This window comes from Agelaius phoeniceus, chromosome 2 (assembly GCF_051311805.1).
Source record: "Agelaius phoeniceus isolate bAgePho1 chromosome 2, bAgePho1.hap1, whole genome shotgun sequence".
In the NCBI taxonomy this organism is placed as follows: domain Eukaryota; kingdom Metazoa; phylum Chordata; class Aves; order Passeriformes; family Icteridae; genus Agelaius; species Agelaius phoeniceus.
The window spans coordinates 97,900,668-98,044,846 of NC_135266.1; the positions used below are offsets into that span (position 1 = coordinate 97,900,668).

The 144,179-nt window shown below is 40.8% G+C and overlaps 3 protein-coding genes across 13 annotated transcripts; all 3 read right to left on the minus strand.

Moving 5' to 3' along the window:
* Nucleotides 1-623: 623 nt before the first annotated feature.
* Nucleotides 624-11,383, minus strand: TAGLN3 (transgelin 3). Of its 5 annotated transcripts, none has more exons than XM_077174364.1 (6): nt 11,230-11,383; nt 10,957-11,072; nt 10,362-10,588; nt 9,332-9,506; nt 4,701-4,803; nt 624-1,179 (listed from the first exon to the last, which is right to left on the minus strand). In XM_077174364.1, exons 3-6 carry the CDS (start codon nt 10,539-10,541, stop codon nt 1,038-1,040), a joined length of 600 nt encoding a protein of 199 aa, XP_077030479.1. In that variant the 5' UTR covers nt 10,542-10,588; nt 10,957-11,072; nt 11,230-11,383; the 3' UTR covers nt 624-1,037. The 5 variants fall into 5 exon arrangements, with proteins under 5 accessions (XP_077030479.1, XP_077030476.1, XP_077030477.1 ...); XM_077174361.1 differs by having other exon boundaries at nt 10,362-10,543; nt 11,230-11,382; XM_077174362.1 differs by having other exon boundaries at nt 10,362-10,543; nt 11,177-11,341.
* Nucleotides 11,384-18,211: 6,828 nt separating this feature from the next.
* Nucleotides 18,212-28,237, minus strand: ABHD10 (abhydrolase domain containing 10, depalmitoylase). Its single transcript, XM_054654795.2, has 5 exons — nt 28,109-28,237; nt 25,072-25,255; nt 24,135-24,246; nt 23,062-23,199; nt 18,212-22,038 (listed from the first exon to the last, which is right to left on the minus strand). The coding sequence occupies exons 1-5, from the start codon at nt 28,191-28,193 to the stop codon at nt 21,697-21,699; spliced, it is 861 nt and encodes a 286-aa protein (XP_054510770.1). The 5' UTR covers nt 28,194-28,237; the 3' UTR covers nt 18,212-21,696.
* Nucleotides 28,238-29,730: 1,493 nt separating this feature from the next.
* On the minus strand, nt 29,731-93,560 carry PHLDB2 (pleckstrin homology like domain family B member 2). 7 transcript variants are annotated; one of them, XM_077174365.1, is made up of 20 exons: nt 93,483-93,560; nt 83,806-83,915; nt 79,166-80,514; nt 70,014-70,397; nt 67,587-67,730; nt 66,602-66,739; nt 58,518-58,646; nt 54,823-54,978; nt 53,950-54,060; nt 53,138-53,227; nt 49,837-49,980; nt 48,871-49,044; nt 48,083-48,223; nt 47,409-47,508; nt 40,025-40,232; nt 38,146-38,236; nt 37,586-37,732; nt 34,982-35,201; nt 32,369-32,454; nt 29,731-31,675 (listed from the first exon to the last, which is right to left on the minus strand). In XM_077174365.1, exons 2-20 carry the CDS (start codon nt 83,852-83,854, stop codon nt 31,535-31,537), a joined length of 4,002 nt encoding a protein of 1,333 aa, XP_077030480.1. In that variant the 5' UTR covers nt 83,855-83,915; nt 93,483-93,560; the 3' UTR covers nt 29,731-31,534. The 7 variants fall into 7 exon arrangements, with proteins under 7 accessions (XP_077030480.1, XP_077030481.1, XP_077030483.1 ...); XM_077174366.1 differs by lacking the exon at nt 93,483-93,560 and adding an exon at nt 91,386-93,396; XM_077174368.1 differs by lacking the exon at nt 58,518-58,646.
* Between the last annotated feature and the right edge of the window lie 50,619 nt (nt 93,561-144,179).

The following is a 144,179-nucleotide window of genomic DNA, read 5'->3' on the forward strand; positions in this document are numbered from 1 at the left end:
TTCTCATTCTGTCCCCACAACTGTGAGTGGGCAAGAAGCTGGGAGATGCACAGCTGGAACAGCTGACCGCACCTGCCCAAAGCATATCCCATACGTATTGTGTCATGGTCAGCAGCAAAAGCTCAGGCAAGAGGAAGAAGAGAATAACTGTGGTGACAAGTAACCATCATGCATCAAAGCTGAGGCCATGCTTTCCAGGAAGCGGATAGATGTCTACCTGCCAATGGGAAATAGTGAATTAATCCTTGCTTTGCTTTGTTTTCACACATGGCTTTTGCTTTCCCTATAAAACTGATTTTAGCTTGCTCTAGAAGTTTATGGACTGTAGATGACCCAGCATACTAGGTCAAGAAAAATCTGAACTAAATTGGCTGGGACTACATGAATCAGACTCAGTGGATAATAAATCTTCTTTTCAGGAAAATTCTCTGGGTGTGCCTTTAGACAAACACTAAATTGAACATGTAACACAGACTGTAAGCACTATAGCAGGGAGTCACTCAGAGAGCACTCTGGGTTAGAGATAAGAGAGATTGACCATTGAAAGTATTTAACTCATCTGCACTGTACCATGTGGTTGTTGGTTTCAACTTTTACCTCCTTTAAATAATGAGTCTTTGAGGTATCTTTATTTTGTCTTTATTCTTCAGTCAAACAATATCATCACTAATTGAAGAATGAGGTTATTGGTTGAAATACAAGTGCAGTGTGAGACAAATATGGACGATAACACTTTGCAAATAAATTAATACAGAATAACTGTCTTTGCATAGTTCAGAAGTGAAAAGTAGGAGGCAGCAGTGCAAACGTGCTGTGAACTGACACACACCACCACAAAAACCCAAGTTCCTAGGTGAGCTCTTGCAGCTGCAAAGAAAACAAACCAAACCAAAAATACCCCAAACCTTAGAAAGCACTAACTTTTACAAACCAGGCAGAAAAGGAACTAATAAGCATTTTTTTTCTTTTTCTTTTTTTTTTTTTCCTTAACAGACCATGCTGCAGAAAGAGTGTTTTCTCCGCAGAGAGAGATGCTTTTAGATAATCTGCCTTGGCATCCCATAGCCTGTCATACCCGACTGTGATGCTCCTTTGTTGCTCCCCATCTGAAGGCCTATTACATTCTGTCCCTGCCGAAGCTGCTCTTCTGAAAATCCTCGTCGATTCTGCTGTGCTTTCCTGTCCAGATACACACAAAAAAAGCAACATACGTACATATCATTCTGTGTAGGATCATGAAATCACACAGAAATTGTGATCATGAAAATCAATCTGGAATTGGCTTGTATCCCTTGTAATGCATTAAGTCATTTGCCCCATCCCATGTGCTGGACAGTACTGGCTGGGCTAATTGCTTTCCTGCAGAATTAATGCTCTACTCAAATCTACAATACTTTAGACCTTTACTGTCCCTGTTATTGTAGAACCCCAAGGGACTTCCCCAGAAGCTGTGACAGGTAAACTACTTATACTGTGTTGTATATAAAACACAAAATAGGGTTAATTTATGTTGAGCACTATAGCTCTTAACAGCTGTAATCCATGGGATCTGATCCATAAGACACTTACCTGTGCTGTACTACAAGTTGATACCCATCTAGAGCAACAGTAAAAACTGGTGTAATTTAATTCAGTGGACTAAATAAAAGCTGAGTGTACCCAGAACAGCAGTGGGTCAGAGAAGGGACTTAATAATTTTTGCAGAGGGGACATTGGTTGTCGGCAGGACAGAATGTTTGCCTTGTTGCTGTTTCCAGATCTCTCACCTCCTAAGCAATAGGCTTTGCCCCCTGCACCTGTGTCTTAACTGTATGACAGTTCTTTATCTTCTGCCAAAACATACTGACCACTTTGTCCAGTGTCCCTGGTCTCAAAAGCCCTTTGGATCAATGAACCTTTGTTGGAGCATAAAAGAAGCCATTTTCTCCCTGAAAATAGCACTGAAGGCCAAAGTGGCAGCTAAGCAGAAGGAGAAAAGTTTGCACTCTACTGCCTCACAAGAAAACGTTCGTCTTGGATTCATCTTTCATTTCTACTAGGTGAGGAAAACAAACAATTTAGGATGGAGAAGGACCAGCCTGTTGTTATCAAATGAGCCATATGAATCGGCAGAGTCCCAGACTGAGGGACTACCAGACTCTACTCCCACGTGGGTCGAATCTATTTCCCTGCTGTGTCTGTCCTGTGATTAGGTTACGCAGCAGTATGGCATCAAGTTATAGTTCCCCTTTTCTTTCCCACCCCTCCACTAGATGAGAATACTAGGTTAGGTACCTGCTATGATTGAAAATCACCAACATGATTCTCTCTATGAGGGTGAGATCCTGCACTGTGCTGACAACCCTGGCTCAAGTCTGAAAAAGCACTTAAACCCTCTGTTAGGCTCAGGGTGTTCAGGAAATTGCAGGAGATGAACACACGTCCACGTGAAAGCCCAGCAAAATGGAAGGGGGAGAAAGACCCACAGGACACCAGGGCTGACCAGTCATTTTCCAGAATGAGTCCTCAAGTGGTGAAGTATAGACTAATAAGAGGGCTTATAGAGGCCCACCACAGGCTCTCAGATCCCACAGCTCTTGCCAGAAAACTCACTGTTTTGAGGGAGGCACACAGAACTGCGGTGTCTCAGAAAGCAGGCCCCTCTCACTGCGGCTTAATTTTTTTTTCCAGAATACTTACACAGGCAGCAAACTACTGCCAGGATCTTCATGAGAGGATGTTTTTAGAACAACTCCTATTACCTAATTGAATCTCAGGTTCACTGTGTCTGCCTCTATTTTAATTAAAAGAACAGGAAAGTATTCTACTGTTCTTTTCTCCTTCCTCCTAGAATTTTTTGCTATGTGGATGAATACTTCCACAGAAAGTCAAAAAGTAATTAAACAGAGAAAAAAATGAGAACTGCAAAGAAGAAATAAAAGAAGAGACTAAAGGATAGCCTGGCTAGGCTAATAAAAGTTGATTTCATATATGGCTTGGATCATATAGTGTTATTTTTACCATCGCAAGCCCCACATTTAGTATATGATGGTCTTACAGATAACATGTATGAGAATTGTTTTTAGATGAGTGGAAATGGCCCTAACTGAGACTAAGAAAAGAGACGAAGGCAAATCTACTCACCTGCCACGTCTTACACTATGTCAAGTTCTGTTTGGCCTGTCTGCCATCACTCTTACCTAAAACTGAGCCCACCAGATCTGTCAAATTTTTGTGCCAGCTTTACACTAGTGCTTGTGTTTGCCAAGCCACAGAATAACAAACAGCTATGGATCCGTGAATCTTGCTATGCAAGGATGGGGACATCAGTCTGATGGCATTGGGAATGTGAGACACTGGCAATAGAAAGTTAAATGGCTTACCTCAAGTGCGGCATTATCCTAATCACTGTAGATCCCTGCATGGATATTCTTACTCTGTTTGATACTGGTCTCTCAATTCAACTTAAGGCGATTAAGAATCATCCTGAAAGCCCTGAATTATGAGTAACACTGGGTGGCAGTGGGAGGGTTTGGTCTGCCTGAAGGGATAGGGAAGCTACTCAGGAAACAGCTCCTGACTGGCAACATGCCATAACACTGATTTTCCTTAAGGCAGCAACTGTAACATGGTACTTCACAGGGACTGCAATGGATATGGGTTGGCTATCCAAGTAGTATGGGTTGGACAGAGAGCTAGAAGAGAAGGGAGGTGATCACATCTTCATCCATGCCAAAAAAAGCTGTTCCCACCCACAATTAAGAGTCCAGATGAAAACTATTTTTTCGATGTGGGACTTTGTTTTAGTTACATAAAACAAATAAGCCTGTCTGGGTCATAGTGATTTCATGTCTGGTTTATATTAAAGAATGTAACTGGATTTGAAATAAATTTTAAACCTAATTATATTCCATAAATATAAATCTATTTGTGCAGTGTATTAAGTTAATGTAACCTGATTTCATAAAAACAATGCGTAGGAGTTTGCATTTATTCACCTGAAATTCAAATCTCAGATTTAAACAGAGTTTAACCAGCTCGGTGTTGAAGACAAAGTGAAGTTTGCTTTATTTTTGCTGAGCCTCACCTAGACATCAGAAAATTCAAGCAAAGAAAAGACAAGCAGTCAGAACTCTTTTTGCTAACCTGCCTTTGACATTTCTGTGTAAGAGATACTCTTGGATGGCAGAAACTTATGTCAATAATATGCCTGTGGGGCAGGAGAGTAACTGTGGGAGGATTTCCTTTTCTTCCTGTCCCTGCTTTACAGCCTCCCTATCCAAAATAAATGGAACTTCAGAACAAATAAACAGCTTTGCCAAGACAGAGACTTCTTCACAGATAAGCAGTGCTCCCCAAGAATAAAGAAGCCTAGGAAATTAAATAATTTTTGTCTGGATGAAAAAAGTAAAGAGACTTCATGCCTTCTCTTTGCTAAGTGAAGGGGTTGCTACTTGAGGGTTCACAGACATCCTCAACAGCCTTGTCTTCCTTAGTCCTTCGGTCTGCTATCTGATGTGAGAGAGCAAACCTGATGACAAATGTACACTTTTCCTGCTTCCCGTCTCTAGCCTCCAGAGAGAAAAACCTCACTATTACAAGGAAACTTGGGAAATATTCTTCCCTTCCTTTCTGAATAAATTTCCTTAAAGCCTAAAGGCAGATGATATTACCAGCTTCCCAGGGAAGACAGCTCTGGGCAGCTGAACTCTGGACTTTACCTGTGGAACCAGGACGGATCTCCTTTGTAGCAGCCATCATCCTTGGTGACCGCCAAACTGCCCAAAGCCATTAAGGTTCTTTGCACTGCTGCCATGTCCTTCCCTAGAAAGCCAGACAGTGAAATTAATGTAGGAAATCTTTGCTCAACAAATAGCTTGGCGCATTGAAAACCAGTTTTATCTGATGTATTAACTAACTCTCCCAGATCCCTGAAGATGTGCATTATAAGAATTATAAATGCTATTTTACCATTGCTGAAATGAAAGTACTGACATGCAAGAGCTTATTAAGGTCAACAAAGGGATGGAGTTAAAGCAAAACTTACTTTTTCAGGCATTTCTAGATTTCCAAGCCTTTGATTATTTTAATACCTTCCTCCATACCATTTTAAGTCTATAGAATCACTTTGACAAAATTTTCTCCTAAGGAGAGATTATTCTGGTATGCAAATAATGGTAATATAGTCAGTAAAATGTGGCTGAAGGAGAATAGTGTGTTAAATAGTGTGTGGTGTGTCTCAGTTTATTCAGAGTCTGTTTAATCCCTGTGCTAACAAAGCTCACAGCAGTTCTGGGAGATCCTGTGCAGATAAATTCTATCAGTCCTTTCCAAATTAACCATCAAAGCACCTTCCTAAACCTTCCTGCTTACTATGATGCTATTCAGTTTCATACCTTTAATTTCTCCCATTTGGCCCACTATTTTTCCATGTTCTCCCTATGCTATCTTACTTCATTTCTCAGTTCAGAAAGTCAGGGCTAAAGTCTCAGCTTTAGCCAAATAAAAGTTACATAACTCATTACCCAATCCAAACATGCTACCTTTTGGAATACTTTCTAGTGAAAATAAGTTGCAGCAGGTATTTCCAATTTGTGTGAGGTAGTAAGTTATTGGAAATCTGCCTTTTGCCTCTCCCTTCTGAAATTCTTCCATAAGCATTTCTTTTACTCCCCTTGCCTCTTTCATTCCAGTTCTTCCTCTTTCCTAAAGTAATGTATCTAGTTAACAGATCTGATTCTGGCTCTTCACATGTGAAAACAAGCAATTCAGCAAAACAGAGACACCAGAGACACGATGATAACAGAATTCAGAAATACCTCCAGTGGACCAATATTAATGGGCATTACTGTAGATGAGTTGGAGTGTAGAGGGAAGGGAGCAGTGCACACTCTGTGTTTCTGTAGTGCATCACCCTGATTACAGGCAGATGCAGTCCAGGGCTCTGTAACACAGTGGCTGAAGTGAGGACAGCACACTAAAGCTGAAAACATCTATCAGCTTCCAACTGTGGCTGTGATACAGACTACTAAAGTTTATAAAAATCCTATCTGTAGGGGACCATTTGTTCAGAAAATAAGTTGTCAGCCCTCCAGAACTTATTTATTTTACTGTATTTAAGGCAAACTGCATCAGAAGGGTCCTTGCAGGGGAGGGCAGCCACAGGGCCGACATTCCCCACACGCACATCTGCAGGCGCACCCAGAGGAGCATGAGGCAGGAACCCTGAGAGCTCCCACAGCAACAGATATACCATATGCTGTAACAGATGCCACATACAATGTCCTTGGGATGCCTCCTGTATAGCAGGAGAGCAGTGACTGCCTCGGATGAAAAGAGATGTGGAGAAGGATTTAAAAGTGAATCAGCTGAATAATGATGGCAAGCAAAGGAAAAAAGCAAAAGGAACAAAAGACAGGCAGTGAAATATGATGATCAGCCTTGCAGAGCCATCTGGCAGCCCCCCCACGCTCTGTGCTCAGCTCTGCTTTATTTGTCACATTTGACAAGTGGGAGATGCTGCAGGGGGAAAACTGGGTAAATGGGAGCTGAATGACATGTGACAAAACAAAGCCACAGCTCTGCTCTTCAGAGACTCCTTGCTACGTAAGAGGAGTGCTGTGGGTGAGGGAAGACCTGAATCCAAGTGGTCTTGTGTTACTTGCCCTCCTCCAGCAAAGGATACAAAGGGCTTGATCGTCAGCATAAAAAAAAAAGCAGGGAAAAATTTTAATTTTTCAGCGCAGTTACCTGACAGAAGGGATCATACACCTTCCCTGAAGCCAGGTTCCACTCTGGTATTGCAGCAAATTGTTGTCAGTGCCTTCCCTCAGCTCCAGTACTTGTTTATTGACAGCCATGTGGGCCGCCCACCTAGCTCACAGCTTCAGCCTCTCTTCAGGGACCCACACTGATGACACTCCTGCATCTCAGTGTCCTCTGCAGTGTGCTTTGAATAGCACAGCGTTGTAGAGGAATTTCGCACTGTTTTTAAAACGAGGAGGAAGGGGTCTCTGCTCACTTCTTGTTCCAAGCCTTTCTCTTTAGGCGAAACCTATCTGGAAGGACCTCCTCTTCAGGTCCAGAAAGGAGAAAGTTCAAACAAAGATGGAGAACCACTCTGCAGAGTACTCCTAAAATGCTTTTTTTGTAAATGTTGAAAAAATACCCAGTGATTCACCTGCCTCTTGCCTGCCTGGAAGTATATCAAGGAGGGATCTGTAAAAGGCAGCGAACATGTCTTGGGTGTGGATCAGGGAAAGTTGTTCAGCACAGTACATTTATGCAAGAAGGGGCCAAAAAAGAGGTGATACTTCCCCTGGATCAAGAAGCCAAAGAGATGAAGAAAAGTGCAACAGATGGACTGAGTGAGTTTGAAACAGCCAACAGCAGATCATATCCTAAAATATTTTCATTAATCATTGCTAAGAATTTCAAAACAAAAGCTCATGGAAAACAATTAGTGCCAGGGGAAGGCTGTTTCTCAGTCACACTTTTCTTTCCCTATAAACATACATTGACATTTCTCTTTCTAAAGAGATTATGGTGTGAAGTGTAGGAGCGCTGCAATTATGAAACAGTGAAATAGAGATTGTTCTTTCTGCCCAGCTAAGGCATCCCTGTCCAGACAATTCAGCCCTGAAGCAGCACAGATGCCAGAGGTCAGAGTTACAGTGAGACACAAAGAGCTTTCCTACTGGACAGACATACTATGTCATCCCAGCACTGAAATGAGCAGCAGGAAGGATGAAAAGGGAGTGGGAAAGTGAGGAGTTACAGATTAGGTTTGGGAAGTCTTAAAATTACAGTGAAGAAAAACCTTGTATGTCTTCCTCCTAGGTTGCAAGTTCTGTTTTGACTTCCTGTCCTCTAGAAGTTACTATCTTTTCACCTTATGTCTGTTGAGAAAAGGTGATGAGTGAAAGGAAATTAGGAGACAGCCACTAGCAGTAAGAGCATTATGTCTTCAAAGCAAGTGCTTTTCCTCATAAGGATCAATGTACCATATTTTCATATGCATAGTGGGAAGCCATTATGAGTTGCAAAAGACTGTAAAGAACAACATCTGAAATGAGCAATTATCATCCCTTACAAGTTAGATGGAGCTTCTCTCTCAGCAGTCTGCTAGGCTGAGGGGTGGGAAGGTGCTACTTCAGGGAAGTGAAAATCCCTTCATTTAAGACATGTAAAGATAGATTGCATAAAACACTAAAGACTAAATTGGAAGAAACAATCCTGCCCTTGTGCCAAGGGTATGGATTTGTCAAGCAAATCTGTCACTCTGAGACATTTACAGATCCCAGTAACACCATCTGTCAGTAAGTCCTGTCCCTCTAACCCATTCATGAAGAGCTCCCTAGTCTTTCATTTCTCCAGCTGTCCTTCAGAGGAATGATCTCTTCCACATGTATTCCAACTGCCTGTGAAAACACACCCCACTTATTTCTCTTGATGTGTACTCCTACACAAACTATGCTGGCCAGCTTTCTCAGTGGATTGTTTTCCTCTTTCCACTATTTGATTCTCATGGAAGATTTTTGACCCTTTCATATGTGCCTTTCACTGCTCTGCAGCTGTCTTTGCTCTGAGCACTTAGCCAAAGCATTGCATCACCTTGTCCAGGGAGATGCAGGATATACAGTGTGTTTGGTTTGAGCACCAGGATGGAATGTACCACCATAGAAGTGAGCAAAACCAGCCCCATGAATGCACAAATGACTCAGCTCTTCAACAACTAGAACAAGAAGTTTCCATTTTGAGCCTGGAAGGGAGACTTCACCTGCCTTACTGTAAAACCACAGAAGCACCCTGAGTTTTTCTGCTTTTGCCATACTGACCTCTCCTAAAAGTCTCCTTAGAGAGAGAAGGTCAGCTAACATGGCATTAAGCAGTGAGTTTTGTTTCTCACGAGTCATAAATGAACCCTCATAAGCTTCATGGAGGTACATATGCTCCTGGGAATGCATTTCTTAGCTCCAATTTAAGCTTTGCTTATAATTTGAAGACTGCAATAAAATTCTGTCATCAGAAAATCAGGGTTTTTGATGTTCTTATTAGGAGCTATTTACTTTAAAATAATTAGCAGAGAGAACAGTTGTTTTATTAGGCCTGTGAATTTCTATCAGAATGATGGGGTTTTGGATAACACACGTGATCTTGGAAGGGTTCTGTTATGCCCTCAGGGCAATATAAATCCCTCAGAGGAAATAATGCAGCACTGGAAGAACATGGTAATGAGGTAAGGCAAACAGAAACAAAAGATAATTTCATTAGAGAATATGCCAAGACAAAATGCACATCAAAGCAAAGTAAAATGAAGACTGTAAACTGATTTTCAGCTTATTATTTTTACCTTCCCATAAATCCACTGTCTGGAAAATATCTGTTGTTCTTACTCCATAGATTTCAGCAGCTTTTAAGAACTGAGATATTTGTTCCATCTGCTTGAAAGCCATTTTTGATTCAGATATCTTTGCAATAGGCTCATTTCCCTTTGGATGCAAACTGTTTATTAACTTGCATAACAGCTGAGAGATAAAGACAGAAACAAAATTAGAAAGCAGGCACCAAACTAGAAGGCAATTTGTGCTCATGAAATGATGTTGCAAAATGCTTTTGACCTGGCCAGTTTTGGTTAGGGACATAATTTCTTCAGTTAAAAACAAAAAAGTGAATTGATAATAATCAAAGTATATTAGAAAAGCATTAAAGCTTTCATTAACTGAGGCAAAAGCATAACCATATAAATCCTAATCTGCTAGAAACAACAAAGCAATCACTGGTAGAGGTTATATAACAACTGACAGAGAAGAAGCCTAATGCCCAAGCCAAAAAATAAGCAATATCAATTGAAATGTTGTTAAAGTCACTTTGGCAGAGATTCAATGATTAGCATAGTCTTACAGCTGCTGCAAACAGCAGCATCTGCCTGTTGTTCAATAAACCAATGGAATACAGTGTTTTAGCTACAGAATTATTCCCAAGAAGACAGTTATGACACAATTCTGTCCTTCAAATTTGCTATATCTCTTTGCCTTTCCTTGTCAACACTAGTTATTTCTTTAAGATAAAAGTATACATGTTGTTTAAAAAAAAGATCTCATTTAACTGCATGAGAGAAAAAGCTGAAGGAATGAGTCATACTTATATATAAAACATGCATGACTCATAAGAATCATGAATATTGTACTGATCTCAGTGTACTAGTAGGATAATTTATATTCTGAGATTAAGACTCTTGGTCAAAAGGAAATAAATCAGATTCTAAGATGTATATTTCTGCACTGACCATGAGCTCTGATCAATTTATCTAAATGAAGACAGAACACAGGAGCACTGTGCAGATAAAAACATTAAAGTGGAAAATTGGGCAAAACACTCACTGTTCCATCCATCAACCAGGTCTGAAAATGTTGCCTTCCAGGAGGAGGGTGCTCTATCTGTTCTCCACACTGTACAATAATCCAGTTCACCAGTCTAGACTCTAATTCCGCGTCGTATTTCTGTTCAATCTTTTCCTGAACTTCTCGGCTTAAGCCATAGCTTGGTCCTCTGTTAGCCATCTCTGGAAACAGAGAACTTATTCAGTGGGCAGAATCCCAGTCCACACCTTTGAAGTATGCACAGGAAAATTAAAGGATAAAAGAGTGAGCAGCCTGCCCTAAATATTAGACAGTTGAACAGATGTTCATCAGCACTGCAAGTAACTGTATATGCACCGAGTTATAGCTCCACAGAACAGGGGAGGGATCAACGAGGGAATGTCCTTTTCCAAAAGAACAAATTAGCTACATCTTTTTTAAAAGGAAGGAGAAAACAGCAGTCCCCCCTACCCAACCACAGAAACAGAAAAAGCAAGATTTAAAACACAGTAGGTTTTAAAGAGAAGCTTCTACTATGTTTATAGAGAATGCAATAGGGTTGTCAGATCAACATTACAGCTGCCTGCAAATCCAAAAGCATTTTAAAATTGCCTACCTAATACTTGCTAATAAGAAGAAGGTTGTGCATGGGAGCTCAAGCAATCCGATTAAAGACGCAGTCAGAGTCTTCCTCAGCAGAGATGCAAGGATGGATATCCAGAGATCAGCACACTGAAAAGCAAAGATGAATTTAAGAGATGAAGGCTGCCACAATGCCCTGCTGCTGCTGCAGCATTGTGGTTTGAAGAACAGTATATTGATTTGATTTTCCTCACATATAGGGAGGGTCAGAGCAGGGGCGTTGCTAAGAGCCATTAAAGAGACCTGCCTCCTCAGTCAGAGCCCACGGACCCTGTTTATCTCGCCCATCTGTGGTCTGTTTTCATGCATCTTTCCTCAGCCTTGCACTGCTCACCCCACTGGCTCAGATTTACTCCACCTAGTCTGCATCAACCCAAATTGCATCAAGCATCCCAGTAACAGGCAGAAACACAAATAGAAGCACTCTGTTAAATGCATGTGACAGAAATCACCACACATCTAGTTTATTTTTAGTCATAAGCCAGAAACAAACTTTTTTCTCCCTGTTCTGCACCTCAATAACAGGCTGAGAGTGTGACAAATAATTTTTCCTCTTCCCGGTTCAAATGCTGATAAAAAGTTTGAACAAGGGGACAATAGGATGAAAAGTGAAGGAAGAGAAGGCAGGTAGCAGAATATTATTATTGCTCTCTCATCACTATATATTAGGCTATCAAATAGTGGAATGGTGTCCTGAAAAACAACTCAAACCACTGAAACCAAAGGGAAATCACTGAAAAGTGGCAAACCTACTATAAAGCACAAGGATTTTACTTTCTGCTGCTATGAGTCAGCTAACCTCCAGTGATAGAAAGGCAGCTAGGCCCATGTACAGTCATTTAAATTTTGATTATATCACTCACACAATGTAGAAGGGGAGAGAAGAGTTAAGATGAGACTTTTCTTGTGGTCTGATTTAATCCTATATTAAATAAAATCACTTTGCATCTTTCCGAGCTCTGCAAGACTGTCAAATATCTTTCATTCATGCTGCATTATCCACCTTAGTAGGAAATAGTTTCCTTTTAGCAAATGATTAATGTTCAGCTTGATATGCAAGGAAGTTGATAAACCCAAGATGGACACATAATCGTTTGGCGAACAAAAGTCCTGCTGCTGTATTCAGAAAGGAAAAAAAGGGAGAAAAGCAATACAGCTCCATGTATATCTGTTTCATAATGGGCTCTTCATCCATTACTTTCTCATTTTAAGATTCTGAATTCTCAGACTTATACTGCTTCTGATGCTGCTGGGCTTGAACAGACTCAGAAGATGAAAAATTTAAGAGATGACCTAATTCATTGTTGTCCTCCACAGGCATTTAATTTAGTGCTTTCTCTTCTCTGCACTGGTAGTTCTAAACCCCTATGAAGCACTTGATTACATAACTCAGAGCATGCTACGTGACAGGGCCACCGCTTGAGCACTTTCTGTCTCAGTGAGCATGGGGCTGAAGGCAGAGCGGATGTGCAGGAACCAAGGCTGCAAGCCCAGCCTGGAGATCAGAGAAGGAACAGGCTGTAGCTGTAACAGGAAGAGGTAGTATATGAACTTGACATCCCTTCCTTTCAAGCTACTGTTAAGGGCTGGGCTTCACACCCTTTGGCCAGTGGCACAACCAATAAGATTTATTTTGCACTTTAAGATCTTTTTGTGTTCTTCTGTTTAGAAGGGAGCTACCTAGGGTGCCTGGCAGCTTCTGGTCATCTGGTCACACCAGGGGGCTCAGTGCTCCTTGGCAACAAGATTTCGTGAAAGTCACCTACTTTTGCATCAGCCTCTGTTTCCTAACTTCGGGGCAGGGATGAGTAATTCAACTCTCTGAAGCTACAGAGCAGAGGTCTCACCCTTCAGAGATGTTTGTGACAATGGTCACAGGGGTTCTTGGATGAGGGAAGAGATGAAAATGTTGAATCCATGTTGAGAAGGCTTGATTTATTATTTTATGATATATATATATATATATATATATTACATTATAACTAACTAAAAAGAAATAGAAGGAAAAGGTTCCTCTCAGAAGGCTAGCTAAGAATAGAATGGAATGAATAACAAAGGTCTGCGGCTCAGACAGAGAGTCCAAGCTATCTGGTCTGTGGTTGGCCATTAATTGTAAACATTCAAGATGGGCTAATCACAGACACATCTGATGCATTCCACAGCAGCAGATAACCATTGTTTATATTTTGTTGCTGTAGCTTCTCAGCTTCTCAGCAGGAAAAATCCTAAGAAAAGGATTTTCACAAAAGATGTCTGTGACAGATGTTGGCTGTGCAATCTGTTCTTGAGGGACCATTCCACACTGGGAAAGCTTGAAAAGCTTGCCCATCAATATAAATTTTTAATAAGCCTTTGAAAAACTCAGAAACTGCAGAGGATTGGAAAAATGCCAGCTCTCCACCAGTATTTTCCAAAGTACCACTTAAACAAATCATAAGCCTGCTTTCTGTGCCATCAATCCTGGGGAAAACAATAGAATTTTTTTTTTTAAGTGATAATGTTGATGCAATTTACTAGATGCTCTGTAATATATTAGAGTTGGCTACTCCATGACATGTTGATTAGGGAACTAAACCAAATCTGAAGCAACATGACACATTAGAGAGATTAAAGCTAGCTAACGAGTAGATCATGTAATATAACTGTAACTGAAAAATCATTAATGATGGTGTATATTTTATTCAGTTTGTACAAGAATATGTTCCTAGGCCTGAATTAGTTAATGTTATTAGAAGTCAATAACCTCCCCCTCCCCCCAACCCCGTGCTCCTAAGAAGATCCCAGCTCATGTGAGTAAGCAAAAAAGATAAACTTCTTTGAAAGCAGTGCAGGTGAAAGCAGACAAAAAGTGTCTTATTGCAGCCAAAGTCCAGCCATCATTGAAGAAGTACTTTTAAGAATGCAGCACTCTGTCCTATGACAAAACAGATGTAAAAAAAATGCAGAGGATGATGAAGATGTTGGGTAAGACACTATGATTGAAGGGCTAGGCTGAATAAAACATGGGAGGTGCACCAACAGCAATGGGAATATCTTATCAAGTTCTGACAATTACTCTTCATAAAAAGGAGTGGAAGAGTAAAGTAAATTTAAATAGTGATTCCAGTAACTGGAGGACTGAAAATTAGTTTATCTCACCAAAACCAGAAATTAAGAAATGGCAAGCACATGTGCCTACAAGTTAAAGAACAACTGAAGAAGCTCAAGTTCCTTATGTCAGACACAGGCAGATTAAAGCCTGATGGTTAGAAATGTGATGTGGAAAAAAGAGGCAGGTTTACAACATGAAGGTAGTACCATCAGAACACTTCACCTACTGCTTCTAATGGATTTTGTCCTCTTATTTTTCTTGGCAACACAACGCTAGAATTTATGACTAAAAACTAGGGCTGAAGCTTGAATAATTGAAGAAGCATTTCATGCCTGTAAGCACCATGACTCCCCCGTTATGCTCCCAGATAATCACAATATTATGCTATAAATTGAAAAAAATCTTTGTATGCCTATAAATAAATGCTGCCAAAACCAACAACTGACATTAACTAGCTCACTACTCACATGTAGATCCAGGGTAACTCAATAGCTTTCAATGTGTTCCAACTAGAATACATAAGAAAATGTAAAACCTCTCCTACCACAGAGCAATCATTAACCTTGTCAGATTCACTGTTTGGCAATTCATTCCTTAGAAAGAGCCTGGTATTTCAGCTACCCCAAGCACAATCTTACAAAGTATGGTGGGTTGAATTCCCATCACATAAAGCTGTTCAGCAATAAGAATAACTGTGAAGCCCAGGGTCCATTTCCCTGGTATGCCACTGTACAATAATGGACCTCTCACTATTAAGTTTAAAAAAAATAAAAACAACCAAAACAAAAAGAGGGAGTTTTGGAAAACTTTAAACTTTTCCAAACCTCCCTTCAAAAGGAAACCTCCAAAGAGCTCTCAAAGACCCTCCTGCATGAATGTCCATGTGTGATGTCAGGTTTTCTAGAGTTGTGGAGGCGATGCTCAGGTCCAGTACAAGCTCAGTTCAAGTACAGGGCCTTTTTCCGGGAGCTTCAAGGCAGGAAAGTGCTCTGCAGAGCCTTGGTTTTATGCATGGCCTTGCTTTGTCATAAGATAGCTGTAGATGTTCTACACAAAAGAACTAGTCAGACTAGGGGATTAAAGGTAATATTGGAATATTGCCCTCCTTTTAACTGTGCAAAAACAGGTGGCAGAGTTATCAGAACCAGGGGACAACACTAATTTTAGAAATTCTAACTTCCTCCTTACTTTGAAATCTACAGTCTACATGTCCTCGAAGACAAAACATGCTAACTTAAGCAAGTATCTTCCCTTCCACCCACAAAAAGGTTTCTTTGCCAGCTCTGAAGATGTTACGCCCCAAGCAAGAGCATACTTGGAATACCTCAAATTTGGGTTTAAAAGAAAAGTAATTCAGTAAAGAAGAACATTCCTGTTTGTGCGACAAAAGAGAATGCACCAATACTCCAGCCTGCAGAACAAGGCAGTTCTTAAGGCTGCCATGAACAGAAGTGTTTCTGGAATTTGTAAGTCACTGATTGTTGTTGCAGGCCCCCAGATGCTGATCAATCGCTTTATTCTACTATATTATACTACTTATTAAGAAACTTGTCACCCTTACAGACAGTCTGATACAGACTGATCCAATTGGTCAATCAATACAAACACCATCACCAGCAACCAGTTAAGAAATCACCCTTTGGTAAACACATCTCCATAACACATTCCACATTTGTACAACAACTGCAGCAAGTGGACGTAAGAACCGTTTCTCATTCTTTTCTCTGATCTTCTCACAGCCCTCCCCAGGAAAATGCCTGGGAAAATCATGCCGTCTGCTCTCTATAAAGAGAGCTGTGGCTACAACTGACCACCTTCCAAGCAGCTCACCAGCAGAAACATTGGTTACCACTTAGCAGAAAATTGGTTACCACTTAGCACTGGAAACCAATTCCTGTGGCTATAATTGTTAGCATTCCCAGTACTCAAGATGACCTTGGAGGCAAATTGTGCATTTGAATTCTCAGGACCTCTTAAGTTTTGTGCTGGATTCTCCTCTGAAAGAAAACCAGAAGGTTTCATATCAATTGCTTATCTCTCCCCAACTAAAACAGTATCTCATGAGAACTACTTTGGTTTGAAAATTATACATTGCAATGTACATTCACAGTAGAACAGAAAGGAAGTAGTATCTTTACTTCACTGAAATACAGGTCAAAACAGACAGCAGAATTTACAAACAAAAACCCCCTAAAAGATCAAATCCTCTAACTACATAAATGCTGCTTCTTATGTTAAAGGATTTAGTTTTGCTCTAAGGAACTTTTTCAAGAGATACTGTCCCAAGGACTAGCACATTCTGGCACACTTTCTGCTAGCAAGCCATAACCAATTAAGCCCCAAACCCAAAGATTCTTGTACAGTTGAGATCTGATCCTAGGAAGGCTTCAGGGAATGCTTTTCCCAGGCTACAGTCTGGGCAGCCCACTTGCATCACTCCAACCTCTAAGTATGCTACTGTTCAGCAGATCTTTGCCACTGACATGAGCACCTGCTTCCATCCCAGCAGGCAGCAGTGACCTTCTCATGTTGCCAAGTGGGAGGCAAGTAGACAGCATGGTGCAGATCAGAAGGCCCAAAAAGAACACAACCTTTCATGTGCTAGCCTAGAAAGATTTCAAATATGTATTTTAATTTCAGAACCAAATGACTGGAAGTTTTAGGAATTGTCATTTGCTTTTCCTTCCAAATATAAATGCAGAGCTAGTTGAAGCTCCTTGCCAGACATAAATCAAGAGATTGTAGCAGGCTGGAAATGTGTCTACCTGTGAGCTGCAATTACTGCATCATAAGGAGGATGCCCATTTCTCTTTAATGGAAAAGAAGCACTGGACCACATAACATACATATGCAGGACTTGAAAGAGAAATACAAGGTCAAGCCTACAACCAGACTGCAGTAAGCTCGGTAAAAAAGTTTAGATTAATGTATTACATGACCAAGGCTGTAACATTTTTCTGTTCTAGGCAAATATATACTGAAAAGAGATGAGGTCACAAAGCAAATGTGAGCTATAAAAACTGACCAACATGCAGTAAATCTATGAGAAGTGCATTTCTGAAATCTCTTAATTTCTGTCTCTCTTTCCCAACAGTAAAATCTTCCCTTAGAAAATACCTGCCAGAAGCAAAGTGCCATTGACAGGGGCATTAAAACCTCATGCTCAGCAAGCTGGCTGCTATTTAATGTAATGGCTGAGTTCCCTCTGCCTTTCTTGTTCCTGCTGGGCTTGAGAACAAACTTAGAAGGGTGAGAGTGCACACTGATATTTGGTATTTCTGTCTGCATTCCCCACACAGCTGATGGATTTCCACCAAGCATTGGTGAAATTTTACATTCATACACATCTTCATGAATTTGGTCATCAACACAAAGCAGAGAGGTTGCTCATCTCAAAGACAGGTCAAACACAGAGCCCTCTTCTATTTTCCCAGAAGCCTTTAGTATAATGTAACTTTTCAGCATTTAAGAAAACCAAAAAAATGTGAAAGGGTAAGGTAGGTCTCTTTGTAACAGCTCAACTGAGTAGCTTAGAAACAAGTTCAAATCTCATTCCCCAGGACACAATTTTCCCTCTCACTTGTTTGGGTTTTTTTCCTGCCAGAGGAGAAAAAAAATACAAGCCAAACCTAATGTAAAAACTCTGACCACAGCACCAGTTCAGGAAATATTACAACTCTGTATTGCATCATGACTGGAACCCCGAAGATAGTTGAGCAGCTGCAGACAAATCACCAGTTGAATGTTCCTCTCTAAGCACATTTTAATTTGGTATGAAAAGTATGGTACCATAAATCTTTTAGCCCCATTGAGTAACAGCATGTCCAAGAGAGCACATAACCAAAATTAACATAAAAATAAAACAGCAGGAGGTGGTTCTTCTAAGGCCTATCCAGCCAGGCTTTTGTTGTGAACACTGCCTTTTTTACACTTAGTGCTGATGCAAGAGAAAACAGCTTAGCTAAACTGAAACTACATGAAACACTTAACACCAATTAAGTTAAAAAACCCCCAAAACCAAAAAACTCAAATCAGATGGTGTGTAATACAAAGCCAAACAAGAGGAGAGACAAAACAAGTAGAATATTTAACGAGATAAAAATACATGTATCTAAAACCGTGGAAGTACAGCTCAATATAAGCAAAATAAGAGCACTTGTTTATTAGGAAACAAGTTGAGTTAGCTTTAGAAACGGAATATTTCATGCTAATCAAGCTTATTGTACATTATATGTTCACAAAATGCTTTGCATTTATCAACAAATCAGCAGTCTGTTAAAAAAATCCCAAAACAGAACATAATTAATTTAAAATTATTTTAAAAATCTGCATCATGCAGAGCTTTCCAAGTGTGTAATATCCTATTTTAATACCGGATCTCTACAGAGGAATGAAATACTAGTTTTTAAGCATGATTAATACTGAAAATAATTACTATGTAGGCACTACTGACAAAGAAAAAAGCCATGCCCCAGGCATTAACGCAGAAGACAAAACACTACCAATCTGGAATGACATAGTAATATGTGAATGCCACCTTATTTGAGATTGTCAAAACTTCCTGGTAGGTGAACAGCTGCTCAGAGGTAGGATGTAAACCTCCCTAGTTATCACTATCCCTTCTTTCAGGTACCTGAACGCGCAAAGTTACCAACAGTCAAAACTATGGTAATTCCCAGCATGAACACAGGGAAAATGCTTACGTTTTCAAAGATAAATATCAATGGAATTACTACACCAAAGTCAGAGAAAAAGGTGTGTCTGCATAAGGTCTATCTCTTCCTATTTAAGCAAACCTGATTTACAAAAACAAAAAGTGAGCACAGAGAGAAGCACACTAGCATTCCCTGAATTTCAAAACATTACCTGGAATATTGTCTTTATGAAGAAAGTACCATCTCTGCCTTTGCATTTAGACTACATGTAACAAACTTTGGGTGTACCTGTACTGTAAATGCTACCACTGATCTCCATTTAGCCAGCAGAGAAGGAAAACAGGACTTTTCAGTAATGCTGTGGTTTCAGCAACCAATTATGACAATCCTGTAACACTGAATTCTCCCACCTCATGTTATTACAGGAGAATAATGGAGGGGGCAACAACACAAAACACCAACAGCAAACAAGGTAAAAAGCCCTCCTGAAAACTCTCTATACAACTGCTCCACTTCACATTTGCTTTCACCTATCTTGCTCTAAGGCATTGCAACAGACACCTTACCTGTAAAATATCAATTATATAATAAAGGCTAACATGAAGCATGAATACAATGCAACTCTCTCAAGACAAATATGCAGCTACAGTTTGTGCAGGCACACAAAGCCTTTACCTTGTCTGAAGTATTAAATTGAGTATTTACAGGTATAACTCCCTATTAAAAAAAAAAGCTCAAAGCTTTTCAGTCATTGAAGTAACTTTAATATATGTGAAGAAAAAGCATATCTACTACTACTGGTAACTCTTGGCATTAATTAATTACTTTGGAATTATTGCAGTCCACTTGTTTCAGCCTCTTCTTCCATTACGAGCCAAACTAATCTAAGACGTGTCAAAACTACATTTAAAAACATATCATGGCTTAGGGCATAAAGTTTTAAAATAATTTTGATTTGACTGCATCTTTAAAACCCACAAAATTTGTTTTTTAGGTATTATCAGATGCAAGTCATACAAACACATACAAAGATGACAACTACTTAACAGTATATAAACATGAACACAGCTCCAACTCCAGGAATGCCATTTGCATTAAGTTTCTCAAAAGTTAGAAACATATTTCAGAGGTTTTAAAGCTAAAGTGAATTGCATAGTGATACAAACAGAAGTCTATGCCAGAAATATTAGGGAACAAGATTTCATGAAATGTTCTAATATCCTCAAGCAATTATCCCAATCTAGATCATCCTGAGCTGGATAGACTATTTATAAGAGCATGTTGTGACAGAACAAGGGGAAGAATGGGTTCAAACTTAGAGACTAGGTTTAGATCAGATAATTAGGGAAAAATTCTTTACTGTGAGGCACTGGAACAAGTTGGCCGTAGGAGTTGTGAATGCCCTATCTCTGGAAGTGTTCAAGGCCAGGCTGGATGGGGCTCTGAGCAACCTGGTCTAGTGGAATATATCCCTGCCCATGGGATGGTGGTTGGAACCAGATGATCTTTAAGGTTCCTTCCAACCCAAAGCATTCACTAAGTTAGGGAATTGGTACACTTGAAGTAGGAAATTTGCATCTAAACAAGAGCCATCTTTTTTTACTTTTATATCAAATTCAGATTTTTTACATCACAGCTTGTTTTTGCAAGCCTAAATAGAACTGTAGTTCACAGGAACTAATCCAAAATTTTGGCTTTGTTGTTGCTGTGGTTTTTTTTTAAACTTTAGTTATTTGTTTGTGGTGTTTTTTTTAATTAAAACCCATTGCCTCAGCAAAGCCCTGCTCAGCACACTTCTACTGACATAGCTAAAACTGAAAATGACAAACTCTCTAGAAATACCTTACCCCCAGCAGCTCTAGTCTTTTAAGGTAACAATAGTGATGCCATTTACTACTTCAAATAATAAACCCAGAAAGAATTATATGCTTTTGACTGATATTACACATTAAGGCCAGCCTGAACTATTTCCAGCCTCTCTCTCAAGTGTACGAATGGTACTGTATTTCTGTACAAAACCCAGGTAACAGTCATATTTGCAATTAAATCGATTTCCTAATAAATTCCATGGATTTACATTTTAAGACTTATTCAACTTTCAAGTTCCATTTACAGCTTCTCAGGGTTGGACTCATGCAGCTGAAGAAGACACTGTGCCTAGCAATCCACAGCTCTCAAGTCGTGGGAAAGAGGGAACGGTGCTCTGTGGCACTGTACTCCCTACTTTGAAGAAGTTACTATTAAAGTCATCTTATTGATCCAGTTTCAGTTTACACTAAGATTATTTATTGTTTCCTTAACAGTAGGCCCACAAATGAACGACAAATGGCAGCCTGGAGAAGATCACAGACACCCTCCTGATAAGCACAGATAAAGAGCTCTTAAGGCTTTCTTCTAAGAAAGAAAGCCTATGCAGTACCACAAGCACACCATCAGGGTGTGCTTTCCACTTTTTAACAGCTTTTCAGAACAAAATAACCATTTATCTGAAATCTGTTTATTGTGTTTCACGGTACTAACTATTCTAATAACTAACTTCAGTAAACACTCAAGTTGTAGTTTGCCTTGCACAGATTGTTTAGACATAAGATACAATGATGTTACAGCGGAAGGACAGTAACAGGTGTCAAAGATGTGAAAATAAAGTTTTGCTGTACAGGCGAATAGCAACAAAAAGCAATCAACATGTCAGTACAAAATTGTAGGAAATTTGTGAAAAAAAATTGGTAAAATGGTGAAGGAGAGGTTCTGAACACAATAGCAGCACTCCTTCACACTTTGGACTGTGTGCAAATGCAGCAATAATACAATTCCTGTATTTACGAAACAGAGGTAAGGAAACAGCAGATAAAGCTCAGTTCCTACTGTGACAGTCACAAGCTTGCCACCATCTGGGTAAGAACAAGGCTTCTGTTACTCAAGGAAAAGAGTCAGGTGTAGAGTTCATGCACTAATGCTACTCTTCAGCTTATGCTACTGTTGACAGCTTGTCAATTAGATCATCAACAGTATTCACAAGGAGCTTTGTATCCTCCTTGTCACTCATCCGATGCTGGCCGATTTTGCGGAGGATAACATCCACGTCCTTGCTCAAAACACGGTCAGCAACTTGCATAGAGATCTCCCAAGGGACATCCCCATCCTTCATGCCATGAATAAGGCGTATGGGACATGTCACAGGAATAGGACTATTCAGCACGCAGTGATTTTCTGCTTCTCTGATAAAGTCATAGGTCAAGGAGTAATAGCCTTCTTCATTTTGCTTTGTTTGATACTTCCATTCACCCTTTTCTTCTATTTCTTTTTGTGCCTATATAAAAAGAGAGCAAAGAATGGACAAAACACATGTTAGGAGTACTTAAGAGTACCTCATCTTATTTCTGTTCTAAAAGCAGTAAGACTCCCCAAGCATAAAATTTCACCTTGTTGATTTTTATTATCATGGGTGTATTCCTGTTCTCCTCATAGCATCTGAGAGGACAAATCCTCTACCATGTCACAAAATCTCCTCTCCTGCAAATTAATCTAGTTAAAATTCAACAATGTAATTAAGTTTCTTAGCCAGACTCTATCAGAAAAGAAAAATATGTATAGCCACCATGAACAGTAAATCTCCTTGGCTTCAATCAGTTCACTGATCCTCAAACAAGGGGAAATCCTAGGAAAAAGACATTGTCCAGTGATCAGTCTTTTCAGTCTTTGCCATAGTAGGTGTCTCTAAATACTACATTTCCACATTCTTAAGTATTTTCAGATTCTGAATCCTAAATAGTAATACTGACACTACAAAGTACCTTAGAAAAAAACCAAATAAATTGGGAAAATATTTTCATTATTCTAAGGCACACATTATTTATTGCCATGTAACACCTCATTTACTTTCCTGAAGACTAGATATTATTACCATCTCAAAAGGGCAGTTCCCACTACCTAAATCTTACAGTCTTTATAAACACATTAATCTGAAGTATTTCCTTTCTATGCACACAATCTGTGTCATACGCATCTTATCCAGTGAAACCTCAACTACTTTAGTGGCTACTTCTCCATCCTTCCAAGCACAAGGATCCAATTCCAGTGCAAATATAAGATATTCAAAACTGAAATCTAATGAACTGCAAACAGTAGGGATCTGACTTCACATCCTCTAAACCACAGTAATATAAGTACACTCTGGCTAGTGCTCACGCTAGTCTCATACTGTAAGCTTACATTAATCAAACACAGAAAACTTACCCTAAAATTTGCAGGAAAAGTACAGTTTAAATAACATCATTTCTTAAATTCTGGGTAAGATTTTTAGACTGCACAAAAGTCAACCATCAACATTTACCTCAATAGGAAGCCTCTTAAAAGTTGTTACCACGTGATCTGCTGCTACAGCAACTCCAACCAGAGCAGCTACTTTATCTGGACGTGCTATTGCAGCATGAAGCATCAGCCATCCACCCATGCTGGAGCCCACCAGAATCTGGAAAACAAAAGTACAAAAAGAGAAGAAAATATAGTGTTTTACAGGAAATGGCTAATAGATTTTTTTCTTCTTGCACAAAATATCCATTTTCACTTGGTTTAACTATATAAACCTTGGGCATAATCCTGCTGTCCTTACCCAGGCAGAACTGCTGTCACCTCCAATGGAAATTTTGCCTGAGTAAGCACCACAAGATCTGGTATTTATTATTCTGTTTGGCATGGCTGGTTATTGCTGTCTGAGACTGAAACACTGTAAACAAAATGAGAGTTGAAACAATTCAGTATCATATGCATACTTTTATGTTTCCTTCTCAAGATAAATGCACATGGTAAAGACTCAGTGCAGTGAAAGAAGTAAACAAAAGCAATTCATAATACGAAATTGTTTTAAACACAATATTAGGTATTTCTAGGTTGTAGGAGATTCCAAGTTTCTCACAGCAATTTCTAAAGTAACTGAAGAAATCAAATGCTGCTTCTCCTGCCTGTTTTTTAAAGCTATTTGATCATATGGAGTATCTTGTAATCTTCTTGCAAATCCTTTAATTAATGCATCAGCATGGGACAGTGACACACTTTTTCATTAACAGGGCCGCACTGCACAGAAACAATTCCTTGTCCCCTGTCAGGTGGCACCCCCACCATGAGGCTTTCTCAGACTCCCTGGGACAACAGACCCATTTTGAGCAGGAGATTCTAATAAACAGCCTCCAGGAGGTCCTGCCAATGCATGCTTCCATGATTTTGTGATCTACCTGCCTGCAAAAGAGCCCCTATGAATGTGACCACTCAAATGATTCAGCTTAGAAGTGAGCAGGTGTCAGCTGTTCAGCAAAAGCTACTGCTGACCAGAGCTATTATAGCATATTTTTGATGAAGGTTCTACCCTGAGGGAAAAACAGCATTCTATATTTAAAAATAAAATATAACCTGTGGTCCATCTGTAAGTTCATCCAGTATAGACAGAACATCTTTTCTCCACTTCCCAATTGTACACTCTTCAAATTTACCATCTGAACTTCCACATCCTGTATAGTCAAATCTGAAAAAATAACCATCAACAGGGAAGTCATAGTACTGTCTACAGCAACACAGACACTAAATAAATACTACTGCATAATCAAATCAGCAGGGAACAAGATACCACAGTGAGTATTTTCTTACTTGGTCCTGTTTATCACTAGGACCAGAAATCACACAAAGCCAGTTTAAATACAACAAACACAACTAAGTTATGCAATGCAGCATTCTCTATCATTTGATAGAAAATAATAATTTACAATAGGCAAAAAAAATTCCCTTACAGACCAAAAAAAAAAAACCCTCAGACACTTGAATTTTAAAGGTACTTTTAAAATGTACAAACTCTTTCAAACACTGAACTCAAACACGAAGACTTATGACACATTCAGACAGACAGCATTCAACCTCATCTATCAAAGGACAGCATCATCAAGCAGGGGCATGTTCTTCTAAACCCACAGAAGACACAGGGTAACTTAATCGGACTTGGCACAAAAGGATAGTGCTTATACTGGTAACTTAAAAAAACAGAATTCCAGGTCCTTAATTTTAAATTTTTAGGCCTACAGCCTGATTGTAACAGGTAGCACTGGTTATACTACAGAAAATTAGAGAATTTTCTGAGTTTCTTTCAGAATACATTCTCCTGATTTACCTCAGTCTCTCTACTGACAGAAATCCTACATTTGGAAATAGAGGAAAGAATTCTTGTCTTGTATATGAGCTCCCTTAGCACAGGGAGCATCCCAATCCAAATGCCAAAGTTTATGTATTTATGTTAAAAGCCTTCCCACAACTCATGAGACTAGTTTAATTTTCTCAAGAACAATACTCCTCTATGTACCTGATGAAGGCATGACCTAACGATTTGCAGAAATCTTCAAGGGCAGTTGCTTTCTGACCATTCATATTTGAATTGAAGCCTGGAAGGAAAATAACCCCTGGATTTCTTCCTTTTAGTTTCTGATAAGCAATATTTGGTCGATCCGGTCGAGTGAGAAAGCTGACTGATGACTTCAGCCTGCAAACTAGTAAGAGGAACTATTTAGTACAATCATCATGATAACCTTGGCAGAAACACAAGTTTTTATAAACCCAGGGTTTGGCAAATATGGACACTTTATGTGAAAATAAGGTATTTTGGCTCAAGAGAGATGAAAAAAGCATCTCCTACGTTCTTTAATGACTGACAAGTATTGATGAACCTGAAAGACAAAGTTTATTGTGATTCATTCTCAAATCATTAAATGCCAACCAGGTAGAGAGTTCACTCAGCAATTAGCAAAGTGGTTGACTGAAAACAAACTCTCAGGCTTCCTTGACTTCATCAGTCCTCACGTTTCATCTTGAACACATTTACTCGTTTCACCAAAAAATCTCCCCATTTAATATCTGCTTAGTTTAAACTTTTATTTTCAAAAAGCATAATTTTGAGACTAGTGTACTCTGTGCAATGGAAGTTTACAAGTACAGGAGGTGACAAATTTTTCATTAAAATTAAAACTGAAGGATAAAATTTCACCTTTATCAAAGCCCTAGATCCACACAATATATGGGGTATAGGGACAAGTTCATAATCAAGAACTGGGAAAGAATCTTGTGCCTAACTTTTTCATCATGACGAGCATAAACCAACATTAGCATTGTTTAAACCAAATGAAATAAATAACATCAAACAAGGAAATTAACAGAGGAAATGCTAACTAATTAATAATTCTGCTGAATCTCAACAGCTGCTACAGGATTTAATCTAACTTTAGCAGTCAATTGTACCTCTACTGCAGGTGAGGACAAGTAATTCCTAGAGAGCTATTAAGGAGACTTACTCCACTCTATTATCCAACACAGCAAGGTAATTTGTTAAACTGAAAACTTGGTCAAGTATTCTAAGACTTTGACATTCTTAATTCTTAGATTTGACATTCTTAACTCTTAGATAGAGCCTCACGGGCTCTTCAACAGCGGGGCACAGAAATGATGCAACCCAAAATGAAGTGTCAGGGTGGATAAATAGTACAAAACCCAAGTCTTGCAGCCTTGAGTTCTGTCACTATCAGAGAGATTACATTCAAGGGGTTTCGGGGGGTTAGCTTGTTGTTAAACTTGGATGTGCATGAGTAAGTGTGGATACATAACAGATACAGGGTGCAGCTAGCATTCAGAACTTTCTTACAGTCCAACAGAAATGGCATCATTTGAACTATAGATTAAAACCATTAAATTGCTCCTCAAACAATGAGGTAGTTCTTTATCCTACTGAGGCATGATTTGTTTATAAGGGTGAATGACTTCCACAGTAAAGGTATTCAGATGCATCCACACTGTGGCTTTTGATTTGTGTGTGTCTCTCACTGAGCCAGTCACTTCTTCAGGGCCAGTAGAGTGCAAGTGCCAATAAGAGATGAACCAAGAAGTGCTAAATTTAATAGAAAAATATCTGGGAATATTTTTCTCCCCCTTAAGTCCTGATAGCCATCTCCCGAAGCCACTTGTCTTCCATGCTGCAGCACCCTGGAGGTGTCCTCAAATTACGTTGACATTGGGCAGGGTTCCAACTGCAGCTGCAAGACACAAACACTGTCTAAGCTATTCACAAACTATTCTTCCATTTAACAAGTTAATGGAAGCACCAGCAGCAATTCCAACCTGAATAAATGCAAACCCCTAAAGCAACCACCGCAGCCAACCCAAAAGCAAAGCTCAATGCTGTCACCCTCTCAGATTTCTCTTCAGACAAACAAAACCATCAGCAACTACCCAGTAATTTCCCCTCCTGATTTTAGGAAAGACCTTATTAAGAGCAGGGAAGCATTTCTGAAGGGTGCAAGACAGGTATTAGTGTTTAAAAAAGCATGTTACAGACAGAAGGTGATAGCTGTAGGAAGACCACAAGACCCTTGCCTGATGCTATCGATGGAATTCTCTTAATATTGGAGTCACTGTGAACTTTTATGAACATCAGAAACTGTGACTGAGACCAGTGTTACACTACACATTAAAGCCAAAGAAGTTCCCTGAACTCTGAAAATATTCCTGCACAAAGATCTCCCCACTCCCAGCAGCAGCAGATTAATGCTGCTGAGACAGGTAAATGGACTCAACTCCGTCCACACTCGATTTCATGCAACCATCCACACTGCAGCAGGAACTGCTGCTTGGCCTGGTCCCAGAGGACCAAAAGACACACTCAAATAAACAGATACTCTGAAAATATTACTGTTATAAAGACACAGAAAGGGAGAAGAACACAGAAACAAAATCCCACTGTATTCAAGCTTTTATGCAGCTACAAAATGTGCACCCGTAGTAGCAATAAAGTTTTACTCATTGAGCAACCTTAGATGAGATTCACCTGTCCAATTAAAGATAATTAATAAACTCAACAGCTCAGACAAGGACACATCAAGAAGGGACACTGCGTGTTTCGGCAGAGGCCGAGCTCACTCAGAAGTGGACGCCAGCAAAGCTTTTCAGGTGCCTGACGGAGCTTTACAGGCAGGCACGTTTCACAACCGATCAAGCGCTGGCGCACGATTCCCAGCTCCTCAAAACCCACCGGGGCAAGAGCTCAGAGCCAACCAAACACAGGTAGGAAAACAGCTGCCCTGCCCTGTGCACAGTCACCAAGCTCCCCCGCGAGCCAGGCGGAGAGAAGCCTGTCAGGAGCCCCGTGCGAAGGGGATCGAGTTTAAGATGCTCATTCCCACCAGAGAGCCGCGCCCCGGCCTTTCCGATGGCGACGGCCCTGATGGGGAGGAAAGGGTGCCACTCGCAGCTGCCCAAGAGCCGCACGGTGGCCGTCACAGTCGGCACCGACACACATCCTCTCCCCTCCGACTGGCAGCCCTTCTGCTCCGAGCTCCCCGCGGCCATTCCCTTACCCAGGAATCGCCGGGCCGCCCTCAGCGGTGACAGCGATCCCCGCAGGGCCGAGGCACGGCCCGCGCACACCAGCACTCCCGCCATGGCCGCCGCCCGCGCACGCGCCACCCGCCTCCCGCGGGAGTGAAGCGACGGCAGGGGCGGGGCGGGGCGGGATCTGGTCTGCGGTCAGGGTCGAACCTCCCTGGGAAACTGCAAGGTTTTATCAATAAAAAGAGCCAAAACCTTGATCGTGCATTTCACAGCGTGCATGTTTCCCCCGAGCTAGCTGTGCCTTGTAGCCAAGAACGCCAAAGGTGTGCATTGGGAAGAGCACTGCCAGCAGGTCGAGGGAGGTGATCCAGCCCCTGTGCTCAGCCCTGGTGAGGCAGCTCTGCAGTCCTGTGTCGAGGTCTTGGCTCCTTAGTACAGGAGGGAAACGGAGATCCTGGAGCGGGTTGGGTGGCAGGCTGTGAGGGCGATTGAAGCACCTCTCTTAGGAGGAGAGGCCAAGGGAAAGGCTTGGGCCTGTTCAGCCTCGAGAAGAGATGGCTGAGAAGGGACCTCATTAACGGGTTCCCACCTCCTCGTCTTCTCTCAGCCTTAGATATATGAGCACAGGATCCAAAACGACATCTTTATGCATATACATCTTTCATATACAGGCCATGGCAGCCACAAAGAAAATAATCATAGAATCTCCAAATCATTTATTTAAATTGGAAACGATCTCAAATATCATTGAGTCCAACTTTTGACAAATACCACCACATCAACTAGACCACAGCATCACCTGTGGTCACACCCAGTCATTTCTTGAATGCCTCCAGGGATGTCCTTCCACCACCTCCCTGGGTAGCCCATTCCAATTCTTGACAACCCCTCCTGATGTCCAACCTCCCCTGGAATATGAAAATTAATGCTAGGAAAGGCCAGTGCCTGCCAAGGGAAGGGTGTTTTCTCATTCAAGCACCAGGCCAGCACCTGTAGGTCATGGGACACAGCTGAGGAAGTTTTTAAGACTCAGACTCCATGGTTTGCAATTGCCCAAGAACCTTCAGGATAAACAGGTATTTGACTCCCAGGCGGATAAGCTTGAAGGGCTTTTATGATCAGTGCGGACTGAACATAAAGCAGGTGCCTACCGCCATGCTCTACTTACGTTGTCTTGATATACACCCCTACAGAACCCACCCCACATCATGATGATGATGGCAAACTTAGTGAAAACAAGTCAATCATAAAACCACACTTCTTTTCGTTACCACGTGAGTTAATACTCCCATTCAGGTCATGTCTAAGTAAAATATTGGAAAAACTGAAATCCTTAAACTCAAGCAGTTTCTGGTTTGCAGTTAAACAAAAAAAATTGTCAATATCCAAAGCTGGTAATAAATTTTTCAAACAGGTTCATAAAAAATGAAAAAGGTATTATATTATGTACATGCAGAAAACAGACTACACTCCTAATTTCACTGACCTCCGAAAGATTATTTTCCATAGCTCTTTTATGGAAAATACATGGAATAGTCCAATTAAGTGTTACTGAGAAATACAGTGTTTGCATGACTGTATACAACTATTTAAAAGACAAGCATAAATGTCTCAGGATAATGCAGCAAGAAAATATTTGAAACAAGTATATTTTTAAAAATGTTTATTGAAATGCCTTCATTGCATCATGCAGGATACAAAAATCAGTATTAGAAAACCTTTATAACTATACTTGGGAATAAAATAAAAAAAAAAAGAGGAAAAAATTACTGTATAAACAAAAGCAATTTATTTGATAGTGTTTTAAATTATAGCTTACAAGCTGTGATCTGCACAGATGATAACAATTATCTTGCAACAACAGTCTCTTCTATGATTCAAGTAGAAACTGATGTTTGTCATGCTAGAACAACCACATCACCTGTACATACCACAAACCTGTTCATTACAGCTACAGGGTTTAAAAAGTATAACAAAAATATTCTGCCAGCATATTTCTATTGTGGTTTCAGTTTATTTATTCAATTAAAAGCCATTAACTTTTTCATCAAAGAAAAAAAAGGTGAATGTGCTTTCTTCTAGTACACAAACCACAGAGTGTGTAAGTTTCAATTATAATCAGAGAACCTCTTTAAAGTTATAATATGACACTTTCTTGAAGTTAATTTCAATTAAATACTTTATCTTTTTGCAATATTACTCAAGGACTTAGAGGTGACTTTAAAATGGGAGACTGCTGCCCCCTCAGTATTTTTGCTGTTTTAGGAATCTCAATCCCTACTACTTCAAACTTTCAGAGTTTTTTATTCATACACTGCTTAGTGTAAACTCTTGGAACTCACCTCTCCCCTTTTTTTCTATTTGACAGCATTATTCTGTGCAGATGTACATTAAACAACAAAACAATTCTCTGGGACTGAAAGCTTGGCTCCAAAGAATTCAGACAGGTAGAGATTTTGGTGCTGGCTTCAAGGCAGGCAATATTTGAGAGATTTCAATAGAGCATTCACTTGGCACAGAGTAACATTAGAACGATACTGGAACCTTATATATAAAAGAAAAGTGCTGTAGAGTCCAGAATCAGCTTATTCTGTTCAACAGGGAGGATTTAAAAAATCCTTCTTTATGAGGAAGTTAATACATGTGTTTCCATTTCTCATCCTTGTGGAAAAAAATGCATCTTTATAAAGCTATCCCTCTCGGAGTTTTTTGTTTTTCTCTTGTTGAGCTCCATAGATGCGAACTTTAAACATAGAATTGTTGCCACGAAGTGTTTGAACACAAAGAATATAATAATTTAATTACATTAAAAGTTATTAAGAGTTTTAGCACTATCCCTTCACAGAAAGTTAGGTACAAGTAACAATATGAAAATGTAAGGGAATCATGTAACTCTTTGGCTCTGTTGTAACATTTAACTACTAAGGCAAGAACTGTGTGTACCTTAGGGCTTCTTTTTTGTTTGTATTTCTATAAAATACTTGACTAAAGGTTTTAAAAAGTCACCTAATCATCTATAAATGTCAAATGTTGCATATTAAAATATATGCTTATTACACCTTTTTGTTTCACTACTAGAATTTTTGCATACCAGTGAGAACACACACACTTGTAAACTGTTCCGTATAAATTTATGAAGACATTCTCTGTATAAGAGAGTTTGTAGAAACTTATCATTCAACTAAGATGCTGTAATTAAAATTGCCTGATTATCCATTTTGGAGCACTATGATTCTCTCAACAGCTTTAGCTCGTTCATTCCTATAAAGATCAACTACAACAGGTCACAACCCCCCCTTTTCCATGCATTTGTAACCCCCTCTCAATCTGAGGGTTTTGGGTGCACATCATAAGGAGGACATTTCAGGGTATTCACTGGCTTTTCAGCTGTCACTTGCTATGGCTAACTTCATTAGTTATGTTATTGCAGAATGCCCTATTGCTCTCTTTTATTATAACATGAAGTGGGTGTAGCCTTCTGCGCCTGTAACAATGACATCCATCCATATCCTCATGGCTTCTGGAGAAGGAGCAACCATGTAGTAGATGCGGTCGTGGGTCTTAACACTGAAGGTCAGCAGCGGGTTGGGACTCTCGAATAAAATGCAAAGAAGATATCAGAAGAGTGAAATCAAAGCCATTTATTGGTATCAGAAGTGGATTTGCTTACAGGGATATTTATGAATAGGGTTAAGAAGAAAGATAAAGTGCTGTACCACTGCATCTTATATTGCAGCAGAGATGCATTTAAAGTGTTTGTAGCCATCATAAACACCTTTTACAGCATTTTTCCAGTAGACTATTACACAGTACTACAGGGCTTCAAGCTGTTGTTTCATGCCCAAATTAGTAACTCCCCCACTCTGTCCAGTGGCTTCCACAAATTGTTCACAGCTCATTTAAATTACAAATGAGAGGCAGGGTGTGCCATGAACTGCTGGCACAGTTAACTCCCTCCCTGGGATTGAGGCATGCAGCCAGCCCTTGACTTGTCCAAGCCACTGATTTTGGTGGTCTTGCCACTGGACTAAGGAACTCCTTGCAGCAAAACTACTTTGCAGGTAGACACTTATCTCTGCTTCCATCAGTATAAAAAAGCCACCAAAACAGTGCTAATCACTGATTAGCTTCCTCTTCCTTTTCCTCCACTCCAGGGTTTCTTTTTAAGTATTTGTTCGGGTTCTTTCCCCCTCCAATATTGTTAGTTCTCCCTTTAATTTTACAGCTGCTACATACTTTGGGTACTCTGTGTGATACATGGTTAAAACAGCAATAACAAAGTTTACCTTATATGCATTCTTTAGATGATCATAATAGACTTCTTCAATGGCTTGAAAATATATTACACCTTTTAATTTAGTTTCGTGTTTGTCTAAAACAGAAAAGAGAGAAATTACCTCAGAACTGAAATGACCACTAAGAAGCAAAAGCTTAATTTGCATTTCCATATATATTCAGCTGATAAGTAACTGACTTAACAGTTCTACTTCTGAAATCCCATAGATACCTTCAAATTTTCTTACTGGTTTGTTGGTTTTATTGAGAGATGCATTTTTGACTTTAATATGTCTTCTTCTTCACCTAGTTTCCAAGGATAAAAGATTTTGTAATTTCCTCATCTATTTGCAAGTCACTCCCTTCACTGAGCTGGCTAAATGTTATGGAGGGTATTAGCCCACAGAAGGACAGATATCTCTCAGATATATCCACTCTTCCAATTCCATGAAAACCAGCCAGAGTTCACACAGTTCACAGGCTACGACCTCCAGTTTGCCTTGAAGAGAAAACTGCAACGATAACCGAATTTTCAATACAATCTGACAGCAAAATCTTTATATTAGAACATAGTTTGTGCATGTACTTTAAAAAAAATGCTTCTTCACATGTGAACTTAGGAGTCACCACTAAAATTTTTCACCAGGAAAAGGAGCAGGGCAGGGCAGCATCTTCCTGCCATTTTCACTCCATCTTCCTGCAGTGGAGAGAGAAATAGGTAAGAAGCATCCCAATTGCATGTGGACACTGAAAGGCAAACTTCCTTTCGCTCCCAGCACTTTTGTATTAGGGGAATAGAATGTTTTCTGCTCCCAAGTCATAGTATCATCTCAACACTGAACAGTCATGCAGAACATCTTTATCTGCTGTCATTCAAACACTTGGGGAACTCAGCTAACATCCTATGTGTAGCAATTCTTAAAGTTTCATAGGATGGCAAAATAAAATCCCAGAGAGCAAATGATGCAGCTTTGGGAATCTTCCTGCCAGCCCACAGAGAAGCAGTGCTGAAGCATTGAGATACAGGATTATGAGATCACAGCACACATTATACTGAGATAAACACAGCACTATACAAAGTTTGCTGTCTGTGCACTACTAGTAAGCAGGGGATCCACTCTCTTTTCAAGCCCCACCTGGGGCCTTGGTTACCAGACCATTTCAGGTACCCACAAGCTCCCATTGAAAGTGTCTTGGTAGAGTTCCCTGAATGCTTCAGTTCAGAAAGTGCAGATGCTTCAGTCACCACACTAAGCTGTCAGACTTCAGGCTAAGTTCTTGGTTCAGTGCATTGGCAGAACTAAAGCATTATCTCAGGACATTCACTCAGAGTTCAATTACTCTGAATTTGCAGCACCAATATTTATTTTGGAAATCTACTATGTATTTAAAGATCTAAAGATTTAACAATCCTCACTCATACAAGCAGCAGCATTTTAGTGCAGCTGAGACTCCTCATAAAACTATGCTTGTTGGCTGGAGTCCTTGAGACATTAGCAAAAGTTTTCTTTGGTAATTGAGATTACATTATGGCAACTATAATGAACTCAAAAGTGAAACCATTAAATGTTAACATAACTACTAAAAAAAGACAAAAAATGATCAGTACCAAATGGGAACACTACTGTGTGTTACAAGCCTTCCTAACCAATAAACCAGATGTTTAGAACAAAATAAAGAATGTTTGTCACATTCCTCACTGTATTACTGCAAGCTAGTAAGAAATATTCAGTGGGTATGTAATGAATGAATGTAATGAATTCAATTTTATGTTCCTTAGAAATTGCTGGAAAGGAGTTATGTCAATAAAGTAAATGAAACTGTTTGGGTGGTTTTTGTACTCGATGTTTTCTTCTGCATCTTAGCAATAGCCGTCCTGCATATGCCTATTTCTGGCCTCTCTGAACAATAAATATTCAGAGCACAATATTATTTTTGTGTCTTCCTCAGAGCTGAAACTTCAAAGTCAAACCACTGTGTATATTTGCACAGCATTTGGAGAAATAAGTATGTTCTTAAATTCCCCATTTCTGGGTTTACCCTAAGATAACAAAGTAATGTAATACTTATAATGGCTTGAGATATTGTGTTACACAACTTCATGAACAGAAACACTTTTGGACTATTGCACATTCTTAATCTGAAATTCCTTACACTTTCAAAATAAGGCAAACTCAAAAAGTCTATCTTGTATGTTTAATTTCCTGAAAACCTTTTCTTCACATTAAGCACAGGACTGTGGAAACATTCACTTCAATTTTCACACTAAGTATAAATTATATTCTTATATGAAGGGTACAAGAAATCATTCAGTCATTGAGGGAAGTATATAATATTTAAAAATAAAATATGTGGAACCATTATTCTGTGTACTTGTAACCTGACCATCTTCCATTTTTTCTCTTGCCCATCTGCATCTCCTCCTTTACTTTGTTATCTATGCTCAATTCTGCCTTACCTGGCATGAGGATTGAATGCTATAGGGAAGGGTTCACATGACCTCTAAGGAATGGATGAAATGGAAATCTAAGTTGTATCTGGATTCACTATGTGTTCATAACTCAGCTGAGTTTGATAAAAAAATAGAAGAACAGATGTACCTGAGTAGCAATCCTGCAACTTACCTGCATAATAAGTAAAAGTTCTCTTGTTTCTGTCAAAAACAAACCACCGTTTTTTCCATGTTTTAATTTTCCCTCCCATTTTAATCAGAAAGCCTCGGCAGGTTTTCTCAGTGAGAGAAATGTGGTAACAGGTCTCTATGTTGTGCCCAGCTGTTTCAATGTGACTTCGTAGGTCGAAGTCTTCCTTTCTAATGGGCAAATAGCGAGTCAAGGGACGGGCCTATAGGAAAGAAAAGAAAATCATATTATTTTTAAGAGAAGCCTTATCATCTCCTACTCTTTCTGCTGGGAAGACATAACTGAAAACTGCTTATTAAAATTTAAGAATAAATGTAAGAAAAATAAAGAGCTTTTACTGCAGCTCTAATTTTCTTGAAAAGAAAAATCCTTTAAACTTCTAACTTTACAGTGTTGGACAACTTTGTAAAAGCCAGATATAGTATAGAAGTTTCTTGAAATCAACAGCTGATAAGCCGGTAAAACAGAGGCCAAAGCACAGAAAAACTGTCATAGAATTAAGACATTAATTAAATGTAAGGGTGTGTTGCTGCCTTAGATGAAGTCCAAGAACTTCATATGTAGGATGTTAAGCAAACTCTTTATTTCTCTAAGTACTCACTGCACAGATGTCACTCTTTAATTTCAAGTTACTGCTACAGGCATTTTTATGCAGCGTATAATATATAAATAATAAGAACATGCTATTGCAAGAAACATTAATAATAGGAATGAACTGTAATTGCCAGTTAGTGTCACAGAGATTGCGATGAACAAAACAGAATTATTTTCTGCTGAACAAATTAACTGTGATAACTAGTTCACATCCCTCTGCAAAAGACAGCAAAGCAGTGCAGAAGACAGTGCCTCCTTCTTGATTGCAGTTCAAGACCCTGCACCAAGCCTGGATAGTGTCAGTTGGGAGAACAAGCAGGAGGAGATAATGATCTAGAACCTCTGCCAACTGAAGGAAGATTCCTGTTTTCTGTGCCTGGAGGGTCTATGCATAATCACCACCCCGTCATTTTAAACACAGAAGACAGGTCTCCCAGAGGAGCCTCCTACTGCAGCTGAGGCAGAGGCTACTTTGGAACAGAAGCTAATTTTAGATGCTTTCAAGGATCTGTGAAAGGACCATCTCCCTCTCTCTCTCTCCCCCTGGACTCCAGAGAAATCAGTGACCTGAAGAAACTAATCTGCCCCTGCTCCATTCCTCAAGTTAGCCTGTTAAATCCCACTGTGAGTCTCAAATCAAAGGGACTTTCCCTCATTGCATTCTTAAGAGCCTCTTGGTGCAATAGGAGCTGTGTTCCTCACAAGAACTCTTAGCACCCTTCTAAAATTATGCAGTTCTGTATGATACGAGCTGGCACCGGCTCTGGCAAGTGCAAAGATAGAGTTCCTTCCTTTCGTTTACATTTCTAAGTGCCAGAAGGTGCTGGGGAAAAAATTGGTCTCACTGTGCAAAAGAAAGAAAAAAAGTCCGTCATTTTTGACAGATAAGTTTTTGCCTTCCTGCCAATTCAGTCTTCTTCTGTCTGCCAATTAGCAGTAACTGATGGGACATTCTATTACAACACATGCACGCTCGAGTTTGGGATAAAGATATCAGCATTGCATTGTTGTTTATGCCATACGTGAGTTGTCAACAAATTTCTTAGAAAAAAAGGAGGGAAGCAAGTGAAATTTAGCATTCCTGATTACATTTTATATGAAAATAAATGAATGAATATATTTAACTAGAAACAGCTGGTGAAACATCAGCAAAGGCAGCACAGATAAAACCAGAAAGATATTCCAATATGATATGGAATCTTCTGCACTCAAATATCTATTAAGATGGAGACATCTATTAAGATGGAGACATCTATTAGACATCTATTAAGGTGGAGACATTGTCTTGCTCTGGTATACAAGCAATGAATGCCTAGTCATTTGCTGTACCTCATAGATATTATTGGTTTTGGAGGAATAAACAAATAGGTAAGACACTAAGCCTAAAGAAAACTCAAGGTACCTCTAAGCACAAAGAAGAAGCAAAAATATGTCGGAGGTAACAATTTTTAAATTAAGCAATGTTTCTCATGTTGTACAGTGCCATTAACTTCAGAAAAAATATTTACTCTGTACTGTAGATGTGGAGCTGAAAAAAACTTCCTTATTTGTCTTTTCTGTCAAATGTTTGGAAGTAATAATTCACATTTCAAGGCATTTTATGTATTAAAAGAAAAAGCAGAGCAAAACAAACCCCCCCCCCCCAACTCCACACCAATGGTTTATAAAATTAACACATTCACAAATTTCTGGTGTTCTGGCCAAAAAATTCTGCTCTGCCTATACTCAGTAACAAACTTTATAGGATTAATATTCATACTTTTTATATAAAATGCTAAATAGATGCCTATGCTGTTATCTAACTTTAAATGAATACTTGGCTCCAAGAGCCCAAACATACTTTTAGCAAAACAATTGCACCTCAGAAATACTAAATCTATCTGTTCAGCTGAAAGCAGTTCTGTTTACCATTGGCAGAAATACACTACGTCCTTTTCTGATATGAAGGGGAAGTCTTGCACTTCAAAACCATTTCACATCCCCATATCTGACCTGTGCTCTTTGTTTCTCACGTATTTTGACTTCTTTTTCAATTAATTTTTGCCTCTGGCTTGTTTCTTCCTCCAATCTTTTCTCCAGTTGCTCCCTGCGGCGTTTTTCTTCTTCCAGAGCTCGTTTCTTAGCTTCCATCTCCCGTTCCTAAATACCACAGCACACAGAGAACTTCAATTATATGCAAAACTATAGTGGGCAATGTCATTTCTAAGCTAGGGCTAAATACCTTTTTGTCCCTTAACTAGGCAGAAATATATATGCAGCACACTGGAATGAAATTTGGAGTAAGAATTGCAAATAGAAATGAAGGTTCTTCTTAAGTAAGTCCCCCAGCAGGTGTCAAACCAATGCTGAACAAGTTTCTGGGGATTTTGCCATCAGCTTGTCCTTTGAGATATTGCATATGGGCTCAAGGCTGTAGTGTGAGGTGAAGCCATGGAGGAAGAGGTGTTTTTTAAGTGTTTATTAGGTATAAGCTGGGTGGGTTTCTAAGTTGCATTAGGAGAATATTATCCAAACTTACATGCCTCCTCTTAGTCACTCAAAATTACACTTACCCTGGTCTCAAGCAGCCGAGTCTTTTCAGCATGTGCTTGTTTGAGAAGTCTCTCCATCTCCTCTATTCTTGCAACATTTGAAGTGCTAGCACTGCAAAAGACCCCATTATTTCTTATTTAAAATAATAGGTGGTATTTAAAGAAATATTTTGCAGTCCACCATAATTTAAGAATGGAGTTGACAGTGTTCAGATCCAATTCAGTGCAGTAGCCACTAACAAAAAAAGAGGTATATTTGGTGAGTTGATAAGTGACTACAGCAGTTCTGTTTCTTCTGTACTTTGAGCACCCACAAATTTTATGCATTTCTACAAAAAAGCTTCTCCTGCCTTAAACATGGTAAAATATAACTTATACATTTTAAATTGGTCAGAACAAAGCATCATAAATTGTTTTCCTTTAAAGTCTGATAAGGCTTGAAAATATGCTCAAACACCATCTAAAACGGTATGAATTAATTTTACTTAAGGGAAATTTTGTCAAGGAAAATTAACTGGCTATCTTCCAGAATTTATCAACAAAATCAGCTCACACTCTTTTCTTCTTTCAACAAAGTTTGCCTTGTGAGAAACAGAAAGATCAGTTGTAAAGGAACCTTTTATGGTTTTTGTATTGATTTGGGCTAGTTTTTTCTTTGTGTTGCTTTCTTTTGTTTTCCTTCTGGCATTGCCTGCAAGAGTCAGAGGGAAGCAGAAGAGCAAGCAGTACCAGTGAAATTCAACAGCTGTTGGGGGTTTCCCAGTCCTGGGCTGGAGACTGGACTTACAGGATAGTAAGATCAGACACACATCATCCTCCTTCCAAATGGTCAGAGCAGGAAGTCAGAGAGAAAGGTTTCATATCACTGGCACATTAGCTCAATGCACAGATTTAGTTCCCAGCCTGTCTCCAGGTATCAGAGACTTGTTGATTATCCATTTAAAACAGAAATCCTCAAAACCCAAGTCCTAATGTTTTTACTTTAAGAAAACCAAAACCAACGTCAACCAATGCAAAAAAGCCCAAGCAAACCAGCCAGCAGAATGACTGCCAGTGGTATTTTCTAAAACTCTTAACACTGCAGTGATAATGACATTAAAGGGGAAATCAGGGGCTTCCCTGACACAGCAAACAGATGCTAAGTAAAACACTACATGCTAGCCAAAAAAGCTGTCCTTGTGTTCACAAGGTATTCATAGTGCTGTGACAAAGCTGTACTTGATCATCAGCCTCTAGTTATGCTTATGAAACTGCTGGGGCTGGACTGCGAGCAGGAATGAAAGCACTACCAATGTCAGATATAAAAATGGACTGTCAGGAGAGAATGTTTCCACACAATTTTGAGACTCATCTGGATTTTTAACACAGATCATGGAAATTCCTTTAATCTGAGAAATGGTGTCTGAGCTGACAGCCTCTGAAGATGAGTAAAGCAAGCCTTTCAGTGTCATCTCTTCATTTTTACTGACCCAGAAAAGAGAGAGGAAAGGGCAATAAGACTTTTGGAGGAAGCCTGAGTGTTTCAGCTTAAGCACCTAGTTGGTTAACATGCTAGACTTGTGGAACAGTGTATGTCATCAATGGAACATGTCCCTGAAGAGTTTCCTATCAGAGGAAATTCCTTCCCTGCAGTGATCAGGTGAGGAAGCACTGATTGCTCTTCAGTAAACTTCAGCATTATCACTAAAGTTTTGCATAGTTTTATTTTCATCTTTCAATAAACAGGTGAGATGTAGTTAAACCCGATTATGAGGAGCTAGACAAATATGATGCCTGTCTAAAGATCTTACATTTTCTCAACCAATCAGCAGCATTCACACTATCACAGTGTACATGTACAAACTCTCTTTTTTCATATGACCCTATGACAATTGCAGGATCAGGAGGAAAGAAGATTTACCTGGAAATGTTATCTGGTGAGCATGCTGATATGCTTGTCTCCATACTGTCAGAGCTGTCTAAACTTAACGTGTCAAAGGTGTGGTCCTTGTAACTACGATCTGGGTAATGGAAACTGTTTAAATACACATTGGATTCTGATGCTGTTCTGCTGTAAAATTCCGGAGACTTCTGCCTTTGGTTTTCACAGATGCGCTGATGGTTATACCCTATAAAGTACAGAGGAAACACTGATTTCACACAAAAATTATGTCACAGAAGCATAACTTGTTAGCAGCACAAGCATTTTTAACATCACCTCAGAATTAACCGCACTGTGACTAAGGTACTACAAGATTACAGTTAATTTTACAAGTTAATCACACTGAAGTAAAAGCTTTAAATACCTGTTTTATCTATGATGGATTCAAATATATGCACATTAGTACAAGTGACTTTTCAATATATGTTCTTCTATAGGTATTATGAAACTCTAATTTGAAAAAATGATATTTACATTTTAAAATAACAATTAGGCCTAATCTGGAAAGTAATGTAGTTAAATCCAGGAATTTAGAAGAAATGACACTGACTAAATTAGAAAAAAAAAGAAAAAAGTCCTGATATTCAATATTCTTAAGTACTTGTCTGGTTGACTTTATTAATATTAATTTTTTTTTTTTTGGGAACTTTGCTTTCTGGTAACTGCAATTGGACTTTTAGTTCAGCTGAAATAATACAGGCTGCTTCTTATAGAATCATAGTTACTAGTATAGAGGTACTTTACTGGAGTTTTGAAATTGCAGTTCATCCTATGGAATTGAAGCAGATCCTTATAGCTCAATGATTCTGAAGAAAAATAAGGTTCATGCAAAGGTTCTTTTGTTATTTTTCCACAAAAACATTTTTTTCTGAAAAGTCATCCTCCTTGAACACAGGGAACTTTGTTTGGCAATGTGTCCTTTAAAAATGCCTCTTCACAATTATTTTTATGTCATGTCTCTGTTGCTCTTTAAAGTAATGCAGACTTTGAGAGAGGTTGTTGAGCTTGCCTGATGAGGAAGAGTTGTCATTTTAACTGCTGGAGTATTTTACAGTGCCCTTTAAGGTTGTTTCATCTATTGATTACAAATGCAATTGCACTGCTCATCTTTTCCTTCAATGAATGCAAGAAGTGAGACTTTCTAATAGTTCTGATTGTTAGGTTTGTAATATTCTCTGCACATTTCTGACCCAAATTCTGAGCTGCTGGCAGAGCTGGAGATTAGGAAGGATTGACAGGCTACACAAAAACCTCACATTCTTACAGGAAGGCAGCCACTGACATTCCACATATTTAAGATAAACAGACATGGGAAAAATGCAGACAAATGTACAAATACAGCAAGGTCCAGATACAAATTTTTACTAGACACCATTAAGACACTGATGCATGAAATCATGAAAGCATGCTCAAAGTGCAGTGTTCTTCTGCCTCATTCTCATTCTCATTCCCTATCTCTGCATACCAAGTTACTCTCTGGTATTTTCTGCTAAGCCAGAGCTGGGAGAGTCCCAGTTCAGAGAGCCAACAACTGCAGTTATCTGAAAAGTGTGTCTTCAGCTGAATAATTAAAGCATTTCATTGAAGAAACTGTGCCCTACAAGCATTTCCAAGGTAGTTTTCTCCTCACTTCCCTCTGTATCATACAAAGCTTTCTTGGAGATAGTTAAAGCTGGTTTCTAAGGAACTAATAAGACTCACTTGCCATTTAAATGAACGCTGAATTTCAATCAAAAATTCAATTGCATCGATTAGTAAAAGAGACAAAAGGGACACAAATACACCTCAGCAGTCATAAATAATAACATCACACAACACAGGTGTTCCTGATTCACACGTGTGGTTTGCTTTTTCCCCCTTATTTTGACAAATGCTTCCGTTATTGCAGATAAGCAATTACCTTTCATACATGAACTTTTGGAATGACTAATTGCTCCTGTGAAATGGTTATCAATGATTCATTAGCGAAAGAGAGAAAAAAATATATTACTGAAAAAACTTAATTCACATGCGTGTTTTTCTGTTGAGCCCTCTACAAATCCTTGCCTACTCAGAAATTTTAATTCCATATTTTATATTCCACTGCAAAATAAACCCATCTAAAAGACATAGAGCAGCATAGCAGAGCTATAAACACTCTACTTCTTAAGATAAAGAACCCATTTTTGAAGAAAACATTTATTAGTCAAATTTATGCAATCATGCAAATATAACTAAACAGTGGAAGAAATCAACATTTCTTAGGTTGCAAAATGAGATGCATTCACAGAAACAAAGCATAATTCAGTGTTTGCCTTTTATCTTCATGCTGTAAGCAGCATGAAGCTCAAAGCTGAGGATCAACTGTGTACCAACACAGCTTCACAACTGACCTACCTCCATTACAGCCACATGCACATACTAGGCAGGTAGAATCTGTTGCTAAAGGAATTTTTAGCTGCTCAGGTGCCTATTCACAGAACATGCACTTAAAAATATTAGACTCCTTGTAAGATCCAGTACTTAACTAAAATTTCCCACAAGCCAAGATTTTATCAGTAAAGTCTAACCTGATACAGGAGTTAAAATATTTGTTGTCACATTGGTTTTACTACAGAGTTCCAATGCTCTGCAGCAAACCTGTAAACAGTATTAACCTTAACAATGTTAACAGCCATACCATTGAGAAAAATATTGCAAAAACCCATAAAGCCATGTCATCAAAGAAAAATACTCCACAGGAGTTACTGCAGAATCACAAAATCCAGGTATACCACCACAAAATTATAGTGAGGGTAGAACTAAAGGTGAAAGCTGTTATTAAAAGTTGCATTGTCAAGTATGTAAAAAACCCACTAGTATTTTATGAAAATGATCCCATTACATTTTTCTTTTATTTTTCTTTTATTCATATTCTTTCTTCTTTCTCTTTTTTTTCCTCCCGATTTGTAAAGACTGACATTAACATGTCAAGATACATTTGTTGTGTGGAAACATGCCAAAGTAGGAAGCCCAAGTCTGTCTACATTGTCATTGTCGCTCACAGAGCTGCAAAGATTTTTGAATTTTCTGCTCCACTTGTGTGGCTATGAGCAAAGAAGCAAAAAATCAGGCCTGTGCAAAGCCATAGCTCTGCAGATATTAGCCTGAGTCAGAAGTTTTGTTGTGACAGGTTATTTGACAGCAGGAAAAAAGAATTTTTGAAATGCTGTCATTATTTAACAATTATTTAAAAGTTTTTCAAGAGTCTAGGAACTGCTTGACAGTGCTGATGCAACTGGTACTTTTGCAAAAATATCACATGAGGAATACAGCCAGGGAAGGGGATATTTTCATACCTTTTCTGTTTTTTCCTGAGTTTGACAAGAAAAAGACTGAAAAACAAACAAAAAAGGCTGACTCCTTTGAAAAGTTTCTAGATTGTTTGTACAAATATCCCTTGCTTGCAGTATATTGTTTTTTTAATACAGAGCTTAGAAAGGACACAAATAATCATCTTATTGGTACATAAGCTGTCTGTCCCAACAGCTTTGTTTCCAGCACTGTGTCTGGTCTTACACTTTAACTCCCAGCTAACCATTCCTTCTTTCCTTCTGGAGTCCTTCCTACAGTCAGGGGGACTGCATTGGCAAACCCTCCCTCCTTGTGCAAGCTTCTGGCACCCAGCACTCCCTGGGAGCTCCAGGCATCCACCTGTTCAGGGTGAGGTCTCGAGATTGTACCAAACAGCAGCTTCTTCACTCTGTTTTTGCATATGGTTTGGTTACAAAGACATGTCCACAGGAGGTCAGTTTATAAATACAGTCTGTCAAAAATACCTCATGAATGACTGCTAAGAAATACCTTTTCCACTAATAATTTACAACAAATATGTATCCTCTAAAACATTTAAGTTGCCCTTAACTCAGGCTATGATTACTGACTGTGACTGTTTCTTTCAGTAACAATTCTTGAATTCCTATGACTGAACATGGTTTGAAAATCCTAGAATAAGGACTGTTTATTACTTTAAAATCCATGAAAATATTTATTACTGCATCCAGCCTAAAATTTATTCATAGATATTGCTTGTTCCTGCATAAAGAAAATGAGAATGAACTCCATGTTAAAACCCAAAAGGCTGTTCTTAATTTCTGATTTCACTTTTAATTTTCCTTTTTTTTCAGCTCAGACTTTTACAGTTATCTTCTTGGACTGAAATAAGAAAAAACAGAAAAAGCATATTGGAGAAAACTCACTTTGGACCATGACTAGTTAGTGATAACACTCAGATAATATCTTTAAACCAGCTGAGCTGCTACTGCCTCCAGCCAGCCTTGAATATACTTGTTTTCAGATCTACATGCACACACCAGAACATCTGGTCTAGAAATTTGCTCAATATTGTCGAGCTCTAAGGAGCACAGGAAGGTACTAACACCACATCTGGAGCACATCATCCTCTTTGGATAGCAGTGTGTGGGTCACTGCTTGATAGCCAGGGCTCCAGACTGAGTGGATAAAGTGGCATTTATCATGTGAGACCCTGTCTCCCCACTGAACCCAGTTCCAGTGCACTGGGTGCAGCTCTATGCCCAAGGTATCAGGAAGCCAAGACACATGTCATTTGCAATAGATCACTTTGGAAAACTGACAGAGTGAAAACTGACGGAGTGAAAAACCTGTCAAGTGGGGAAAGAAATGCAAGGAAAGCAAGTGCTGACACACTACACATGACAGGTAGAGAACACTTTTTATCTATTCATCACCTTTTTTAGGTGACCAACTAACTTTTGGAGCAGGAAGATTAAAGAGCTCATATTTATCACTATAATCAGTCTCTATACATTTACAAAGTCCCACTGATTTGTCAGTAAATCTTCTGAAAAGTATTCACTTATCCTGAAAAGGCAAACCTGATCTACTTGATCTACAGGACCACTGACATAGCATCTGACTTGGTTTTCAAAGATGTATTTAAAGATGCCCGATGAAGTTAATTGTAGTTACTCAGACTCTAGTCCTGTTGACTTTAGTGGAAGACAAGTAAGATTTCATAGTTTTAATGGATAATGATATTCCATTTCAGTAGTCCTGTGTGGTGTGTTGAAGCAGTATACAACATGTTCAGAACATTACCCAAATATCATTGTTCCACAGAAATGGACTTTCTTTACCTTTGACTTTGAAGAAAGTTTGTTTTCCTCCCATGTGCTAAGTATGGGTGTGAAGTGTGAGGGGAAACCAGAAATCCCACCAAGACAAACCCTGTCCCTTCCCTGCTCAAACAACAAAGAAACTTCTATTAAGGACCTGTAAGGCTGAATGAAAGGTGCTTAAAGATTGTTTCTCTAGCCCTTCTGTATAGCTGGATTGAAATACTCTGGGATCTTACCCCATCCACCTGACTTGGATATTCCTGTCCTTGCTGAGTTCTGCACTGCAGTGTGGAAAGAGCCCTGCAAACGCTTTTGTGGTGTGTTAACTAGACCAAGGAGCTTTCCCCAACCTAGAAATGTGGCACTGCAATGCAAAAGCAGCTACACTCTTCAAGTTCCTCCAATAGCAATAAATTCAAGGAGCTTGAGGTTGAACAAAAAGGGAATGAACACTTTAGTAACTACTAAGAGAGGCCACAAATGATCCTTGTGTTCATATATCCTTCCTCTTAACAATGCTTTGAAAATCCTGTGACAGTTCAAATAAAGCACCTGTCAGCAGCACTGTTCCCCTTTGGCAAAGCTGATGTTTCAGAAAACGACATCTAGAATTGTTCTCTTTCCCAGTACAAATTAACCCCTTAAGCCTCTCTTCATAATTTTCTATTTCCATTCAAACTGCTGGATCTTTCAAAAAATAACAGCCAACTTGTATGACAAGCAGTATAGCACCTAATTCCTCAACAGCATATGAAAAGTGCTATGCCACCTGCCCCAATGAATACATCTCTCTCCTTCTCCCCTGCTTCTTTTTTTTTCTCAGGCCATAATTTCATTTTGATTTGTGAGGTTTCTCTCTTTCCCACTCTTAAAACAAGAAATCTGACCCTCCTCTTAGGTTGTCTTAATTGCACAGTGACAAAAAATTAAACATTAGAAGTGATTTATTTTTAAAACCCTTGCCTGTGTTAGGTTTGATAACACTTTAAAATTGTGCTTCAGGGCACACACTAACACTCTTTGCAACGATTTTACAGAAGTATTTCCAATTTTAAATACTTGATCTCTTGTTAGAGTTTAGACAAAACATCCCTCTTGATTTTCAGACTGAAATAACATCACAATGATGACTTTGAACATAATTGCCAGCTATTCCATCTTTGCACACACATTACATCGAAGACACTTTCCAAGCTGAGCATGAAGCTCCTTTTTTACTGCACCTGAAATATGTAAAGATAAGTTAGCCCCAACCTGTAAGGCCTGCCGCATAGCTAAAGCTCAATACCAACAAATCACAACAGGATCAGCTCTGGAAAGGAGCACGTCATGATCCTTTTCCAGCTTGCTTGTTCCATCCCTGTGTTGAGTCATCTTTGTGCATATGACTGACCTCAGTCACTGCAACCTTTAACAGCTGCAAGCTCTGACAAGTCCTGTAACAATGAGATGGATCTAGCTCAGCTCAGGCTCAATTAATGCAGTTCTACACAAGGACCTCTTGCACTGGTATTGATAATGGTGATGCAGATGCTGGAAAGAAAATAAACTGACAGATGGCACTGAGGAGTCCCTCTTTTTGAAGATGGGATACTTATGAATGATATATCTCACTAAAGCCAAAAAATATATGTATCAACTCAAGTCAACACACAGCAGACACAGAATCCCATAGCCTACAAGATCATGTTTCAGAGCTGTAGTTTTTTTTGGATCCAGAATTGCTGTGTCCCTATTAACAAACTCAGCCATCTAACAACAACAGAACAGCTCTCTCCCTTTCTGTTTTGTAGCCCAAATATTCAAGATTACTTATAATATCACAGTCACAGCTCCTCAAAGTTATCTCTCTCTGGGGAATTTATCCAGACAAAAACATGTGCCTGTGAAAAACAATTTTTAAGATCCCAACATTAAAAAAAGGGAAGAAAGAACATGTAATATAGTGCTTCAAAATCACTTGCAGAAATTACCTAGTTAACATAATGTGTATTTTCAATATAGTTTTCTTGTTTATGGGATTATATTTGGTGACCATGTAGTTAAAAACTACACATGTACCTACGTAATAATATTAACTTCTTATTATGCCAATATAAAAAAAATGAGTTACATTTTGAGCTTGTTTTTGTCACCAAGAAGTAAACTTTTATTTTGCAGGCCTGTTGATCATAGCAACACTAGTTTCAGGCTTATTTTTGAAAAACAGAACACTAATTTTAAATGCAACAATTAAAAGGTCTTACCTTTATGCATCCTTCTTGACTCCGACTCTTTGGTCATGGTTGCCAGGCAGTGAGGAAGTACGCTGCCACAGCTGTTGCTCTGTACTAATGGTAAATGTCCCTGCAGGAAATTTTGTAAATATGTGCTTAAAATTGTATTTCAAGATTTTTTTTTATCAGCAATGGTAAAATAATGTGCTTTTTCATGGATATTAGTGTCATGTCATATCAATCAGCCAACTGTGTACAGTGTCTATTAGGCCAAAACATTTTCAAAGCAGTACCTCCACCCTCCTGCTGTTTGCTGGTTGACCATCAAAAATAAAGAGTATTTCCCCTTTATATATAACTTTATCTTTACCATTTATAGGCTTTCAGTAGGAAAGAAAACAACAAGTTGTGTCTCTAGAATCAATTTAAACCAGTCGAAAATTATAATCCTTGATACAGAAATTGTGTATTTATGATTAATGTTCTACAGCACAGTATTTCCAGAGGTCAGAAGAATGGCTGAAAGTACAGATGGTTTCACATACATTCCCATTTGCTAATAACCCTCAAGTCATTTCATAGTCAGCTTCATGTGTGAATTTGGGGAGTTACATAATGCTTAGGGTGCTACCCAGCCTTCCCTGTAACCCAATGCAGGATTTCCTGCAGAGGCTGGAAGGCTGTAAATAGCAGCAGGCACGTACTTTGTTTGCAATGTTGCGTCCCAGCGTGGCACTGTTGAAGTGGGGAGACATGGATGGGGTTGTTTTCTTGCGGGGCAGAGTATCGCTCAGGTACGTGCCCTCCCTGTGCTGCTTCTTGCGCTCCTCCAGGCTTCTGAAATGCTTCATGGGGAATTTGTTACAGTTTTGATAAAATGAATTGATGCACTTGCTCAGTTATACTCTATATGGAAAATACTGATAGTCTGAAAAAACAAAATCTAACATACAGAGCATCTCCTACTTCACAGTGCTTTCCATCACATTAAAATCATACTGATTTTAAAAATGCATTAAATTCATGTACACATTGTATGTACATGTCCCTGTACCTTTTCTTTTGTGTTAAATATTCAAGTCTAGTGTACAAGTGGAACTCAATTATAAAGGAAAACTTTTTCTTAGAAGTTATTCTAATGAATTGGTGGCTTAAAACCAATACAACTTTTGAAAGGCATTGTTCAAATGTATATGAAAAATTAATTTAGGATTTCACACATACATTATTGCTGCAAGTCCTCTGAAAGTTACAATGAGTCCTGAATATTAATATTTGCCTCTGCATTATAAGATGATTTTTTTTTCAGAAACATTCTATAATACATCATGTTAATTTTTAAATGAGCAGTGCGTTTAAGTGCAACACTCTACAAGCACAATCCACTTACAGTATCACACTAAAGTCCTCATGTATAAATCAACTTTATGGCCATCATATCAAAAGCAAACAAAACAAAACAATCCCAATTTATCAGCTTTGAATCCGTTACCTGTTGTTGCCTGCAGTGTTTCTTAGCTGGCAGAGGTGGAGGTGTATCAGATAAAGGAATAGGATCTACATGAGTAGCCATGACCTCAGGCCAATGGACTGATAGAAGTTGAGCAATAGAGCGAGGAGAAAGAGAGTGAGGAAACACAAATCCAGAACAGAGAGGTGATCTTAGCTTTATAGAAAAAAGAGAAATTACACACAGAGTTTTCTTTTTGGAATTTCTCAAAAGATACGGCACATAAAAGCTGCAGTTTTAGCACTGTGTTTGTTGGAGTGTTTAGCAGGAAGGAGGTGTACTCTATTGCAACCGTCAAGGCATACTGAGCTACCAGAAGCAGCAAACAAATACCAAATTCTAAATCAGTTTCTGACGTATTGCAATGCAAAAGTATGTGAATTTACAATTATAAGGTTATTCCATTCCTTTAAAAGGGGATTTATTCAAAATTTCACAAAGAATGAGGAAGAGAAAGTAAGCTAGAAAACAGACTGGACAGACTCCATGGAATAGCTAAGATGGGTAGAAGCTATTAATCTCCCACAACTATTCAAGATATTCTTCTACCACCTTACAGGGGGAAAAGAAAAAGAAGCTACAAAACAAAATGAACACCTGAACACCCCTAATCAAGTTGTCATAAGCTTGTCCACAGATGGTTTCCCAAAGGTGCATTACATTGTAGTGTTGGGCAGGCAAAGTTTGTTGCTTAGTGCTGCTTGGGTCATAAGAGTTCACGATTTTTGGCCTTCAGGGTCCCATCTACCTCATCAAAGACACTTTAAAGCTGGAGCAGTCCTTCAGCTTTACTATTAACCTGTTATCTAATTTGGTAACTGGCAGAAGCAGTTTGCTTTAGGGTCAGTTTGTTACATGTTGAAGTACCAAAAAATAAAAAATAAAGAAAATAAAAAAGGCAGCCATGAAAGAACAATGCAAACAAAGGGAAAAGTCTCTCAAACAAACCTCTTTATTTTGTGGCTGGCTCGTCAGCACAGCCGTGGAAGGCTCAGTGGCAACTGCTTCAACATCTGAGGGGGTCTGAGTGGAAGGGGATATATTCGTGGAATTGCCATACAGCTCACTAATTTCACTTACACTGATATAGCCCTAAAAGGAGGAATTCAGAAGTTAAAAGGAGCAAAAGCCAAAAAAGACATGCAAGAGTATTAATGTATCCAGTAAAATGAAAGTTAGTTTAGAGTGATTCAGCCAAATATTTGTTATCATTGAAATACTTAATCATAAATAAAATAAAATTAGCATCAAGATTTTTGAAGGTTAAATACTTGGATTCTGAAAATTGTTCTTAATTTAATTCCAGAAACATTTGTGTAATCAAAATGCAAATGAACATTAAGTGTCCAAAAGATTTTACTAAAAGGCAAATACCCTTTAGAAATTATATAGCTCTTTCTCAGGAAAGCAGACTGGGTGAAATGGAAGAATAAATCTTATTCTGAGATCTTAATTTTTTTTGTTTCTGATTAAATAACCTGATTTGTTTCTTGCCTAAATATTAGGCTAATTTGAGTAAATCAAATGACTAACAGAACTGAGAAGAACTTCTATAAGGACAAGCTGTTCTCAGAAATTACACTAACACATCTTCCATTTGCATTGCCTGGAAGACACTTCTAACTTTTATTTGTTACCAGAAGAACCGGGTAAGATGCTGTTAGTGTTAGCCTGCAGCCATTACGATTTGCTTTTATTTTTTCTTTTTAATTAAGCAGTCATACAGGAAGTGATGGACTGAGGCATGGCAGGAACCATCAGTGTGCTGCTGCCTGCTGAGATTTATGCAAGCAGATTTAAGATTTGAGGCCAAAATGTGGTTATTGCATGTATTTTGGTGTTAACTGCACAAATGTTTTTTAAAAAGTAAAATATGGATTCTAATCCATTGTGCATAGGATACCAGGTTGTAAAAAGTAAATGTCCTAATTTCTAATCCATAGAAAACAAGGCTATGCAAAAGTAAGAGTAAATCACTGTTGAAGCAATGCCATAAAGAAGAGCTAGAAATATGATTATTTTTAAATCAAGATGTAAAGCTGCTTTCACCCTGACAGTGTCTGGCAAGGGCTGTGTTTCTATTACTGCACCAACATATACCTCAGCAATTCTGTAAGAGAAGGCACAGACTGCTATACTACTTCTTTTTAGAAATGCCTAAATTTACCAATGATCATAGAAGACAACTTGAAAACAAATATCAAGATTACTATCTATTAGCACAATTTTCAATGTATGATATCAGTTAGTTCAATCATAGAAGACAATCCTGTAAAATTATGTATCATAGAGTGAACAAAGCATTCTACAAATAGGAGGCAAATCTTAACTCTCATATTATTTGATGAGCCATTAATTGAGGAAACTGGCTAAGATACTAAAGTTTATCTCTCAAAGCATATGACTACAGTACAGTAAAATAGAATCCAGAAGGAATTAACATAAAACTTGCTTAACTATCTTGTAGTGGCAGTTTATCAGTAACCAAAACTCAGCACTTCTGCAATGCAATATTGTGTTAATAATAAAGATATAAACACTTTCACCTTTATATGAAGAATATTCAGTTCTGACTCACAATGCCAGTGAGGATTTAGAAGGGGAATAAAAAACTAAGTAAGGAACAAATGACTGTGCTTTGCACTAACTCAGACCCCTGTTACATTTAATTAAATAAATGGTTTCAAGTCAGATTAGTCATCCAAGTAATTTTTTCAATGCTGAACTTTTAAACAGCATTGATTTTCCTTGCTTATTTAAGTAGCGGGATAAGCATCCTGTAAATTACCTGAGGCAGTGTTACTCTCGCTGTTCAGGCTGTGAGTGAACTCACAACGGATGGCAGAGGGTTACAAGCATGTGCTTTGGTGAAGAGGGCTGGCAAACATTGGACCACAGACTCAAGTGATGAATAGCAACCCTATGGTGAAATGAACTGCTGTTCCAGCAGTCTCTGTAAGCCTGTCTTTGGTGCCTGATTTTCAAAAGTGCCAGGACAGTCAGAGAAGAATTAAACTGGACCAAGGCAAACATGACATCTGGCAAAGGTGTTTTTTTGTAGGACAGAGCCTATGGAAACACTGAGGATGAAACAGATAACCCTTGCTGTTCCTTCTCTTATTTGCCTTGGAGCAAGTCCTGATTGACTTCACTGCGGTGATCAGACTGACACCATTAAATAATCCTTTTCTTTTTAAAAAGAGTGTAGCCTCACTTAGTATAGTTGCAGTTTGAAGTATGTGAGTAAACAAGCCATGAAGTGTGTGTGAGAAAAACCAACCAGACAGCACCCACTCTCTAGTGAGAGAATGGGCAGATCCATCTCAAAAGGAAACAAATGAAACTTAGACTTGCCAGATGTTCTGGTGGGAGGACAGATGTCCAGGTCAGAACACAACCTAGGACGCTGCAAGTCTAAGCAAGAAAGGAAGGGTGCTCAATCCCACTGACAAGTGAAACTGCACACTGGGAACTTGGAGATCATATAAGCAAGACCCCAGTTCCCAGGTGCTGAAAGGTTGTGGTTGCTTTAGACTTCGAAAGCCCAACTTCCCAGAGTGGCACCTACATCATTATATGTGGCAGACCTTGGCCAGGGCTTCAAGACAAGCAGATCCAGCAAGTTCAGTCAGAACTCTTAAGAAGAAGTTAATGAAGCAGCTATATATGCCTGTCAGTGTATTTTAAATGCTAAATTTTCTGCTTCCTCTAACTGTTCAAAAAAAGTGAAATAAATAGCTCAATACATATCTTAGAATCACAATAACTTGAAGTCTTCAAATCAATGCTTTTTAAAAAGAACAAAATGTACATTTGTCATGCTTTAGTAAAGGGTCTTAGAATGAGGGAGGGGAGGCAATAATAAAATCTACAGTGCAAAAATAAGACCAAATTGTATTTGTAATTGAACAGTTATTCCCAGATCTAATTCTTCTTCACTTCAAGAGGTTTAATTGTCTATTTTGAGAAAATTAGACATACACACACATTCCACACACATAAAACCAATAATTTATCCACAGCAAGATATTAAAACGATACCAGTTACATTTGGAAGAATGTCAAGAGAAGCTATTTTTGCTCACTAGTGAATCTAGCCTTCTACGAATAAGTTTAAAAAATGGTGTGAAATTACTTTGCAAAGATTTGATGACTAGGACTTCACTCAATACTACATACTGAAGTGCTTTTGTATGAGGCATTATTAAAAGTTAGTTATGGTAACATCAAAAGCAGAGAAGCTCTTTACCTCTTTCAGACTATTGGGACTGACAGGAAATCCTTTTTCTCCAGAAAGTGTGGAATATTTCTTTTCCAGATTACAGAGATTTTCTTTTTCCTGTTAAAACCAGACATTTTATATTAAATAACAACAGCCAAGTTGTGAAAATAAATGTTAGCCATCTCCTTTACTATCTGAAGAAACACACTGAAGACTGAAACTACATAGCAGAGCTTCAGCTTTGTCCTTTTAGAACAGCACTGAACAAAATTGGAGGTATAGAACAAAAAACAAATAAAATGCTTTATTTAACAACCACAGCCAAACCAGGTAAGTGCTCCTTCAGCATTTTGAAAATGATGATTCTGCTTAGTGAGCTAAACATGGTTTCTCTCAGGATTAAAAGCAAAACATAAAATGGACATGAAGGGTTCATGACAGCTTCTTATTAACCAGATGTTAGCTGATGAGAAGTAACTCATCTCATGGCCTCACAGGGGCTATTAAAGCCAAAAATCTGAGCACTCTGTGCAGAGTCCCACTAGCCACAAAGGGAACAGAGGCTTCCAGCTTGTGGGTGGGTGCCTCTGCTTGAGTCCTTGGGAAAGAGGGCACCTCTAAAACACTCTTGATTATCAAATGCGAGTAGTGTTTCTCTTAAGAATACCTGCTGACTGACTGCAAAAGATTTCCTTTTTTTTTCAAAGGTAAATGTCTGTCACATTATTACCATCTTGCTATCTTCTGCACAACTGATGTTCTTCTTCTGCTCTACATTCTTTTATTCTATGAAATGCTCTTTTATTGCCAAAAATGTTTGAAAGACAAAAAATACTTACCCTTTGCAGCATCATTATTAAGTTGTTTTTCTCTTTTACAAAATGATCTTGCTCTCTTTGTGCTTGTTGGACAATATGATTGGCTTGTTTTTTGAGAGCAGAAACCTTTTCCTAATATAAGAAAATCACAATTTACATTATTTATTTTCAAATCTCAAGACAACCTGCAGCAAAGATCCTACTCATGAAAGTTCACTTATTCATATGCATGGCTAAGCAGCAGGAAAATAAGTTTGTACAAGACAGCTCACTGCTCTGAAGGAGATAATTAAATAAGAATTAGACAGTAAAGAGAAAACTTATTCAAGAGACAAAAGAATAATTGCATGTATTCTTTGATAATATAGTGACAAGCATCCATATACTGAACAGAACTGGTTTAGAAATCCAACCTGTGATTTCTGAAAAAAGTGGTATTAATTGATTGAGATAGCACCTTTCAAACTAATTTTTAAAATGACTGTATTTTCTTAATTTGCTGTTCTACTAATATTTTAACAAAACCATTTAACAGCAAAATCATTAACAAGCCTAAAGTAACTGCAGTTTTGTCCAGAGAGTACAAATCTCCTTTCTTAAAGAGGAAAAAAAAAGAAAAAACCAAAACTTTGGTACTTTTTTTGAGCAAATTAAGGGGTTTGATTTTCATATGAAATATGCAAACAGGGCATGAAATATTATTAATTTCTTTCTTCTTGGATAAGTGCATTATTTGATCTGTATAGGATGTTACCGGGGCATTCTCTGCTTCAAAAACTCTTTCAAAGTGGAATGTTTTGCATTATTTCTTGCAGATAGGCAGGTTGTAGATCCATTTCCTTGCCCTTATGCTCAACAACAAAGAACAAATTAATTAAGTGTTGGTGCTGTTACCTTTCTACTGACAATGCTGCGCTGATATTCAGCTACTTCATGCAGGAGCTGTTGTGTCAGATTTTCCTTCTCTTCATCTAACCTGCTTTCATGTTCAAGCTGCTGAAATTCTAAATCTTCAAAGTGTTTGCTTTCTATGTCCAGAATATCAGCATCCTTAAGGAAAAAAAGAAAAAGGTAATATAAAAAAACATAATAATGCTTTTGCTGACACCACAGTAGAGGTACTTACAAACAAACACAAACATCAACCTAAAATTATATTTATATATTTCCTACAACATGTCTCACCAGGATCTCAATACTTTTAATGACCTTCTTGCATTATAAGAGAGTAAACAGGGCTAATTATTGTTTTGATGTTGCTTTCTCCATCACTCCTACTGTGCCTCTTGCTAAGAAGCATCTGCACTGTGAGGGAGCTGTTTTGCAGCACTCAGAGCAAGTGCAGCCTCCCGAGCTGGCTGGGCTCTGCTGTAGCCCGGCTGGGACACCACCAAAGCCTGAACCCACCTGGTGAGGTTGTCACATGCCAAACTCAGAGGACAGCTGCTTTCCAACCAAACTAGAGAACTGCACATGGAATTAACTGCTGAAAATTGCTCTCTGTGCAATTAGGGACTCTAGTCATCCACCCTAGCCAATAGGTGCAGACAGTATACTTCAGAAAATGTATCAGCCCACTTTTTACGCATTCCCCTGAACTGATACCATGTGTTGTCAGAAAAAGAAGAAGTCAAATGCAGCAGAAATGAACCAAGAAATAAGAACACACCTGCTTTCCGCTTAGGATATGAGATAAAACCATGGTGCTTTTCAGCACAAGAAATTAATGCTAATCTTCCCTCCTGCAACATCTGTGCATTCATAATATGAATTCCTGCTTACAAGTTTCAGAGTGCTGAAGAAAAGGGTGTATTCAATAATTGCAGCATTAGTAAATGGAAAGGCTCTCTAAAACAGACACATGACTTGCTACACAAGAAAACCTACATCCGGGAACAATGCAAACTTGTTCCTTTTCTTATTTCAACCTAAGGCAAAGGTTAGTGGCCAAGATAAGCTACTACTAAGACAGGTCTCTATAAAAGGAATTCAAAAGCAGATTCTAGTGTACCAGAGAAAGACACAGGATGCAGAAACTGAAGAATCCAAGTTCATACATGGAATACAAATATCCTCCCCTTACTCTCCATAGATGTGCTCTTCACTTGTAGGAGATAGTGAAGAGATCAGAAGCAAAGGTGTTGGGTAAAATTTACAGGAAAGCAGTTACCTACAATACAGAACTAGCCAGACATCTTCAGCATCCCCAAAAATACCAAAAGGCTTTGCCTGGGCCATGAGAGCCAGTAAATTTAGCCTATTGTACACAACAGTAATTGCTACTGAGGCAATAGAACAGACTTCAGAGAAGGAACTGATGATGAAAAAGCCAACTGGGGGCCTTTAAAATACACTTCCTGCCCAACAGGGAGAGTATATATGTGTTTCAGGTACAAGGAAGCAAGAATTCGTCATCTGCCCACCCCAACCCAAACTCCAGCCCCACCCTGCAGCCAACTGCTACAGTGAAATTGGCTGCCCACTCCCCTGGGCAAAAATTACTGAAGTCCCAGAGAACCCTCAGGGAATTTGTCTCCTTCGTGCCTTCTTTGTTGTCAGTAAAGTAGCACAACAGAACATGTTGCAGACTAAGGTATTTCACACGATGGTTTGGGTTGGAAGGTACCTTAAAGATCACTTCATTCCAAACCCCTGCCACGGACAGGGAACTTTACATTAGACCAAGTTGCTCGAAGTCCCATCCAAAGTCCCTAACTTTTAACATTTTCATGGATGAGGAGCCTACAAGTTTTCTGGGCCACCTGTTCCAGAGCCTTACCAAGCTCCAAGTGAAAAATTTCTGCCTAACATCTTATATGAGCCTCCCCTCTTTCAGTTTAATGTGATTGGGTTATCACTACCAGCTCTTTTGAAAGGTGCCTCTCCAATTTTGTAGAAGACTCCTCTAGGTACTGGAAGGAGCTGTAAGGACTCCCTGGAGCCTTCCTTTTCCAGGCCGAATGCAGCTCTCTCAGCCATTCCTCACAAGAGCAACGCTCCAGCCCTCTGGTCATCTTTGTGGCCTCCTCTGAACTCACAAAGGTCCATGTCCTTCTTTTGTTGGGAGCCCCAGTTATTTTTCAGGAAGATATTTTCTCTGTTTTGGGTAAAATACAATCATTTCATGACTGCTCTCACATTTTGGGATCAGTTTGAGAGCTACTGGGCACTAATTCACTGATAACTTTTACTGTATTGACTACAGCAGCCACAGCAAACTCCCATTACAACTGGCCTGGAACAATATGCAATAGAACTAACTGGACACAACCATATCCCCACATTTCAAGTTTTGTCCCACTTTCAAATCCAAAATCATTATTAAGATGACTTGCAAGGAACAAAAATCATTAAAAAAATAATTAAAAAAAATTTAACTGAACAGATTTCTAGAAACATCTTGGTGGTCAGCAGTGAAAAGAGATTTACTACCATCCCACAGCAACAAGACTGCAGCATCTCACGAATTAATACATTCAAGCATGTGACTGCGGAGGAAAAGATTCCTCTCCTTTTAATATGTATGAGACATTACATAATACTCTTCCTTTTTTTTTAAGATAACACACAAAAGTTTTAATTGTCTCAAAACAAGCAAACTTTCTGTAGCAACTGAGAATTTAACATTGTTTTTTCCAGAGCTGGGCTTGTTTTTTGCTCTTCGAAAAAACAAAATAGAATTCTGCAAATAAAACAACATCTAAAGAGTATTTCCTACAAAGCAGAAAAAGCCCTTTTTTCATTATTGCTATTACAGCCTTTATTCCTAATACAAATACTCAAGACAGAAAAAAAGATTTAACTTTTAGATGGCCTCTTGAGAGTCCCATACTGATGCTTCTAAAATTATTTTCCCCACATACTAAAGCTAACTATATGTGCTGTATAAACTACTTAAGGCTAATGAATATTAAGACTTTTTCACAGAAACTAAGGGTGCTTTCACTGCCAATATTCTATTTTTTTTTGCTTACAAATAATACAAACTAAAATCAAGTTGCAATTAGACTTTGTGAAAAGTTTATTTATACCAATGTGATGCTGTTGAAAATATAGAACAAAATAAAGCTATTTTAGCAAGTGGTAAATCTTCAAAATTAATTTTTCAAACTACAAGTAAGGCTAACAGCTAAGTTATATATTGAAAAAAAAGAAGTTATCCATAGCTTCACTGAGATGGTAATTTACTGGCCAATTCCTGTCTTTGCTCACACAGATAAAGAATGATGTTCCACCATCCATCTAAACATCACAACAGTTTCCACATCACCAAACAGGCCTAAAGGGCTAATTGCAGGCAAGTGATGCAAAGCTTTAGAAACATTCAACACCAAATGATTTCTAATCCACACATTTGCATGTTACTTGTTTGCAATCATACACATAATCTATTATAAGCATTCCACAAAAAAAACCGCAAGCCATAACCCTCATGACTGTTACAATTCTAAGTTGCAAATACGTTCAGACACTGGATCCTTGAAAGAGAAAATGTTACACTTAGCTACAAAAAAAAAAAAAAAAAAAAAAAAGAAAATTAAAAATCAACAAAATAAAAAAATAGTGCAATCTTGAAACTTGCTACTGACCCTCTTCAGCTGCTGCTGTAACTGTTCCCTCATGGACTCAGGGCAATTATCAAGCTGCGTCTTCTGCTCGGAGTAAAGCTCCTGAAGCCTCTCTAGTTTTTCCCTCTCAGCATCAAGTTTTAATTTTTCCTGAAGCATGAACCAGAAAATAAAAACAATTACCTTCAAACCCAAGCAGTTGTTAGTGATTATGACAGCGTGTGGCAAAACCTTACTAAACAGTTGAACCACGCAGGTCAGAGACAGAAACCTTGTTAGTTGAAATGCAGTGGTGGGATGCAAAAGAATCAAAGCAAAACATTCATCATTTTAGTGGGGGTGATTATTTCTCTCCCTCATCACTGTGCTTTGGACCTGTGCCTGGATGATGCTGTTAAAGCCCCCTCGCCCAAACACTTGTCTCACCTAATGTAAGAAAAAAAATAAATAAGAGAACTGTAGCCATGTCAGTGAGGTAACTGATGAAGCTGAGAAAGAGTAGCTTTTAGAAAGCAAAGTAGATGGAAAATGACTGTAGTTTGGTAGTGAGAGAGAAATGGAGCTTCCTAGGAGAAACAATTTCATGCCTGTGTGGCTCTGTACAGATAAATACATTTAGCAAACAGTGAAAAGCCAGAATGAGACAGAGCATTATAAAGAAATAACTCTTGGCCAGGAAATCCTGTTGCAGCAGAAACATCAAGTGATCCAGCAAATTTGCTTCAGGATATAGGAACTGCAACCTGTCCATGGGGATCACAGGGGACAGCTTTCCTGGTCTCCTTCAACTAGTTCAACTTTCCTTTTGTTCCACTCAAGCAGCAGTACCCAGAACACTGCTTCTCACCCTCCAAAGCCTTTGGCCTTTTAATCTTTGTAATCAAATACTACATGAATTACAGTGCAACACTGCTCCAAAGACTGGCTGCACATCACTTAAAGCTTGGCTGTAGACTGTTATTTATCTATGGACCAAAGTTTGGGAACCAATAAATCAGAGCACAGAGCATTTTTTCAATGTCTTTCACTGGCTGACATGGCAGATGCATTTTCTCAAATTCAGCAATTAATAACTGGAAAAAAACAATTTATGCCTGATATGCCAGGCAAAAATAATCAAGTAAGTTCCTGAAGCCAGGCTCTCCGCTATCTTCTAGCATCGCACCTGTAGAGCTCTCTTTTCCTACTTCTTGTTCTGTGGTAATGCATCTCCTTCCAGATGGTCTCTAGCTCTCCTTAATACTCAAAAATTAGTAGTATTCGGATTACTCCAAGAACAGTTGAGTTCTGTCATAGCATATACTCATTTCCACTCTTTCCAGTCCCACTTATTATTTAATTTTGAAATCAAATGTGTGGTACAGCAGATACTCTATGATTGGACATTGCATCACCCTTTGCCATAGAGAAGGAATGTCTTTCAGTATACAGCACTTGCCATTTCAAACTGTGGGAAAACTTCCTCTTTGCTATGTCTGACATGTTTCTCAAACCCTTATGCATGGCAGAGGTATAGTAATAAACATTTATTAGCTGCCTGCTTTCTTTATGGTTTTATCTCTAAGCGGGACCAGGAGCTGGGATTCAGTTCTCCCAGTATATAAAAATAACAGGAAGAATCTTTATACAAGTCCAATATCAACCAGAGTCCCAGCTCCATTATGTTCATTTACATGTGCAGCTTCTCAGTTCATACAATCAGATTAACATTATGCTGAACACAAGTACATTTTATTAAGCTTGTGAAAATAGCAACTGAGCCAGCATATTTTATGACCTGAACTTCCTGTAGTAGCCTCTGTCTTACAACAGCAGCAGCAGGCATCAGAAACACAGAGGATGTAGCACAAGGGAGCTGCACAATGAGGGAGAAGCATGCAACTCCTGTGATGTCACCTCCAGACTGCTGTTCCCAAGAAGCCCCGTTTGCTGAATCATCCTTACTTCCAATACAGAAGGAAAGCTATGAATAAACTGGTAGTTCCCCTCCTCACAAACTCGGTTGTCCATTTAACATTCAGCCCACAGTCTTCCATCTTGTTTCACACTTGCCTTTTCTGCCCACCTAGCCATCCAAAGCAGCAAGGACTTCTATGACCTTAGCTGCAGTGCCTCTGAAGCTATAAATAGCTCTCTAAATGTCTATGCACTGCTATAAGCCTGCTCATTCATCAACAAGCAAGTCAAACCTCAAGTGTGAGGAGACATCATCAAGGATAAAACTCCCTGAGAATCCTGCCAGAGATACTGTTACATGCCTCAAGAAATTAGAAATGTATTCCTTTGAGATTGAAAGCAATACTCATCTGGTCTATTTATAGCATAGGAAGTGCTAAGATTCCACCAAACTGGCTCCCTTCAAAATGTGCAGTCTTAACAGGAAATATCACTTTCAGCAATGAGAGGCATTACATGTTTTGCAGCTGTGGAGTTAAGTTCGCTGATGTCTCAGGCTGTGCACTGGTGAAGTCCATTTGATTTACAAAAAACATTTAAATGAGAATGAGAAGAGAGAAGTGAATGAGAAATTTTTCATGCAGTGTTTTCTATAAGTGAATCAAGACAAGTTCTTCTAGAAGGGGAAAGATTTGTGACCTTGCAAGCCAAGTGTAAGATGCAGCTGAGGCAGGTCAGTGGCTGACTCCACATCTGTTTGCTGCAGAGCAACTGGCAGCACAGCTGAGAACAGAACCCATGCTCCTGCTGCTCATGCTCATTAAACGGCAGGAGCTGGGATAATACCTCTCTGCAGAAAGCCCCAGTGTGAATGCCAGAGGCACATCAGCTGTAGTCTGGCTGAATTCTTAACATCCTATTTCCGGAGAAAACAAGTGCAACATCCAGTCTTAGCCTACTGCCCAACTTGGCCTATGGTCTGCCTCTACATGAACATTATGAACAAAAGTGGGGTCAGCCCAAATACAAAGCAGGACTGACTTGGGGTTTGATCATGCTTTGGGCAATGCTTGGATCAGTTTTGGAGGACTTCAGGGAATTGTGGAGGATAGCAGTAAAAAGAATTGACGTGTGACACTGTCCCCAAAGGCAGCGATGGGATGTCAGCAGAGGATACACAGTATGAAAACCAACCATAAGTTATCAACACAGGTCAGAAAAGGAAACCAATCTTTAGATCTGGTAAAATTGATTTAAGAGCAAAGAAAGAGCAAAAAAACCCCAAACTATATATACACAACACATCTCATAGATGATCCTGACAGAGAGGAGAGAAAAGGATGGTATTAAAGGCAATCATAGCCCCTACAGGAATGGGAACAGGAAGAAGGAGAAACAAAATTGCTCCAGTGCTGTCTCCAGTGGTTGACAATGCCCTATACCTGATCAATGCTGCTATTTTAAGTCTTAGTGGTTTTCCACACCCTTTCTGCAGAGAGCTGCTGCTTTTCAATTTGTCTTCCATCCCAGTCTGCTATTGCATGTAGGCTGGCTGGCTAAAATTGTAGACCAACATGTGGCTGCATGTCCATATTCCCTGTGAACCAACCTTTCTGCATAAACTCATGGAAACTCTGAAGAAATTAAAGTAAATTGGACGAAATAGAGAAAACTTCTTGAAAATCTAGTTAAAAACTGGGCAAAACCTCCCTAAAAAAGTAAGAAACCTATCATTTTATCAGCTCACAGTGATATGCATTGTATGGCTAGGTGATTTGGGCTTGCTTACCAATGTTCCAAATCTCCCTGTCCTCCAAAATAACACAAAAAACCCCCAAGACCCCCCCAAACAAACAAAAAAAATCCCCCTCCAAACCCCAAGGTATGTGTTAATTTCAGAGAGAAATTGTAAAGAAGCCTACAAGGCAAATGAAAGAAAAATCCCAACAAGCAGAATAATTCACTTCTAATACTTTCCATGATCTGATCTGAAGTACTCCAGGATCTTCCTCAGTCCAACTCACCTATAAATCATCATGTTTTAAGGTAGCAACCTCTCATAAACCGCACTAGACGTCAGACATGCACATTCAGTCCCTCTCAGTATGGAATCAGCTAGTCTCACAAGTCTCAGAGGTTTCTGAGAAATGTAATTACATATAACTGACCAGAAAACCCCACTGAAATAAAACAATGTCTCCTGTGCAAACTGTACATGCTCCTTTTCTGTATTTTCTGACTACTCTTTCTTGCATTTCTCTATCTCTTTAAGGACAGATGCACGAAACTTGCCACAATTTTATTCTTTGTCACTAAATTCCAGTCAGTTTCATGGCAAAAGCTATTAAGAGAAGAAAATAACAGGTATGCCAGGCATAAGAAAAGGAGCATAAGAAGCAGGTTGATAAGACAGAAGAAGGTGGTTCATAATAGTTCTTTTTTCTTTTTTCTGTATGAATGGTAACTAACTTATTACATACTGCCCAGCTCAGCTCCCTCTTTAGCAAGCTGTGCTCAAAGTAATTTTGTCAAGAGCCATAACTAAGCTCTTTCCCAGAGAGCTTCAAGCTGGATCTGTCAAATTGTGTTAGTAAGGACTTATCAGGGCTCTCTCTGCATAAATGGAACTTGTGATTAATAGCTTAACAGCTGATATTCACATATGTAGGTCATCACCTTTTTCTGTAGAGAAGAAAGGAAGAAGAAAGGAAGCTGTTCTCAAGAAGACCAGATAAGGAGGCAAAGTTGGACTTTTCTCCACATGCTAGCATGGTTTCCAGCATAGCTGAAAGCACAGGCCATGTGAACCAGCTCTGGAAGTAGCTACTCCAGCCAGGACAACTGAGTCCTGACAGCACTGGTAGGTCGTAGACAGGCCAGGTACCACATGAGAACGAACCCAAGTCCAGCAGGGGTGCTGAAAGGTTCTGTCATCTTTTTGAAACGGCAATCACCCATAGCTCTGATTTTCAAAACGCAGAAAACCAATACAAGGTGCTTCACTCCTTCTAATGTGTGTGGTGGCAGAATCACAAAGGCAAGGGAAAAGCTTTCAACTACCCTGAGGGTGAGCACTACATCATCTTCCCCACTCATTCATTTGTCCTCTTCCCCCATTAGTCCTGCCTCGTGATCTGAGAGGGTTGAGCATGGGACTCGGATGAGCCCAGCATGCAGCTTAACACATAATGTACAAACCACTCACAAAATACATCCCTGGTTTACAAGCAAAGGGCTGGGACACAGAGATATTGCACCACAGCAAAGAGCACACTGACAGCCCAATCCTGAACTCACTCCTGCCTTCTGACTTCCAGTATGTTTTCCAGTCAATTCTTTTGCCTTGCAAGGACTAAAAATTATGGCTTTAATACTCTGAAGAAGTTGGCAAAACTTTGTGTCATCACCTAAATGAAACATGCACAGGGCATTTAAAAAAAAAATCCTAAATACTTAGGTAGAAGGTAGTACAAGAGCTTCTACAAACAGTTCATTTCAAGTACATAACATGGCCAAAAAATTAGATTGTAGTTTATTATCTCTCTTTTTAAGAATTTCACACGTTTTCCAAACAGGTGTACGGGTAAGGATAAGACTCAAGAACGCAGGAGTTTCCTGTCAAACAGGTGCCAAGATCAGTGGCAAATTCCATGAGATGCTCAAGCTGCTCCAGAGACATCATATACAGCACTAATGCCCCCGCCATCAAATGAACTCTCCCTCTCACCTCCAGATAACGAACACCATGTGGTGTATTCAGATATCACTCCCTTACCCTGGCAGAAATGTAACCACTGTTCAAGATATGGGACCCCAACAGCTTCTTGCCTTGAAGCCCCACCAAAAACCAAGACCTCAGCTATCAGTAGGGGTGAAACATTAAGGCAACTAATAGAAACTGTGACGAACCAGTGGACACTGGGACACTTGTTTTAGCAAGACATAACACAAAAAGTACCATCAGCAGAGTGGAAACTTCTGGTCAAAACCCAAGCCTTAATTCTATCCTAAGTATCAAATTATTTCAGCAAAAGGGACTACCTATCACCTCCACCTGAGCCCCCTTTCTGTGGGTGGGGGCTGATTCTGTATTACTACAGAGTCAAGATGTTGACTATCTTGCAGCAGATCTGCATTGCTTGAACGTCAACATAGATACAATAATCAAGCTTTAAAAAATGCTACTGTTTCAAGCCAGCCAGAACTTTTATTTGTTGACAGGATCAGTGCCATCTGTTTTGCTGGCTGACACTACTTTCCCCAGAACACTTCAGCTGTCACTTTATACTTTACTCCCTTTGTAGAAGCCCATCTCCCATTTGTATTTTCAACTTTCACTTTTATGCAATGCTTTCAGACATATTCCCAAAAAAAAACCCAAACAACTGTGAGTGTATTCCCGCAAAGATAATTTCAGTATTAACTGAGACATGGCTCGACATTTACAGCACACACTCACACTGGGTTTCTTTGTTTGTTTAAAACAAAGAGGAACACAAAAGAAAACACAACTATAATTTTGTAGCTGATCTGAATAGTGCCATGCCTCATACCGAAAAAAATGTTTTGAGTGAACTTGCCTTTTAAACAAAAAGTGCCTTTTATAGGCTGCTTTCTGTGTTTCATTTCACCTGAAAATTTAAACTATACCTGTCTTTTGCTACCTACACACTAACAGATGGCTGCAAGGAAATTTAAATTTCGTCCAGATTTTACAATAACTTCCATTAGTTTAACTGAACTTTCAGGTTACTGGAAAGCCAATACAAAAGATCTCTTGAATTTCTGAACATGTTATTTATTACTGCTTACCAACCAAAACTACCAGCCGCATTCTTTTGAAGGGCATCTGGTTGCACACCCTGTCTGCTGGTTGCACACCCTGCCTGAACTCATCTTTCTGCTAAAATCAAGTATAAAACATGTCCCATAGGCAACTTAAAATGTGACCACAGGCAACACTGAAAGCTGAAGGATCAGTGAGGGGTACACAAGCACAAAGAAAAGTGCAGACAGGGAAGTTCAGGGAGGTTCAAACTCAAACTAGATGTGCACTGTCTCCCCACAGAGTGGAGACGTGGGAGCACCATTCTCCATTTCAGACACAAGCTTGATAAGCAGAGCCAAAAAACAGCAGCCAGGTTCCTCACAGGGCAGGCAGAAATTGAGGATAGAAAGCTCAGAATAAAACAATGCAAGCTGTAAAATGTGAATTGAATGGGAACTGTGGACATGCTAAAAACATGCAGTTTTTCTCAGCAAAAAATGCAGAAGACTTACAGATATTTCTGGAAAGCTTAAGAAAAGAAGAGAGACTAGCTAGAGCAATTCCACAAGTGACAGGTCTAAATTATGAGGTAGAGGATAAAATTTTAAAAGGAAACAATGCTGGCTGAAATCCCTGGAAAAACTTCCTGACCTTGAGGTATTATTGGCCGTGGCAGATCCCCTGTGGAGAAGGGAATTGCATGCCTGAAGAGGCCAGCAAAAAGCCTGTTGGAGGGAACCAGCACTCCCTGCCTTGAGTGATGCAATTTCATCTTGCAGGCCCTTTCCATTTCTGCACTTAAAATCTTATACTGCTATCTTATTTTGCAAATATGTGCCTATCTCTTTCTTGTGTAGCTGAGAACAATTAAGTATGTGACTGTATATCAAAACTAATTAATTTCTGAGACTTAATTACAGAGGGAATAGTCTTCAGTACTTAAATTGTCAGTCAGCAAACAAAACAATATAATGACTTTAAAATTACATACTTGATGGATGTCTTATACTATGTATTCTATATGATATTAGATAAAAACTGCACCCTTTTTCATTTTGCTCCTTTGCTGAGAAAATAATTTCTTTTTTTTTCCCTCCAAATTATATAAAGGAGGGAACAGTTCAATTAATACTGTTCTTTTAAACAACAGGTAGCCCAAGTACAAGCCCTATATGGGGTGTTTTTATTAATAAAAGTATCTTCACAGTAGGTCAGGTCTTTCTATTTTGGCTTACTATCTTTTGGTTGTCAATCATACCTTGGAAAACAATACTGTGAAAGGGAAATGACAGTGAAAAAATAATTTTTCTTCCTTATTTATGAAGCAAATTTACTTACAGGCAGTATTTCATCAAATAAGCTCCATTAATATTAACCATATAAAAATATTTTGAAAATCAAGGGTAACAGAGAACACAGCAGGCTACAATGACTGAATTACCTTTGTCTTTTCACCAATAACATTTCTCTCCAGTTCAGCTATTTTCCTGTTTAGATGATCCAATATTTCCTTTTCTTTCAGCAGCTCTGTTGTTTCAGATTTCTGTTCCCCATCCAAAAGGGCACATTCCATATCCAACTAGGAACACAAAACATCTTTCAGAAGCAGTCCAGATTCAGAAGAAATCTGAATACAGATTTCTTAATTATTTTTAGGGGGAGGGGAATGAGGTTGTTCACAAGAGAGAAATATTTTTTAAAAAGGAGAGGATAAAAAAAAACCATAAGATTTTCTGCCACGAAAGTTAAAAAGAGGTCACAAATTTGAGAAAAAGCAAAATTGCACATAAAATAGTGCAAAATAAAGTCCAAACCAACTTTAGCTTGAAGATTTTTTTTTCCAAAATTTTTTGTTTTCTAACTCTTCTCTGTGCTATCTCCTGTTATGATGCTGTCTCTGTGCCGAGGCTCCGTAGGAAACCCTTCTGGAACAGCTGTTTCTTTCCCAGGCAGAACCCAAATGCCTGGCCAGCTTAGTTTGCAACTGTGAGATTCCAAAACTCAACAGGGTGCCAACCTACCCTTGCCACTGTAAAGCCAAGGAAGATTGAAAGGAAGTTGTCTCACTTCCTTTTTCTTTAAACAGTCACAGGAGATACCACCATAAAACTCCCAAGTGACCCAAGGTATTTGGATTAACTGAGTGGCCATTAAACAAGCAAGATTGTTCCAATTCCACTTCAGAGTGTAATGGTTACAGCTGGGAAAAGCTAATCCAAGCATTATAAGCATCCCCCAGCTAGAGAAAAAATACCCTTTATAGCAGGAGATTGGCAGGTTTGTGATTCTGGTGAAAAAGCACAGAATATGAAGACTACACACATCCACGAGTTCCCTCATGTTGTACTTGCTGAACCCATCAGACTTCTGCTATGGAAGCACATGTAACAGCCAAGACATTGAAAACCAAAACCATATTTTCATACCTCTCTTGAGGATTCATCCATCTGGTCATTTAAATCTTTGATCTTCTGCTCAAGTTCTTCCAAGTTATTCAGTATTACTATGCGTTCCTCCTCCAGCTGACCAAGCTCCTGCCTTCTCTGGTCTTCACTGGTGCATTCTGATATCTGCAGTTGCACATCACAAGAGGTTCATTAGAAAAAGAGGCAAATGCTGCCTTTTCTGCCCCCTTCCATATAGTGCCCCCTTTTCACTTTAGACAAGTATGGCACTGTTGGTTTTGAACCCATTACATATTTCCTATCTACTATATTGCTATTTCTATATTTAGAAGGCGTACAACAGAAACAAACATGATACTTTACTTCCAGGCATTAGAAGTAAATACTACACTTAGCAGTAAATACTATTCATTCTAAAGGAATTACTAAAACTTAACCTTTGAGAATCCTTTACATGCTGTGCTATTTAGGTTGTGAAAATCCAATTTTTTCCTTATAAAAATAACACAGACAGATGAAGACACTTTTTAGGTACATTTCAGGTGTTCATTTAATACAGGCCAGGAGGTAGAATAGGACGTTTTTGTAACCAGCCATGAAGATAGGTGGCTTCTGTAAAATAAGGACAAAAGTTGGTCCTATCTCCCCAGGTAGCACTAAGGAAGTAGCACCCTTAATGCTCCACTTTTCATTGATATTTCCTTACTAGATGCCTGTGTCAAGAATTAAACAAGATTTAGGAAGAAAATACATGGGATCTTACACCATCCAATACTAGATCAAACAGTACTGAGTTTGAAATGCATTCTTCATGTTCACCTGACCCCAGGGGCTTGCAATCCACTTTCTCTGGGAAGGCTGCTTGTTCATTATACCCAACCAGGATTAGAGTTGGGCTGCCTGCAGGCCTTCGCAGTTACCTCTGGGCCACACAGCCTTGCTCAAGAGAGGCTCAGTTCAGCTAATGAATGGCTACTGTGAGAGTAGGCATTTTATCCTGAACAAATCTGAACTCAGTATTTAAAGACAAGCTGCACTTCATTAATGCAGTTGCTTGCTGGTGCTTTTCTCAGGGCTTAACAGAACTCCCTTTACAATGAATGAATGAACACTATTCCTTGATTTAGCAATAGTAGTCCTAGCAGCAAAGCCTCTTTTTGTCCTGTCTCCTGTTTGGATAATGCTGACATAACATCTTTGATTTCAACTTCCTAATAAGGATTTTAAATAGGATCTCTGACTTGCATGAAGAAAGCAACAAACAGGAAAGAAATAAAAGACCACAACAACTTGTAAGTGAAATGTGTTACCATCTTTTCAATGTGGAAAGAGCAAGTCAAGCCATAATAGCATGTTCCTGTTCAACACAATTTCACACCAGAAGATTTGGCAGACAGATTTCCACAGAGATCACCCTTTGGAAATGAAAATGTGTTACTGTCACACCTCTCTCATCTTCTACACACACACTACTGACTCTCAAGCTGTGAGTGTAGCAGGGGTTAAATACAATTCACCTGACGCATATAACCATGCTTAAGATCATACAGTGTGTAAATAACAGTAAATAGAAGAGACAAAGTATTTTGAAGGTGTGAACTTGTTAAACAGAAACCTGCTTTTATGGCTTTGCTTGGTCTCATTTCACTCCTGACTCCAGCTCTTCAGTCCAGTTATTTAACACACTGCCTGCCACTGGGATTTGCTACACTGCTGCTCTGGCACAGCTGGGAGGAGGCTGCTGCTGCACTAGCACAGAAATAGTTAGGAATGCTGTTAGCTCCTTTATTAAAGGACAACTTCCTTTTGGTAATGAAACAGCAGTGAGAAGCACACAGGAAAGGAGCTTATTAAAGGCAGCTTATTAAAGGCAGCAGTTGGGTTGGAGGGGCAGAAGGCTTGCTGCCACTGCATCATTCCCAAGAGACAACAGCTGATCTGGCAAGAGGCTCAGGTCCAACCCCAGGAAAGAGACAGGAAGTAAATTTGGCTCAGGCAACTCCTCTTCATCTCCCATGTGAGTGTGAGAAAACATACTCCTCTTACAAGAGCCTCAGGTTGGGAAAAACCAGCAGAGTGTCTCTTCCCTCCTTCATCTCAGCAGGATGATAAGCAGGGTTCTGGAAACCTTTATTTAAGTAGCTATAATTGTTCAAGCAAATCTTTCTCCCTTGGAAGGTCTTAAAACTCTTCCTGAACAGTACATCCCACTATAAAAACAAACCAACTTCCAGTACCATTAGCTTCCACAGGATATGGAATAATAATTTGCTGGCTGCTACATTTTGCTGGCTATATCTTCTATATTTGATGGCTTATAAAGCTGTACGAGTTCTGAGATTAATTCCCATACCTAAGCCAGCCTAATTGTGGCCCTTGCCAGGACACATAACTCCTAGAGGAGGATTTCAAGTCTGGATAACGCTGTCTCCTCCTACAGAGCATTACCTTTGGTGTGATGCTTAGGTAGGATGACTCAGTGGCATCCTTCAGGAAGCTGTGAGCAGCGAAAGGTGGAGGCTTGGTCCTCTCACTGAAGTGCTCCTCAGCCCTCAGCCCCCGCAAGGGCAGGTAAGCAGCAGTGCCACGGCTGTGGCTGCTCAGCTCCGAGAAATCAGAGTCACTTGCAGATGATTTCAAGTGGCTTCTGAACCTCATTTCCAGATTCATCTGTGAGTCTTCAAACACGGAATCCTCATCAGAGAGTTGAAGTTTTTCGAGTTCTTTGTTAATTTTCTGAACATCAGCAACTGTAGTGGCTGCAGCAGGATCACTGTCAGATTTGGAATATTCTGCACACAGATTGCGGATGGTCTCGAGCCGCTGTCGTTCCTGGTTCAGAAAAAGATAATAGCACTGATTGTCACTTGTGAGCTAAAGTAAAGATGAAGTCAAAAATCGTTTGCCTGTATTTTTTGTTTTGTTTGGGTTAGGGTTTTGTTTGTTTGTTGCTTTGGTTCTTTTTTTTTGTTTGTTTGTTTTTGTTTTAGAATGAAGGATTAAAGTCCATCTACCACTTCTAGATAATAAACTGTAATAAATAAATTACAGTGCAAGATGAAGAATCAAAATTAATGTGAAAGAAGATTTTAAGAATATTAAAACTTTCTACAGTGGAAAGATAAATTAATGTCAGGACGTCTTATTTAACTAGCCATTAATTTCTGTGAAATGTGCTTTTAAATTTTTTATTGAGGTGTTTGTGTCTACACCCCATATGTACACACGTCCAGTGATCTCACTACGTAAATCACTAATTGTTCCATTTCACACATATGCTATATTCCTACCAAACTGCAAAATATTGCACAGATTTTCCATGAACTCACGCATTCCTGACTTATTTAGATTTTCCATTTTGTTAACTGTGATTCCTCCTTTTGAGAGAATTAGTCCACATTTTGAAAAACACAGTTTTAGGAGCATTAACAGAAAAAAGAGGCATCATATCTAAAATACAGCATCTGTCAAATGAACAAAAGTGGATGAAATCTTTATTTACCAGTATACTCAAATTCACTATGGATTCATACCAACATTTCAAACTTGAGATTCAGAGTAGCTGTGCCATTTTGACTAGATATGCTTCAGGTTTTGATAAACATTTAATTTCTGAAGGATTTCTAGATCTTTATGACACCTTTTATCAACTGTTAGCAAGTTATATTTGTTTTATCTTACTGTATGCATAGCTTCTGGTAACTTCTATTTCAGATGGATTTTTTTATACCTTTTCATTTTTAAGAGATAAAACATTTATGTAATTTCATGTTACTTTTGTTAAAGAAAAAAAGAAAAGAAAAATTGCTTACCATAAGTCTATTGAAAATTTTGCTGGAAAAAAGACCACTGTGAGATTTCCATGCTTGGCATTAGTATCTGCACTAATGATCTGATTTCTAAGAAATCCTTCTACAGTAGTATTTAAAAAGAAAGCCAAAAAACCAACGTAGTCAGCCTCCCTCCCCAGGAACCACCACAGATAGACTTGATTTCCCAGCTCTACCTGGCACTACATTTGCAAGGAGAATTTGTACAGCAGCTACTTCTGCCAGCCCAAACACTTCCTATGCCTAACAGCAAGTGATAACAAGGATCAAGCAAAACAGGGCAGGCAATGCACTGCCTCAGCTTTCCCTGCAGCAAGCCACTGTGTTGTATGAAAATGCAACACTGGTTACATGCACCCCAAGTTTTATAGCGCTACTGAGAGATTACCTGGCTGTATGCACCACACATGCACATCACCTGCAATTCAGACCTCTGAGCTGGAGAACCTGTCTGAACCCACCCCTTTCCAAGCACTACCCAAACAAGAGAGTGCTTTTGCCTTTGGGGGGCTTATTCCCAGATTCCCACTGCAGCTTTCCTCAGAATCCTCCTGTATCAAGATGAGCCGCTGAAATAACGGAGCGCAGGGCAGCAACTGAAAACTGTTTTCCATGAAATAGGTCCTCTGCTATTCCATGAATAGCAGATTCTCAGACATCCTTCAACCCCAAATGGTCGACATAATTACAACTCTCCAAAGCCTTCTTCCTACCAGGCAACTACTGCCAGACCCTATAAGCCTCTTCCCTTATCCTTCCAACACCACTATCCTCCCTCTTACTAAGAGTTTGGCCAGGCAACCCAATTCCTAAAGCCCTGTGCAAGTGCTGGCTGGGACAGTCAGTAATTATGCAGCTCTCCCCGTTGTGACGGCATTGGGCCTGTCATAATGATTATAGATGGGAAACATGGACATTAGGATATGAGGGAGGTCCCACCCCTCCAGCAAAAACAGGCTGTATCGGGTTACCCCACGCCAAGCTTCCATCCCTTGGGCAATAATAGGAAACAGCAAATTTCAAAGCAGGCCACTGCTCATTCCAGCCTAAGTGCTCAGGTGAAGGGTTCTGGCAGCAAACCAGCCATTTGCCAGCAGTCAGGAAAACAGGGATTCTTCCCCCCGCCTCTCCCCCTCCCCCCCCCCCACCCCCACCAAGTCTCAGTTGCTCAGAAGAAGCTTAAAAATTGCAGGAAAACCAGTCTTCAAAAAATTCCTGATGAGCTTTCAGACGCATTACAGAAATACTGATATTTCTCACTTCTATTTTGACATGTGCTGAGAGGCTTATGGACAGGAAGCTCTGTGGTTATTTAATACACCCTATTCTCATAATTTCATCTCAGCCAGCTCGTTCCAGTTCCAGCACACCTGCATGTAACTGTTTCCAGAATTAATTTCTCAGTGAAGAAGGAAGCTAGGAAAGCACCCTTGCAATGAAGAACATCGAATGAGTAGGACATGGAAAATCCAGTCAATAATTTTGCAAGAGATACCACACAAGTTATTTGTGACACTGAACACAGCAGAGGGAAAAAAACAGGTATGTCAAGAGCAGGAAATGGATTTAAAATTGGCTCTGGTGGGAGGGGGGAATGTTGAATCAAGCCTTGTAAGCTGGTCAGTGTGTTTCCCTATAAAATGTCTTTTCTAACTGATTTAAACATCTCTGTTTATTTTCTTTTAACATTTAAACATTTCCGTGTAATTCTCTTGCCCACTACAAAAAGGGGTAACAAGTCTTGCGCAGTTTCTGCCTGAGCAGCTTCACTATTCCTGGCTTTGAGAAAGCTACATATCACCTATGGTTGGCTGCAAATTTAAGTGCTGAAGGACAAGGATAAGGAGCTAATAACCTTCTTCTGCTGTTGATTATCAGTGACATTAAGAGACATCCCTGGTACCCTGTAAAAAAAAATTCCAAAATAGCAGAGATAAATGTCCCACTTTTTTAACAGCAACCATGTGGTGATTCCTAGATTTGTTCATCTGCTACATATCACAATTTATGAATTTTACAAATGTGTAGAAGTGCTTGATATCTGGGTATCAAGGTAAGCCTCAGTTAATCAGCTGTGGTAAACAGGAAGCTTTTCAGGCAAGTGCCACTAGGAACTAGATAACCTCAAATTTCATTAAAAATACATATGCAGTCTATCCCTTGTGACAAAGACTAACATGAAGTATGGCTAGTCCATGGAGCCAGGTTCCCTTTACCTGAAGAAGCTGTTGCACTTTTCAGCTGCCAAAGAAAAATGTTCCTACGGTTGCTCAGACAAACCATCACTTTGTCAGCAAAAGCTGGGAACAGCAGCTAGTAAAAACGGATGGTGGGGAGAGAGGCAGAAAGACTGGAGAAGACAGGTGCAGAAAACCCCCAAACTTTCTTTCTCACATGTCAATTCACTACCGCATGAAGGAGAGGCTGGAGAAAGCTTTCTCTTTCTGTGCTACATTTCTGAGGAGCTTATTTCAATTATAAACTTGAACTGGGACAGACAACAATTTGCAAGTGTTCCTTCCCTTCCCTCCAGTTTGCACCATTTTCTTACTCCAGACTAGTTTGTTTTCTCATTGCCAGTCCTTGTTTTCCTATAGCTAGTGCTTCAGCTCCAAAGTTACCAGCAATAGCACAGCTTTCAGAAGCAGCACCTGTATTTCATGTCCCACTCTCAGAGGCAGCTGTGACAGCAGAGACACCTGCACAGAGAAGCAGTATGGAGAGGCCCAGGTCACAGCACAGGAGCAGGTGTGCCTCCTTTCCTTCCCAGATCAGGCACAGGAGAAACAGACTGGTAAAAGCAGGAGAGAGCAGTGGCACAGAGCAGAGACAGCCTGCAGGGAAGAGCTGAGCAGATGACTTTCCAAGAATTAGCTCTTGTACCCAAGGCATGTGTTCTGCTCCTGAGGGAATGCCACTGGCTGCCAAAATAACAGCACTGTTCATCCCTTTTGTCACTATAGTACCTACGCAGATGCTCCTTTTCAAACCACACTGAGGGCAGGAGCCTGAAGACCAGAGTTATAGAGCAGTACTTACGTTCTGTAAATGAGAACAGGTCTCCTGTAATTGATTTCTTCCTGGACCTGAGTGTTAATTTACATAATAGATATAGCTGCAAAAATTAAGCATATGTAATCCAGATTTTGGCTTATTAAAGACCCCACAGAAATGTTTTCCAACACAATTGAAACTGAATGTTCCTGTAAAGTTATGGAGTCATCAACATTAGTTATATTCTGCAGGGGGTTTTATCCTATTATACAGCACTTATTCAATTACAAAACTAAATTATATTTAGTTGTTCTGTAAAACTATAGAGACTGTCAAATACTAGTGGTGGGAAAAATTACCTTGAAGCTATCCTTTGTCTACTTGGCTCGGGCTCCTTTAAGAGCTAATCACTTACAGTTTTACATACAGCTTGAGTACTTTATGCTTAAAGGGTCTATAGAAAGACATAGTGCAAATACAGATTTATAAAACATGTATATGAGGTTTTCCACAAACCATATGAAGATTTACATAAGCTCCATTAACCATGATTTTAAAGCAGTACCATCTTAAAAACCCCAAAATAGTTTCATTTCATTTTCCTTTGCATAAGCACATCTTACTAAATTGCAAGGCATCAATGCAAACCAGGCATAGTGATATTCTGTATTATTCCCTACTTCTGAATACACTAATGAAATTCAGTGCTCTTCTGACTGTGACGAAGTGGACTATGGAATAAGCCCCTTGAATTTTATTACTGCTCATTCAAGCACTGATAACTTCAAACCTCTCCCAGTACAAATCCTGGGTCTACTAAAACTTCATTAACAATGTTTATGTATGTTCACAGATCCCTACAGACAGCTGGGCAATGGAAGGCATCATGAACCTACTGCACATCTAATTTTTAGGTACCTACCACCACCTAGAGGAAATACATTGTACTGCCTAAAAACCAGTACTGAAAAGTTTAGTGCTATTTAAACAAGTAGCTATTAAAGAAAACAGATGACCCTTAATATCTACTAAACTATGTTGCCTGTGCAGTTCCACTCCCAACCCCCCTATCAACTGAAGAAAAAGAGCCCCTTTTAGTTCCATGAGCTACAACTGGGCTTTCATCTCAGGGAAAAAAAAAAAGAGTGAGATTTCCTCTTTAAATAATAATAATAATAATAATAATAATAATAATAATAATAATAATAATAATAATAAAGCTAACTGAATCACATGGAACATTATTAGATCACAGCAGTAACTTTCTCCCTTGTTTATAAGGCTCCTGGGCTAGTGTCAGCAATAGCTACTCCAACTTCTACTTGTGTACAGCTCGTCATAAACATCCCATGGTGGGATGCAATGTCCGGTCAGCTGGGCTGGAGAGGAAGCAGAAGCAGGTTGTGACCCCGCTGCCTGTGCCAGGAGCAGCCGTGGCTGCCCCACCTGCTCCCACAGCCCATCAGCCCCCAGCACCAGCACCAGGGGGATGGCAGGACTCAGAATGCCAGCTCCCCCTGCTCTCCAAGCCACAAAGGAACAGGCTGGCAAAGCAGAAGGGGCACCAGTCTTCAGCTAATTTATGTGAATCCTGCCACAGACAGCAGATCTAAAGAATCAGATATGGAAAAACACCAAATCCTACACAACTATTTATGTGTCTTTTGTATTTGGTGCACAGAAACAAATTAAAACTTGGATTTTTAAACAATTAAAAAAAACCCCAACCTGCATATTTTTACTATTTGTACTTTTTCTTTTTTTTTTAATCTCTGGTTATTTATTTGGGCAATGATGGCAGATAATTTGTTTTCATATGCAGGCTGCAGCAGCAGCTCTAAATGCAAACTACCAGAAGAGCCTCTGACATTTAAAAGCAAACTAAACACAAAGAAACGTTAAACAAGTGAAAGTAAACAGAAGAGTTCAAGGGTAGATACTAGGTCAAATTGCAACGAGTGCAGGGATTTTACTACCAAAAAAAAAATCCAGACGTGAATATCAGCTATCAATTAGAACACTTTCAAGCCACTCTGTGCCAGCAGAATAGCTACAAGGGCAGTGCTGGTGCAAAGAAAGACACTCTCCACTTCTTATCTGGGCCACAGGGCAGTCTAGTCCTCTAAAAAAGGGTGTTATTTTTTCTGATGGACTTATTTGAGTATTCCTACACTGTTGTTCTCCCTACTGTGCTTCAAAAACCCAGTAGGGAAAATCCTAACACTTGTGCACAGAGAGACTACATTTCCCCTGCCATTTACCTACCAGCTACTCAGCCTGGGCTTTTATACAGTACTGAAAGCTCAGAGCACAGAGTTTTGATATCCATGAGTGCTTGTTTAGTTGGGGTTTTTTATTCATACCTTCCCCAACCCCATAGAAAAAGAGAGACCTGAGCAGACATGGATCCTTTGCCCATGTCAGGATACAACGGCAAACAAAATTGTTCTTTGGAAGCTCTGGCTAGATATGTCAAGACCCTGCTTGGACAGATCCTTGACTATCCTTGGACAGGGATCCATACAGAAGGACAAAGTAAAATAACACCAGAACAGGACAGACTCTAATATACAAAGAACTGATGTGTGGATTTTTTAATATATATCTTTCTGCTTCTCAGAGATCTACAAATCTGCTTATGGCATTTTTCAGAGTCTCAAACCAGTGGAAGGAGGCACTGTCCTGATATTTCACTCAATCTATCAGATAGCTCTAATAAATGGAGAATGGAGCAGATATGGGATCTTGAGTATAAGATGACCTCAAGCAGGAGGAAAATCATTCATGTTCAAATATGCAACACACAAAACATCATCTCGTTTTCAAAAGCTTTGGAAAAATAGTAAGCAAATTCTCTTTTTGAAGAATTGGGACTTGAAGGAAGTCTTGGTGAGCAAGAGGAAACACTGAGGGGTGGGAATGTAGCCACTTCATCCAAATATAAAACCAGAATGATTATAGGCATCACTGAATACTGAAACAACCCAGTATCTTTCATCCCTCAACGCAAATAATAATTAAAACCAAAAAAAGGGCTGTTCTCTTTGAAATACAAATACGTTGCTTTTATGACTGATTATCTCAGGTTTTACAGCATGACTGCCTGAAAAACCTTCTGATAAGAAGCAAAGAAGCAATCACCACTGCACACACAACACACCAGGATGGGAGAAGATTACTGAAAGGAGCAGAGGAATGGCAGCACAAAGGCAGCAAGAAGAGGGAGAAACATGTTTCCCAAAACCTTTGTCTTAAGCCACCCAGCCATTTCACTCACAGCCAGTCCTTCTCGCCCTGGGGAGCCCAGTCCCTGCTCCTGAGAAGCTGCAGCTTCAAGGGGAGCCAGCAGAGGTTTTGGGGAGCAAAGCAGAGATGGGGTGCACTTGCCCTGACACTCATGGAGTGGGGAGGGGGCAGTGCCTGCCTGCCTCTCACACCTGAGCCTCAACACTACAGCCTTTGAGCAGGCAAAGACTTTTTCACATCTTGCAAAAAACAGTGGTTATCTTATAAACTACAGTGATCAGTGGAATGGGGAGGAAAAGGCAGACTTCTATCTGCATAACAGGCTCCTCACCAGCTTGCATCAAGGACATAGGTGAGATGGGGAAAGGGGAGACATCTCACTGGGTTACAGTTCTTTAGCCTAAACCTGCTCACTCGTGTGGTTCAAGTTGGGAACTGTGGCCCTGCATAGGCACCAGATCATTGCTAGTGGTCATTGACAGGCATCCCCTTCTCCCAGATTCCCACTACCCCTGCATCCATCTTCCCCATGGCTTTTCACCTCCACCCTGCCCAGAAAGTGACTTTTCCTGCAGGCTTGCTGTCTGTATGCAAACTAGACAGGTTTAAGAGAATCCTATTGCCATTTTGCTCAAATTCATAAGATGTGAATTAAGGCACACAAATGTAAAATTAGTGTCTCAAATTTAAGATTCAGGAATACCAACTGGCCCATCTAATGACCTCTGTTTCTATGTGGATGATAAAATATGAAGACATGTTAATAGGGTCAGAGAGTCCCAAAGCCACTTTGAAAACCCTTTGGAGGAACTGTTATGTGTTCTTGTAGAGACAGTTTCAATACAAAACTGTTTCAAACACCTCTGTAGGTTCTGAAGACCTTTTTATTTTAGTAAACATAAATTACATTTTACTATCTAGATAATCCCAAGCTGAGGCAGTATGCACTGCTTTACACTCACTGAGACAAAGAGAGAAACTGCTCCCCTCTGCTACTCTCCATCTTGGGAGGGGGAGAAGCAAGGAGGCCTCTATTTTAATGAACATGTTCAGAAAGAAAAAATGAAAACTAAGCAGAAAAAACTCTGCTGGTGGCTGTTTAGCCCACACCAATGTACACCTGACTCTGCAACACACAAGGCTGAGCAGAATCTCTTCTTCTTTGCTCACTTATCACAAAACAGTGCCATCATGTAAAACAAAAAGTCCTGCAGGATCCCTGCAATGTAATTTTCGGGTTTTATGTACACAGACATTTTAACACAGCCTGCAGGATAACTGAACACAATTTACATGGGTTCCAGCATTCTTTCCAGGGTAGCTGAATGGTATTGTCTATCCAAGCAGCATGCTTTGTAAGTGTCAGCTTCATGGACTGTGATAATAAACAAGGTATCTGGAGCAGGCTGCATTTGAATTTCAAAACAGAGCAGCTTATTCTTTGCTGTACCTTCCTGACGGCTAGACTTGGGATGGGTGTTTTGCAAATGGTAAATATCACAGATAATTAAGAGGAAGAGAAAAAATTACCAGCCGTTCCATTTCCTGCTCCCGAAGTCGCTCTTCTCTCTGCCTCCTGTGATAGTCCATGAGGTCTTCCCTTCCTGAAATCGAGCTAATGCTGTTCTTCCGCTCTCGCATGGATGTTTGCAGAGAATTTGGTGTCTGTCTGTAACTTTCCAGATCTGGGTCATCAAGTTCCATGGAACTGGTGGAAAGGTTTCTTCGGACAGAGAATGACCTGTCAAAATCCACTGGGGAGAAAGAACTACTGGGACTTGTTTCTGAGAGTCCAAGTCTGTCAAAATCATCAGGGAGATATGGGGAAGAAGGTGCTAAAAGCATTTTTTTAGCAATACGAGGGCTTGCAGGAACACTGAGAGTTGAATTGACATAAGGATTACTCCTGGAGACAGAGTTTACATGTGGTGAAACCCCTGAGCTGCAAGAAGAAAAATTCAGGTAATTATCAGCATCGAAAGCATTCTGAGGTAGATCTTTTTCTCCAAGTTTTTTCCTTTTACTATTACCCAGAGAGCTTCTGGGGGGCAAACTTAATGGCACCAGCTGGATTTCTGTTGATTTATAAAGTCTGGGAAGGGAACGACTGTACATTCCCATATGACTTAGAGATCCACCAGAGTATTTCCTTGGCCGTGAACCCAGAGTTTCCATCAGCTCATCCTTGTACTTCACTGGTTTTATGTGAAGGGCCAGACTGTTTTCAGCATTCATCCTCCTGCCTTGCTTTGGGCTGGAAGGCATGCTGGCTGCCCCAGAATTGCTACAAGGTGAAAGCGTCAGCTCGTTTCCCGAGCTTCCATTCCACATAGTCAGAAGAGAGCCTGAGATCTTCTTGGATTCCAGCATTCCTGGGAAGTAGATGTTGTCATAAGATTTATTTCTCTGACTGTACTTTGAGTAGTGAAACTTTTCCATGTGTCCAAGGGATTTTTCATTTTCTCTGCTGGCATAAATGTCAAAATCTGTCCTTCCAGAACTATACCCGCTGAGGGACGGAGACATGCCTGATATGGAACTCAAATGCTTTGCAGAGATGCTTTTATCTGGAAGATATGGGCTTTCACAGGGGAACTGCTTGCCTCCTTGAATTTTGTTAATAGAGTGCATATTTTTAACACTGGTGGAAGGATTAGGTTTAATTGGCATAGGTTGTGAAAGGGTTAAATAAGAGCCAGCATAGTCCCCATTTGTTTTAAATTTAAGAGTTGATGAATATTTCTTTGTGTTGAGGTTTTCCATAATATCTTGGAGACTATTTTCAAGGGAATTTGCCACAGAACCCTTTCCCAAACTAGCATTTTGTAATTCCATCTGGTTCTGTGAGTGGCTATAGTCTGCCATAATCTTGCTGGAATCTGTAAAGAAGACCAAACGAGAGAAAAAATTTAGCAAGTAAATAGCCTCTTGCATGTGCATGCCTGCAAAATAATGTGAACACTTTTTGCAATAATTACTGTGCTTGTAGTAAATGTGTCTCAGATCATTAAGCAAAGGAGGAGATGCACAATTTTCCCATCTGTTTCTGCAAAAGATGTGAGACTGAAAAAGAAGGGGTAGAGGCACAAAACCATACCAAAATCAGCAACACAATTGGAGAGAGGCTAGACTCTTTCTTTGCTGTCCAATCCTTTGCAGGAGCCTGTGGCTCAGCCTCTATATTCCTGAGCCTCTTGAGATATCCATGAAGTAAGGAAGAATTATTGCCCCGATGTTTTACAGCTGAGGAATGGAGGCACAGGGAGAATATACAATGCAGACAGCAGAGTAAAGAACCCAACTCAGGTCTCCCAGGGCCAAAGACATAAGACACTGCTGTGGATCACCTCTCCCTTTAATCTGTGCAGCTAGAGCATCTGAACCCCAACAAACTAGCAAGCTCAATTTAAAGCTCAGTAGGAGTTTGTTACCTTTTTGCTTAGTGGATGGTCCTGCAAAGCTTAATACGAAAGTACAAAACCAAGTCACATTTTTCAAGGTGTTTCAGCTTATTGCTCTAAAAATACAAGGCTGCAACTATCTCTGCAAAGAACACTTTGGTTAAAAGATAACCTTAAGGAAGCAGAATGCTAGGTTGCATGACTTTGTTCAAAACAACAAAACCACATGACTATTAAAAATACTGCTGAGGGAAAGGTTCCAGATCCTAATGATTTTGGAAAAATCTAATTTATACCTAGGAAGAGAGCACAGACCAAAAAAGCCTTTGCTCTGCTGGATGTTATTGTTCAACAATGTATCAAGCTCTAGCATACAGTTCTGAGCTCCACTTTGCCAAAAGCAAAGAATTCAGCTCCTGACAGTGCCAGTTATTGCAGGAGTTAAACTGGACCCCCAGCAGATTTGCACTTAGACCTCAGCTGATGTAGAAATGACATCATTAATATTTACAGCAGTTCCTGGTTTGTGCTAGTCTACACCTGAAACTCATAAAGCACTCCTGAGTGTCAGTTACTGAAGTGCCAGCAAGAGTTTCTGAAAATAAGGGTCAAATCTGGGATTTACTCTTGGCTCAGTCACATTTCAGCTATGACTTCAGCTTCCTCATGAGAAACTGAATTTCAGCTTGTCACTCAGAGGGAAAATCTAATGTGTAAAGTGCCCTTAACATCCTCAGAGGCAGTACTTTAGTCCAAGTACTGTTTCAGGCAATTACATGAACTAAGAGACAGAATTTGGGACTCCTGTCCGCCACCAGAGCTCATATGACCTGGTTTCATTGAGAACCACTAGGTTCAGATCTTGTGGAAGGTGGCAATGCGTTCCTCACAGGTGTTTCTGGGACCTTCCTTGCTGATAAGGCACAATGCTTTGGAATTCACCACTGTCCATCAGGGCATCAGCAGTGCTCTGCCACCCAGGCTTCCCCTGCACCACCAGATATGCAACAACAGCTTCTCCTCAGTTATTAAGGAAAAAAGCCATAAGTTTGAGAATAAAGGTAACCATCACTACTAATGGAATAGAGTAAGCAGAAGATAGAAGGAGCCAGCATTAGGGAACACAAACACAAAACTCAAAGTAAAATACAACACCTTCTTGACCAGAGTGGACCTGGTTAAGCTATTGTTAATTACAAGCTCTGGTAGCAGCCAAAAGCATTAACTTGCACCTTCAAAACTAAACCTCAAGTCTACCACTACACAGAATTTAATATTTTTATGCTGGCTGTAATTATGGGATTTATATTATATTTATAATTTTAACGCACTCATTATGATGATACAACTATCTAAGCTGCCTTTGAACCAGAGAGCTCACAGAGTTCTCCATCACACCATCACCACCTTGAGCAGTGAAACTACCATTTCTTATATTGTGATATTTTACTTGACATTTTTTAGCTATTTTCATAAATTTTGATAACAGCCATGATGAATTTCAAATGAACAAAAGGATAAATGTGACCCAAATTCAAAAGAACTCTTGATAGGACAAGAAAACATCATCTGGATAAATCAAGTATTCATGATATTAGTGGTGTTTTATGGAAAAAGATGTAGAATTTATTTAAGAGCCCAGACGTAAAACACAATGTATATGCCTTTTATACTTAACCTTTCATTGTGGAACAGACCCTAATTTCCATCTCAGTCTCTCTTTCTCCTCGCCTCTTCCAAATCTCTCTTAAAACTGAAATCTAATTTCATATGAAAATTTTACTGTCCAAACCTTAACTAACACAGCTAAGTTCAAATATTTTTGCAGAAATTTCACTGGCTACTCTCTAAATAGCTTGGCAGACATATTAATAGGACATTAATAATTGTTCATTACTCCCTTGCAACAGCAGTAGGACACATTTAATCCTTCAAAGACTGAATGCTTTAGCCAAAAAACAAGTTAGCTCATGGAAACTTTCATGCCTGTTCACCACAGTGAAGCAGTGAAGGGCTCATTGTACTTGAAATCCAAGCAAGTACAGTAAGAAAAGGTCACAATACCTTCATGTAGCCACTTCAGCTTTTCTCTCCTATCCCTTATGCCAGTTCTTCTGTGTTTTTGCTTCCAGTGCCACAGTGCCCGCAGTCATACGGTTAAATCCCAACTGGACAACAGCACACGTTCAAGTAAAACATAGCTGCTTCCCACCAACCATATCTTGTTTGTTTTGTTTATTTTTAGGGTAATGTTTGAATAGAAACTTGATGAATATGCCAGGATGTGTTACACACCCTGGCTGGTGCTGTCTTTGCACGCATCTATGGAGACTGAGGATGGGAGCTTCAGCTTTTGACGTGTCCTGAACCCATCCAGCTTCCAGGTCAGACCCAGTTTTCATGTTCAGCACAAGGGTCCTCTGTTTAGCAAAGTAATTGCTGCCTGGAGCTACAGAAGGAAATTCTTCCTTTTTTATTTTTTTTTTTAATTCTTATTTTCCCTCTCTCTTTCCTTTTCTTCCTTTCCCAAGTTGTTTAGCTGGGCGTCACTGATATCTATTACAGACAGGCATTAAAGTGATGGGGGAGGGTTGGCTGTCTGAAGCATATCCAGCTGTGCCTAGTTCTGCCTGGCAAATGGAGTTAGACATGGAATAAGAACAGAGCACTGATCTTATCCATGTGTCAAGAGAATTAAAGGACCAAAGTCAATTAGAAATTTTGAAAGATCTCAGTGCATTACAAATAAACTTCATTTTAATTGATTACCTGATCCAACATTCTGGAAGGAGGAGAGGTTACTTCTGTTTGGCATCATATTTCTCTTCTACTGGATGGTTAAAATTACACTAATTTGAGTGAACCAGATAAATTTTGACCTGCAAATAAAGTAAAAAAGGAAAAAAACCAGCATTCTGTTAAGAAGTGTATCCTAGGAACATTTTTCAAGTGCATAATATAGAACACAATTAGCTTTTCTTCTGGTAAAATTTCCTGAGGCAACTCAAAGAGAAATATGTTAAAAGATATTTAGAAAGGACACTCCACATTTAATATGGTGACTGTGGAAAAAAAAAGTGCCAAAACCTGTCTGCAGCTAGTTCATCCTTTTAAGAGTATATATAATTACTTTTTATAACAGGCCATTATCTATGATCCTGACTCTGAACAGGCAGTTACTAGTCACCCCTCCTGAGTTTTGTCTGTAATCCTGTGGCTTCCTTAAGAAATCACTAACAAGGTTTCACTTTGCTGCTGAAGACTATTTGGAAAGCCCATAGCCCAAGTTCAGCCCACACAACACCAGCATCCTGCAATCATGAATAAACCTATACAAAACCAGGTATGTGATCCAAAACAAAGAAAATATGTTGGTATGCAATGATTTTTGAGTTTCCAAAGAAGCCAGACTAGGAATGCAAAGGGAAACTTGAAAGTTTATTTAAGATCAAATTTTAAAATTGATATGGCGACAAGAGAGATTTGGTTTAAAAGAAATGCCAAAATTGAATCCCAGCCACTAAAAATTAAAATTAAATCTAAATCCAAATAGAAGACCTCTAGTGAGTTGCTTTAGTAACAGATTTATTTATTTTTTATACACATCTGTTTTTAAAAGGTTGAGAAAAAAAAATTTTAATTGCATCAAGTGACAAAATTAATGATGACCATCTGTAGGTCCTCTGGGCTTAGCTCTGGACAAGCAAATAGAAACGTGTCAGAAAAACAAGTAAAGAATGGAGACAGATGTCTGGGCTGTCTAGAGACAAGCTACCTATTTAATTAACTGCAGTCATCACAGCCCCAAGGTTGCAGGTCTGTGGTGCACAGACTTTCTGTGCCATGCTTTTTCATGTTATTCCCTTGGGAGGACAGGCCTGGGAGAAGGGAGCTGGCTGCTGATCCTTGCGGAGGGAGGCTCCTTCTCTCTGACCTCTGGCTTTTGCCCCTCCTGCTCCCCACAACCTGCTCTCCCAAGGGAGGCCAGACCTTTCCCTCTGTTCACCAGGAATCCCCCTGTGCTGGCCTCACTTTGCAGTGCTTTTTCTTTCTCTGTGGAGGTCATTTCTCAGTCCTAAGGAAAGTTTTAACCCCACTGTGCATATTCTGCCCTCACAGCAAGATGCAGGTTCCTTTAAGATCACATAATCCACTGTTCCCAAAAAATGGCACTACTGTCCAAGGAACCAGAGAACAGGAAGCCCCCCAGAGCACTGCAGCTCCTGAAGGGACTCACCCACATGTCAAGGCTTTCCAGCATAACAGGACTAAAATTCTGCAGAGCAGCTGACGGGGAAGAACCTGGACAGCAGAGAGCTTTACAACCCAATTTTCATCCTCAGAAGGTTATTTTATTAACATGAGACATTTACCATCATTTTTACCTCATTTGTCTTCCAATCCATTGACAGACCCCTTTGCTAGCTCCTTCCAGCTTGCCACAGATCCTCCAAACTCAAAGCCTGCACAGCATCCCAGGCACCCAGCTTTGCTGGAGCAGGGCTGGGGACTGCCCCTGGACCCCAAGCACAGCTGCAGCCACAGGCAGCTGACCCCAGCAAGAGGTGACAGTGGCTCTCCCACTTGTCTGCAGACCAAACACTGAAGGATCATGACACAAATCCAGTTAATACTGCCACTATGTTGACACCTTGGCATATTGCTTGTGTTATCTCTATCAAAAATAGTGCACTTTGTGCCCAGAGGTCCCCAGAAAAGAACCAAAAATTTAATTTTTCAGGCCATGTTCAACTTAACACAGAAAACTAGTGACACTCAACATTTCACAGATGTCTGCAACAAAGATGTCACCGTATCATTGAACAGAAAAACAAAACAGGGAAAACTTGGAATTAGAAGACAGAGTAAAGGGTTGGTTAAAAAAACAGGAAGATTCATTGCATTTCCCGTGTCTCTGATTTATGTCCCGTGATTTATGGTAAAGACCACCAAAAACCTCATCCTTCCTATCTCGTGAGATGACAGCTACCACTTAATCAATGTGACAAACTCTCCCAGCTTTATATGCTGATTAAGGAGAGCACATCTCAAAGGGAAGGGTTTCTATGCAATTAAAAATTCAATCTTTTATTCAGTGTGGTGAATACTTGGGTTTTCTAACAACCTTTTTTAAGGTTAAATATTTATATGGTTTCATTTCATGTTTGAGAACTCATCACACATTGTAGCATTACTCACCTTAAGAGTTAGTCCTCCTGCGGGGGAAAAACAGGCTCCCAAATGGACCTTTTGTGTCACAACTTCCTCTGGTTACTCCTTCCCCTGTCCCCTGACTGGCTTGGCATCCCTGGCGGCCATCCCACTTCACCTGGAGGCCAGTCAGTCCCCTCTGCCCAGCCCTTAGCTCTGCCCCCCCACCCCTTCCCCTTGATAAGTTGCCTGCTCCATGTGGTTCGCTCTCTTTCCCATCGGGTTTCCCTTCAGCGACTGTATTACTCTGCCGGAATAAAACCTTGCAAAAGAGCCTTTCTTGCCTCTATTGCTGAGACAGTTGTGGTGAGTGTTGAGTGGAGGTTTGACTGCATTGCCTGAATGTTAACTCAGCCTGCTTTTTGACAGGAGAGGTTTGTTGGGGACAAGAGTTAGGCAGCAGCACCTACCATTCTAACACCTGTATTTTTTCATCTCCTTTCCTAGAGGATGAGAGATTGGAGAAGTCATCACTTAATAATAATTGGATTTGAAGGGGAAAAGAACTTTTTAAAAAACTTTCCACTGTGAGCAAAACCAAGAAACAACGAGTGAATTAATGAGCTAATGTAACAAACAGCTCAAAATCCACAGTATATCTGCTCTCATGAAATCATACTCTTTTAGATAAAGTTATGCAGGGCGTCCAGCAAGGCTGACTCTTGTTACAGAGCACATGCCACACTCTGCCTTGTCTGGAATGAAGCAAAATTATTTCATCTGGGATTTATAAAGTCATCTGAAGTGAATGTATACAGCATTACCAATCATGTTTCATCTCTACAGTGCCCAGGCCAAATTAAGTTTTGTTTCACTAACAACCAGAAGAAACAATGATTCACAACTCAAGCAGAGAGTCAAACAAAGGATTCCAATTTTAAGATATTATAACACTGGGTGGCTTTACAGTAAGAACTCCTTTCCCTTGTGCAGTGGTTTAAGCCCAGCTGGCAACTCAGACCCTGCAGCTGCTTGCTAATACCCACCCAGGATGGGGGAGAGAATCATAAAAGAGTGAAAACATGTATTAAAATAATGACAGTTTGATAGATAAAGCAAAGCAAAATAAGGAATTGAACCCCTAGGAAACCCTTCCTGTCCCAGCTTTATATGCTGATTATGATGCAATAGGATGTGGGATATCCCTTGGGCCAGCTGTCCCAGCTATGTCCCCTTTGAACTTCCCATGCCCCCTCAGCCTCCTCACTGGTGTGGCATAAGAAGGTGAACAGTGCTTGACTCAAAAGAAATACTACATAGCAACAACTGAAAACACCAGTGTGTTATCAACATTATTTTCATACTAAATCCAAAACACAATGCTGTAGCAGCTAGCAGGAAGAAATTAACTGTACCCCAGCCAAAACAAGGACACTTTATTGTAGGAGCCAAAAGCTGCAGTTCAACCAAGCCACAAGTACACTACCTGTGTACACAGCACTTCCCAGCATTTCATCCATAGATTTAGGGAGAAGTTTTCCCAGCACATAAGCTTCTCAGCTATTCTTTACTTCTGCCTGGGCTACCTACCTCCCTTTAGCTGAGTCGCCTCTGGCATCCACTTTGCTCTTATGTTACCAATCAAGAGGGTTGCAGTGCCTCAGACATCATCAAGGCCCTTCTCTGACTGATAATAAACAGTTTTAAAGAAAACTCTCAAACTTGGCCATCTATCTTTTAAGGCTTTTTTTTCTTTTCATTGTTTTTTCATTTTCAGTTTCTCACTGAACATTAACAGTGTCTCCCTACAGCTCTTGGCACTTCTACTATCTCTGACATTTCTATTCAGAAACTCCTACAGCAGTGTATTGCCACTCTTGGAAAACAGATGAAACCCCAACTGAAGGAGGGTGAGGACAAAAGCCCATCACTGGCACTGCCTGCACATCATTAGAGTTTCATTTGGTCTGCCACAAGATCTTCAAATGATTAGGGTCCGTTTCAACTATTCCAATAAAAGACACATTGTTTTGGAAGCAAGAAAGCCTCTGAATTTTCACACTCTGAACAAAATTTGGTGAATGAGTGCTGATGGCTTCAGCATCTGGAGATTTCATTTTCCCACAGTATAGCACGCCTACGTGCATAAACAGACTGTTCCAACACCAGGCTCATTTACTTTTTCCCTGTGTAATCTGAGGACAATGTACTTACTCCTGATTAAATCAAACTTGGTTTTATTCCTGATTTACTCTGCTTATTTACAAACAAAAGTCTTGATAGGCTCATTGGCAAAGTATAACTCACTGGAATCTACTGTTTGCCTCTGAAACACTTATGTGGAAATCCACCTTTCCCCAAGCCCACTGTCATACTAAAACAATATATTCACAGAAAGGCACCTGCATAATTTGGTGGAGATTCTGTACCTATGAATGGACACATCTTTATGAGACATGCAAAGTCATCTCTGCCAAAAACTGGACAACTCAGCAAGGCTGTGATCTAAAGGTTGCCCTAAACATCCTTCTTCATTTCCTCCTCCTCCTACCCCACAACATAATACACCTAACTTCTTGCCAGCATAGTCCTGAAATCTGTTCAGTCCCTGTCTTTTCAAGATATAAATCCTGCAACACATAGGTCTTTGCATGCAAGTGAGCATAAGGCCTACTTACAGGCAGATTGTTTTAGTTCCTAAAACTCACAGCTTGGCACCTTCAGCAACACTAAGTACATTAAAAATCAAATATCTGTGAATCATATTTGACTAAGTCACTCCCTTGCAACCCTGCAGGTTTCCGATGTGGAAAAGGGAGCGGCAGAGGAAGTCGCTCTTATGGCTTACCTCTTTCTCTGAGAAATTATCATGTTGATACTGAAGAAGAAGAAGAAATAAAATAGTGCAACAGAAAACACCCTGAGTAACATTATCCCACTCATAAACCACATATATTTTACTGTAACAACCCACATGACTACTCCAAAAATTGCACTTAAATATGACATTTTTAATTACCCTGTCTTATTGTTATAACATGATTCTCTCCTATTTGATACAGATTTATGTTGCAGGCATTGCCCATCAATTGCACTTTCCAATAGATGGACATAATCATTTTAATCAAGTCATGACAGCTGACAATTTTAAATATGCATCAAAAATGAAAACATTCATTTCCATGTAAACATTATGGCTGGGTGACTACAAACTGAGGATAGAGCCATTGTCATATGAGACACAAATAAAAATGCTGGGGAAAATGCTGAAGCTTTCTAACTTTTGTGCCATAACATAGCTACTCTTACCTGAAACTGAAACTGTCAAAGCACTGATTTCAATGAATCTAAACTAATTCCCGTGCATTTGGTAAGACAAGATATTAGACCACCTACTCAAACAGCATTACTTTAGTAGACATCACTGCCCCTCCTTACCTTAGAGTCACACTAATCACCATTTCATCTGGAGTAGCTCACTGAGATAAGTTAAAGGAAGGAGGGTTAATCCTTTTCTGCTGGAACAAAAGCCCAGACAGGTAGAAACATACTAGAAGAGATTTCTGTTAAAACTGAACTCCTTTCATCATGCAGAAAGACGGGGTTGACAGAGGACAAGCCAAACTCCAGCCATACTCATCTTTTCTATTTTGGTACTACCTTTCTGGTAGTTAAGTTCCAGAGTCAGTTATCTGACCCAATGACTGTATCATCTCATGACAGTAGTGACAAGCTCCCTGGTATCATTCTGATGCTATTTCATTAACTCCTTTGCTATTGAAAAGTTGAGTATGCTCAAAAGATTTGCAAACTGAAACTTTAAAGTTTCACACAGAGATGGCAAGTTGAAAGCTCTGCTGGTGGGCTGTGACTGCTTACTGTGCAGACTAAGAAAACCCAAACCAAACAACATAGCTGGTGTACAAATAAATACATTTAAATACTCTAGACCAATATTTCTCATTCCTGAAGCTCAATAAAACAGACTTTCTTCATCTAAAATTTCAGGAAGGGTATTGAGTGCAAAACAATTATGTATCCAAATTCATATCATGGAGGAGCAGAATTTCTGTCTGTACAAGAGCAGAAACACCTTAAAGAGAAGTTTCTCTGTTCCCACCCTACTTGACATGACAAACTTGCCCCTAGGGCACCCCTGACAAATACAATGAGAACAGGTAGGTAAGGCCCAGAAAATCTAAGCAGATAGAAGAACTAATCAAAACAGCTTCATCCACTCTTATTCTTTTTTCTTCTTGCATGTCCTTACCATTTTTCTCCCATCTATTGCATTTTCCCCCCATCCATTGCATTTTCCCACTCTCAGGCAACCTTTGCCTGTGATCTGCTTTCCTGTGTGCTGATTTCTTTCACTGCCACTTTGTGCCTGTCACTTCCTTCCGTTAATCAGTTCTCTCTAGTGCCCACTTACTCTGACAGCTTCTGTCTCTCCTGTTTTGCTTGTCCTTTTCTCCTCAATTTGTCTCCTTCCTGGGATGTTTGCCCCATATTTCCAAATGTCCCCTCTAGCTCTTTAATGCCTCTTCATTTCCCAGCAGCCTCAGGGCAGCAAGCATGCCCCCAGACTAAATGCTTCTCATCACACATGCTTGGCAAACCCCACCATGGCAGTGACAGCTTGAATGGCACCCACTGTGGCTGCTGTGCTCCCAAGCCATGGGTCTGCCTGTGCCAACACAGGGCAGCATTTACCAGCAGGTCCCAGAACTGTGTTCCCTCAAGTGAGGCACAGAGGTGCTACACCTGCAGTTACACTATTTACTATATAATAAAGGAAGTTAAATGAAGTGGTTCACTTAAAAACTGACTCCACCTGCATAAGACCCAAGCAAGAAAAAAACCCCTCAATCTTGGTCATATTTACACAGTTCACTCTACACTGTAGTCTCTGGAGGACCTTCTTTGTACAGGGGAAAAATCCCCTTGGATTTCTGTGGCATCTTGGATGTGCTCCACCAGTCTAAAACAAATCCTAAATGAACAACACCTGCTCAAAACACCCAGAACATAATTTTATAGCTGCTTGTTTAATTCAGTGGGAAACACTGTTTGCCTTGCTGGCAGTTATTACACACCAGATTTAACCATTCATTTTAACAAATTAAAATAGAAATAATACACAGTGAACATAGCATTAATCTCTTCATTAACAATCACCAGCACTTGCCCATACCTACTTTGATTAATTCAGCTTTTTTCTGGATCTTCAAGCGGAAAAGACAAAAAAGATCTTCCCATTTAAACATCTTCCGTCCTTCTTATCCAACTCCAGCCTCAAGATGGATCAGCTACCTTTACCTCACCCAATCTCCACTTCCTATCTAAACCCAAAATACTTTAAATTTTTCATGATGGGCTTTGTTGCTTCTCAACAATAGTCAAATGATGCCTTTGACTACTTCCATGGATATGGTTGATAATTGTATCTGATAAGCATAGACAGTAACTGATATGGAAAAAAAATGGCCACTCTTCCTGCCCTGGCTGCTGGCAAAGATTTCCATTTCCTCAGTAAAAAGAGACACACTAATGAGTTGATTTAGCATTTGTCAAAATAGAAGCAGAATAAATTACTGGTGTGTTAAAGGAACTGTGTAAAATGAACTATATAGAAAGGGTAGGATGTCACTACTTGACAGCCCTAAAAGTATCTCTTTTTCTGTAACCCACTTAGTTCAGACTCACCCTCCCCATGACAGCAAAGGTAGCTCACTGAGATAAGTTAACCCTCCTTCTTCCTTTAACTTATCTCAGTGAGCTCTCCCATCTTCTCATCACTTAATCTCCTTTCTTTACTACACTGCTTCCTTCTGCTGTGGGAAAGCAAGCCCATCCTCACCCTTTGCAATTCCATTCTATCATGCCTTACTTCCTTCCATCTCTGATCCTTTCCCATGTTAATAACTTATTTTTGAGGACATTATCCACAAGAATATGGAGAATGCAAAAACTAGAAAGTTCACTAAACATGAAAATCTGCAAAAAAGGTTGCTCTGGTGTCCCTCTTCCTCCAAAAGAGAGTGAAGGTGTGGCACAAAAATGCAATATTCTCCATGTTCTGACTGGCAACATGTTCACCCAGATGCCCTGAAGATGCAGACACAGAGGATTCGGGCACGTGAAGAGTCAAGGCACAGAGACGAGATGACAGGTTGACAAGATAAGCATTTGGGGGAAAAAGGAACTGGTGACAAAAGCCATGTGTGTGAGATCAAGAAAGCACTCAGTGGCAGGAGCAGAAAGCCATCTCTTGAGTCTTTATGTAAGCGCAGATAGTCTATTTACAGTTCTGGACATGGGTAAATTCCTCAGGCAGCTTTGGGGCAGGAGAGGGAGCGGGAACCGTAGTTTTCAGCCCTCTGCTCCCTCTGATCGTGGGCAGATATCTTCCCAAGAAAAGCTCTGATCTCCAAGCTGAACTCACCACCGAGCGCGGGGCTCCGGGCGCCCCCGAATCCCACCCAGCTGCTGACAGGGCTACACGAGAGGGAACTTAGGAGCTCTGAATCTATCAGGGGAGATGGAGCCCAAACCCCCGATTTCCGTCCGCAAGCCGATCCGCCGTAACACCGAGTTCCTGTCGCTAAACTCCAGCGATCCCGAGACGGCATCCATCGGCGGCTCAGCCATCCCCGCCGGGAACGGGAACCCATCCCCGCCGGCACGGCAGCCCTCGCACAGCCGCAGGAGCCTTTATAAGCCACCAGCCGAACAAAGGATCGCGGACAAAGAGCCTTCTCCCACGTCTTCCCCTCCACCAGGTAGATAATTTACGATGGAAAGCCAAACCAAGCAGAGCCAAGCCCCGCCGTTCCTCCCTTGCTTCCTCGGACCTCGGACGGATGTCCCCGGCGCCCCCGGAACAGAGGCTTTGTTCGCCAGCGGGGAAGCGGCAGAACCAGGGGAAACACCCGGACAAAGAGGGAGAAGCCTCTGGCGACGAAAGGGATAGGGAGGAAGGGAGCCCCGTCTCTATCAGCTGCGGGGTCCCTGCAGAGCCGGGCGGCAAGGGGGGACTCCACCGCCCTCACCCGTCAGACGTGCGAAGGGACGGGAGGCGGGGGAGTGGATGGGGATGATGGTGGCACAAACTCCCTTAAAAGTAGCCCAAAAAACGGAGACGGCTGCAAGCAGCTGAGCCGGCGTCAGCCCAGGCTCTGCGTATCCGAGAGGGACCCTCTCCCCATCCCCGCGGGGCCCCGCCGCCTCTTTCCATCCTGGCGGCCTGAGAGGGCGTCACCCACCCCGCGGGACAGCGTTTCCCCCGCACTCACCGCTGCCTCCCGCCGCCGCTCCCCACGCATCCCGGTCTCCGCCGCCCGCCCGGCTGCAGGAGCGCCGCCGCCCCCGGGAGCCGCCCCCTGCCGCAGCGCCCGCCCCCCGGCGGAGCCGGGGCACCCCCGCGGGCTGAATGGTTCGCTCCCCTCAGGCCAGGGTCGCGGGAGCGGGGCGGGCAAAGGGCAGCCGTTATCGGGGGAAGGGACGGAGCAGGGGGTGGACGGACGAGAACGGGAAACGGGCACAGGGATGTTCCCGGAGGGGCCACCCGTGGAGCTCTTCACGATCCATAAATATGAGTCGGCTGGCAATTTCCTGCCCGCGAGATTAGCTGAGCAAACAGGGCGGCGCTGGCAGGGCGCGGGTCCCATTTTCCGTGCCTGGGGCGCGCTTTACCTGCGCCTGCCCTCCACCTCATCTTCCTCCTTCTCATCCCCGGGAAAGCCGTGTTTCAGAGGGAGCTGCCCTCCGCTCTCCTGATCCCGGAGCGGAGCCGGGTTGCCTCCGTTCCCTGACTGGGGCGACCCTGCCACTCACTCAGCCGGGGGTCACACCCTGCTGTTGCCTCTGCCTGAGGGGTCCTGAAATTGAAGATTTTCTCTTACCCGAGAAAAACACACCCATGAAAGTATGTGTGTAATACATAGACACCCTCGTGTGTATACACACACGGGGTCCTAAAAGACCCCCGACCAGTCCCCATGCATCACTGAAGGATGTAGCTGCCACCACCAGCTCTTTGCTGTTTCCAAAGCAGGGAAAGGGCTGGTGAGACCGGCCGGTCTTTGCTGGAGGGATTTTCACACCAGAGCAATCCTACAAACCAGCACCAGCTCGGCAAAAAGTGTTTACAAGAGCAGCACGTCTGGCCCGTCCTTGTTTGGCAAGCGGCTGGAGGTGCCAGGGCCCACCTTCAGGGGTCCTGGCTCAGGAGGCTGCTCAATGACAGAGGCAGTATCCTGCGGGCTTGGAGCTGTTACAAGGGGGAAAGAAAAGGGGATAAAGCCTCCGGGGAGGGGTCGTCCCTCGCCCGGGATCACTGGGTGCTGGCAGCCCAGGGCGTATAACCAACCTTTGCTTTCTGAGCGCCTGTGCAGTGTCAGGCTTGGTAAAGAAACCCTGGCGGTGAGAGATGCGAGCCAGCCTGGAGGACTCAGGGCAGTGAGCCAGAGTATCCTGCACAGAGATCTTGTTCCATGCTGTGTGGCCTCGTCACTTTACCTTTCCCCATTTGTTTCCTAAAGAGGGAATTCGGGGATAGCAGCACTTACCTGCTGTGCAGGGGTCGTGCGGGATGGGTCAAAGCTCACCCAGCACTCAGCCAGGTAAGTCACTGCTGTGACTGCTGCCTGTTCCCGTGTACCATGAGCAAACAGAGTTTGCGGTGATATGCTTCCTGCCTTAGGTATTCCAGGGGATACTTTACTTGGCTAGAACCATTACTTTACTACAATATAAACTTGGTAATAACTCATTAGTACCTGAAATCTATCTAGTGATACCCACAATACTAGAGAATATTTTAAAAAAAGATGCCCTTGACTGTCCTAGTGTCTACTCTGGTTTACTATAAAAAGACAAGCATTGAGACTAATTACTCTAAGAGGCCAGAACCTAGATGGTCTCTTCTGTGGTGCCTCTATAAACATCCCAGTGTTTCATTTTCCACTAGCATTGAACCTGGCTCTTCTGTTTTGTTCACTGAGCAAGCAAGGCACTTAAAAAACAAAGGCATATGTGTGTAATAAATGCAGAGTTACAGGCATGCTCACAGTTGGTAGAATTGAAAATTGCTTTTAATCCTGCCACAGCCAGAACCAAAAGCAGCCAGCCTTCCCATCATCTCACATGATCTTCCTTTTCCTTTTAAGTGGGAAAAAGTGTAAGTAATAGTCTGCAAAAATCTTCCTAGGGAACGTGAAGCCTAGAAGTATGGAAAGCTGCAACTTTGCTCTTGTGGTCAAACTATTGCTCTGAAGGACTTGTGATATGTAAGCTGAAATATTCCTTCACTTAGCTCCTACCCAGTAGGTGTGGAGGCAGCAAAGCTGGGTAAGGCAGAACATATGTTTCCCCTGCTACCTGTATGCTGTGAAAACTTTGTCTTAATCAGTGTAATCTGTTTCTTTTCAGCAAAAGAAATACAAATACAGAATAGGACTTATTTCTAAAATAATAATAAGTACTCAAAATAATAAGTACCCAGCCATAGCTGAGGTTCTGAAATAACTTGGTAAGTTGTAATGTTTAACAGGCAAGAGTCTGGCAATACAAAACAACAACAAAAACTCCATCTTACATTTTATTAGTAGAAAATACTTAAAAATTAGGAAACAAGAGTACCTCCATAGACTAAAGAGCTGAAAACTCTTGTTGGAGCAAAAGAAGCAATGCTACTAATTTTAAAAATGTCAGGAAAAAGTATATGGAAACTTGCATGAGAGCTATGAGTCATAGATGGGTTCTACAGTCCATCTAGCTAGCATTAACAGTTTTCATGGCAATTATACTTCAACATCAATGGTACTGCATATCACAGAGGCTTTTAAAATTCTCCACCCTTCAGTATGCAAGCATGCCCGATAAAAGTTTGGTTTCCATGGTAATCCATATAAGTAGAAATCGAATGTGGAAATGTTTACAAAAAGCATGCTTTAATCAGGAGAACTGCAAATGGTAATAAAATGCCATTTTGTTACCATCCTTCAATGCCATGCTTCTGTAAAACAGGTGAAATCACTTCAGCTGCTTCAGAACTGAAGTAATCTCTGAGCAAGCACCCGCAGTCACAACCTCTGCATTACCTGGTCCCTTACCTTCACAGATTTTATCCACATCAGGTGTGGACAAAGACTGCATTTTTGTCAAATGAGCCAGAGCCCACAGCTGGGAGTTGGTTCAGCCTTTTGTTACCTGCAGACAAAGCTGGTTGAGATAAAGCTTCCAATTGATGACTGGGTGCTGTTACACCCAGCCTTTTCTTTGGTGGCAAAACTGGTCTTGTGTCTTCCATTTTGTGCCTTAACTACTCATTTGGATTCATAGTCTATGATTTGTTACATTCTTTGGTGGGGTGATGCAATTATTTATTAAAACCAGATCAAGAAAATGATCCAGGTGAAAGCTATTCCTTCCCAACACCTCTATGTCTTCTGAAAAAAGTCCAGAAATTACTTGTATTAGAGTGATTGATGAGAAGAGAAACAGCTAGATCTGAGCAGTTGTGCTTCAGACTGAACCTTTGTTTCTTAAACCAGCATTACCAACACACCAATGGATTATTAAGTTGCACACTTTTTGAACAAACCTGTTACAACAATTGAAGTCATAAGGATTCAGTTTTCTAGGATGTAACCAGAGCATTTTGAACCACCTGTCTATAGCTTGAAAAGCAGAACTTTGGGTGAAACTTCAAAGTAAGCAGTCATTCCTCTGCTGTAACTTCCTCAAAGACATTTTGAGGCAGTGTAGCAGGCTGGATTCTAGGTTTTGAAAGAATCTTGATTTTTAAGGCTTGTTGGGAATCTGCAAAATCAAAAAGCAATGTGGAGGATGACTGCATTCATCAGTACCATTCTGGTGAAAAAAAATATCACACTCTGTACTTACACTGGTCATCCTAGTTAAAAATCTAAAAAGCTCTTAATTTAGCACTCAATGGAAATGTATATTAGTAGTAAAAGAAGTTGGGGTTCAACCAGTGGAGTGTTCTTGTGACTTGTCCTGGAACTTTCTTGAACTATCACACAAGAGCTATCAAGAAGAAACTCCCTGGGGAAAATAAGTTACATGAGTAATCAAATCTCATGCTTCAGGGCACAAGTCAATTGCTGGAAGTCTCAAGAAAGGAATTTCCTTACACTCTTCCTTTGCACAGTTGTACATAATTAACTAGGTTGTAATTGCAAGGCAAAAAAAGCAATTATATTTTTTACGTTTTCTGAATCGTCAGGCCCTGGCTGCTTTTGCAGTTGAATTCAGAGCTTAAGAGACAGGTCTGGTACATGGGTTTTGTTGCACTTCTGTGAGTTTTTGTCTAGATTTACAGTACATTTGGGAGATTTGCTCTTCCTTTATGCTGACTGCCCAGCCCACATATAACTCTGTTGCAGAACTACCATTAAAGGAAGACTAATTTAGACAGTTAATTTTCTGTAAATAATCAGTAGTTACCTTAAAAAAATCTGTCTATAATTGCACAACTCATAATGACTCATTTAAGTAGCAGCAGTGTTGCATCCATAATGGCCTAAAGATATAGACAAGATTTGTCCGAGAGGTAACTATTTTTATTAAGCAACTTGACCATTTAATGCAATAGAAGAGCATGCTATTTCTTCATTAAATAGGGTATTTTAGTAATCAAAAGAATTTTTGCTACCACAGTATGGACATTGCTTCAAATCACAAGAGCACCTTTTAGCTCCCCTATTAGCTTGTGTATGGTTCTCTGTCTTCACAGCTGATTAATTGCTTCCTTTTCCTAGAATCAGTGTGAGCACTGGACAGTGAGGGTGGCTGAGGGCTTCATCAGCCAGCTCTGCTAAGCTTTCTGCAGTGCTAGTAAAGTGTTTTTTCCTGTACACAAGTACATTTTGAATATACGATCTGTGAGAGAACACGTTGAAATCTACAAGCACTAGCAAAACCTTGGTCAGTGCTCCTCATAGATGGCAAAGCAGTAGGAAAGCAGTTGGCACAAGACATGGTGCAAATTCTGTAGCTACACTGGTTTACAATTATAGTCACAGATTAGGACAGCTAATAGTTTTGTACTCAGTGGTTGGATACATTGGTACCTTCATTCCATAGTTGCCTTCATTCCCCTTCTAGTCTTATCTTTTACCCAGCAAGCAATAAGCTGATTCATAAGTCCTTACATGCACCAAAGTTTGGTACCTTATGATTTCCTTCTGATTCCAAGCCAGGGAAGTTTTCTATTCTCCTTTGGTCTCTGTTTATCAAATCTGGATGCATATATAACAGTACTGTGGGTTCGTGTCAGTAAGACAGTACTTCCTTTAGTAGGAAGTGAGATGAACTCTAAAGCAATTTAAGCTATTTGCCCAAGGTTACACAAGAAATCTCAATGGGGGCATGGTATGGAACAGAAAGACCAAAGTTACTACTTTAATTTCACAGTTAATCTGTGTAAAGATGGATCTCTTTGTGCTGAAATAAATTCTCATTTGTTTTCTTCCTCCTGCAAAAAAGTATTCTTTCCCTTCAAGTGAAATTAAATTAATTAATATGGAGTCAAAAGAGATGAAACAATGAGTTTGTACCAAAAAGAAAGATGGTTGCCAAAGCTTCTTTCATTCTGTTTGGAGACATTTGGGCTTTTGTAAAGGAAAAAGCTTTGTCTAATGAAGTTTAGATAAAATATATTCTCACAACTTATTCATGAAGCTGTTTTTGCTGACAAGTTTTTATATGTGCATTCAGAAGGGTTGTAGAGGTTTTCTTTTCAGCAGATGGCCCCCAAATGTGGAATTATGTCCCATTAGCACCACAAAGGATGACACAATATTGCTACTACTTTCTCACCGTGGTAGAGGCAGAAAAAGATGCAGAGATAGATTTTAGCCTCAGATTTCTGGATTTTTTTCTCCTAGCAGAGGCAGGAGTAAAAGCATCTGAAAAATGTAAATTATAACAATTCTCTCCCTGTACAGCCCTTATGTAAGTTTGCCTTAAATGCTTAGACAAAATATGCTAAACCCAAAGACAAACATCCTGAAGATGCGCTAATACCCAAGGTAAAATCAACCTAAACCGAAATAGAAGTCAAACTACAACCCACCACCACATGGCTTTCCCACTGCACTTGCACCCCCTTCAACCCTAAAAGTATATTGGGATAGTGGAGAATGTCACAGAATGCAATACATTCATCTCCAAACAGAATGTGCAAGGGAAAGGGGAAGATGGTCCAGCACTTCCCCAGAGGTTTTTAACAGATGGGTGCTGTAAAAGCCTGGCTCCTGAAGCCAGGATATATATGCCCTGTGCCAGATTATTCTGTATTCTGTTCTTCCCTTTCCTCCTTATGTCAGCCCAAGTTTGGGTTACCCTGGGGAGTAGTGGGGGACCATGCCCAGCCATGGTACAGGTAACACTGTTCCCTGTGCCTGCTGTTGGATGTGCCACCTGCCTCACAGGGTCTGTCACAGGCCAGTAACAGGACTGGGTTCTGGCAGGCTGGGCAGGGGATGAAACTGTGGGAGGGCTCTGGATCACCTTGCTCTTTGTGCAGGCTGCAGACTGCTGGAAGAGCTTTTGGTACCTGAGCTTAGTGTAAAGAAAGTAAAGCACTTGGGTACTTCAGATTCAGAACTCTGCATCTCTCCATCTGCCCAGCTGGTGGTCAGTGGGAACTCTGCTCTTTAACCAGAAGCCAAAGCTTTGCAGGGCAGCACACCAGCTAATGGTACAAGGTAAACTGAAAAGCAAATAAACACAGATATTTTGGGAATATGAGTAGTTTGAAAATGGTGTTTTACAGGAGCTGAGCCATGAAAAGTCTGCTGTCTTATGCACATGTCCTTGTCTACACTGGTCCCCACAGAATGCCTGTCCCTATTCTGCCGTGCTGCTCCTGGAGCTCGGGCACCCCTTTTCTACAGAGCCCCATATATGTTCTTTGCTCTGGGTTGCACTGCTGTGGCCATGACATCACACATTTCCCATGAAATTCCCACTGACTGATGTAGGATTAGGCCCGCAGGAAGCAATAAAATATACTTGCTGATCCCACAGTATCATAGGAAATTAACATATGACAATATTTAGCACATTGTTTAAATAAATTCTAATTTTGTACTGTAGTTTAAAGACCACTGTAAAATCTGAGATAGGAAGCTGGGGGTAGTCTGGCTTCTTTGTCATAATGCCTTGTTTACATGTTCCTTTTTTTTTTCTTCTTTGTACTACTGAAACCATAAAGCACTCAAGGGGGAGACATGTCAGTGTTGGTGAGCAACAACCTTCTTTTTGGTTGCAAGCTCCTCAGACCATCCTGTAAACTAGAAACCCATCCTAAACAAAAAGAGAAATGCACTATTTCAGTGATGCACTTTGCCAACAGGACATAAATTACTAAGCAATATGAAATGGTGACCCAAAAGTAGCCCATAGGAGCTGGGCAATTAATACATAAAGAGAGAGGAGGAATGAGAGCAGTTCCTCATCAGAACTTAGAAACAGTTTGTCATTAGTGCATTTTTTTAAACTTCAGAATTTTAATGGGAGAGAAATGTTTATTTATGCCTCCAATCTCCTCTTTAGTTAATGGAGGCTTCAGGTTCCCCCTCCCCCTTCATTTCTGGAGAGGCTGCCAAGTTTTCCCAGAGCTAAAAGCAACAACTTTCTGTTAAACATTACTTCATGCTTCTGGTATTAATCTAAGAGGGGGCTGGATGAGGAGGAGGGGAAGCTGCAATGAAAGCTGATTTCCTGCCATGCAGTGGGAAATCCATAGAAAATTCAGATCTAACACTAATTTTAACAGCTGGATGACTGCTTTGGCTTTTACTTGCCATAGGAACATACAACTGCATAAGGGTTTTTTTTGTTAAAAAAACAAACCAGATGTCAAGCAAAAGGCAAAATGAAAAGGAGGCTTGCATTTGTAAATGCCCCAGTTAAAGTATTCTTTTCTGCTACTCTAGTAATATCAACAAATTTTGCAAATTGTCTCTTATTTCTATTAACATTTCTAATATGAATATTCATGGAAAGAGAAAATATCCAAGAAAATTGTCTTGCTAATAAGCATTTCAACAAATATTTACTTGGTATGTGCTCCAGCCACCACTTCGAAAAGGGTATTAGTGAATTTGAGAATCACACAATAGAGACATTTAAATAAATCTTCTTGATGGAGATGAAAAAATCATCACAAAACCAGTAGATTGTGAACACTCAAAATATAAGTGAGAAAACTGTCCTGTAGCAGTCCTGGCTGTAGACAACATACAGCACAGAACTGTTAGCAGCACATCTCTCAGGCTTGACTATTTTGTTAATAATTGTTTGGACAGTGATGGCCACAAACGTAATCCTTTATCTTGACTATTTAAAATAATGGCTGTTTTCTTCTTTGAATGATTGTTGCTCCACCTGTTTCTTACACACCATGTGGCTCCAATCACGACATATTGTAGAAGATTTTTTACAATGAAGCAAAGAAACCTTAATACAGTACACATGCTGAAACTGTTTTGCAGATGAAGCAGGGCTATAGCTTGTGTGTGTATACAAGGAAGGACCTTTACCACAGATCATATTGATTATAAAGCTTTACCTGCCTGCTGATGCATGTAATCAACAGAACATGGCAGCTGTTTTTTATGTCCCTAGCTGCAGCCTGCTGTTAGGCTGAAAGTGTTAAGTCACCCTTTTCATCAGTCCCAGGCTTGCATTAGGCAAACTGGAGGACTCTCAGGAGAAGTGATGCCTGTGAAATCCCAGAAGCTAACACCCAAAATATGAAATTATGCTATGTGAGCAGTGAGGCTTCTCAAGGGATAGATAAGCACAGGGCTGGAACATTTGATAGTCTGAAGTATTGATGGGCAGGAGAGACGAGGAATGAAAGCCTGGAAAACGAGAGAATGAGAAAAGTTCCTGTGGATATCACATTAGAAAGAAGTTTTAACAGGTGAAACTGCTTGAGGTGTTGAAAAGGTAGAGACCTCTAAAAAGAAAATTGTTTCCAGTTTTTTTAATTTTGTGTTCCTAAACCCCAGGACATTATGCATAGTTTTTAAGTCAACAGGACTATTGCCATTGCTCTCTCTGTACTCCAAAAATTCCAGCTGGTATCAGGTTTTCCTTGTAATGGAAACAAGCTGGCAGAACTTCAAAGTCTTGATAATAGTTTATACAGAGAAAGGACAGGAACAGTTAGTTATACCGCCCTATTAAAAATGCTGTTTTCACCTCTCAATTTTTTTGTAGAAGTTGGATAGGATTTGGCAATAAAATGGTGCCACTTGTATCTGGTCAAACCTCAGGAAGAGAAAGTCAAAATGTAGCTGTACTGGAATTTGTTTGGGAAAGGTTATCGGGGAGCTCAACTTTTGTTAAATATGCCATGTCCAGGGGCTATGAGCACCATTTCATGGTGCTCATAGCCCCTGGTCATGGCATATTTAACCATATGCTCACCAGCCTTGATCTCAGTTGGACAGCTTTTCAGTGGCTAAGAAACTGAAATGGAAGTTTAAAAAATAGGGATATATGAGTATCCTATTTCTTTATTGGAAAGCACATGCAATCCTGATAAACACTAAGACAGTATGAACCCTCCAAAGAACATAGGAAACTGAGTGAAAAAATGAATGAATGAAAAAATGTTGAGTAAGTGAAAATAACGCTTCAAAATAAATTTACCTTTGATTAACAAATCCAGTTCAAACAATTCCATCTGAGTCTTAATCTTTTTTAAGTTTTTACCACAGCAGGATTGTAGCTTCAGTTTCAAAACTGTCCTAACTTTCTATTTTTACTTCTTTGAAAAAAATGTTTCTCTTTTAAAAGTACTACAGTCCCTCATTTATTTTCTTCCTTCTTTTCTTCTTCCCTGATCATATGCAACAGCAGAAATGGCCTTTGTTAGCTTTTTCTGGGCTGGCAAGAAGCCCAAAGATCCAGCTGACAAAAACCTCAAGTCAGCAATTCCAGTGTGAAAGATGTCCTTTTCAGAGCCCCCGTTTCACAGGATCCCTGTCACGGAGCACCTCAGCAGCTCCACACAGAAGAGCCTTGCATTGCCCTTCCTTCCAAGGTGAATTATCTTTGCTCTGTTCCTTGTGTTTCAGCGCTAAGCTCTCAGTTCCCCACCGATGGCTGCCTGGTGTTTGTGCGCTGAGCTCTGGGGGAGGCTGGTGCGACAGCAAAACAAAGCTCCCGTCACTGGGTTCAAGAAATGACTGCAAGGCTCAGTGGGCCAGCTCCTGTGCCTCCCAGCCCTCATTGCATCTGAAACAGAGCACCCTGTACTCAGAGGGAAGCAGCTTGAGAGGCTGTGTGAGCCTAGACACAGTAGGGTCAGCAAAAGGTCCCCGAGTTACATACATGTGTACTGCTGTAATCGTCACCCACTACTGGATCACTTGAGTTTGCACCAGAATTTCTAACACAAAAGGGTCAAAATCTTCACAAAAGTTGCTGGTTCACAGTGGGCAGCACTCAGAAAAACAAATGCTGTGAACAAACTTAAGGGTCTATCTCATGCTTTAGTTGAATAAGGTGAATTTTGATTTATTTTTTTCCCCCCAAGGGAATTCAATGATTTTTGAGGAAACAACACAGTAAATAAAGACTTCACTGGGCTGTGCACTGATTGGAACTACAGCTTTGGAGTACGGAAGTGGTTCATCCTGCAATCACAGCACTTCATTTAATATCAAAATAAGCACTTATTTCTCATGCAGTTTTCTTTCCTGAGCCTTTCTTTAGTGGACACAAGTGAACACTGTGCTTTTTGTTCTTTCTCCTCCCCTTTCCTCAGTGATCCTTTGGTATTTACCTCCTCTCATTTTGGATTTCCTGTCTGTAGCCTAGGGAAAGGATTTTCCTGTGAGAAACAAATGTCATGTTGCTGTCTGTTTGGATGCCTATAGTTCAAGCATAACCTCCATGTGAAGCAAAGCTCTCATCTACCTGCTACCAGAAGAGTACTGCTCTCAGATTTATTTATTTTTCTGAACCATTTCATTTGGAACTAGCTTTATAGAATCAATTTTCTGGTCCCTAGCAGAGCTGCTGTTTCCATTTTTAAAATTAAGGTGGATACAACTGTTTTGGGTAAGTGAAGACCTAAACTGGATTAAATCTCAAAATTCAAGCCAAACATAATTTTGAAAACATATGTACATACATACTTTCTGTAGGGTACTGTGTAGCACATATGTTTTGGTTACTGTATTTGATGTTTTGCTCTGAGAGAGGGAGAAAAGCAAGTGGGAGTACTCTGCATTTCTTCCACACATATACAAAGAGCAGGGCGCGGTGACTCTAGTAGAAGCATCCAGGTATGGTGATATTAAACACACACAGCTGTTCCTGAAATTGCAGAAGGTGGTTCTGCATAAGAGAAGAAATATTCCTGGCAATTCACACCTAATTATTTATGGAAATAAAAGTCACCAGCAGGACAAGAGAAGGAAAGAAAGCTCTGCATTTCAGCAGCAGAAGTCCCAGAAGATGTGTCTGCTCAGATGGTTGAGACTCAAAACTTTCTTCCCCTCAAAGACAGATCAGAGCTTTTCATTTTTTCCAGTGATCACAGAGACCAAAAAAGCCTTTAGCCTCTGGGCTGAATCGTGTCTGAGGCTGTTGAGCCTTTGGTGACTTCCTGACAGGCCTTGGAAGTGCTTGGGAAGAGAGGTGCCACCTCTCTTCTCTGGCTCTGGAGAGCCAAGAAGACGTACCACAGTCATGCTGTGAAGACAGAAAAGTAGTTTTTGGAAGCTCCCTGGGGATTACGTTTACGTACATGCATGCTCATGTGCAAGGTACAAGTCCTATACTGAGCATGTGTCATACCAACAGAGTGCAGAAGTAGGGCTAAGGAGTGGGGTATATTGCTTAGTGCATTTTCATTTAGAGGTCTTCAGGGTGTTTGGTGCTTAGGATGTTGAAAATGCCTTAGATTTCTTTGCTATCCTCTTGTGGTATGTGATAAGAGCTGCTGGATTGCCGTGATTGCAACTGGGGCAAACAACAATCTGTGTCTTTGAATGGTTATGCTGTACAACTTCAAGCTGTTACAGAGCACTAGGGAGGGTTTTGTGCTTGTGGTGTATGCAGAATATGCAGAATGGGTGATTTGTAGACCTTCTGAGTCTGACCCCTGTGCTTGTGAGGCATTGGATTGGATGACCATGGTGGCTTATTCCATGTACAGTGTATGATACCTCACACTGCTCACTCTTTTAAGAGAAATAAATAATTGCCTTTGTATTCTCACTTTGAAAATTGACTAAAAACTTCTTTAATGCACATGAAAGAATGTCTAGATGTTGAACTGTGGGTAATGCATTCTGGAAATCTCAAAAAAGCCAGTACTCCTGCCAGTGCATCACCAGAGAGCTAACTGGAGTTCAGAAGAATGCAGCAGGATCATGTGCAACCTTGCTTCAGTCTTACCTTGAACCCATTTGCTTTTCATTTTCTTCAATATCAGTATAAGAAGAATCTAAATCTACATTTAATGATCATTCATGGGACTAATGAAAGGCAGATGCAGACAGTGCTTTAATAAAAGTCAGACTGGGTTGCAGGGGAAATTGCGTAGAGCTTGCAGGCACTTTCAAACCAGAGGGACTATCTGTGAAAGGCACAGTTCAGAGAGTCTTGAAATTTGTCTCAAAAACTCATAATGTTAGAAATCACTTGAGGTCAGGCATATAAATAGACTTGTGAAAAGCCTTGTTTTTTCAAATAAAGACACAAGGGACAACCTTTCTGTCACAGCAGACAACCCATTCACATGCTAAATCTAGTCAACAAAACAAACATTGCATAAAAAACCTTCTAGGCAATGAGGCAGGTGAATAACCAAGAAAAGTTCATTGAAGGGAGAGACCGTGCTGGACACTCTAGTAATCAAAGAGTAAAACTGAACTGTGATCATGCTGACTGTATGTACAGTAAAGAAAAAAAAGCAAACCTCCAAGTGCAGCTCTCACTTTGCTAGTTCAACACTGTAACAAGTAAATATTGCTATGTGGAAAGCTCCAGTAGAATTGATTTAGGCTAGGTGGGTCTGGTTTGTGTTTTGTTCTGACCTGGCCTTTTCCTTCTAATTGATGCTAATTTATATTTTCCACACTGAAATCTGCATTTATATTTTCCACATTGGAGTTGCATTCTAAATAAAAGGTTCACTTGCTTAACTACAGTTAAAAGCTGAGATACCTGCTTGTTTGCCACTGCAATAATGAGGAGATCTATCAGAGCATTGCCATCTAATACTTTTGCATAACTTATCTCTTGCAGGTGGACAAGAGTTGGAATGTGGCACTGCATTTTTCTGATACAAAGCCTCCTGATTTCGGGGCAACTCATTAAACACAAGTTCTCATATATCAGTGAGTACTTCAGAGCAGATAACACCTTGCTTTCCTGAAGCTCCAGGTGCCTGACTTCTGAAAACTCAGCTTTTATTCAGTCAGAGAGAAAGTATTTATTTGGCTGTAAGTTTCTTTATGCCTTCTCTGCATGCTGCCCTGTTGTCTTTCTGGTTTCTCTTCCACATGAACAGTATTCTGCCACCTGCATGTTAATTCAGCCTGTTGTCAAACCCTCCACCTACATAACATTTTTTAAACAGCTTTGTGTATACCCTTATTTTTGGGGTGGTGGCTCCTATTGTTTCAGCTATCTATTCCTTAAAGCCTAATTGCACTCTGAAGTTGATTCAAATGAATGGTGGTTGTTACACCCACTACCCTCAGCAAATGCCAGCATCACAAGATATGCATTTTTAGTACCCAGGCAAGCCACTGTGTTTATGTCCCTCAGAACTACTCAGCAGGACACTAACCACGGATTACAAGTTTGCTCAGATACACAGATCTCTTCTCAGGGAACTTCTAGAGCTGCAGACAATCTTCGTCTACAATCCTACAGTAGTGAAACCTCTTATTTAAATGCAGTGGCTCCCTTTTTTTTTGACAAAACTAGACTCTGAGTACTACGAAAAAATGGCCTGTTCCACTCTACCTCTTGCTCTATAAATAATTTTCCTATCCCCAGCTAAATCTATTTTCCAGTTAAGTATGCCCACAGGCTGTTCTCTTTGCTGAAAGATCTGGATTTTGTCTTAACTGTAGATCATAACTTTGTGAAACGCAACTCTACACATTTCAAAATTAACCTGTATTGTCAGCTAACCTTAATGTGGTAAGATACAGCACAGCCAGAATAAAGAGATTTTTACCTTTCAGTCAAAACTGTCTTTTATGGCAATGAGTAGAAGCTGGCTTCATTCTCTGGAAAGCTCTTGACATTGGGACACCCACATTCAAATTCTTGCTTTGTTTATCTTAGTGGGTCTGGAGTAAAAACCTCTGGTCCAACTTGGGCAGAACTTTTAAGTGGGATTCTGTATCAGGTCAGTGCCTGGTACCACAAAACAAATATTCAAGAATTAAAACATCCCATTAGCATCCAAAAGCAAACGTTAGTGCAACTGAGCTAACAAGAAATATATATGTGTAAAAAAGAACATTTCAGACCATTCTCTTTTCACTCCAACATTGAATAAACAAATTCCAAACTTCCAATACTGCTGAGGAGCAAGCATTGTACTCCAGCAGTAATAGAACTGCAGCACTGGTAGCAATGGGGTTTGGGCAGAAACCTTTAAAATTCCACTGCTCAGAGGGTGTTTCAGACTTTTCGATGATTCTTCAGATACGAGTCTCATTAGAGACTTCTAGTCTCACTAGAAGCCAAATTGTGCCAACTTTTGTCTCTTCCCAACTTGTCCAGGTTTCTTTACTGCGTTTGCTTCCTGGGCAAAAGCCAACACCTGATGGAACAAAGACTGCTGCCCCTTGCAGAGCTTCACAAAGCCCAGGATGGTGCTCTGAGTGCAGCAGCAAGCTCTCTTCCCTGCAGTGCTGCAGATACTCCACCCTGCTCCTGCCCTTTAGGATCATCCCCTTTAGCATAGCTTCCAGACGCTCAGCTCTATGTTGGACCACTTCCAAGGCTAAGGAACAACCCTCGTATACCTAATGACCCCAGCCTGGCCTAGAGCAGTGATGTCCTTTCTCTGACCCATTTGACAGAGGAAATTTATCAGCTTTGGAGCTTTTCCACTTTAAACAGAGACTTGCTTCAATGCTGCTTGCCAGGAGCTGCTCCATGGATCACACAAAACAGCACAGTGTCATGGAAATAAATGAGCCACCTCCTTGGAATTCTCCAGTCATGCCCTGGCATGAGCCTCACCTGGCACCTATTTTTGTCAACCAACAGGTCATAACCTAGAGGCAACATGCTGCTATGAACAAGCTGTTCATAGGAACAAAGAAAAGTGAATGCATGGGCAGGCTTTGGAAATCCCATGGAAGTTTTACCTGATGAATTACAAACAGATTGCAACAACACTTAGATACTTCTGGGAAGTACCTGATCCCATAACTGCTCCATCCCAGGAAATTGCCTCATCACTAGGCAGAGCAGTCATGCTACCTCTAGCTTTTTGCTCTGTGGCTTGATGAGTCTCCTTTTTCTGGCAAAATCATGAGTTCACATCTACAGGTGAGGTGAAGAGCCTCTGTGTGTCAATTATTTAACTGGACAAGCTAATTATACTGCACAGGGGGTGTAAGTCTGAGTTGCCTCAGGAAGGGGAGGAAGCTCCTGCTGAACTGATTCTCCTGCTTACTGGATGAGAGATGGGCGCACAACTCTGAAGAGAACAGCAAATCCCCCAGGTGATAATGCAAGTGCCTGAGCCCAGGCCATGAATCTTGATTTCAGATAAACCCTCATTTCAAAGTTGTGAGTATGGGAGAGCACAGGAATTTTTGGCATATTTTTGTTCTTGTCAACAGCCCCTTTCCTGGGTTGTTTGCTCTCTCCAGTAGGCTATGGCTAGTAGCCCCATTTTGGACACTTGGACCAGGAAAATGTCCATTTTGGACACTTGGACTTGGAAATGCAGCCCAAGCCCTCCATTTTTAAAAGTTAGACATGTTGCAACTCCATATTCCCATTCTGCTGTTCTCCAAAATGGCATGTGCTGCAGAGTAAACCCACAGAGGAATCACACAGGTGACTGATAGCTGGGAATTTTCTAACTTTCAAGCACTCAGTTCTCTTTTAATGAGATTCTAAAACCACACCTCAATATGTTTCTAAAAGAAAGTTTTAAAAAGTGTGGAAATTATATCACATAGAAATTTCAGAACTTAGAATGAATCCCTGATCTCCGGGGTTAATGGCAAAGTATGTGCCACATCTCTTCCTTAAAGCATGAAGTACTAATACTCCTCTCTGAAAAGGTATGTACATTTCACAACCTAAGTTGAGAGACCCTCAGTGATATTGATTCTATAATATTCAGCATAAGCCATATGTCCACTTACTGAATAGTCCATGCTTGACTTTTGGAATTCATAACATCCAAACAGTCAAATGGAACCCTTAATGTATATATTTTTAAAATAGCCTTGAATGCACATATTTGTATCTGCTCTTTCTATAACAATACTGTGCTCCTCAAGGGATGGCTGACAGAGCATGGATGCTTACTATGCTTTGACAATGGGCAGTCTGGGAGAGAGTGAGCTTTTGCAATGCTTAAGAGGAGACAACTAAACCAGCTGTTCAACTTAGCTGGCTTGTCAACACGTTGTCACCATAATTAGCTGTGCCCTCTGCAACCTCTTATTACACCAGCTGACCTAAGAAACATCAACATCTCCTCGGACCTGAAAAATGTAGAGTCCCGGTCAAGAAGTGGCATGAGCTCACCTTCACAGAGACGTGGTAATCCTCAGTGTGAATGACTCCTCAAGTTAGGCTCTCACTCTCCAAAAGCCGGAGTCAGGACCCAGGACTTCATTGATGAAGACATATTAAACCCTGTCCAGATCAGAGCACACACGGAGGTTGCTGAAGGCAGAATAGCCATACAGGCAGAGCCAAGTCACACTGATATTGTATGGAGCCTATTTGGAGGCCTGGCCTCAATTAGCATATAAATGAAGTGGTACACGCAGTCCCAGCTTGCCAGAAAATGAGACAAAATAATCTCCCCAGTTTGGCAGCTCTCTAGAGCATTTAGCTTGTGAATGAAGAGCCAGGCACACTTTGAAGACAAGCTGGGTCCACAGCTTACAGCCAGTTGACTTTATGTGGCAAAAACACATCTTCAGAAGTCATGAAGGAGACCAATGCTTTTCCTGCTCTTAAACTAAGTTTCTATTATAGGAAAGTGACTTTACAGATAGTCATCACCATTCCAGAAGACTGATAGCATTTCACCTATTGTATCCATAGGCCCAGATGAGCTGTGGTATGGCCCTCCCAGTGCAGGCCATTAACAGAATGCTTGATTTTATTCCAAGTAAAGGAGAAGGAATGGAAAGTTCACAGAAAAAATGATACAGAGAGATGTGACCACGTAGCTGCTGAGCTTAGAAACAGACAGAAATTTTACTTAGGGATCTTTATTAGGTAAAGAATAAGGACACCAAAACAGTTTCAAGGACCTTCAAAACCGGTGCAAAACAGCATAGAGGGAATGAGTAGCCATGTTTACTTTTATAGCCTATACAAGCCTTTTAATGTATTTGAATTGAGACAGAAGAAAGAAGGCTTGTGTTTTTGTGCAGATGCCTTTCACATTCATCAGGGTTTAGTTTTTCTTCTTTAAATATTTTCAGTTGTCAGGGGCTCAGCTCAAATGCAAAAGCAGGGGAATGTAAGCACAAAGGTAAGCAGATTTTTCCAAGAGTAGTGCAGTCTGATAAATACATAGTCTGCTTTGGTGAGAATTGGATTTCTAGGAGACAAACAAAATACATTTAAATGTAGGTAAAATTCAAAGGGAAGATCAGCGCTGGGCAAGAATGGTATTTTTCTTCATACTCTAAACTCTGTTTGAAATATAGTGCCTTGAAAAAAAAAAATCCATTCTCCATTTGCATTAGCAACCATGGTCAAGCCTACATTGACTATACACATAGCTGCATCTTGTTCCCTATCCTGAGAAAAATGCTTCTCTTCATTAAAGGATAGAAGTCACAAGAAAATCTTAGAAATCTCTATTAAAATCCTCCTGGCACCCCTTCAACTAACTTACAGTTTCTTTCTACCCTGAGTTTGTCCCTTCCTCTAGTTTTCAAGCTTCAGTTTATTGCTTTCCCATGGTGCTGTAGCAGCTGCACTCTGGAGTTGCACAGATGACTCACATTTTGACAGTGCCCTGAGCCTCCTCCGCAGTGGGGTGAGATGGGTGCTGTGACTCTGCTCTTCTACCTGTTTGGCCCTGTAGGCACCTGAACATGTGGGTTCCTATAAAAATCCAGAGTCATGATCTGGTCCTGGACTTGCTCTAGCAGTCAGGTAGATACTGCTAGAAGTCCCATCTGCTCCTCACAACCAGGAAAGCTGTGGTATGAGTAACCTCTTTTTCCATGGCATGACATAGTTAAATAACCTTAATGAAAAGCAGAAATTGCAGTGTGCTCGAGCAAGAGCTGAGAATTTTAACAACTTGGATTAAAGAAATGTGTGACGTCCAACTTGATTCAGTGAAAAAAAAAAATTAGATTACTATCACAAGACAAGAAACATCAAAATATAAGTCCTCCTTGAAAAGCTCCCCCCCCCCCACCCCTCGCTCCTCTCATTCACATTACTCACCCCTCGGCAATCTGCTTTCCTGGTGAGCCATTTCTGGCACAGCTATTGTGTGAAGGGTGGTTTCTGATCTTGCACTCTGTAATATCCCATTCAAGTTCCAACAGGAGAGTAATATTTCACTGAGGAACTAGCATTTGTTTAACCCACCCTCACAAAACAAAACAAAAAAAGGGAGCAAAGTGGTTCATCAAAAATGAGTGTAGCAGAATGAAATAATCCCATGACTCAGGGTTGAACCAAAGTGATGATGTAGATCTACTAGTAACTTCAACTTGCATCTGTTCAAATTAAAGGGTAAAACTACTGTAATTTTGTTAGGTCTTGTATATTCTGACAACACCACCTGAACTGGAACAGCAACATAATTTTCCAGTTGTCTGCATTCTTTGCTTTCTTGTGGTCAGGAACCTAAAAGCAGCGCTGGCAAAAAGAGAGGGCTGCTTCCAAAAATTTTTGCTCTGTAAATACATTTCTTATTCATGCTTCTAGGCACATAACATCACCTCCAGGATCATGAACCTTTTATGACCATGACCTCTAGCTTAGAAACTACAGTCTGTTACAAAATGAAGGTCTCTGTCCTGAATTCACCCACAAAAGGTCCTGCACAGATTAATTTGTAACTCTTGTTTCTGTCTCTCTTCCCCCACCTCAAAAATGCAAAATAGCAAAGCAGCATATCTGAGTATAGCAAGAATAATGTTAATTATGTAGAGCTTTTTCTTTGTCTTATTATTTTAGCACACAGTCACATTGGCCACCTTCCTCTGCTTCATCACCTTGATGGCTGCTAGAGCTGCATCCAGCCCTGACACCAGCTCCTGCCTCTGGTGCAACTTCCAATTAGGAAAGTGTACATGGTGAATACCTTTTTAAGTATTCACAAAGTATTGAGCCTCTACGTACCTATTGATTGTAGAATTTAGTATTAAAAAAGGTCAGGAGGAAGGTTGATTTCTCATTTTAAAGGAACTGACATGTAATACAAAGATCTCAGAGAAGACAACTTTTTGTGTGCTTCAACATAAACTACAGAGACCAGCTGCAAAATAACAGTTGGCCTTCAGCTATAAACAGACTGAGTTCTACAGTGGGTTTATATATCTATTTTGATGAAGTTATTTATTCTACAGGAAAAATGCCTTTTTTAAGGCCCCAGGAAGGTAGGGGGATGAAACAAGAAAAGGAAGTCCTGCTTATTGTTGTTAGAAGAAGCTTCACTTCTAGACTCAGAAAGGGACTCTAAAATAAACGTTTCACAAAGGCACAAATTTGGAAAGTCTTCAAGAAAATTATATCTTTTAATAAAGAAAGAAAGAAAGAAAGAAAGAAACATCACAGCTCTTCCATCAGGATATTTAAAGCTACTTTCCTGCTTTTAAAAGCACACCCTGTCTTTTGTTTCCTGTCTGGGTGGGGGTGAAAAAACGCCACAGAGGTACAGAAATTACAGCCCAAGTTAAACAAGAATACTATGTGTTTCAGTATTTGAATGAGACAGTGAGGTAAATAGAATGGACATTGGATTGAATATAAAGAAGAAAGAGATTGATTGCTCAGAGCAAAGACTCTTTGAAGATCCAGGTGAAAAACTGTCCTCTGGCCTTAATACAAACAATACCTTTTAAATTAATTAATTTTACTCAGTTAATTGCTGTGTAAGGGCAAAGCCCACGCTGAAAGAAGGGCAGCTCTAACTAAAAGAAGCTTTTAAATGAAAACAGGTGATATCTGTCATCTTCATCTAGTGTAAAACACACAAATACTAAAACATGCCATTTCTCATGGATCCTGTTTTGTCCCTCAGAGAAGTCCAGTTTCTTCCATAGTTAAAACTGAAAAGCAGGCTCTTTTGGTTTCTATTAAAAAAATCAAGTGGAGAAAAACCAAAAGATGAGGTATTTGCTTTTTATTCTCAAATTTCTGCAAAACACCAAAGTGGTGTGTAAACCCAATTAAGAGTAACAGACACCCAAATGGCACCAAAGCAGGAAACATTTCCAGAAAGCCTCATGCCAGTAGGACCCTGTGAAACCAGCACAGCTTCACTGAAGGGCCCAACTCGTTCCTTCCAAAAATGAGTTTTGGGAGCCAGGAGCCAGGGGCTCAGATTCTAAGTCTTAAGACTATATCAGCCACTGATTTGTCATCGCTTGGTTTCTTCTCCCACCTATCTTACAGATATTTGGGTGTTTAATCATTAACTTAAACTAATATTTAAAAACCTAGCCTTATGTCCTTTTTTCTTCTGCTTTCTGATTTTATTCTCTGTATTAATAATGGCAGAAGTGTTCTTTTCTTGTTTAGTATACAATAAATACTATATTTAAATATATATATACACTCTGCTAGTTTTGTCACTTATATTATATATTATATTTAATAATTTAATCCAAGAGCATGCTCTACATTCCTGTTTAATGAAATTCTATGCATAAATAAAATTATTTTATTATTCAGTATTAGCAAGAGAAGAAGTATTAAAGAAAAGAAGTGAGAAATTTACTCAAACCAAATGTACAAATACAGATCAAATTTGCTAAACCATTTTAGGCCAAATAGACAAGAGTACAAGGACCAACAAGTTAGCTTTGTGTGCTCCTCTTGGTGGACAGCAAATGCATTCTGTTGGAAAAAAAGATCAAACCATTGAAATGTTTTAGAAGAAAAACTAATGATGTTTTTACTGCCTAGCTCATTCAGAGCCTGTTACTGTTGCATTTCAGAAGGATGGAGTTCTCCATCAGTATCTCTGGCAGCCAACCTCTGTGGTTTTTGTTATCTCTAAGCAGGAACCATTTGGACAAGAGCATTGTAACATTGTCATGTGGCACCCAGGCAGCTGTGCCAAAAGGCAAGGCACCCAGCAGGGATTCTGCCAGGAAGGATGGCCCCAAGGCCCAGGGAAACACTGACATGGGCACAGGACCTGCAGTTTGGCTGAGTGACAAGGTTTAGGGGAATTTCAAATGTTAGCTTTTATCTCAGCAGGTGAGCTCAAGGTGTATCCTGCTGGGCCTGCAAAGCTTGGTAAAGTATTAATATGGGTATTTGAAGCAAATAACTCCCGTTTTCTAGGAGCCATTGTAAGGACTCTAAGGGGACAGACATCCAGTATTCTGTTTTTAACTAGCAGGTTGTCCTTTCAGAGACTGATGCAAAATGAAATTTCACTATTGCCATTTTAAGGTCTGCCTAGTAGTTGGTTATGAGTCCTAATTCTCCATTCCTGCAACCAGACTTAAAATTTAATTCACAGTATATTATACAACCATAGAACTCTAAATAAGCAGCTTTTCCTTAAGTACATAGTTCCACTTATTATTACGTTTCTAAAATACTTTAACAGGATGTAACCAGTATCAATTAAAACATGGCTTTATTTTCCACAATCAGAATGCTCTGTACTTTCAGTTTGAAATGATGAAAATATAAATATACATTTTAAGACCTATGCAAACATTTTAAAAGTTTAATCTGAGGTGATTTATTTGAGAAAACTGGAATCTTTATCAAAGTTGCAGAAATTACCTGGGCAATATTCCATTCAATGGCCTGTAAATACATAAATTTGGGCTATGCATTGCTTTTGGAAGAATTATTATAGATCTGCATCAGTCGGAGTAGGGAATTTAGACCTTGTCATCCAGTGTAATGGAAAGGAGTCAGAATAATTTTCTATAGCTGAAAATGCTTTATTTTTCCTATTTAGTTTTTGGCAACTAACAAAATTTATTTCAATTCATCTTAAATATCATTGACATTTTGGTAGAAAGCCAAAGGCTTTTTCTTTGGACGTCTTTTGCTCCCATGTCACATCTGGAAAAACTAATATTTTGGAAGTCTTGCTACACTTCACTTGGGTTTTGATCTGTGATATACAAGAAAATCTAAATTTGGGAAAAAAAAAAAGAAAAATCTACAAAAATTTAGTGCCAGGATCTAGTTCATATGGTAGTGCTCAGCCAAAGCTTGGACTCTTTCTCAGAGGTCTTTTCCCACCTAAACGGTTCTGTAACTGATTCTGTGAAAAAGACTGCCAAAAGTCACCATGTGTCCTGGTTTGAAAAGGAAGTGAGTTTTTTGGGATGCTGTGGTCAAACCAATAGGTGCTCAGATTTGAATATTGGCACCTGGTGTGGCCACTGAGGACATGGATACGCCTCTGAGAACACAGGGGGTTAAAAGCAGAGAACGCCCCGGAAAACTCTCACTTGGGTTCCAGTCAGTGAAAGGTTCAGAGCTCCCCTGCCCGGCGGGCTGGGTGGGGGAGGGGAAGCCATGCGGCCGGGTGAGGTAGGCTGGGACCTTGGACAGAGAAGGGAGGTGAAGGCCCCTGCAGGATGGAGGGGTGGAGGAGCACGGAGAGGCATCGGGCAGCCACTCCCCCACCCCCAGGAGAGAGAGAGAGACAGAGAGAGAGCTGGTACCTGTGCTTGTGCCACCTTGAAATTTCATAGCATGGCCGGCCGAGAAGGAGAGGGGGTGGGGGGATGCAGCAAGAAGGTGCCCGACAGGGGCAGCCGTGGGAGTTCTGGACAGGCAGAGCCCGATATTTTTAACCCTTTTCTTGGATGATGGAAACCTTACAAATGCTAATCCTCCTGGAGTTGAATGAGAAGAGATACAGAGATAAGAGGAAATGGGCCATGAGAGAAGTTGAAAAGAATCTTGGGTGGGCAGAGGTGATGGAGTGGCCTTTGGCTGGACTTTTCTTGTATAGCCATGGACAGAAACATTTTTCCTGTGACACAGAAGACTGCATCTAGGGGAAGGCAATGGCTTGGAGGCAAGAGAGTGCAGTGATGTGCTGTGAAGGAGTGCGTGAACAGAGACAGAGGGTGAGGAGGGTGATGGTGGTGCCCTCCATCTTCAGGGAAGAAGATCTCTGTTCTCGAGACCCCTCGGCCCCAGGGGGTGAATTTGTGAGGGGACAGGTGTCCCGAAAGTGAGAGACTGTGCTTTTTTGGAACTGGACAAAGCATCCTTAAAAGGGGAACCCTAGAAGCAGCTCTGGTCCATGCACAGTGGTCAGGGCACTGGGCATGGAAGGAAGATGTCACGATGGCAAATGATCTCCAGGTGGTGCCACGTGTGACATGGAAACACAAGAGGTTTCAACTGTGTTTCCAGGGGAAGCCTATGGCACAAGAGGGACTCCTCACTCCTTGATGAATTGAGAATTGATTATCTGAAGGGTAGTGATGGACTGAGAGTTGGTGATCTGAGAGGTAGATGTATTAGAAATTTGGTGGGGGGAGGAGGAATGTTTTTAGAAGGTTTTCATTCTGAGTTCCGTGTGTGTTTCTTTCTATATATAGTTGTACGTTAATAAAGTTTTTCTTCTTCATTCCTAAGCTGGAGCCTGCTTTGCTCTATTCCTGGTCACATCTCACAGCAGACACCAGGGAGCATATATTTTCATGGGGGCACTGTCATTGCGCCAGCATCAAACCATGACACCATGTAACCAAACTTTTAAACCAAAGACAACGATTTTTCTCTGCATTCAGTCAGAACAAAGAAACCTTATTAAAAAAGGCGGAGATTTTCTTTGCACTACAAGAATTTGAAGTCTTACAACACTTCCATTGCTTAGGTACCCACAGCAACAGAAATGAAATTGAAAGACTGACAGCATCCATGTCAGTGGTGATCTCAGGAGAATTAACCCTGGAAATAAAATGATGAAGAATAAATTTTCTTATATTTTACTCCATATTTTCTAAAGTACCTCTGAGTTTAGATCTCTGATTTGCCATATGCAATGCACAGAACTGCTCAGATGTTTTTGTTTTTCAGACAGCATTGAAGACTTTCCCTCCGAAAACCCAGATCCTACAGTGTATTTCAAGAAGGTACCACCAATTGTCACTTCAGAAAGTTATGCCATGCAATTTTAGCCCGTGACTTCATTGCAGTAGTGATTTCATTGTGGATTACACATAATCCATGTGCAGTTTTCAGTCACAATACTCATAGTAAATTGTAAACAGCTATTTTCATTGCCAAGGGAAGGATAGGATAATTTCACTGTCTAGGTAACATGACAGGACCACTCTCCTCATGCACCCCCCTTTCATCTTTGATCTTTCTATCCAGGATATATTAGGGACCAGTGACACTAATACATCTTTGAGGAAGAGGCAATACAGTATGCAGGACCTGTGTCAGGAGAATACCTTTTTGTTTCCTTTGTGAACTGCCAGATACCCCTCCCATATAATGGAATAACTTTGGTCCAAGGGGATTTTAATTCCCTGGGGGAAGTGACAACATGAAATAATTGCTTCTGCAGATCCTTCCCGGCACAGGTTGCTTGGGATGGCAACAGCCTGAGCCTTATGTGTGAGCCCCACAGGGCTGCCATGGGCAAACAAAGCCCTGCTGTGCTGTACAGCACCCACTGATGGCCACTGACTTCTCAGATGTAAGGAACGGCCAAGAGCTTCTCTAAGGCAATGTTCCTGCTCCAAGCTGCCTGCCTGAGGGAGGCTTTCTCAGCCTTGCCCCTCTATTTAAGTGGACCAGGTGCCCTTGGCACTTACTGGGGAGAAACAAAACATCTGCAGATGTCCAGCCTGAGCCCTGGCTTATTTGGCAGCTGACATTCACCTTCAGGAGTGTAGTCACTGACCTTGACAGCATCCAAAGTGCACAGGGGGTTACAACGTGCCTCAGCCTCTCCCACCACTCCCTCATGTCTGTTCTGCTTTTCTGTCCTCACATCCGACTCTTGCATGCTCATGTCCTTAAAAGTGACAGAGGTACTATAGAAAACCCAGGAAAAGCAATGGGTGTGCACATACATGTGCTGCCTTCTCCCAGCTTCTGGCCATCCCTCTCCTCTAAACTGTGAAAGGGGTGTTCAACCACCTCCCTTTCTACTTCCCCCATGTACCAAAGCTGCCCATGTTCACAGACATCATTAATGAGTCCAAATAATATAGTCAGACCTGTTGGAATATCTTCTAGAGGTGCAGAGAAAAGGAGGTGGAGTGAGAAGACTCATATTAAGAAGATAAATGTGTTAGAGGTGTCAGTGTTTAAAGCTGGCCAAAAAAAATATTCAAAACTGAAAACCTGAAAAAAAACCAACTGAAAAACTGAAATTTTCTACAAGTTAAGAAGTTCCTACACAAAAATCATCTATCAACAGAAATAGCCTAAGGAATGTTCCTAAGGATTCTAACCCTAAGTTGTCTGCAGGCTTTATGCAGGTGTATCTCCAGTTGAAAATTGAAAAGACTGGTTATCTGACTGACTCTTTAATAATGACTAAAATATATTTTTTAATTGACCAGAAGCAGCCATCCCTAGAGGCTGGGAGGCACTGGGCAGGGGTTCTGCTTGCAAGAGAAACCCAAGCTAGATAGCCTAAGCAGGCAATACCTCTCAGGACTAGAACAAATGCAGCCATACTAAGGTCCATCTTCACTCTTTTCTTTAGATTTTGGTCTATTAATGAAGAATGATGACAGATTAAATACCCTCCTCCAGATTATTTATTCCCTTCACCGGTGAAAGGAATGTTTAATTTACAAGCCAAATAGTCTCAAAAAACCATATGTAAATACTATCTAACAAGGTAAAATAATCAAGTATCTATGCCAAATAAGTCAGCAAATACACATAATCCTTTCTAAGGAGAAGAAATGGCTTGCCAAAAGCTGAGTCTGTTTAGGCAAGTTCTCCTGCTTCTTACAGACACACCCATATTATCAGAAGTGATGACACTGGAAAGACTGAGACAGTGAATTATTTGCATATGGATATCAGTGACTCAGTGATAGGAAGACTTCTTTTTTCTTCAGTGCTAATATTTTCTTCCTCAGCAACATCATATGCCCTTATGGAAACACTGCTACTGCCCATATATCCCTTTGCCCTATATATCACCGATGGCTGCAGCAGTATTAGCATGAGACTGCAGCATGTGAGCCTTTGTGCTCCATGGATCATCAGAATTTGTTTGCAAAATGACCTATTAGACATAGTATCACTTTACAAGATGAAGAATCACATGCTTACTTGCCTTCTCTGAACAAGAAGAGGTAATTGTAATATCTAGCATTGATATCTCCTCCATAGGTAGGCTCAAAAGGAGAAGTGAATGTAAGATGCTTTCACTAAGGGACTACAGGAAGGGGTGACTCTGCAGTCAGAGCTGTTTTTCTCATATGAAAAAATGATTACTCAACCAGTGCTGACTGTTTAAGAAGGAAAAATGAACTACAAGGAACAAATGAGCAACACATTCAGCTGAGTATTGCTGCACTCCATTGGAGAAGAGCAAAGTTTTTACTATTAATTGCCTAATCATACAATTTAACCCTCAAGTTTAGAAAACCACTTGCATGGACCATTCAGAGATGGAGCCATTTGCCTACAGCTGAGACACTGCAGGAGGTTTATTATGTTTGCATACATCAAACATTTCTAAGACATCATGCAAAGTTGTAGAAATAACCAAAGAGGTCTCTTATAGGGTAAAGTTTAATTTCATTGCCTAATATTATAAAGCTGTATTTTCCTCTTGAAGTTCATGGGATCTAGCAGCAAAATGATTTTTATTTCCAAAGTATGCTAAGGGACTTACATAATTATGTATCCTGCTTAGTTTGTATTTAAAATAATTAATCCTAAAATTTAGGAGCCATACAAATAAAACTAACATCCCAAGGAGCTAGACAGTTAACATCTTTACAAAGTGTTGAGCCTGTGCCTTTCTATTGCCTGTTCCACTCAAGGTCTCCTTTGGTAGTCATTAGATCTACTACTCACATGTGAAGAGATGTGCAAGACATATGTCAGTTGTTTCTTAACTTTCTTTCATGGATTCAAGAAAAGCAGAAAATGGAAGTTGGTAGCAAAAATGAGAGGCTCACAGCTGAGACTCCAGGTAGATCCATGACATCGTCTCATTTCTACATCCATCTGTAGATGAACAATGGAATTCATTAGGGTTTTCTATATAAGCTGCATGTCAGATATTACATAAGCTCTGGCTGAACCAACAACCATCTCTTACTGTTCCTGCACAAACCACAGAGTCCAAAGCTGCTGCTGTTAACCAGCTTCAATAATGGTGTAAACTAATTTTAAGAACCATACTTCTAAATGAAGATGTGCAAACAATCTAAATGAAGATCAGCAAACAACTAGGAGATGCTGGAGGGCAGAAGGAGATAAGGATTTATGTGGGAAGGTGGTACTTGCTGATACCAGTCATGAGAGCTGCCTGGAGGCACAGGTCAGGAGCTTTCTGTGCCTTGTGCACCAGCCAGTTGGCGCAAGGACCATAAGACTGACTGCCAGTGCCAAAAAGTTTATTTCTTGAACTAAGTTGATGTGGTGGGTTGAATCTTGCATGGACACCAGGTGCCCATTAAAGCTGCTCTATCACTCCCCTCCTCAGCTGGGCAGGAGAGAGAAAATACCGCAAAAGGTACAGGCTTGCCACAGGGTTTGCCTGCTTTGGGCATCCACCCACTCTGGCATGGCCTGCTCTATGGGCTGCAGGGGAATATCTGCTCCACCATGGACCTTCATGGGCTGCAGGGGCACAACTGGCCTCGCTGTGGTCTGCAGGGAAATCTCTGCTCTGGTGCCTGGAGCACCTCCTACCCTTCCTTCTGCACTGACCTTTGTGTCTGCAGAGGTTCTCACTCTGCTTTTCTCTGGCTGCAATTTGCTTCTCCACAATAATTTTTTCCCTTTCTTACACATGTTGTAACAGAGTCATTACTATTACCACTGATGGTGATGCCTCAGGTTTTAGCTTTTATATTTTTCAGATTCTGTACTTCTTTAGTGTGTAGTTCTGAGCTTCATATTAAGGGAAAGTAAGCTCTCTTCACAGAGTAAGTAGACAAAACAATTCCTTCTCTAACCGGGGACCCAAGGACAACTGATCCAAATTTCAAGCCCAAGAGCATAAACAACAGTAGACTGAAGTGAGAAAAACAAGAAAGATGGGACTTCATGGGCTGGAGCTGTAATTGGACAATTAGCTCCAATATGCTAATGGATCAGGACTCATAAAAGTGTGAGACCCCATGACCAGTTGTCCATTTTGTGACCATTTTGGGTTCACCTGGGCTGTAGCCCTGGCTGGGCTCTTGTGTTGCCCAAGGTCTCCTAAGAAATACCTACTTTATTCTTTAGCTCCATCTAGTCTCTGTTCTAGGTCAGCCTTCACAAGGCATCAACAGGCTCAGCCTTGATCCATGGCAGGTCCATCCTGGGGGCATGTGGTTTTGAGTTTATCAGAGATGGGGGAGGCTTCTGGCAGCTTCTCAGAGAAGCCACAAATGTAGCCCCCCTGCTACTAAACCCTTGCCATGCAAACCCAATACAGCTGAGTTCCTGCCACAAGAAAGAAAGAGAAAAGCAGCCAGGGCAGCAGTGGTGAGTGCGGCCATGTCCATGGCAGAGACCCCAGGAACAAAGCACACCAAAGCAGCAATAGAGTTCCCAGCCTCAGGAACCCAACGGCCCCTGGCTTCCTATGGAAAATGATAGCCTGTGACAAACACAAACGCCTGTGGCTAGCAGCAATTTAATCAAATACAGTAGCATGGGAAAAGAAAACTTAAAATAAAGCATGGCTTTAAAAGGAAATGAAACCCATAGCTTAATTTGTGTTCATTTACCAGACCAGAATATTAAAGGCTTGAAAATGTTTGGGGATTACCAAGTATTTGTAAAACTGTTCATGGCTCCTAAAACAGTGATCAATATTAATGAGATTATAAATTTTAGGATGTCTAAGTGCCTTTCTTTCTTTAATGTTCTTCTGCCAGTGCATTTTGGTCATGTAGTGAGGAAACAGAAAGAGCATAATTGGGATTACTAAACCAAGCCCAGAGTACAAATAGCAAATAATCTGAAAAAAAATTAAGCAAACCATATATACACACCATACAAAAATAACTAATGCCACATACATCTGGAAGAAATTAGAGCTAATTGGAAATAATGAACAAACCAAGCAGGGCCAGCTTTATAGTCACTATTATTTGTGGTGGCTAGAACTAGCAATAGTCAAAAGATACATCCATATTTGTATGCTCCATTTTTTAGCTGTCACTGCAGCTCTACATAATTAATTCTATCACATCCCCCATCATCCAGATATATTGCCTAATATGTAAAAATAAATTGCTATATTTCTTCTCATCTCTATCCTATCCAAAGCACAGATATCTCCTGTATGCAGCTTATTATTAAAACTTTGAGGAAGGCAAAAATTAATAACTGGTTTCTCCATAGGAAAATATTTTATTCTATGAAGGTATTTATTATCTGAAGTCAGGCAGGCTGCAAAGTCTGCTGATGAGAAATAACCCCTCTGCCATATTCAACTGTTTTGACAACTGTTAAATACAAGTGATGACACAGTGGAAATACCTAGTCTGAAACAACATAAGATGAATACCTCACATTAAATACTTTCCCGTATTAATGCCTGTTTTTGTATGTATTAGCACCAATAGCAGAACAGCACTTGATACAGATGAAAGGAGAATTGGACTTGTAACCTTTAGTGAGTCAGATGTGATTTCATAGCTCAGTCCCATCTGTACTTGCTTATTTTGCAATAAACAATGGACCTTTTATATTCTAATGAGCATGGGATCCACAGCCTGGGCCACATGCTGGCTGTTCAAGCCTAGGACAGGGAATGAATGAAGGAAACACTTTTGTTGCTGAATAGGGAGGCTCACTAAAAGACATCCCAAAACCCTAGCCAAATCCCCAGCAGGCCAAACACAGGGATCTTCCCACCTTTCCTGGCTCCCAGCCTAAAGCCACTCTGTTTCTCCCAATATCTTTTCTTATTGAGCAGCTAAGTCACGGAACTGGGTCAAGGAGACAGGTCTGAGGTTCCATCTCATGAGTGACAATCCCTGTGCTCAGCAGTGAGACTCACATATCATGACAACAGCTCTCCAGCATCCTTCCAGAATTTCCTCAAGGACACAGCAGACTGGGGAAAAATGCCTTGAATGAACAAAAAAATCTCAGTGCACAGACTTATGCTTGAAAAGATATTAATACATCAATAATATGACAGAAAAGGCAACAGGCAACCAGACTGGAATTTCTTTGTAGGTAGCTTGCCAATAGTCTACACAATAGCTTTCATGGAGTGAATACTGAAATGTTGAAAATAGGTTTGTTTTCAAAGGCCAGTAGAAAGCCTCTAAGAGAGAATAAGCATAAAGACTACTTTACTGTTCTAATGTATTTGCTGTGTAGCATTTTATAGGCAGGTGAAGAATTCTGTTCTCAGATAAACCAATCGTGTATTTGCAGCCCACCAAACTAAAGCTGAGATTTTTGTACTGTGTGGGTTTCCTTCAGTCTAGTTTCCAGACTTGGCAAGCAGAATGAATTCTTTTCCTTTGATACATACCATCAATATCTCATGAATATTATAACTTGTCCCAGCCCAAGCAACTGCAGAGTCAAGTACTTGCAAGCAGGTGATTACAGCAAAGAGCTATGATGGGATTTGTCCCTCTAAATGCAGTCATGGGATGCCAGTACACTAAGATGAAGCCACGCTTAACACCAAAGCATTTCACACAGCTACTTCCAGAGCAGGGCAGCGATTCTTCTGATTCTAGAAGGTTACCATAACTAGTTAAAAAAACATGGAAATTCAGTCTACAAGAGTGAAGCAAGTGAAGAAGCAACAGAAAAATTACACTAGGTATTTCAATAAAAACACCACTGGTTTTCAGCTGTTCTCATTTACACATTCTAGATTTACATACACTTTTGTGGGATTTCTCTACGGAGCTGACAGCTCCAATGGCAGCACAGATTCAAAAGAAAGCTTATGCAACCCTAAAGTGAATTTCTCAGTATTTCTCAGTGTGAAAAGTACCAGTGTTAGATCAACAGCAAAGCACACTAACTTTTCTATTAGAAAACCTTTTAGGATAGGGTAGGAGAAAGGGCTCCAAATCAGTGCATTGCATCTGCAAGGCAGATCTGTATTAAACACCTGCTGAGGGAATGTTATCTATTTCACCATCCTTGAATCTCAAGGAAGAGTAATTTTTCTGCCCTGCCTCACAAAGACATGTAGAAGCTCAGCCTCTGTGCCTGTTCTCTCCTTCTTCATACAATCCGGAGCAATGAGCCTTTCCTTGCAGCCCCCTAATTCAAACCCTGGACAAGGGTAATCACATTTCACACTTCATGGTTTAAACTGATGATCATATGGATTAGGAAGGAAACTGTTTCTCACTGCATATGAAATGATCACACATGTTCATAGCTTTGTAAGTGGTTTGTTTGCTGTAGATTGAAAAATTGGGTATTTGCCCCGGAGGAAGATGTAGATGCTGGACATGCATATCTTCTTGCTGCTTTACTTTTCTAGCTCTGTGTCTCTGTGTTTCTGAAACTTGTCCAAAGCAGAAATTAAGACAAGTTTCCTTGCTCTGAGCTGAGCATACCTTTTAGATATTCAACACATTGCACTTTCACATACCAATTATGACTTGCTAGGAAATTCCCTTGCTGTGCAAGTTAGAAAGCACTGGAAGAATGGCTTTGATCATCTTCAGATGGATTCAGTCCTTGGGGCAGATTTATCATTTCAGATTAAGATTTTAGCATAGTATCCATAAAGACCTTTAGTCATTTTGCGGTGTTTTGATTTTGGAGGGTTTTGGTTGGCACAAAAAGGCATATATTTTGCATTTTAAAGCTATTTTAGAGAAATAAAAGCTTTATAAAGGTGTTTTTTTTTTTTTTTTTTTTTTTTTTTTTTTTTTTTTTTTTTTTTGCGTAGTGCATCTCCAGTCTGCCTGCCCAGGTGACTGTCCTTTACAGCTCTGAGAAACCCAGCTGAGGACCTTAGCAGTTTCCACAATTTTAGTGGGGAATATAAAAGCAGTTTCCAGGGCCTGAATCAGACATGTTCTACCTTCAGCAGCAAAGCCCTCTGAAATAGGGCAGGTGATAGGACTAACTTTTCCCAGTTTCTCCCCACCAACCAAAAAGCAAGCAGAATATGGCAGGAACATTCATCAGAGGTAGAAAGCAGGAGGACAGAGAAATGGAAAAAGAAAAGGGCTTTGGGCCCATTTCTAACAGCTCTGGATTCTTCAGTGCTTTGTATTATGAGCTCTCAAGCAACAGAGCTGCCATTCCTTCAGAGACCATGCCCAACGGGAGTCACTTGGCTTCATACCCTGCATCTTTGGCCCCTATATCTCACCCCCTTCCCAGCAACTATTGTTCATATCATCTCACTTTGGAAACTCCAAAGACTTTCTTTTCATCATCCCCTTTCCAAACAAATGGGCTCTTTCAGCTATCTTTCCCATGGCTGGAGTTTGTTCTCTTTAGGAAGGCTGCACATACATGTCACACAATAGGTGCCATCTCCATGACACCATGTGCTGTCTGCACAAGGGAGAGCCACAAGTTTGCCACATAAATCCTACCATGTAATCAATTTTTGTGCCAACATTTCTGGGTCACAGCAAGCAGTAATGCTCTGGGGAGCTTTTCATAACCAAATGACTTCTGATTGCTCTGCTCTGAATAATCTGCTCTGACAATGGTTATTGTTTATGCTTGGAGTGCCAATCAACACTGCTGCCCCATTGATGCCAGATAAATAGGCAGGTAAACACAGTCCCTGCCTGAAAGGACTGGCTGCATAGTTTATATCAACAAGCAGGCAGAGCAGAGTCTGAGTTCAGGAATTAGAAGCATGAGGTTGAAGAAAGGCAGAAGCAAACACTGGCCAAAAAGTTAGACCACCACAGGTTAAGGGTTCCTCCCTCCCCCACCACCTCCCAGCATGATCAGAAGCACAAGACTAAGCAGGACCTTAAATTCACATCACACAGTCATGTTCTGAGGCAGAATCAGCTGAGTACACACCACCCCTGATAGATGTCACCTACATGGTTTGAACAAAGAATCTGCAACTTGCCTATTCCAGCCACTGCTACTTTCAGCAAAGCCATCGCAATGCTTATTTTGGCCACCATGGACCAGAGAACATAGCATTGCTTTTGTCTTTGCAAACTCATTTGGTTTCTTTCAGCCTTGCTTTCCTTGAATTCCACAACCCATGTCTTTCTCTTCCCTGTATAGGGCCCCAGTCTTTCTTCTTATTCCTTTCAAGCCTCTCCAGCTGGGTTTTAGAGGGAGCAGGATCCCCTTGCATGTATTATCACTTCTGTCAGTTTAACCTTGTGGAATAACTGACAACATATATTACTGATAAATATAAATATATTACTGAGAAAAAAATACTATATATATATATAATCTCACTGACATTTTAAGATCTTTTTCTGCAGAACTGCTATCTATTCATATGTTTCCCACCTTGTGACCAACTGACCAATTATTGCTTGTTACAGTGAAGAAATTCACATTTGTCTTTCCTAGCCTACATAATCTGTTTTCAAATAATTTTTTCAATTTCTTTCAGTTATTTTGAACAGAAACTCATTGCCTAGAAATCCCAAGCCCCACTTCCAGCCGAAATATTATTACTTTATCAAACATATTTAATCATGAGTCACTGTTCTATCATCCAAGGAACACTGTTCTATCATCCATTTAAGGAAAATGCTGACTTCAGACCTCTCTGATGAATATTTTCATTTGGATGATGATCCCAGCTAGTACTTGAAGAGCACTTCTCTGATCTGTTGTTTGATTAGATTGTAGTTTCCTAGACTTATCAAGCTAGACAATAACAACATTTAGATAGAACAGAACACTGGATTAACAAAGGACACATCCACATTTGGCTGTATCATTTAAAGACTGATGTAAACTACTGTGATGTTGAAAAGGGACAATCAAAGCCCTTTTTCCTGCAGAATTCTGACAGAAAACTTGCAGATTAAAACAACTTCAGCAAGAATGAATTTCCCAAGCAGAAGAGGAAGTGACAAGTATCCCATGTTCCCTCTCAGAAGACACAGCTGCCTTTTGCTCTATCTTCCAAATGCTGATCTCCTAACATCTCTTCCCTGTTGTCTTCTTGTGAAGGCCGCAGTGACCTGGTTTCAGAGTCCAGCACGGCGATCTCCTCCTTGGGATCCTTCGGGGCCAATAACGGACGCTAACACCAATGTGGTGGACGGTTAAAGGCGTTTATTGAGGGGTCTCAAGGGTATTTATGGACTAAGGGGTTTCTCTACGTCAGACAGGGGTTTGGCTATACTTTCTAGGGTTAGTATGGAGTGGAAAGTTACTGGCATCCATAGGTTAGGGGGGCTACCTGTTTGGCTACATTCTAAGGGTGATCCTTATCTATGGGGAGGGGGGCAGAAGGATTCCTGTAATTTTCCGTCACAGCCCGAAATCTTCCAAACGCCTGTCCCTTACTACTACACTTCCCCCACCTCTTTCACAAATGAATGAGGTAGTCTTATACATAGGCACTGAAATGAGGTAGGAGGTTGAGATCTGACTAGGGAAAAGGGTCTTGGGAAACCTGAGTAAGTTTCTGCCAGGCAAGTCTCTCGTGACTGGCAGTGTTCCCTGTTGGATTCACAGGAACCATTGCTGTCCCACGAACAGGATGCTAGCCCGTTCTAGGCGGGCCTGAACGAATGAGACTAGCTTGTTCAGCAGGCATGGCCCGAAGGTAATAGCTAAAAGCAGTATTGCCAATGGACCTATTAGGGTAGAAATTAGGGTGGTTAGCCATGGTGATTGATTGAACCAAGATTCGAACCAGCCCTGTTGGGCTTCCCTGTCTTTCTGTCTCTGAGCCAGTCTGTTTCAGAGTTCTGCCATGGAGTCTCTAACGACTCCTGTGTGGTCAGCGTAGAAACAGCATTCCTCTTTCAAGGCAGCACACAGGCCCCCTTGCTGCATGAACAGGAGATCCAGTCCTCGCCTGTTCTGCAGGACCACTTCTGAGAGCGAAGAGACTGACTTTTCTAGAAAGGAAATGGATTTCTCGATCCTCTGCAGGTCCTCATTGATGGTCATCTGCAGCTGGGACAGTCCTTGGTGTTGAGTTGCTAGGGCTGAGACACCTGTTGCCGTTCCAGCCGCCCCTAGGCCAAGCAGCATTGCGATAGTTATACCTGTTAATATTTCTCTCTTGTGGAGCTGGCTGTTTTCTTCGAAAAGGTGGTACACCTCTTCGTCTGAGTGGTACAGGACTCTAGGAACGATCAGAACTTGAACACAAAAGTCGTTAGAGTTATCGAATTTGGCAAGGGACACGCAGGGACTCACTCCAGATCTCTGGCAAACCCACATCCCAGATGTGGATGGGACTACCCACTTATTATTCTTCCTGTTGGGCTTAACTACCTCGGTGCAGACGTCGCCTTTCCGCTTAGCTAGGGTTGCATTGCCGAAGCATCTGCCCTGACCTGTGACTTGACTCAGGGTAATTCCTTTGCGGGGTGTGTCTCATCTGCACTGGCGAGGGGCATCGGCTGTGGAATAGCTGAAGGGGGTATCTAAAGCGACTCCTTCGTAAAAGGGGGGTTTAACATCGTAGCAAAGCCAGCAGGAATCGGTTAGGTTAGGGTTAGGTTCATTCAGGGATAGAAGGGTAGCTTCTAACATGCGAAGGATTGGGTCCGAGCCTGACCTGGCTGAGCGGCCCATCTGGAAGGCTTCCTCATCGCCAGTCGGGACGTCGGTGACCCTTGTGGACAAGTCTTTGGGGTAGGTCATGTTTCTCCCTTTCTGTGTGCTTTTGCCTGTGGGAGCATAGGGTATGAAGATCCCCCGCCCCACTATGGGTTGGCATAGATGGGCCGTCTCGCATCCATAGCGGGAGGGGGCTGAATCCCACACATCCCCTCCCTCTCAGAAAGCATGCGGCTATTTGCACTATATCAAAAGGGAGTAAATCATCATTGCTAAAAAGACCATCCACGAGAGTGGAAACCACCCCTGAGTTAATTCCTTTTTCTGAGATAGCTTTTACTATTGTCTGAACGTCTTTGGAATTAACGGGAGTATACGTTCTTTGCTGGTTCCCCTGGGGTCCCGTAATTCTCACCTGGAAGGCATGCACCGACGTTGCGGGCGCCCATTCCGCGCATTCGATTTTGATTTTACCCCAGTCGGTGAGTTCGTATTGGGGCTGGTTCCCGGCTGTGTTAAAAGTTTTATTTGGTTTCGTCCGAAACCGCATTGATTCTGTTTCCTCTGTTTCCGAGTCGCTGCTGGACTCGGTGGGCTCCGCAGGGCAATCTGGGGAGCTGTGGCTCCCTTCAGAGTCGGAAGTTGACTGCCAATGAACTTCCGGTTTCCCCTGCCGTTTTGTTCGGCTTCAGTGCCGCTCCCGCCCCCTGGGCTCGCCCTGCGTCCCGCAGGGAGGGATCTCTCCCATATATGGTGGCGGCAGTGGGCGCGGCTCCCGAGCGAGTGCCCGCCCTCTGTCGGACCCCCACGCATGCGTGTCTGCTGGGTTCGGGTTCTTCCCGCCGCGGGCCAACGGGCTCCACCCCTCTTCCCGGCCACCCGCGCCATATTCGAACGGGAAAGGCGGCGGATCCCCTCCGCCACCTGCCCGCGTGCTTGCCTTCTCGATATTTCGGGCTTCTGCCGCCAATCCCTCCCAAAAGGACCGCGCGAGTCCCTCCGCTTCTTGCACTAAGTTGGCTAGCGGCGGGGAAGGGATAGGCGAGGGGCCTGCGGGCATTCCGGGGGGTTCCAGAGGGGGTTTGGGCCCCGGCGGGTCCCCCGAAAGGGTCAGGGGGTCCTCCGGGGGCTCCGGGCTCGGGGAGGGATGGGATGCGCCTGGCCCCCCCGTCTCCCCGCTTTCAATCGGGTCGCCACCAGGAGGGGTTCGCGTTATCGCCCCCTCCCCCAGCTGTGGCATGATTAACAGACAGGAACGCGCAGCGTTCCACGTCTCCCGTTCTTCTAATGCTTTGCGTAGGGCTGCTTCTGCCTTCCCCCATGCTTTCAGGCTTTTGCTGCTGCCTGTGGCTTTTGTGTCCTCTGCTAACACAACAGTGCATTTCTGCCACACCTCAGAGTGCAATATATCTATGGGTCGATCAATGACCCCAAGCTCAAGGAGTCTCGTTAAAGCGGGATTAAAGTTCCTGAGTTCACATTTGATTCCCCATTGCATATGTATCAAACTTACGACCTTCGCTATCGCTTCCATACGAATCGCGGGTCCCGGGGCGTCCCCCTGCTTCGTTACAGTCGTTCCGGCGCTGTGGATGCTGTCCCCTGGCCAGGAGTACCCCCGTCGCCCGGACTTGTCCTCCCGGGTTTCGGCACCACTATGTTGCCTTCTTGTGAAGGCCGCAGTGACCTGGTTTCAGAGTCCAGCACGGCGATCTCCTCCTTGGGATCCTTCGGGGCCAATAACGGACGCTAACACCAATGTGGTGGACGGTTAAAGGCGTTTATTGAGGGGTCTCAAGGGTATTTATGGACTAAGGGGTTTCTCTACGTCAGACAGGGGTTTGGCTATACTTTCTAGGGTTAGTATGGAGTGGAAAGTTACTGGCATCCATAGGTTAGGGGGGCTACCTGTTTGGCTACATTCTAAGGGTGATCCTTATCTATGGGGAGGGGGGCAGAAGGATTCCTGTAATTTTCCGTCACAGCCCGAAATCTTCCAAACGCCTGTCCCTTACTACTACACTTCCCGAATCCTCTCTGCAGCAAATGTGGTTAACTGTTGCTCATCTATTTCCACCAATGCCTTGAAAGACTGGTCCCAAGATGCTCTTCATAGGATTATAGAATGGTTTGAATTGAAAAGAATTTTTAAAGATCATCTAGTTCCAGCTCCTCTGCCATCAGCAGGGACACCCTTCACTGGACAAGGTTGCTCAAACCCTCATCCAACCTGGCCTTGAACCCTGTCAATGATGAGGCATCAACAACATCTTGGGGGAACCTCACCACCCTCATCATAATAGTCATTCTTCAAGAGGACCACAGAGGTTTGATTTGCTGCTTGTAGTGCATCATACAAAACTCCTTTTTTCCCTCCAGTTTAAAAAATTTTGGCTCACAGCCAAAATTAACTGCAGACCAAGGAGTGTTCACAAGGACCAAGCCCTCCTCTCAGGCAGTCACTCCTCCTTGGCACACAAGATCCTGCTCCCCTTCCCACATGCATAGCCAGGCCATGTCTGGTGTTTGTGCTGGGTGGAACAAAAACATTTTTCCTTGCTGCACCCTGCAAAAGGCACAGTGTAAGAATTGCATTCACAAGTGTAAAGGCTTAAGGTCTGACCAGTTTCAACAAAACCAGGATCCAAAAAGAACATAAAAAGAATAAGAAAGGAACAGTACCAAAAATACAGTGCAGCTCAAGTTGAAAAACATCAGCTGATAGTGTCCATGATCAACATGGTCTGCACATGCTTGGTTTTATTTCCCATTTCATTCCAAGGGAAATATAATAGCACAATAAAACCAGAGTTCTAATAGGTCTGGATCTAAAAGTATTATTTGATGCACACAAAACATTCCATCACCTGAGTCCCACAGAAACTCAATCTCCTGATTTCCAGAACTGCTAAGTTAAACTCTTTTGCAGCAATTTTCTGTTTTAGTGTTCACAGTTGTACTATTCTCTTCCACAGTCAAGCATGACATTACAGAAACTATTCCTTGTTGACTCTAATAGCATCATTCCTCATAAACACTAGTTGGTGGATCTTTCACTTTGAGGACCAAAGTTAGCATGGTCCTCATTGATTTGCATGAGAAAACAATTATCTTTGACTGCAAAAGGCATTTAAAGCTGGAAATCTGGAGACATTTGGTCATAACAAAAACTTCTAGAACCTTACAGGTTCAAAAAGATTTTAAAACTGCCTACTATCCTGAGATTTTTCCTTTCGCTTATAAACTTCAATGTTTCATAAATCTTACAATTGTGCTAAAGCCAAATGTTTAACACTGTTACATATTACTCCATAAAATAATATGGTGAGCACATCACTGCCACAGTGTAGGAAATAGACAATAAAGTAGTAACTTGGTCTGTTTGAGAATTTTTAAAGAGAGCACAGCTTTTCCACAATGAGAAGTGTCAGCAGCGAAACTGCCATTTACACTGTACCATTGCTTAAGAAGGATTTCCTGCCATTGCTCAATATTCCTATTCTGGCTATCATCAGGAATAGATGAGCTCTGTTTACTAAAGAACATGCCTTATGCCATGTCAGTATTAGCCACCACAGTGTGGAATACCTGAAGTTCAGTTTTGTTGAGCATTGTCCTAGCACCGTCACATCCTGCCCTCACACAGTCTATAGGATACTTTGGAGCAGGTTTCTTCCCTGTAAGCACAAAGATGAGACTTAGACCAGCTGTAAGGAAGACTCAGTATCAACACCATGCTCATGACCCAGCACTCCACACTGCTGTCACACATGTCACCTGAAAGCAGCCATGGCCAAGACTTCTTCCCTATGGCAAGAAGTATTCAGTGCTCTGAAACTGAGCCCTGCAATGTGATGCTTGAGAATCAACTTAGGCAGGACATTTAAACTGCACCTCTCCTTAGCAGGTCCAGTCAACAGCTCCACCATCTAGTAACAGGAAAGCAGTACCAGGAAAAACCTGCAAAAAATGTGTTACATTTTGCATCTGTGAAATGCAGCCTTATAAAAATCACACACTCTTTTGCACTATCTTTTTCAATTTTTTTACGTATTTACACAACTTTTAAACACAGAGGTAGCCTTTAATCTCTGCAATTTAATAGCCACTCCATACTCTAAAACAACAATTCCCAGGTTGGGAATTTCCACATTTGTTGCTAGAGGCACAATTCTTCTCCCATGCCATGCTGCTCATTGCTCAGACAACTGAGCAATCTCAGCTCTGTGTTTATAGTACTTTGGGTTTGTAATATCTTTGGGCTTGCATGCAAATGTCAGTGCCCATCACCATTGCTACACTCTACCATCTCCATTCTCCAACAAACAGGACTTTGCTGAGCACATCACTGTGTAACTATCCTACTAAAACTTTCCATAAAAATGCTAAAAGAGTAGAGCCTAACCCACTACAAAGGTGGAACCTCTGCAACCACCCAAGGTGGCTTTCCCTGCTACAAGGGCTCATCTGCATGGAATTTCTGGGGTCTATGCAAGATTGTAATTACCTCTAAGTTCTCTCTGGGGAATAACAGTATCTTCTCCACCCTTTCACTGCATTTCATTGACAAAAATTAATCACTTTGTATACCTTACTCCCACTATCACACCTAAAGTTGGACAATAGATAAAAAGAGTTTTCAGGCAGAAAAAGCAGGCAGAAAAAGACATGCAGATACAGTACCAGGTCTGATTAAACAGCTCTGCATCCTTAGAAATCATGTTATTTGTTTACTTGCTTTAACTCCCTTTTTGCTTCTACTCTTCAATACAGACTTTCCTATTTCTAGGTACAATATGAGAATCAGCATTTGATTCACACTACTTTGCAATGCCATAACATGTTTAAAAATAAGTGTCCTAAAACAGTTCCATTTACACCAAGCCTTATAAGCCATTCCTCCCAATTTCAAAATTAAACTTACATTTCAGATCATGGCAGTTCTGAGTCACATTTTCAAAATGTGGTACATGAAAAATATGCAACATCGGCTGCCACTGGCTACAGACCGGTGCCAGTTTAAAGTATTTTTGCAAGACAGGAATAGACAGAGCGAAATAACTGTCCCAAACCCTACTGAAGAATATGTCCTTTCCCAGGCCCTGTGTTTTGCTCAGCTCGTAATCATTTTCCAATCTGCCGGAAGCTAGTGGTTCTGCTGCCAGGGAGTCTCTACTGACTCCTTCTAAAGCAATGTATGCTGGTCAGGGACTTCTTTCCCCTCCTGCTTTGCCTCTCACACTTCATTTCCCCATCACAAACATACTTTTAATCTTTTCTTCTCATGGCTTTTCCATCTGACTGTGGCATCCTCCAGGACCAGTGCAGCACAACAGAAGACCTGCATCCATGTTTTCTTTCCTATGTGTCTGAGGACAATGAGCATATCAAGTATACAAAGAGGTGCCCACAAACGTGATGATTTTTAAGTTCCCTTGTGTTTCAGGATGCTACTAAAAGGGAATTCTATTCACACTAACACAGGTGGGGGGTTTGATCTTGTACAGCTTGTCAGGGCAGCACCACTTGGGCTTTTTCTTCCAAGAATCTAAAGCAAGTCAAGCTCAGATGTGATGTTGGGCTGCTTTTGTCTTCTCTGCCTGTTCCATGTGGTACAAAAAGCTCCTGAAAAAACACTGTGACTGAAGAGGGGGTGTTACTTCAAGTGAAGAGGTTAGCAGCCTAAAGGAAATAATTAAAGCATGAGTGTCCTGAAGGCTGTTTAGCAGTTAGATAGCTATTTGAATGAAATGCTTTATGGTGGATAAGCCAGTCAAAAATCAGGTTTTGTTCTTGAGAATCATTGTGATGTTCAAGATTAATTCAGTCTTAACAAGCAAAAAAGACTGAAAAATTCCCAATTCTAAGACCAATAAAAGTATTTTAGATTCACATTTCTGACTTTAGTCCAGCAAAACCTTGTGCCAAACATTCTTTCTTCACTTTCAAATCCACCTTAAGATACCTGATGCAGTTGGGGTTGAATATACTCTTCAACAAACCAAATGAAACACACTGCTTTCTCAAAACACAGTTGATTAGGTATAGACATTTCACTTTCACCAAACAGAGAAAACAGATCACTCTTTTTTTTTTTCTAAATAATTTTTTTCCAGGATCCACATTTTCATAGAAGGTGTTTTAGTTTAGATAAAACCACAATTTCTATTTTACAGAAAATCTTTTCATCAAAATTTTTCCCATCATGTTAAGCTATAATGCTGGAAAAACATACTAAGGAAGTGCCTCATCCATGGCATCATCAGTTTCTTCCACAATGGATACCAGTGTTTGCTGGGAGGTGGAAGCACAGCAATTTCATCTGTAAGCTGTGCGTGTGCTCTTGACAGACAGCTATTGCGTCTGCATCAACACAGTGCTATTTGATAATCCAAATCCCTCATTATTGTTTCCAAAGGAAAAGCATGCTTCCCTTCTTTCTTCTCATTTCCTTAAAAACAATTTTTTTTTTTTAGGAAAACTAAAATCAAAACCACTCCCTGATTCAAGAATTCAAGTCAATTATCCACAGAGTTATTTCAAATTAACCATTCTGATGGCATTCATATTCTACTTTACTGCAGAATAAAGGGGTTTTTGTACATTGCACAAGATCTCATTCCCTAAGCTCACCCTAGAAGCCTTCACTTCCACATGAGGGGCTATTCCTCTGTGTCCTGTTCTGGGTTAGGATGATCTGGAAGGCAACTACTGGGTCCCAACTCAGACATTCCCCTCGCAAGTGTCATGCTTTGGCTGGTGCCACCAATCACCATCAGCCATAGCCTCCAGTTGCCTTAGGGAGATTGGAACTGTGCCCGTTCTTCCAAGAGGAAGCCGGAAGGGTAGATGAGGATATAAACAATGACTACCTTGTAATTAGCAATAACACAATTACACGCAAAAAATACTGGGTTTGAAGGGGCTACATGACTGCTTCAGAGAAACCCTTGTGCCAGAAGAGCTTACATCCCCAGCTCCAATGTATTGGGTTTATTCATATTTTAAATCAGAAAGCAAAGAAGCTTTGGTGTTATAAAGGAGCACTGATAACACATCATTCAAACAACTTTCAACTTTGCACAGACACTTTAAACCATTCACCCATGAAACAACATGTCAAAGGCAGCTTCTCAGTGTAGGTCAGATGCTAAATGGGAGGCACATTCCACCCCATAAACATTTAAACCACCAGTAATTAATTTATAAGAGGCCACGAGAGCCCTTTGGTCTGCCAGTGCCTCCTCCAAGCAGACAGGCAGTGGGAGTGGGTTTGTTGGTATGCACCAGTCATTTCAGGCACGAATCCCAGCCTTGTCCCAGTGTACCCCAGAATATGGGCACAAAGCTCTTGTGTTGGCATGACCAGCAGGGGCACAGGCAGGCAGCAGTGAAAGCCTCACAAACCATCTCTGAGAACGTGGGTGGTGCTCAGAATCAAAACAGAGGCAGCTCAAACAGTGATAACATCAGTATTACAGAAATCTGATAACTGCCTGACTGAATCTTACTAAAAAGCCCACAGGTGCTACACGAGTGGTTTCATTCCTGTAGCACATCTTACCTGAGCTAGAGGAATAGACTGGCTCTTGTGGAAAGTCACAAGCCTGCTGTATCCCCACTTTTGCACAGGTACTTAGTTCCTTGACAGTCTCCAAGGGCATGAGAAGATTTACCTTATCAAAATCCTATACCTTGTCCATAGAAAGGATGCAGAAGAAATAGTCAAATTCATTAGCCTTGGGTACAGGCCATAGGGAGTAAAACAAGCCACCATTTTAAGGGGACTTTGACTGTATTCAGCTCTCAGTCCTTCATTCACCCATTCTCCAGCTGCCTCAGGACCTTAACCAGAGCAGACTCCTGAACTGGTCACACATTTTCAAATTACAACAATCATACAGTCAAGTGAAACCAGTCCTCTGCAGACACAGTCATTTTCTCCAAATATCAGCTCACTATCATGCAATGGTGATGTAAAAAGCTAGCGTCAGCTATGAGGAAAAATTGCAGCAAAACTTCCAGGGCAATATCCCTAATCCAGGTGTGGAGCCTGAGATGCCTCAGCATAACTTGAGATAATCCTGAACCACCTTCAACTCCAACCAAAGTCATTCACTCTTACAAATATTCAGGTACAAACCTGAGCACCAAAAAGCAAGCAAACAAAGAAATCAGTGGTTGGTTGTTATGTTTCCCTTGGACATGCACATACACTTGGGGTTTTTTTGGAGCTCTTTGCTCTCTGGCTTTCCAAACCATTTGCATGATAACTGAGAAGGTCATTCACATCAAAAATAAAAGAAGTTTTGTAATGCTTCACATGTTCATAGGTCTGCCAAGTCTTTAATCCACACAACACTTATGGGAACCAATAGTCCCCTCCATCCCACCACAAAGTACAAATATTCACAGGAAGTCTGAAAGCAAGGTTCCTTAACTTAAAAATCCTTCTCTTTTCACAGAAAACATTTTGAACAGAGATAGCAAGAACAGTCCAAAGCAATGTCCCAGGAAGAGTTTTCATTTTCCCTGTGAAATTTTTATTTTTCAGTAAAATCCTTCTGTGCAAGGCTCTTCCTACAAGAAAATTTCAACCAGCTATAGTGAAAACAATCCAGGCAGTAATATATAAACACATGAGGAGACTGTAGCAGGTTTAGAATTACTTTATGAAGAACAGATAGCAAGAGAGGGCTGTCCTGCTCCCAACATCTTCAAGGAGCATTTTAGATAATTCATGTTTTCATCCCCTCACCTTGTGAAGCCACTAAGCTTGAAATGTAGTGTGTCCCTAATCAGAGTCCCAGTGGGACCTACACTCTCTGTCTTTCCTCCATGATTTGCCTCAAGTTGCACGTAAAAGAAAAGTTAAACTTTCACTGTTTTTTTTTAGCCTTTTTCCCCCCCATAAATTGGGTTGGTTTTGGTTTTGTGACCAGAGAATCATCTGTAAGGATTTTGGCCTGTAATCATTTCTGAAGAGCTAAAAAGTGCTCAACCAGCAAGAGGATCTAGTTCATATTGTCTCATCAGCAGTGCTCAAGTAAGCAGCAGGAGCTGTTTAACTACTTACACCTTTTTCCTAACATCTGCCTTGGTTCTGATAGCTCCCTGACTGCCTGTGACTCTCCCTGCTGTTCCTGCAAGAGTTCTTCAACTTTTTAGATTTTGAAAATGTGGCTATATAGTTACTGCTTTATGCAACACATACTTTTATCAATACTTCTCCATTGCTGTCCACCTTATACTCTTCACCTCAGCCCAAGCATCAACAAGTTTCATGCCTAACAAATTCATCGTTGTGAATAGGTAAATAAAGCTCTGCAGTCAGCAGAGCTTTTGATCTGATAGCACTCCTGTCCCAAGAGCTACATTTTATAGGGCATACCTCAAACATATCACTTGACCAATATCAGATACTAAGTCAATATTTATTCCCTAAAACTATGCATATTATTTGGCCAGCTTGTTTTATCTACTTGTATTTTTCAGAGTTCACAGGAAAGACTATTAATAAAGAGAAAAATTTCACAAAAAACAAGAAAAGAAGACTTTTTATGAGTCTCAGCTCACAAAAATCACTCAACTCTGATTCTCTGACCTGCTTGGTTTAATTTCAAGTTGTTTTAGACAATGTAGCTGTCTTGTTCCCAAACTACTTCCCAAGATCCATGACAGTTGATGTTGGCACATCCCTCCACTCCCCCCACCTTTCAATTCAGTTGCAGTCAAAGTCAAAAAGCTTGATGCTACAGGGCTGCTGTTTGCCTGCCTTTTTAACTTAGAGATATTGAAAATCTGTCACTCTGCCAGCAAACAGACTCATTTGCTATTAACACAGCCCATATTTAGCCATGTGTCTCCGAAGGAAAAAACACATACTTTCTTCTTAACAAAGCCCAATCTCTGGCAGCCAAATCCCTGGGGACCGCTGGATCCCATTTTGCATGGCCAAATAAGGTAAAGCAAGAATTTGAAAAATGCAAACCTGGCCTGAGATTGCCTGAAGCTTTCAGGAGCCGTTTTTGCATTTGTTAACCTTTTGTTAAACATCAGATGGTGCTGCACGGCCTTCATTTTATCACTTTTTCCTGAATGTTTAATTTCCAATTAAGTATTTTGGAACACAAGTATGCTTTAAGGAGATTTAGTAAGAGATCATGGCTGAGAGCAGTAACAGGACACAATACTGGAGAAAACAGTGTTAAAGCTTTACTCAAAATAAAAATGGTGCAATTCACTAAAAGATACTGATTGGACATTCTCCAGATTACAGGCAAACACTCTTCTGAAATATACATGAGAGAGAATCCAGTAGGTTACATAACACACTGCACATCTCAAGAGGATTTTAATTCTGGCTTCCCACTGAACTTCACTACATTCCTTCTGAAGGAGTAGCCAGAGATGTATGTTTCTCTAATGGAAAAAAATATTACACATTTAAGGCGGAAGGGATAGGGTGAATAATTTGTGTCTACATGTAAACAGCATGTAAAGACTTCCTTAAGAAGGGAACTTTGACTTCATTTTCCTCTGTCCATCTTCCACCACAAATGTATCCTGCCCTCCAGCACTCTGCTTCATGACCACATCTGAGCAGCAGGCAGCTGTTCCACAGGAACCCATTCAAGATCCCCATTATCATTGTGTATGGAATCTAAAAGCACATGGGGAAAAGAGAGCATTTTCTACCATCCCAGCTGAAAAATGTGCATGCAGAAGTTATGTAGCTTTACACAGAGCAAGTGCAAAATTAACACCATGTAGTTCATGCATGCATGGAAAAAATTCAAGGGGGTGTGGGAAGTACAGATTTTTCAACCAGCTGGAAGTGAAAGCAGCAACTCAGAAGAAATTGATTTCTGCTATTTGTTCTAACTTAGTCATGAGAAGTGATAAGGCATAATGGGCCTTATGTGACTGAGAAGCTGCTTTTGGCTTCCCTGAGAAGTGAAGACATTGTCATGCCTCAAAGCGTTTTCTATTTTTGACCATGACCAATGGTCTTCCATGGCATGATTTTAACACTAACTCAGCACCTCAGCCAACTATCAGTTTTGTGGAAGCATCACACCATTTGTTACCTCAGCACACTGCTTGCTAGCCTTCTGCAGAGACTGAGGAAATACCTGTATCCATGCAGAACAAGCAGTTGAAAGTCACTTGGGAGAAGCAGTTATTCCCTTCCAAACCTCTGTGTTCTACAGGAGATTAGCAACTGAAACTGTTAATGTGCTAACTAATCCCTTTAAACATTGTCACATTGGCAGCACTTAGCCTAATTTACCAAACTAAAAGGTGAAAGAGTAGCTTTTAACATTCTCATTCCCAGGAAACAATTCAAACAGAAACATACCAAAGTGGAAAACTAACAAGTTTAAAAATGAGAAAGATTTACCTTTGCATTCAAGGTACAAGGAACACAGGCCAGGTTTAGCCCGGGTGGCCACATTCAAACTTCCAAAGCTGCAGATCTCAGCACACACTTTTGTACCTGAGGTCAAGACTATGGCCCACAGCAAAGAACAAAACAAATGTGTTTTTTCCTTCGGAGACACATGGCTAAATATGGGCTGTGTTAATAGCAAAAACAGCAGGACCATCCAGGTTTCAAGTGATGGAGTATTGGCCAATCCCAGACAAAAGCATAGACTGGAAGAAGCAATCATTGAGAGCAGCCCTGTGGAGAAGGACTTAGGAGTTCTCATGGACAAGAAATTGGACATGACCTGGCAATGCAGCCCAGAAAGCCAAACCCACCCTGGGCTGCATGCAAAGCAGCCTGGCCAGCAGGTCAAGGGAGAGGATTCTCTCCTTTTCAGACCCCACCTGGGGTGGGTGTGGCCAGCTCTGGGGTTCCCAGCACAGGAAAAGCATTAGCCTATTGGAGCAAATCCAGAGGAGGGTCATGAAGATGATCAGAGGGATGGAGCAGCTCCTCTTCAAAGACAGGCTGAGAGAGCTGGAGTTGTTTAGCCTGGAGAAGAGAAGGCCTCAAGGGACACCTCACTGCAGCCTTTTGGTACCTTATGGAGGCTCACAAAAAGGAGGAAGAAGGAGTTTTTATATGGGCAGACAGTGACAGGACAAGGGGCAAGGTTTAAACTGAAAGAGGGAAGATTTAGATTCGGCATTAGGAAGGAATTGTTTCCTGTGAGAGTGGCAAGGCACTGGAACAGGCTGCCTGGGGAAGTTGTCCCATCTACTGAAGTGTTCAAGGCCACCTTGGATGGAGTCCTGAGCAAAAAGGTCCAGTGGGTGGTATCCCTGCCCATAGCACAGGTGTTGAAACTAAATTACCTTTAAGGTCCCTTCTAGCTGAACCATTCTATGATTCTGTTTCTATAGCAGAAGAGGACTTTGGAGGTTCCTCCTCTGCAGGTGAATAATATCGCTCATCACATGGGACCACATATAGGACTGCTGCTGGTCATGCCAACACAAGAGCTTTGAAGTAGGTAAGAACACATGGATTTAAAGAACCATGACAGGACTTTAAAAATTTTTTTAGCAGTCTGAATATCACTCAGGATAGTAGGACTCAGAGCTAATTTTGCTGCAGATTTCAACCTTGTTCCACTTAGTGTCAGATTAGGAAACAGAGAAATAAAAATCCTCCCATCCAGTCCTGAATGATATAGACACCTGCTTCCTGCCAGACCAATGCTGGTGTGAAGCAGCAGCACCCTCCTAAGGGAGGCAGGGGTAGGCTCCTTACAGGTCCTCTTCCTGATTCTCAGAGGCTCAGTTATTGGCCTGCTGCATCCTTAGCCAGCAGGGCTGTAGCATGCCAAGTTGGCCAGGACCCAACTCTCCTGCCTGTGGCCAGACTCTGTGGCTCAGCTATTGACTTGCAGAGAGCAGGGCTCCACGGGGAGGGCTGAAAGCTATCCTGTGCCAGCTGGCTGATAGCCAAGTGTCTCCCTTTCCAAACCAAAGCCAGAAAATACCATGAAGGTTCTGACTCCATCTTGAAACTAAACATAAAATTATAGAAACTTCCTTTTACTTTTTCCACAAGGTTTCCAAACTGAGGAAGGTCCTTTAAAGCTCTTCCAGGTAAATAATTCAGGTAAAATTTGTACTCTAATGTACTTTGTCTCTAATGTAGTGGAGATCAGTGGGGGAAGTAAGGTTGACCTAAAGATTTTGTTTAGGTTTTAACTCACAGCAAACCAGGATCAGGACACTTCTTGTGAACTGAAGGTCCCAGAGATGTTGGAAAGCTTTAGTTGCCTCATTCTGGAAATACTTGGTTTGTTGTTTTTTATTTTAAAAAAGCTGAGTCTAGCTGAGGAAGACAATCATGTTATAAATATGACCGCATAGCATAATCAACAGGATTCTCTATTTAGTTTAGCTTGGAATTATAAAAGAAACACCACATGGAAACACAGATTTTTATATTTAGACTTGGGAGGCAGGAAGATAAAAAGTAGATTTGACTTACCTGGATATCACATCAGGCTGGAGGTACTCTACAAAGCTGGCCAAGGTTTCCAGCAGCAATGGGATTTACCAAGTATAAATATGAGGTGCTGTTCTGGAAGAAAGCTTGTGGGGGTAGCAAGGGGAAGAATATCTTCTGTTAGTTGATCACATCTGGACCCTTGCCAGATACATGCCATTAGCAACATCCTGGATATCCAAAGAAAACTGCCAAGCCAGTTCTTTGACTGACAATTCTCATGCTACCACATCACATACAACCACCCTCAGGAAAACCACATCAAAACAGAACAATACCAACACAAAAATACACACATGCACACACAAACACACACACACACAAAAACCCAACAAAAAACCCAAACAAAACAACAACCAAAAAAAGAACCCAAACCAATGCTAGCTCTACTTCTGTTATCTGGAGTAAATGAAATTAAACAGATCTTTGTGTGTGATTACTATCTGTGTGCTCCAGTACAATATAGAACAAAAGGCAACTTTATGCTTAAAATCTTCTTTATAAATTCTGTTTTCTTCATCAGGGTGAAGCATTGGAGCAAGGACATATTTTCAAATGCTGAACTGGAAAAAGGGCTACACATAGGTTTAAGGTTCAGGGTGTGCTTATATAACAGGCTTGGGACTTGGACTGCCAAAGCTGATTATTTCTTCCTCATACTCACACAGGCTAATGCTCCATATGCTTGGCCAGGGCCTGGACCACAGTGTCCAAGTGTAGGTCTTAAGTTACCCAGTCAAAGCAAACAGATTTAGGGTTTGGCTCATGCACTGTCCAGGCTGAAGTTCAGCTGTTATTGCTTGAGGCCCACCTCCACTCTCTACAGCTCCTTAGGCTCAGCACTCAGCCCTATGCACTCTTCACATGTTTGGCCTCCTTCATCCTTGCAGCTGGAGTTTCCAGTGAGTGTCCTGCCTTGCCCCCTGCCTGTCTTCTTGTGCAGAGAAGCCATTAAGATGATCTAAGGGCTGAAGCCCCCTCTCCTGTGATGATAAGCAAAAAGAGTTGTGGTTGTTCTTCCTGGGAGAACATGGCTCTGAGAAAGCCTTCGAGCAGCCTTTCAGTACTTCAAGGGGTCTTAGCAGTACTGGGTTAATGGTTGGACTTGATCATCTTAGAGGTCTCTTCCAGCCTTGATGATTCTCTGATTATAAGAAAGATAAGGACCAACTTTTTAGTGGGACTGCTGTGATAGGATGAGGGGTGATGG

What these genes read in the sequence shown, in the direction of transcription:
- TAGLN3 (XM_077174364.1), bottom strand. Translation starts at nt 10,541, where the DNA reads ATGGCTAACAGAGGACCAAGCTATGGCTTAAGCCGAGAAGTTCAGGAA. An exon ending in CCTGGTTGATGGATGGAACA is followed by an intron (nt 9,507 to 10,361) that starts GTGAGTGTTTTG and finishes TTTATCTCTCAG; the next exon opens with CTGTTATGCAAGTTAATAAA. An exon ending in GATCCGTCCTGGTTCCACAG is followed by an intron (nt 1,180 to 4,700) that starts GTAAAGTCCAGA and finishes GTATCTGGACAG; the next exon opens with GAAAGCACAGCAGAATCGAC.
- ABHD10 (XM_054654795.2), bottom strand. Translation starts at nt 28,193, where the DNA reads ATGGCGGGAGTGCTGGTGTGCGCGGGCCGTGCCTCGGCCCTGCGGGGA. An exon ending in GGCGGCCCGGCGATTCCTGG is followed by an intron (nt 25,256 to 28,108) that starts GTAAGGGAATGG and finishes TCCTCTTACTAG; the next exon opens with TTTGCAGGCTGAAGTCATCA. An exon ending in TTAGGTCATGCCTTCATCAG is followed by an intron (nt 24,247 to 25,071) that starts GTACATAGAGGA and finishes TTATTTTTTCAG; the next exon opens with ATTTGACTATACAGGATGTG.
- PHLDB2 (XM_077174365.1), bottom strand. Translation starts at nt 83,854, where the DNA reads ATGATGCCAAACAGAAGTAACCTCTCCTCCTTCCAGAATGTTGGATCA. An exon ending in GTCAAGAAGGATGCATAAAG is followed by an intron (nt 40,233 to 47,408) that starts GTAAGACCTTTT and finishes TGTACTTTATAG; the next exon opens with GGTATAACCATCAGCGCATC. An exon ending in CTCGGCTGCTTGAGACCAGG is followed by an intron (nt 37,733 to 38,145) that starts GTAAGTGTAATT and finishes TGTGGTATTTAG; the next exon opens with GAACGGGAGATGGAAGCTAA.